Source organism: Phalacrocorax carbo, chromosome 3, assembly GCF_963921805.1.
Source record: "Phalacrocorax carbo chromosome 3, bPhaCar2.1, whole genome shotgun sequence".
Lineage (NCBI taxonomy): Eukaryota > Metazoa > Chordata > Aves > Suliformes > Phalacrocoracidae > Phalacrocorax > Phalacrocorax carbo.
The window spans coordinates 69,883,016-70,003,978 of NC_087515.1; the positions used below are offsets into that span (position 1 = coordinate 69,883,016).

Genomic DNA, 120,963 nt, shown 5'->3' on the forward strand with positions numbered 1-120,963 from the left:
TATATGCCATACCATAGGATTTTCTATCTGTACCACAGTCAAAATATTTTTTGGATAGCCTATCCTAAAAAGTGCTGATATTACTGTTGCCATTCACAAATATATTAGATCTTGATCTGTTGTTTTGCATCATTGAAAATGCACTTTCTTCGTCAACTGTTAGTGGCATACATTATACGAAACCTGTGCTCTTGTTTTTTGAAATGATTAATCTGCTTTTGAGGTTTGCTTCTACCCCTCTCCCTCGCACCTGTTCTGTTTTGCAAAGTACTTGGATCAGCAGAGACATGTTTCTGATGTGTACAGTTGATCCAGTTGCTGTGTGGCTACGGGAGCTCATACCTAAGGGTGCCTTGCTAACTATGTTACTCTAAAAAGAATTGTATCAGAATTTCCACAGGATAAGAGAGATTGAACCCTCAATATGATCAAAGTGAAAGCATGCAAATAAAGGTCAGAAAGAAAACAGAAGAATCAAAGAGCAGGGTGCAACGCGTGTAGTAAATGTTGTGGCTAGTTCTTTGCTTCTAATGGAAGATGTCTCTGGGCCGCCTACTTCATACTACCTGAAACTTCCAGTAATGTACTGTCTTTTTTCAATCAGCATCTTGGTATGTACACTTTTCCTGCTCTGTGAGCCCATAGTAGCAAGAGGTACTGAAAGGCTGATGTCAGTAGTGTCAGATTAACACCACTCCTTCCTCTTCCCACATGTGATGGTATGGTGGTTATTGAAGAATGCCTAAGTTTCAGTTGTTAATCCTTTCTGTGGCAGCAATCAGTTTTACCAGGAGGTGCGTGATGGTGCCCACCACATGAACATTATGGAACGCACAACATACTACTGTGTCTTCCACCCACCCTGGATTCCCAGCACGGCACAAGGGCACGCTCCATCACATGCTGCTGAAATGGGGAGATTCCTGGAAGATAAATGTCAACAAACCTTGTGCTTGAGTACAAGAGCCACGCTGTACCTCAACTCCACTGGGTGCGCCAGGCAGCATGACTAGAATACAAGCAACTTCAGTCCTCAGTACAGGATGTCTTCCACCACACTGTGATAAAAATACAGTCTTATGGTCTTTTCTGGAGAGGTGGATGGTTTTTACCACACTGTGACAAAGTTACAGTCTTATGCTCTTTTGCAGAGGGATGCCCTTCTCTAGGGACAGCCGAGGAACAAAGGAGAAGTAGAACCTGTCCTAGGATGGGGCATCTCCTTAATTTGGATCAGGCACATTTCGTGTAGTGTTAAATCCCTTACTACTTTTGAGGGAAAACAAAAATGGAAACAAAAAAAAAAGTGAGTGCAATATACCAATTAGTGTTTATACTTACAGTTTTCTGCTGATTTATGCCTTTTCTTCTAGTAACCACAGTCTACAATGTTTCTGTTTAAGAGTCCAGTCCGCAGTTTGATTCCTCCTAGTAGTACATGCTTGTGTGTGTATGGCCAAGTTCACTGAAAAGTGGCACTGTAGGGGAGACTCCATACATCTTCCACATTTAAATCATATTGTCTAATGTGTGAGCCCAAAATACACTGCTCTATTGCATGAGATAATGTTTCCCTTTACTATGGAGTAGATGTGATCCCAATATGAACTGGGGCGAAGAGAGCAGGCACTGCATAGATACACCTAAGGCATGTAATACAGGTAAGCAAGCTGTACTGGCTGATATTAATGGGTGAGCTAAAATCCCTTGTTACCCCAGTAAAGCCAGAGGTTCTTTAATATTCAGTCTTAGTGGATGCATAGACTTCTACTAACTTGCTAATGTGTCACAGGGATCTTAATGCTAAGGAGTCTGGTTTTGACTCCCCTTCCAGCTGGACGTATGCAACTGCCTGGGGCAGATGTGCTTGCATAGTCTTTTGCCGGTGCCCCTCAAATTTCCCTGAAGTAGTTTACTGCAGCTAGAAGAATTTCTGGCATCACCAAATCATATTCACAGTAGAAAAGGACTTCCACCGAAGAAAATTGCCCTCATACATGAACTCTGCAAACATGACACTGCCAGCTGGCATGGTGACACAGAAAATCATAGAGTTTTACTTCTGCATCACAAGATATCTGCAGCAGGTACCATATATGATGTAGAGCTGCTTAAGATATTGATGGAAGCGCACCAAAGACAGCTATATGTGTGTACATATGATCTGCTTGTTTCTTTGCAGAATTTTTCTAGTTTCCGCAAAGATACTCTGATTGCTTTGGGAGTTTGTGATTTTTTTTTCCAAATTCACCTGAAGGTAGTTGAGCTACCCAAGGCACCTCTGGTAAGAAGCTACACAGGGAGTTCTTCTGAAACCAAAATGTGTATTCAGAGAAGTAGCTGGCTACCAAAGGAGGTAAGATGTTCACAAGCTGGCTCATACACTGTCACATCTCCTCTGTGTGTGTGTGTGTCTGTGTATATATCTATATGACACATCTTAGGCACTTTTTCTCCAGGAAGTCTCACAGTATCCAGTGCAGCTGTTTCTGCTGTAGAGCACACTCCTCCCAAAGAATGGTACTGAAATGCTTTACATTAAAAACAGCATGTGACTTAATGGGATCCAGCAGTTTCTGAAAGCCCATTTTCATATAAGTAAATGCAACCAAATCTTTTAATGAAAAAAATGTGCTTACGCATGTCACCTTTTCCTTCCAAATATTGTAAGGCTACTTTACAGCCCTGATCCTGATTTCACCTATTGAAAGTGGAAATAGAGATAGGCAGAAAATTCCCTACCTTAGGCACTGCAGAATGACTGGTACTGGTCTCCCTGCACATGAGTATGAGACACTGACAGCTTGAGATTAAACAGTATTGTCCATACGGAGAAGCTGACCTTCCATTTCTCCTCACTGTAGTTTTACTCCTTCCTTCCCTCTCATTCCATCAGGAGGTGAAGATTCAACCACCCAAGGTGAAGAGAAATAGGCCTGGTAAAAATAGCTGCCTAGAAGCTTCTCTTCACTTTCCAGCTTCTCTTCTGCAGGCCTCCAGACTTGCAAAACACATGACGTTTCCACGGAGCAGCTCTGAGAAGCCAGAGAAAGCTGCCTTTTGTGGTCTTTCTGCAACAAGTACTTAAGCAGCCAGATCAGACTTGAATAGTTTTATGGGTGGTTTTTTGCTATTGTAGTGTGGAGAAAGCTTTCGCCTCTTCTGTGCAGGAGTCTGTCTCTGTCTCAACCACCTCTTGGATGGGTTTCGGCAATTTTAATTCATTCTACAGCAAAATTTCACAGCAGTTTGGACAGAAAGTGAAGAATTCCTCATTCTTTATTGGAAGTTAGCCAAAAGCTGAACTAGATGTACAAAGGGCCAAGAAGAATTTAAAACTGTTTAAAAATCTCCAGCCAAAGTGATCTGCAGTCAGCCCACCAAGGTTTTTAGAACTGAACTGTCTCTTTAAGCTTGGCTCAGGGAAATAAACCAACTTGTTTCTGTTGGAGTGAGGGGAAAGTGGATGATGAAAGTAATTTGCAACATTCAGAAATGAAGATAACAGCAGTCTGGTGACTTAAGTAGCGCTATGGTGCTTGTACAGCCTCCTGTGATTAGTTATGTGTTAGATATTCTGTTTTTCCTAGGACGCCATTCAGTGCCAGCCCATACATCTTTTGGTCTAGACTGCTGTGTTTCACAGGAGGTATACATTTAAATAGGTCTGGGAGAATCAGGCTGATGTAATGCTGGAGACACCATCTCTGTGATCTGCAACATTTGAGAAAATCAAAACTCACTAATTCAGAGTGCCTGCTTCCCTTTTATGTCTATACACACACACATATGTACACATCACACGTATATATACACTGATCAATTTTTTTACTGCTTCCTTCTTGGTTTTGCACTGTCAGTCCACTGTAGGGAAACAGCAACAGTGGGGCCTGTACACAGTTACAATCACTCTTAGCTAAACTGAAATAAACAATGGCATTACACTGGACTTGCGATCCCAACCAAAATCCAGGTGAAAGGAAACGTTGAGGCACTTTAGGATAGGGGGCGGACCCAAGTCATTTATCATTCATGTCAGCTAAAGCAATCCTAATACTTTCTCATGTGATTCTGTTCAAACTTCATAGGTTTGCAGCTGGGCTGCAGGGCTAGTTTGAGTACATTCATATTTTTCCTTACCTACATTTTCCTGTGATTTGGAGAAAGGCAGTCTGTAGAAAAAGGACTTTGAATAAGACTGAAGATTTCCCAAATTCAGGATGATTGGATTCAGTTCATTCACTTGGCACACAGGGGTTAAATGTAAACTGTGTCTGACCAGAATTTATTGAAATTTGGAGAGGAACTGAGTCTTCAAATTCAGGTCTTTGGTTAAGTCTAATTGCTGCTTGAACCTCCCTGAAATCCAAAATGAAATCTCAAATTAATCTGCCAGTCCTGGTACTTCCCACAGAGTGAATTTTGAATGCCTGCAGAGAGAAACTTCAAGTTTTACATGCATGTATAAGTATTAGCAACATGCAGAGAGTATCACGAATCTCAAAGCACTTCATGAAGCTCAAAATTTCCTGCCAATATTTTACACTGGTGATCTCCACTCCAGCCTGTAAGACCAACTGTGTAAAAGCCATGAACCTCGACACCCACAGGAGAAAGAACAACAACAAAACCACCAAAAAAACACCACAGAAAAAAGTCCAAGCTCCAGCCACACCTGAGACATCTCTACTAAAACAAGGAAGCAGATACCAGCTTTGACTTACACTGATGACTTATTGCCATAGATGGATGTGGAAATTAAGTGTCCTCTTGTACAGAGGATCATTAGAGGGACTTCTCTGTGTTCATAGCTGGACTCCCAGGTTTCTACTGACTTTCCTGACAGAGAAACAACTGGCAGAGCTGAACTGAAATCAGCTCGTGCAATGAGTGGATACTGATGTTATTAGTCATTGTTGTTCCAAAACTCCTTGCTGTTACTACTGACCAAGAAAGGCAGGAGGAAAGAAGGGTCTTCTTGCCACCCATAGCAAGTTTAGGGTTGCTGAAGGGTGAATCTTATAGCATTTCTTTTCCTAAACACAGTAAAAAACCCAGCAACCTCACTTCTACTCCTTCTGAAATGCTGTGTGTACACACCTAGTCACTCTCAACTAAAACTGTTTTTCATTACAGTGATATTACCCACTGTTGACTAATTGAGTATTACAGGAAAGGCCAGCTGCAGCAGGTCAGGAATAAGGAAATGCCATTCTTGAATTTCTTATTTCTTCGGCAGAGACACAGAAAATTTGGTTTTCATTACACACAGCTTTTAGCTTTCAGTTGAATAAAGAGGAGGGTATTTGTCCATCTCCATTATTTCAGACAGGTCTTGATCTGCAAAATTCTTGAATGCTATCACACAAGAAGAACTTCTGATCAGTAGACTTTATTTGGAGGTAGACTAAATGACTGTGACCCAGCTAAGTCATAAATTTGGGGGTTGGGAAAACGACTCTTCTCCCCACAGGCAGCTTACAATGTGAGAGCATGCTGGATATGAGATGTTAAATCTTAAAGCAGTGCACTGGTACATGTTTGTCTTCCAGCTGTGCATTTTGCATCCCAGTGGAGCAAACATTAACATTCCTATTTTTGAAGTGAAGGAAAATGAAGCAGAAGAAGTACAGGAAACTCTTGACTTTCTGGGGCCAAGTGGAAGGAAGGAAGTGAAGCAAAAGATCAGAGCAGAAATGGCAACAGCATTGTAACATGTGCCATGCTCTTTTTCATTGCCCTTTCAAGAGGGAAAGAGTGAAACCTCTACCACCTCTAACAAGCCAAATGCTCATACTGATGTCAGCTCACCTAATGCTGGGGAAGTGAAAACCTAGCTTTGCATTGAAGTGGGTGAGGGACTTGTATGATTCATTCTAGCAGCTCTTCCCAGGAAGCTGGATGCTTCCCGCGGAGGGAGGGGAGGCAACTGGTGAGAGAGGGCATCTGCTACTGAGCCAGCACCATTGTGCTTGCTGTGATGGCTCACTGCAGCCTAAGCAGGCTTCCCCTGCCCCGAACAGTGCTCCAGTCCGAAGATGTTACTGAGCCATTGACATGCCCTTGTTGTGGTACAGAAGACTGTCTGTCACCACTGCCCTAGCAGAGTTGGTCACATCTGGTAATGCATTAGCCTGGCCTGAGACAGTGCATAAGGTGTTCCTGTACACACGCTGCAATAGGTCTGGCAACATGTTGATTTGTTATAGCCAAAGGCAGAACAGACAAATGGGGGGGTAGAAATTCGTCCCTAGTGATCTGTACCAGGCTACTCAAGGGAAAGTGGAAGGTCTCTGGCTAGAGCGCTGAAAAGATGAGAAGGCAGACCTGTTCTCTGAGCTTTGTGTCCTGCTTCTCCATGCAGGACCTCAGACTCTTAGACCTCTCCCTCCCCTTCCCGCAGCATGAAATACCAATCTATTACATAGTTCAGAGCTATATTAATGCTAGAACTCATTGAAGACTGAGGAAGTACCATTTGTTCTGCTTCAACTCAGTTCACAGTGGGTAACTTACTGGTTGGGTACAGTCTTTAGCTACTTTCATAGATTATCAAGGAAAGACTTTTTTAGAGATTTGGTCACTCTCTCAAGTAATTTGATAGCTCTGTCAAGTTTATTCTAGCCAGCGAACTGTGTAGCAATTGGGTAAGTAAATCTATAAATCTGCATTCACAATCTTAAGAGTTTTTTGTCAATATGGATGTATGTTCTACAGAGGTTCATCCTCGACTGTACATTTCTGGTATAACGACTGCATGTTTACTATTAGTTTTCTGTTCTTTTTCATCTGTAGGGGCTTAATCCAAAGAACAGAAACAGCAGCAAGAAGGATCATGGAACTGGGACTTTGGAGATATGTGCTTGGGTTTTCTGATCTACCAGGACACGTGTTAGCTGATCTTGTTCAAACCACTGGGTGAGATTCTCAAATAGGGACCTAGTGCTTGCTTATTTCTACAGGAGTGACTGAGGCACTTGCATAGTTCTGCAGGCCTTGGCTTTCATTCCACTTGTGCAAAATAATGGTTATAATAATACTTTCTTTGGCTGACTGGTCTGTTTAGATTATGTAAGTCGCTCTGCAGACATAGCAGAGAGACAACAGGAACTCCCTTTCAGTGCAGAAGGAATAGTAACAATCCAAAATCCACTGAAATCATTAGAAGTCTTTTCTATCTTGAATCATGCCCTGTGTGTTTAAGATCAATTTTCAGCTAACAATCCCTAACATTGAATTTGTAAGAATACTAAGGAAAGGAGCCATGAAAGAAGGACCTGAACAGATGCAAAGAGAACTCTTTTCTTTGATTAACACATATCTCTCAATTACACTTCGGCAAAATTGGCCTAGTTAGTCCTAGTTCTGGGAACGTGTGGGTATCTCAAAGGCCACCTGACAGTCTTGCAGGCTGTCATCAAAAGAAATTCTTATTATCAAGCTAGTGGATAAAGTTATTAAAATATTGCTGAATTTACCATATAAGGAATATTGGATTCAAAACTAAACTGGTATGTGACTGTCAGTATGATTTAACAGATTCCATGCAGCAGGTTCCAACTCTGCAATACTTTTTTCTCCTGCCCCTGATTAAGGTCTTGGATCCATACAACTCTCACATTTAATTGCACTCTTCTCAGTTGAAACCACGTCTTTAAGCAAGTGCTGGGCAGCCACAGTTAGCACAATCAGATGTTCTAATGAAAGAAAAAAGTTGTAGGTATTGCCAGCAGAGCTCACACAAAGTACGCTGAAAAGGCAGGCAAGTTGACGGCTGGAAAAGTTTCTGTCTCTTCTCTTCTCTTTAATCACCCCTCCCCTCTCTTGCTGACATTTTCTAACTCGGTAGAAGCTGCCAAATTGCAGATGGTTGTGGGGCCTGCATGAATCAGAATAAAACAAGGAAGCTAGTATTTGTAGGAGAGATTGGAACAGCAACAAATAAGACTGACCTGATTACTCAAGCACGGTTGGACATAATGCCAAACGGCGTCTTCTGATATTTGCTGTGTGTTTTATATACCTGTATATACTGCAGAATGCAGTCACAAAGTGCTGCGGCCCCCCCTTTTCCCCTCTGCTGTGAATCTAGTAGCTTTTTGGTGCTCTGAACCTGCTGACTTCTGAATTTTGCTATACCAAATGCCTCAAACACAGTTTACAGGGGGCAGCAATACCGAATCAGATAATGTTTGCTCACATAGCTGTAAGTATAGATATTTTGTTAGCAAGATTTTTAATTGCTAGGCAACCAATATTCCATTTTGATGAAGACGTGATATTGCATGCTGGGACTTGTAGTTTCAGCACCGTATCAGCGTATGGAACTAAAGGATCAACACATTGCTGACAACAGTTGGTTCCTAGGTTCACTCTAAGGTCACTTTTGCTATCCTTTCTGTTGCTTTGTTATTGAAGGTCCATGCTGGAGAAGAAGTATGGATATAGGTTCAGTCACTGAAGCTTAAAGAACACAGGAAGAAAGGAATGCTGAGTCACAGGCAAGTGTCATCAAGCACTGCTGCTGCTCTCCTGACTCTCTGGCATTAGAATAACCTCCTCCAGGAGTAGGATGCTGCTGCAGTACAAGCCCAGCTAGACCTTGGCAGTGGTCAGCAGTATCGTGTATGTTGGGGGAAGGCGAGAAAAAAAAACAACCAAACAAACTACAAGAAAAGCCAGAAGTAGGAACGTGAGTTAATTTGTTCTGAGGATAATGTTTCTCCTCTTCTTGGTCACAGGAATATGCACCAGTGCACATTGATGGATTGGCCCTTTCAAATTTTTCGGATGGAGAGCAATGCCGTTGTTCCCACTTTGTAGCTGGAGAGCAGAGGCACGGAGAGACCCATGTTTTAAAGGCACTGAAGTGTGTAATTCCAGAGACTTCTCATGGAAGTCAGGTTTCCAAGCCAAGTTTCAGCATCTGGCCAGCATCAGGTCTTTCCTCCCTCCCTGGCCAAACTGAGATTACAGTGTAGAGAAGAAAATCGAACCCACACCTCTCACATCCACCATAATAGCTACATCCCCACCAACTAAGGATGGGATTTGGGTCCTGCTTACTGGTACTGTTATAATTCTGGAAACTGCTTTAAGCTGTAAGCATACATAACTTGCATTTCTGCCTTAAGAGCTGCCTGCTTTAATGGCAATGTAGGCTAGCTGTGCATATGGTGAAAATGTGCATTTTTTAACTTGCTTTTCTTTCATTGCTCTCACTGCTTTTATGAGCAAGAGAATGAATGCAGCTTCCTGATTCACTTTCTCTGTCTGGGTCATTTTATGTGCTTTTACTCTTGTTTCCTTTTATTCAAACTTTTTTATTCAGTCTAAGAAAATGGTCCAAAAATTTTCAAGCATCCTTTAAGGGGAATTTTGCTTTGCCTCTAGCTATGCTTTGGCATTGCCTCCAATATCACTCTGTCCTGTCAAAATAGGCAGGAGTAAACAATGTGTTTTGGATAAGAAACTCTCCCTGGATTATCAAATGACACAGCACATATTTCACACTGTTCTCCATTCCCTTCTTTTTGTATTCTGACAAACATCAGCTCTTTTCACCACTCTTGCAAATTGGGCAGAGGTTTTTTTGTGGTTCTCTATGCCAACACCATGTTAATTCCTAACATGGATTACAGATGCCCTAGGGCGCATCCACACAACGAGTGGAGCTGGGGCATGCACTGACCTGAAAGCTGCTAAGCCACCGAATATCACTTTGTGGTTGTCTGTGAGTCACTTCAACACAGCTTAGTCATGGAATTAGCACCTGGGTCCCAGCTAGTGAGCCCTGCAGGTTCACGTGGTGCCTCTGAAAGATGATTTTCAGGAAGCTCCAGATGTTCACTTGCAGGCAGTGAAATTACCGTGACTATTTGTTACTCATGTGGTTAGAAAACACAGATACAAAAGAATAACCCTTCCTTTTAGAAACTTGTCATTTTGTTTTGTATAGCAATGGGCAGCAAATGCTAATGAGAGACCAAAAACCATCACACAGACTAAATGACATATCTCTTTCTGCAGCCAAATTTAGCTTGCATTGAAGTCCATGGGAGTTTTGCCAATGACTAGTAGAAACACTGAAAGTTCCTCAGGGTCAGACAAACAGTAAAAATATATAGGGAAAAATATAACTGAAAGCTGCACTTGAAATATATATGTAAAAGTTAGTCCTGCTCCTAAGAAGTTCACTGGCTGGGCTTGCACAGCTGCCTAGGAGCAGCCCCCGGACTAACCATGGGGCTGAGTTCACCCTGCCAACACCATTTGCCAGTGGGAGCTCCTTGGGACATGGCTCCAGGAAGAGCCAGATGATGCTCCCCGATGTGAGCCCTGCACTACAGCAGCTTGCCTGGCACATGTCCCTGCTGTGCAAAGCATCCCATGGCCCCATTACCTCTGGCAGTGGTAGACCACAGGTAGACAGGAGTCGATCCTGGATCTTGCTTAGGAATAATCTCCTTGGCTCTTCCTAGAAGAGACACCTGACATGGCGCAAGTGATGGTGGAGAGGAGCCTAAGTTCAAGCCAAAAGCAGGGATGCAAGTTCAGCCTGCACAGGTACGAAGTAGGTTAGCCCCTGCTCTGAAACAAGCTGTTATGAAACTTTTGTGGTACAGTCTCATTAAAGTTGTCAGTTTTCTTGTTTGGTAAATATAACCCTCTCTCCCTTTAAAGAAGATGATCATTAAAGAATGGAAATGCAGTACACAGAACCCTGTTGCTTAGACCTTGACCCTATTTACTGCTTCTGATCCCTGGCCTCATTAAAGATGTGTTTAAGTGAATAATTTTGTTTCAGTAAGTGAACTGTTCTCTTAGATTACCAGAGAGTGTTTAGTGTTCTGCCAATATAGGGTTCAGAAAAAGATGCCTTTTAAAATAGGGTAGACAAAACAAAATAGGAGAGTAATAATACGCTCAATAATTGTTTAAAAACATCAGAATACTAAGATACATGCATTTTAATGTGAGAAACACAATTCTAGTTGAGTACTTTCTGGAGGCACCAGGGGAGATTTGGACTGCATGGTACTAAATACTGCATTTATCTTCTTCCACATGAACTCATAGGTTCACCAAATTCAAGAGATCAGCAATGACTCATTTCTGAATGATTAGGTCATAGCAGAGGTACTAATTATTGCCTGGTATTGAAGGTATCAGGTGTGACCACCTCCTAACAGTGTGTGTTTACATATTTACCCTGGTGATGCTATTTACACAGCTGTGGTCATTTTGTCTCTGTGGGCCTCAGTAGCGCCTCTGACACTGGGTAGCATTGCCAGCAATGGAGGAGGATGTCACCAAATGACGTGATAGTTTAGCACATCTGATGCTTATATGGCATGTTAGATCCCCCGAGCACTGGGCAAGCAGTGATTTGGTAACGTAAATTCACATTTCATGTCAGAATAACCATTGGACATGCCTAGTAAAATTGTAACTTGGTACCTGTGCTCGCTTTGGGGGGAAGCCTTTACAAAAGGGGGAAAAAAACAGCTTTTGGCAAAACCTACATCCCAGTAATGCACAGTTTCTCTGGAAATCAGGCTCCAGACATTAGCAGCTCCCCAGGACACAGTCACAGTCCATAACCTCAACAGTCAAGAGGTACTGACTAAGCCAGCCAACCTCATCTTTCTCCAAGGCAAAGCTATTTTGGGATCCAGCCTGCCAATAATGTATTAATGGATATTTTCAGGTCCTGGCTTCTGACGTCTGTAACTCACTGACAGCGGTGAGTTTTCTCTCACCAAAGGGTAACTGTGTCCAAGAGACAAATTAATCTGTTTGGTTTATCTCTGAGGCCTTATATTTTGGTCCTGACTACTACCTATTTCTCTTGCTGCCTCTCAGTATCTCTCTCTATGTTTCTCCCCTTGCCTGGCAGTTGAAAAAAAAAAGAAAGAAAGCACAAGCAGTCTCTTAAAATTTGCCACTTTAGGGAGACAAAAAAGGAACTTCATACTATTAGTTGCTGTAGACAATCTCCACGTAGATGTGAAGGCTCTCCTGGAACACCAAATGCATTCTGTCTTCCTGCTCTCCACCTCCCGACAAGTCATCCTCACTGGCTGTCAGAAAGCTTTAAATGCTCTGGAGAAACCAGGGGTGTAAATGCTGCTATGGAAAACAGATATATGAAATTATAATAATTACCATTGTACTTACCATATTGCAGTATATAATTGAAGGGGTTTTTTAAAAGCATTAGCCAAGCTTTTAAATCTGTTCGGAAAGAAAGATAAAACATGCAGTTTTCTCAGTGTTTCTCATCACTTCATTTCTGAAGAGGGAAAATGGCTGAAAGTTGGAACTAGGTGCTTGTCCCAGGTCCAGCTCTTACTGAGTGTTAGTACACAGTATTTGGATTTTATTTACTTGTGTTCTGAGTATTTGAAGTCTGCAGGTCAATCATGTTCTGTGAAGGTTTTCTGCGAGCTCCTATGGACATATGAGGTCTCTGCCAGGTGACTAAATTGTTGGTTAATTGCCATGTGCCACCTAAGACCTGGGTATCACTAGTAACCCTCTGTGTTATCAGCTGCTAGACTGCCATAGATACAAGGTAATGCAACATAGCTCAGACCGCTGTGAAAATAAAACATGGTACCCAAGGACTGCAGTCAGACCTAACAATCTAGGGATTAGGAAACTTGAGGGTTTTTTCCTCTCTCTGCCACTGTGCAATTTTGGGCAAATCACTGTGATCTGTCATCTTCTTCTCTTCCTTTTTAGTTTTCTTCTCTTTCTCTTTTACTCAGGTTAAAAGAACTTGAAGGATCATATGCACTTGGGATACCTAGCCTTCCCCATACAAAGAATTATGTTTGTTGGGGTCTGCATCCAGCTAGGATAGGAACCTTCCTTAGAGAGCGCTCTTGTGAAGACAGCCGTATATGTACGTAGTGCAGGTGCAGTAAGGGGATTACATATGAACTGCAGCAAGACCAGTGAATGGTACAGAGCCTGAGTGCAGAAAACAATAGCCATTAGTCTGAATCTGACTCCTAACTAAAATACTGCTGTGAGTCACAGTAGTTCTGCAATGTAAATACTTTTTTTCAGAGACAATAAAATATAATTGGAGTCAGCTTGTTGTTATTGATTAGAACATAATGCATTATAGAGCATCCTTTTCCATACACTCTATTTATAGTCTCTGCATCATGGAACAGTCGTTACAGCTTTTCCATCCCCACTGGACAATCGTGAACACAGCATTAAACACGCATTTCTGTTAGCACGCTAATTCAGGCCTGTCAAAAGTGACAGGAACTAAAGTCAGTCGGAGAATTTAGCGTTCAGCATTTCTGTAAGAATCTATGTAAGTAGAGTGAAATCCAGGGAAAAAGGGGTGTGATTTAGCAAGGGATGTTAGCTTTCTCTATATGGGGTGTGCTCCATGTTGAAGACATGGTATGTATGTTTACACTGCCAAAAACATTTACGGGGCAGATGGCACTACATGAGTCTTTTCTCCCTCCAAAAGTGGCTCCGTGCCCAGCTCTGCAGCTTTCACTCCACTCCTTCCATGAACCTGCAGTCCCAGGAGAGCCTTTCTTAAAGAGGCTTGCAGTGGAAAGCAAGGCTTGTGTTCTGCCAGACCCAATTACTTTAAACTGTGGTCAACTAAATAAAGTATGTATTAACAGGCACGTAAGCAGGAAAGTACCTTTAGGCTAATGCAGTGCAACTGGATGCACAACTAGAGAGAAACTAATGTGCTGACAAAATAAATACTCTTCTTACCACTTGCTTTGGATGCCATGGAGGGCTCAACTTTGAGACTGCTTTCTTCAGAGCTGTTGCTGCAGGGTGGTAATAGTGCAATGTCACACAAAGCCTCTGATACAGAGTCTGCTTTCCGCAGAGAACACAGAAAGTTGCCATCTCAAGGATGAGGTGTACATAGGCCAAGACTGGTGCTGTGACAGCATGGTGCGTTCCCAGGGGACATAGCAACTGTAATGCTCTTGAACAAGTCCATTTGGTCTAATGTTTGGAGTAACCTCACAGAGCCCCAAAGGTGAGGTCAGCAGATGCATACTACCATACAGAGCCCTCTTTTGTGATATGAAGCAGGCAGTTAGTAACCAGGCTCCCAGCTGAGCAAAGCACATGAGCACGTGGTTAACTGCTTGAACTTAAACATGTGCCCCACTAGTTCACTGAACCGGAGCCAAAGGATGGAAAAGGTGATAGCAAAGGGAACATTCAACTGAAAAAGAAGAAAAGCAACATGTTACTGGAAACGCTCGTGACAATTCTTTCAAGCTCCTGTACTCCAGCGTAGTCTTTATTTTGTCCCTGCTTGCACCCTAGCAGTTATGCGGAGCTAAGCTGGAGCGATTCACCCTGGAGAGGTCTCTGTTTCAGTGGAAATTTCCTTAGCAGTGTAATTTATTCTGATTGTTAGTAGTAATTGTGTACTTTTATGGCAAAGAAAGTGAGTAGTATTTAAAAGTGAGTAGCAAACAGCAGTGGAAGGAGACCTACAATAAACTGTTGTTTACTGCCATGAGCAAATACAGCTTGCTCCAGATTGTGCATCCTTCTGCTACAGCAGACCCCAGACCTCAGAGCACCACAGAGCAATGTGCACCTCCTATAAATAGTCACCAAGGGCTGTTTGAGAGTCTTCTGAAGGTACTAAATATCTTTGGAGGACTAGATCTTTCATTTGTCCTTCACGGTATGACACAACATGAAATTTTATTGCTATGATATATTAACTTGGATATTTTGGTCCTGGCTGTCATTTAGAGCAAAATAGGTGGTAAAAGCACCAGTCAAGTTGATACAGAATTTGTGTCTACTTCAAGGTCTTTCACACTTTCTGCATCATGTAAAATGTGCCAAAGGCAGCCACATTCCTCAGTGATGTGCTTGTCATGCTCTGAGTTCCCTGTGGCCTCAGTGACACCTGTGAGCAGGACCATGGAGCAGTGCTCCTGCCTCTTCCCTGCAGTAGCTTTCATCCCATGCCTTCAGTGACCATGATCAATCATAAGCTTCTAGCTGTTAAGGTGTCTCCAGGGTGAAAGCACAATATATATCCAGAGGAAAGGATGCATGTCATTCCCAATGCACAGGGAAAAGTGCAGGAGGGGGTACAGGAGTGGGTAACACCTGCTGGATCATCTCATGTCAGGTTCTTGGGAGTCCCAAGAGAACGTGTAGGTCCCACTAACTACATGCAGTCCATGAAGTTAGGACGAGCAGTCTGCAGACCCATGTGAAAGATTATCACCTGTTGCATCTGCAGGGAATGGTTTCATCCTAGCAGTGTCTTGTGGTTTGTGAAAAGGTAGGCACTATCCTTTGGTCCATGTGGTGTGAGACATGAGTTTGATCTTAAGCACTATATTGTGTCAAGAGTTGGCCTATAGCAGCATAAAAGTGTGCACACCCAGATTGCTGTACAGCAAGGGCAGGATCTGTACCAACAGACAAACTTTCAGAGGGACACTAGCCAAAGGACATACATCATCTCCAAGGGGTGACAAGAACTCATTGGTTTTTATGGGCCAGAGCTGGGTTGACTGCATGGCTGTTAACTCAGACAAGCCAAAGCTGTTAAACCTAGAATCTCCTGATGGCCCACTGCTTGACACAGAGGACATTGTCCAACAAGCGCTGAATTGTTCAGAAGCGGTCCTCATGAACCTCCTTGTAGTGCCTGAACTTGTGTGGAAAGGGCAAGTACATCCTTGGAAGACTTCTGTCCTGCTGCTGCTTCCCTGGCACCTGACAGACTGACAGGCATCAGAGCATGCAGCAGTTGAATGAAAGAGAAGGTCACCAGGAAAGGAAGCCAAAAGATCAGGAACTGTTCCAGACATGGCTGCTGATATATAAAATATAATCCAATTGGCATGCAAACCTTTGTAGCTGCCAAGCGTATTCCATGAAGAGTTCAGGGTGGTCTCCAGGGCTGGACCACTGAAAGGAAAAAATGCACTAATGGCAGCAAGAGAGGGAAGCCTTGCCAAGTCAGGACAAATATCACGTGTGTACCAGTTTCCATGCCTGTGAAGACAGCTCTGTTATGTCTATGAGAAAGGACCTACACATGGACATGGTCACGCATACATATGCACACGCTCAGCTTGAGCACACATGGCTCAAGATGGCTTGCACTAGCGTCGCCCTGTGATGCCATCGGCATCAGATGGTGCTGCTTACTCAGACTGCAGCGTGCACTGCTGCCAAAGGGGACTTTGCTCCCAGCTGCACATTCCCAGTGCTAATGCTTGTGCCCCCACCTGACAGGCAGGATCCGGGGAGAGGTCCAGCTGAAAGCCAACCCAAAGGAAAAATAAAGACTCACGTTCAGTCTGAGATGCTCGCTGACTCAGTCTGCCATGGGTCCCCACTTCTGCTGGTGACAGTGCAAGGGAGGCTTTGGACATGTGCAGCAGGGCCAGTCTTGTCCCTTTTGATGACAGTGTGAAATTAGATCTGTGTAATTGCACATGAAACCTCAGGCTGGTTCATGCAGGACAGACTTGGAGGAGCATTCAAGGGTTTGTTTCAAGGAGACTGTTTGTTTATCTGGACTGTCCTTTTAGACTAAAATAGAAATAAGCATTAACCATGAAGAATTTCAGCCCCCTAGGTACTTAGATTAGTTTAGGCCACTTGAGAGCCCAAGCTGCTGGCTGACCTGGCTTCTCTCCCTTTTTGCCTTCACCCGCCCCTTCCCAGCTGTGTCCTGCCCCCTCGCTGTAATGGCTCTGGGGTCTGTGGAACCCCCCGCTGAGCAGGTCGGCATGCTAAGTCCTCAGCACATTAACCCATCAGAAGAAAATTATTTCTTCCCTAGCAGGCCAGTGTACTGACATGCCTTTTGCACAGCCTCTGACAAGCACCAGAAAGGGGTGCAAACACAGGCGTAAGAGCAGCGATGGTGTCCGTGTGCAGCCTAGGCTCCCTCGCTGGGACAACAGCCTCAGAAGACAAGTCACCTTTTGGTCTGAAATAATGTATTTCCTGACCTGTTTTGTAAACAGCAAAAATAGTGAAAGGCAAGTTGAAGCCTAGCCTTTGATCTTACTAGTGCTTTGCAGTTAGTTTTGAGTGAAACAATCGCAATTTAAAAATGCAAAGGATTTGCTTTCTTGGCTTGCTTTCTCTTGGTGGCCAGCAGACAGGAGGTGTTGAAATAAAAGATGTCTTGTCCAGCTGGAGTAGTCAATTGATATTTGGGTTCATTTCTGTTGGGAGAATAATCAATTGCATGAATCGTGTCCTTCGGTGTGAATGTATTTAAGCTACAAAGCACGAAGACCTGAGCTCCGGAGCACAGTTGGAAGGAGTAGGAATTTCCCATGCCCAGCACCCCCTAACCTACCATACCAGCGAGTTCTGTGCCCATGAAGCCCAATTTGTGTTGCCTCCCAGGAAGACACATGATGCTTTCTCTTTGGTTTTTGCTGTCAACACGCATTTGTCTTTAGCTCATATGCTCCCCCCAGGCTTGTGACTTGGCAAACTTCAGCACCGCAACACGCTGCGCAGCCTTCACTGGTTGCTCCTCTTGTTTTCATGAGGTTTTGTTAATGGCAGCTGGTGGCTGCTCCCACTGAGTCAGGAGAAGTGCACACCACGTCTCTGGGTTGCACTCATGTCTCCCATGTAGTCTTGTTTTAGGACAGGGAAAACTGTCAGGACTTGTGCACTCTTGAAGACAGATCTTCAAAAGGGTGATTTCCTGATGTCTTTCTCTGCATAAGTACCCTGTGGTGGGAGGGGGAACAGCCCTGTACAGCCCTCTCTCCCTCTCATATATAAGGCAGCAATTCACTCCAATGCAACAAACCCATTCATGGTCTACATGAGGCTTAGTCCTGCAAGTATCTGTGTCTGCACTGGGCAACACTGAGGTTAGTACTGGTATTTGTATTTGTGCATTTTTTTTTCTGCTCTTCAGCTTTTATGTCCTGGTTCTCTCTTTTATTTGTTCATGCCCGGTCCACTAATTTTCTCTTTACACTACACTTTGTTTCTTTCCGTTATGTTTTTGTCATTTCCAGTTGCTCCTTTCCCTAATTCCACATGCAGCCCTGTATACCCCTCTCCCCATATACCCATTCATTTGATGCTGGCTTGACCCAGACTGGTCACCCAGTTTCTGGGAGCTGTTTTGAACTGCAGCAAAACACCCTGCACAGCCTTGAAATGTCAGTACATGCACAGACTTGAGACTGCCAGTAATGGGCATTCAGAAGCTGGAGAACTTCCCTGATCCTCAAACCAACTTTGAGCCAGTAGTTTTTGATATGAAATTACATAAAGAAATGAAATAATATTGGAAATTTAGAAGCATGTACACTTACTTTCATTTTTTCTGCTCTCTTCTAGAAAGACATAAGTCTATGAATTAATGATCAGTTCTGGCCCTGCAAAGACTGGGAATTAACATTATGGGGTGTGTGGGTGCATTACCTAGGAGAAGGACTCTGTGTGTGCACGTGTCTACACGTGACAGGTACGTGACAGTGTGGTTTCACCAAAGGTGGCAGATGCAAGCCTTCCACTGTAACAGAGCAGATTTTCCCTATAAGAAGTTCTTGAACATAAAAATCTCCTAAATACAGATATTTGCATTTTCAGGTTTTGCCAGTGTTCATGCTTCAAAAAAAAAAAAAGAATCTCTAAACCAAAAATACTGTTATAAAAAAAGCATTTTCATTTTCTGAGTGCTCCAGTGACTGCCCAGTGTCCCACTCTCCTGGATTAGCAAGCTTCACACCAATCTGCTAGACTATCTTTCTTGTACCAAAAGATGTGAGAATGAAGGTGGTGAGTGGCACTGGAAATAATACATACTAAGCCTGATCTGAATCCTTGTGTGTGAGAAGAATGAAAATACTTATCTGCCCTCAGTGTTCTGATAATTCATTAAATAGCATTTGTATTGCGCTCCAGAATTCTCTGGTGGGAGGCAGGACTCTGCAGCTACCCTTAGCATAGTAGCTAAGGTTTTAGCCATGCAAGCAGGACTGGTTTGGTGGCTGAATGCAACGCTGTACCCGCTGCCATCACACCAAAAACTCAAAAGTTCAAAGGTATTTTGTGGATCGTGTTACTTTGACCACTTCTCCCCATCTAATATTGAAATCTGATGTGTTTTTTGGAAGAGGCAGCTTCCCCTTATCCAGCAGGACTGTTTTCATTATAAACAAGCCTCTCACAGTAGGGCTGGAGACCGGGCTGCTTTGTGCCTATTGGCTCCGCCAGCAGTTCCCCAGGGTGGCATGGAGGTGGAAAGCAAGTGCCCATGCCTCCAGCCAGCAGTGCTTGCTCCGGCAGCATGGCAGCAGTCACCCAGAAAGCCATCCATAGCCCACGGCCCTGTGCAAATCCCATGCCACATTGGTGCCAGCCCCACTGGAGCAGAGGGGAGAGTGATAGAGCACTGCTGGATGGGGACCCCGGCTCTGGCAGCAACCAAAGGAGGCATGAGAGAGGGCCAGGGGTGGTGGATGGAGGCAATGGGGAGTGGGAGGGGGACCCCTGCAAGGAAAGCCCCTGGGAAGATAAATGGGGATAGAAAGGGATGCTGAAGGGAGGCTGAGCAGGGGTACTGGGTAAGGACAGGGGGCTATGAAGGGGAAAAGATGGTGACAGGGGAAATCATGGAAAGGAGGACAGAAGAGGGGAAATAAGGAGAGAGGATGATTTTAGAATCCCGGGATTGAAATCAGATGCTGGGAGATGGAGGGACTTTGGGAGCAGACCAGCATTGGGACAGCATGAGGACTGATGGGAAAGCCATGGGCAAAAAGAGAGATGGGGCAGAGAAAACATAATGGGGAGAAGGTGAAGGGACGCTGGATGTGGGGTAAGAAGAATCAGAGAAGAAAGAGGAAAGAAAACATTCAAAAGGTTAACATAATGGAGAGAAATAAAGAATGAAAGTGAAGAAAGGAAGTGCCCAGGACTTTTAGAAACTTCAGTCCATTCAGATTTGTTCCAGCCCAGTTTTTGGGGGTGACTCTTGGGATGGGCTCAGAAGCCTGTGTTAAACAAACTCTGCTTTTTGGAAATTCCTTTCCGATAGTAATGAAGCAGGATGCTTGAAAACTGGCATGTTTCCTATAACACAGAGGAGATGGAAGGAAAGAAAAATAATAGACTTGTCCATAAAGACAGTAATTACAACCACATGCTTTTATAGCAGAACTATTTTTAAAGGATCACTCTAGTATTTTTGTTTATTAACTGTCACTGGGGAGGAAAAGGACCATAGTATAGTAAGGAATTAACAAACCTGTGTTTGCAGCACTGCCTGCTGCTGGATGGACTAGTGCTTGGATGCTGTAGGATACATGCCTATGCCGTACAGCATGTGATAGCCGGTGGGGAGCCGAGGTGCAGTTTTCCCACTGGTTTTAGCCAGCCCAGTACTGCAGCACTGCTGGATGGGCTGCACTCCTGGAGCAGGAGACAGGGGGAGGAGGACACCCTCTCCTGGTGGGGGAGTGATGCCTTCCCCCTCTGCTGGGGGGACCCCCGATCCCTGCTGGACACCAGCTGGCTGGGAAAGGGCTGGTTTCCAGCCAGTTCTTGCTGACTTGGCTCCTTCTGCCTCAAAGGCTGAACAAAAGCAAGGGAATTCAACCCCAAAAGCAGCCAACTCTCTGCATCCTCCGGTACTGCCAAATCCTCAGAGCAGAGACTTTGCATGCAAGCAGTGCCATGAGAGCAAGGCTGAGACTGGAGGGCAGTCTTTCCATCAGATGCCTCGCTGACATGAGCTTCACGAGGTGCCCACCTGATAGGGTGATGTTGCTTTTAATCTTTAGTAGGCTCCTCAATGCCAACCATTTAAATTTCAGCTATTCAGTTCACAGCTTATCCTGTTCCTGGCATAGGGAAGGAAAGGCTGCACACAAAAAAGAGATGCCTGTGGACTTTTGGCTCATTTCTGCAGCCGCTGTCCCTGGAGGCTCTTGGCTGAAGCCCAGAGGGCAGAGGGCCGTCAGCAGGAGGACACAGCCACGCCAGGCCGTGCAGAGGTGGGTTTGTTAGCCAGGTGGGCTGCAGAAGCTCTGCCACTGGCACCAGCCAGTGCCACGTGTGCTCCCACCCCGTACCCTGCAACCTGTCCTCTCTGTACCCCACCCCATTATTGGGAGTATGTCTATCCTGATATGTGTACCATGGACAGACAGTGAGTATGGCTGACCACAGCATCGAAAAATCCTTCCCTGTCTGGTACAGCCGATGGTACGGAAAGCCACCCCTGCAGCTGCACCAGTGCCTTTCTCCTAGTGCCCATGGAGAGGCACACGCCTAACAAAAGCCACTGTGTTTTATCACCCAGAGCGGAGGCTGTTGATGAATGAGTTCAGCAGACAGCGCAGGCTGACACCCAACACTGGAGCTCTTCTAAGGGATTTCTCTGTGCTGAAGTGTGTCAAAAGCTTTAAAAAGTATTAACAAATATAGTGGTTAAGTATTCTCCTGCATTTTAAATATCTTGTTTACTGCATGTGTCATTAGGGAGCCACATTTTAATGTCATGTTCAAGGAGGTATTTATGTCACTGTGCACTGAGGGACCTGCTGTGCAGTAGCCCTGTAAACATACTAGAAGGGTGGTGAGAAGCCTGCCTGCGGTGCTGCATGGGGAGGCATTTGCCACTGGCAGAGACTCCATTAAAGACATCAGTAAAGCAAATTTCTGTAAAAATCAGATGTGCCTGAGCAGCAAGCTCTTTTGGAAATTGAACTAGAAGAAATGGCATTTGTTCCATGAGGATGTAATAAGAATCGCTTAATAACATAAAAGCAGAGCATGCTTTCGATGAACAAGAAAAAATAGTATGAATACCTGGCACTAAGGGTGAAAATTCTCAGCATATTTGACTCTTCAAAATCTGTGCTTACAGATGTGAAAACAGCTTTGTTTACTTCATAACCATCAAGATTATAATGTCTTAAAACAAGCCTCCTGAGATCTTCATCTGGTTTTATAGGTCTTTTCTTACTGATGTAAGTGTTCTCAGGAAATGGTCTGGGCTCTGGTATCTCATTACAAATAGAATTGTATTGACTGAAACAGACTGCAGAAAAACCTGCATATGAGCAGCCTGTTTCTTGCCATGGTCCATACCCTGATACAGCATTCATGTATACACTTGTTAGGGCCTTGTTTTTCAGAGATGTTGTCACATACGATTCTTCTCATGTCAGCAATATTTCTGTGTGCAGCAACCTTTGAAAAACTAAAAATCAGGTAAAATGTGGGTTTCTGTTTTGCTGGTTCCACTTCATTTCAAGAACACTGCATTGGTATGGTATGGATAACGTTAACCTGCTCCCTGCTTCTGTGCTCTGTGGTAACAAGTTGCTACTCATTACTATTATGATATTGTTTATTTTTAATAGGGTAGTGAATTGCCATGGAAACTGCCAGTCCATTTCTTTGCCTTCTGCACCCTGGCATTTCCAATTAGCTCAGAAACAGTCTGAACTAGCTGCCTCCCATAGCAGTATCTGTGGTGAACTGTGTGCATGGACTGATTCTTGAAGGAAAAGAAAGCTAAGGAAAGAGAAAAAAAAGGTCTCCATCTCCTCTGGGAAATGCCTGGTGCTCTTAAAACAAAGTAAGTTGGAAAGCAGTGGGCTAGCTTAGCTTCTCTTCAGCAAGGGCTGCCTGTGAGTTTACATGTTTGTGGCTTTGCCAGAGTGTGCCACAGAGCTGCCGTTGTCTATGCCTGTCGCCATATAAGGTGACCATAGACATTAGCTACACTTTCTGTGAACTTTTGCCTATTGGCTGATGCAGGACTACCTGCTAAGGCAGGAATTCCCAGGGAATTACGGCAATTTCTGCACATAAGCAAATGACGCTAAAACTATTAGCACATGGAGCAGCCTGGGAAACTCCCAGGTGCCCTGAGGTTAAAAAAAATTGTATTTGTATAATGCGAGGCCTGAAACAGAGGACAACTTCACTGGTCAGGCTAGTTTACTCCCAGGAAAAGGTATTTGATTTCTGTAATAGCTCACAAAATGATAGGAAATAGGGATGGAAGCAGCTTCAGGAAGAGTCTCAAATATCAAGGCAAGATCAGCCAGACTTGAACTGACTCAGAAAGCTCACTTCCCATGCCTTGCTCTCCCTGGTGTTGGGAGAGCTTTCTCCAAAGGCTAAACAGGACATCTGATGTTGCACTTAATTTAAAACCCTTCCTTCTTGTCTTACCTGCTATTGCCATGGAGAATTGGTTTTCCCTTTCTCCTCGCAGCATTTGCTTTCATATCCACGAGGTCTTTGCATCAAAGATCCTACTCCAGGGCAGTCCTGCCCAGGTTGGTTTGCCCTCTGCAGAAAACGGTTGCCAGGAGGGTCCCTGCTGTAGAAAACCCGAACATGGTCCTGCACAAGCTTTAGGCAAGATCTTTGCTCAGACTTGTTTACTGCATTTAAGCCAGCGGTGCTGTCAGAACACAAGCAGAGCCAGCAGGACAGAAATACAGTGTGCTCAGGACAGTGTGTGTGCAAGCACCCCCCCCACACACACACGCTGCAGTTCCTCTACCAAGGCAAACCACATTTTTGCTGACTTTTGTCTTCTTTACATAAAAATTGTAAAGCGACTTTCACAGGTCAGGGAAATGGGGAGACAGCACGTAGAACCAGGTAAAGTGGTGGCTTATCCACTCGGGTTATCATGAAATGGCGCCCTTCAGTATTTTCACTGTGATAAATGTATCAGGATATCTGAAACAGATGGGAATAACTTGAACTCTAGCTGAGTCCCAGCCAGACCAGCTTGCAACACACATATTATTTCCTATTGTCAAAATGTGATTGGATGCCTTATTTTATCTGTGGGAAAGGGCTGAGCGTGCATCCTGAATGCATTAATTTCACTTCTAACACAAACCTACAAAACTGCCCACAGAGCTAATCTATATGAAAATTGTTCTCTTGGTAACAACTTTTCCCCCTAAATTTTATCATTTTTTAATTCTAAAAATCCATCTTCACAATAAATCTGAGCTGTGTGGTTGTGTAATTTTGGCTTTCCTTTTAACTACAAATAGATTTTCAAAACTTAGAAAATGGCAGTGTGTATGAACCCTCCTTTTGCAGCCTTGGTTTAACAATACTGGTCCCAGAGTTATGCTGCTATCAGAGAAGACAAAATGCTTTTTATGCATGGGAATAATAGGCTTCCCAATGCCAGACTTTCCAAAGGGGCAACAGCAGGGACTTGAGAATTTGACCTTTCTTCAGACAGCCCTCCAGGTGGATGTAAGGTCCACACACGGTGGCACCGCAGCTTGGCGCAGCACCAGCAGCCCTGGGATGCCTGCCCAGCCAGCCCCACCACTCGGACAGTTACACACAGCCCAGCCACAAGCCTGGAGCGTAAGAGCAGCCCTTGCATGCATCCAGTGACCCGAGAGCTCACTAGCAAGCGCAGTGCCTGAGGGTGGGAAAAGCCTTTCATGCACGCACCCCCTCCACAAACCAGCACAGCGCTTGCTTTGACGAGTACCATCAGATTCAATGCACCGAATACTTTTTATTTCTTATTTGTAGAGGGATTGACTGCTAAATACAAGTTCAAATGTTACACCATCGGTTAAAACCTTTTCATCACCCTCTGCCCTGTGTTGCTTTTCCTCTCCCCCCGTTTTCATCCCTGCACCAGCAAAGCCAGGAAGGGATGTGGGCAAGTGCGCAGCTCACCAGTGGTGAGGGGCAAGGAGAGGAGCTGGAGGAGCTGGTGTGTTTACACATGTAAGGCTGCAGTTTGGTAATACAAGACCTTTAAGACCAGGAGAGTTAGGGTTCCTAGTACTGGATCAAAACCTCTCCAGCCCCCTGAAACCAATCTGACATCAATAAACTCTGTCAGCTCCCACCTGTACAAGGACCATTGGCAGGTTCAGCTTTTATCAGTTGGCTCTATATTGCTGTTTTAACTTCACACCACATCAGGTACTGCCTGCTCTCCTGCAGCTTGTGTAAAAGCTTCAGGCTGCCAGAAACCGCTGCTACAGGCTTGGGTTAATTTGGCAGGAATGTGATTGTTTGATCTCATTTGTCCTGTTAGGACAGGTAGTGCTCAGGTCTGGTACTAATTATCATGAAACCACAGCCTTGAGAGAAGGCACAGGCAGCAATTGGAGAGTAATAGAACAAGAAAATTAAAAGAGAATGAGGGATATTTTGATGAACCCTTCATCCAAAGCACTTCCTAGTCATCACTGACCTAAAAAGAGGCAGTGTGTGAGATGCGTAATCCCTCCTCCTCTCATTTTACAGGTGGGGATGTGTAAAAGACGGGCATATGTAGGTGGTGCATTTGTTCAGCATTTCACAGGAAACTTTGGCAAACCCCAGGCAGCTCTCTCAAGCCCTAACAGCAGACGGTCCCCTCTCTCCAGCCGGGAACTGAGGAGCTGTGGCGAGTGGTCTCCACTTCCTGCAGGAAGGCATCAGCCTTGCTGGGGTGGCCAGAGGGGTTACGGCTGAGGGTGAAGTGTTGGAGGAACCAGAGAATCAGTATTTCCCTCTCCCTCATTGAGCACAACTTCTGGCAAGCCTTCCCAGTGAGCTTTCAGTATCTGCTAGCAAAGACAAACTCTGTGTCAAAGTGAAAACAGCCTCACGGGTAAATGAGCAATGTATTTTTCAAGACATGATAACCTCATCCAAAATGTGGTCTGGCAGTGGGCTTTTGTCTTTCTTCACATGCTTCTGTTCCTGAGGACCTCCTATGGCAGAATCAGAAACAGCAGTGAAAACAAGCTCCTCAATCTCTGATTTAAGTACACCACAGTGTTCTCTTAAAGCACTTGGCCCCACAGTAACAGTAGGCTTAAGTGCACATGAAACTACTTTTCATTTTAATGCTCCTCTGTCTCAGCGCTTTCTGTCTGTTAGTTATCCCAGCACGGTGCAGGCCAAGGGGAAAAAAAACAGCTGAGTGCACCAATAAAATAAAAATAGAAATGGTAGCTACAGTGAGAGGGCCGAGGCCCTGCAACCACGCAGTCTGGCTCAGCGTTGCCCTCAGATCAGAAAACCAGGAGCGGGAGGGAGGGACTCACTCTTCCTATATGGCTTCACCCACATCCTGCTGGGGACAGATCTCATTTCTTTAACAACATGGATCTGGCTAAGGAGGACCCAGAACAGTAAATATTGATGTGGGCAGAGTTCATAAAGCCCTGCTCATTTTTGTTTTCCTGAAGTATTTTGTAGCAGCAATAGTAAGTGGGTCTCTTTTCTGGTTTAGATGCCTTCAGGGAAATGTAAGAGGTTTCTAGGTTTTTTTTAATTGGGTGAAGCCAAACACTGGAAGGTAGATTTAGTAGTCTGAAACCCAACATGCTTGAAACTATTCCAGAGTATTTCTGGGCTGGGATGTTCTTGGGAGAGCACCTCTGGATACCACAAAGTTCACGGCATTAATCTGGAATTTGCCTTTCCTCCTTTAATCTTGTTGGGGAGACTTTCACAGAATTGCATCATCAATTATGATAGAAGTAAAGCTGTTTCTTTCTGCTTCTTTTCTGTAACAGGCAGGACATTTAGACATTTGATTGCTGTTGATTTCCTTGGGAATTAGGCACCCAAGTATTTTTGGGATTTGAGCCAAACCTCTGTGAAGAGGTTTTGCACTTACAACATTTCTGGTCAATCTATCCACAGCTGAGTGCCATAATCTGTCTTGAATATTACTGTTCTCAGCCATGTGTCCCACATTCCTTTGCTGAGTTTGCAAGGACAATATCTACCCTCAGTGTTAGAGCTGTGATCTGTACAGCTTGGTAAGAAATGGTGCATGGGTAGAAGGGCCTTCCTCTGCTCCCATCCAGGCTGTGGGGCGGAGAGATGCTCCAGGTACTGGCAGCTCAGGGAGGATGAAATAGGGATATGTGGGGATATTCACCAGAGGATGAAATTTGCTCAGATGTAAGTTAGGCCAAACAGAAGGCTAAAAAACATAACCCCCAAAGCAAACAAAATGCAGCTGGGTGCAATTACTAGCGTGAGCTCTGTCCATTCTCTGGCCACTTCAGGTTCTTGCACTGCAAGTAGTCACTAATGGAGCTTCTCAGCAACTGAAAGAAAAAAAAGGCATTTTAGTGCTGCCTTTGGCTGGCTTTAAAGCATGTGCTCTTTTGCACTGTTTCTGCAGAGTGGATTTTGGAAGATGGTTCAGCTTTGACTGTGCGTTCTTTTAGAAGGGCTCTGCTGATCTTTCCTGAGGGCTAACAAGACAGAAGTGAGCTGCCTGCATCACCTCCCCCTCACTCCATGACAGCTCCATATAAATAATAATACTTACAACTGGCAGCTGACATTTACATTGTCTAAAGAAAATAACCTCAAAGGAGAGAGGCCCCCTGACATGTGAAGTTTGTAAAATGATAGTGAACTTGTGTGTTCTGCAAAGTAAAATATAAAAAGACATGGGACGTGGTGAAGGTGGAATAGCCTAAGTGAAGTTTGACAGTTTTACTATGTATCTGTGCTTCATCACAACCCAAATTGCTCCTTTCTGCCTTTAATGGCTAGATTAGTTTCCTCACTAGCATTTCTATTGTAGCCAGCAGCCAGGAAAACCAAGGCACCCAGAAGCAGGCTCTGAATTTGCTCTGTCTCCTGGCTGCTGGGTTTTACTGTCTGCCTCTGAAATCCAGCTTGAACTCTGTGCTTTCCCCTCTCATTCATTTCCCACCCTGCTAAAGTCTTTCAAATGTTGATGTCATACGCCGGGTACTCCAATCAAACCAGACCTCTCTAGCATTGCCAAATCTAAAGCAGTGCTAAGGCAATATTTGAAGACAGTAGCAGGTATCAGAGTACATGATGGCCTGGATTTCTAGATGATGCCAGCTGATGCACTTGCAATCATGTTGCCTACATGGGTAAAGACTGTGGTCTCCTTCTGTGCCTGGGATTCTCCTAGCACTTACATTTCAGCTTTCTTGGGGCCATCATCTCTGTGTGCCCCACTGAGAGACACGATCACCTGTCAGCGGCTGTCCTAGCCTTCTACAGAAATTGCTGCAAATAGGTATTGCCAAGTATTTATCACTTGCAACTGAGTATGGTCATTGGAGAAGAGCTCTCCCGAATGGCAGCGAGCTCCTGATTCCAACAGGCACAAGCATTTCTTGGTGCTCCTACTCTGCTGTGATTGGCATTATATATTGTGAAGATAAAAGTCACCAAGCCCCAACCACTCAATGTGCTCATAGTGCCTCGAGCAGTATGTTTTTACCCAGGGTTTATAGACTACTTCTAAAAGGTCTGTAAGAAGGAGCTAAGGAAGGCAAGCCTATTGTCACTAGGTTTAAAATCAGTGGCAGGCTAGATGTTTAAAAAAATAAAATAAGGGTCAGCAAGTCAAAAAAGGTTTCAACACACTGTCCTAGGAGGTATTACTTTGTGTCTGAAATATGCAAGTTAAAAATCAGTATCGAAGTCTAAGGTCTCTTGTCAGCCCTTAAATAGGTACAATAAAGGTTTCTATTCTTAAGGGTTACTGTTGCTATTGCAAGTCATGAAAGTAATAGCCATGAAGGACCCGGGCAGAAATTTTTAGTAACGTACTGAGGATGATACTATTTATAATCTATCTGCTCTGATTTTTATCTTTTGTCTTTCTCCACATGCCTCTGCTCCCTGACCATTATAAATGGGAAACCTGTTTAGATTCTACAAAACGTGTTGGGGATCTGCTTTTCACACGTAACTTTCTTTTATTGAATCAATATGTACGAATAAAGTCTGTAAGAAACAAATTCTTATAAAAAGTTGCGTGCAGCTTTCTGCCATGCAGCGGGCAGTCCCTTGGCCCACTCAGCCCACGCTGCCCCGCCAAGCCAATAAGGAAAAGTTACATATGCACAAACTACTTTACCAGCTAAACTCTTCAGTGGGTGAAATCAGGGTTGCCTTACACCAAACATTTTCCATAAACTATGTGTCTTGACACTGTCCACACATACCACACTGAATGTGGTATCAGGGTAGACGACCTGCAATTATTTGAGTTTTCGTTTGTGTTCTGTTTGAATGATTCCAGATTTGGGATTCTCTCAAGTATACTAAGATTTATCAGAAATAAAGACAGAAGGCCACTGATCTTTTTAGCTTATTTTTCCATGACTCCTGGATGAAAGCCATCAAAACTCAGCCTGTATTGCATATTCAGATTTTTTAAAATCTTATTTAAAACTTTTTAAGAAAAATGCATTATTTTGTGGAACATTTTGTGCATATGTTGATTGCAAAATTGTGCAGCCTTTTTTACAGAGAGATGATTGTAGTTTAAAAAAATGTCCTTTTCATCAGTTTAGGTAAATTGAATTCACTCATAGTAACATATTCCAAAGTAGGATCACTGAATCCAAATCCATGACATCAGAGAAATAGATTTGTGAACAAGTACTGCTTATGACTGCAGCTGGTGGCAAGGATTAGCTTTACAAGAAAGGTGCGGCCTGAGGAAACTGAGAAAAAAGAATGCTTCCATTTACCATGCAAATTAATGCAGTTAACTTACACTTACCATTTAATAGAGATAGTGCAGTAACTTAATTCAGCACTGTAGGTGAGACCATGTAATCCTTTGGTTGCGCCACCATTAGAGATGATAAAACCTGTGAAACATTACATTTTCATTAGTTATGAGCCTTGCGCTCCTGGGAAGCCACAGCTCCGACTTGCAGTTGGGGAAATTGAACAAATGCTGGATAGAAGGAAATTTCAGCAATATTTCAGGAATACTCCCACTTTCCCTAAGACATTATTCTGTTTTTACATTTCTTAAAAGAAGAGTGTGAAACCAAGATTTAACTGTAGCTTCCGTTGTCTCCTTTCCTGTCGACACAGTTACTTACTCAGTATGTGTGAATAATTGCTAGCAACCCGACTGCTCTGTGAAGTTGATCTTTATCTACCTGCAGTACAGGTGGGTTTCTTCCAGTGTGTTTATTTGCTAAATTCAACCATGTGCTGGCATCAGCAGAACTTGCGAACTGGACATGGAAGCCATTCCCCCCTGACACTGCTTCTTGCTGTGCTTGCTCTCAGGAGTGACATGATCGCTTCTGATGGCTGGCTGGCTGGCTCTGACTCCAGCTTAAAAATCCCACTAGAATTTTGATTTTTTTTTTTTTTTCTGGGAGAGACACTGGCAAAAACAGGGATGAGGAACTCCAGAAACTATGAAATCATTTCTTTTCCATGCAAACAGGCGGTATGTGGGACATTTTTCCAACAGTAAAGAGGGTTCTGTCAGATTTATTGCCTGGGTGCACTGCTTGCATTTAATTTTCCCTTCTCACCATCATGCAGGTTTACTGCCATATTCCTATGGAATAATCAGCAGAACTGGCAATCCGGATCCCTAATACGCCTTCTACCATTGAGGCAACTCCTCCTGTTCAAAGGGGACTTAAAGAATCTTTAACCCCTGCGCAGAGGCAACACTTAACCAGAAGACTTTCCTGAATGATAAAGAGGAAGTAGCTTGGGACAGGAAGATGGAGAAGTCAAAATCCCATATGATCCACCTGTTCTCGTTAGTGAGATACTTTCTTGGTTAGGTAAGTCAATGTTTTACTACACAGACACCCTAAAGGTACTCTGGTTTGTGCCAGAAGTGATTGGTTTGTGCCTGGATACTTCAGTGTGATGGATTGGTAATAGAAAGTGATCCTTGGCAAGCCAGGAGACAACATTCAAAATAGAGGCTGAACCTCTGTTCAGGAGAAGAGGCAAGACTTGTTCTGCTAATTGTAGAAATTAGGCTAAAATCCTCATTTGGCATGTTAATTTTTTTATTTTAAGGGCACATCAGGGAGCCTATCTACTAACCTGGAGAGCTGTGTCCCATCCAACTTGACTTTCCACAGTGAAACTGAGAGCAAATTCTGTTTTCTGGAACGCTCCTGCAAGAAGAAATATTTCTTCATTGAAAATGAACCTTCCAGGACCACAGGAATGGCTGGAGTTCATTGATTTTTAACTTATGACAAACACCCCTTGTTATATTTTGCAGTATGAACTCAGCTTTCGTTACTTTCTGAGGAAACATTATGTCTGCCTTCCTGATCAGGCTGCAACAGTTTATTAATTTCCCAGGAATGCTAATTCAGTGCCCCTCTCCCTTCTCTTCTTATAGTCAAGCCGCTCAGGCAAAAGTTTGGGAACATCCAAGACTATTTTAAAGCAATTAGCACTCCGTATTTCATTACAATGTCTCACTGAACTGGTTAGCTATCTAATAGCATCCAAATGATGACGTCATGCAAGCATGTCTTCATTACGTCAATCCATGAGCATAACAATGCTTGTAGGTGTATACATACATTTCTAGCAGTTACAGCTCATAGGTGTAAAGCTGATAGACTAATCTGAAACAGCAGGTTGCTTTGGCCTCTGCTTCTCTTCTGTAAAAACCCAGCACCACATCATCACACAGATGTGGTCTGGAGCGCAGTGTTAGCACAACATACAGGTCTGCTTGCTAAGCAAGTGCTACTGCCTTGAAACAAACATGAAAGGTGTGGATGGGATTTTAATTTTCCACCAAGGTGCTTAGATGCTGTTAGAGTGATAAGAAAAAACACTTTTCAAAAGGAGAATCATACCCAGTGCACCTACAGGCATTTTGTCTAGCCATGCTGTCACAGGGTGCCTCTGTCAACCTTATTGGGGCTGGTTCCTACAATGTATTTTTAAAAACAGGAGAAGTACTATCAGCTGTAGAGCTGGGCAATCTGTTAAGCTGAACCCTTATAAACTTTTGTTGAACAGATTAATGAAATCTTAAGCAAAAGCAGCTTACCTAAGAGCCAAACTGTGCCCACTTTGAAAGGGACTGATTTTGCATGGGCCAGACAAAGTTGGGTTTTTTTCACCAATATGATGCAAAACTTCAGTTTGCCCAGTCTGGGTACAAAACCGGAGTTGTCTGAAGAGTTTGACTGAGCTTTCCCTGGGTCTTAGAGATTTGTTTGACTTTATCCTTTCTCCTCTATCCCTCCCTGCCTCACCCAATAAAAGGCATGTAAAGCAATCTCAGTTTTAATTTGACTGAACAACTCAAATGTTTTAAAGGAATGCTACCCTGTAAATAATACAATTCTTCCCCCTTGTGGCATTCCTCACAAAAATCACAATTTGTGGTGTTTACTGTAAATATTTTGCAAATCCAACAGACATAAACCCTCGTGCTTCATTTGTAGCTAGAGGCAGGCGGCGGGATGAGGAGAACGGAGGTTTGAAGCAGCATTTGAAGATGACTTTTGTCACTTCTGATATGAGTTCAGGGTACAGCAGTGCCACACCTCAAGGTATGGCAGTGACATCGCTGCCCTGTGGTGCGTGGCCTGACAGGACAGGGTTGGGCTCTGTCAACAGGCTGTTCTGTTTTCAGGGGTCTCATGCTCTTCCAGTGACACCATGTAACTCCACACTGCCCCAGTGATCGCAGGAGTCAGTGGAGGTAGCATGTGTCCCTGCAGCGAAGAGGCACTCCTCAGCAGCGTCTGATTAACATTCTGTTCTTCTTTACCCTGAGCCCCTCCTGATGCTCTGGAGCTCACTGAGAACTTCTGGCATTTGACATGCTGTCAGTGCAATAAAGATACAATTCCTCATAGGAGATCACTTATTCCTCTGACTTGGAGCAGGAATGGCAGAGAACCCATTTTTCATGTGCCATTGCTGAGCACAGGACAAAGTTTCAGAGGAACTGCAAGTGAATTTCAGGATGTAACGCCTTCTCATTAATTTGATGAAGTTATCAAAATATAACTTAAGGGAGGATTTGCTTGCCACTGCTCTTCCCATAGTGACTTGGTGTAATAAATCTGTATAGCAAATAACTGTCCTTCACAGAATCACACACTCACAAAATCACAGAATGGTAGGGGTTGGAAGGGACCTCTGGAGATCATCTTGCCCAACCCCCCTGCTTGAGCAGGCACACCCAGAGCAGGGGGCACAGCAATGTGTCCAGGAGGGTTTTGAATGTGTCCAGGGAAGGAGACTCCACAGCCTCCCTGGGCAGCCTGTGCCACTGCTCTGGCACCCTCACAGGGAAGAAGTTTTTCCTCATATTGAGGTGGAACTTCCTGTGTTCCAGCTTGTGCCCATTGCCCCTTGTCCTGTCGTTGGGCACCACTGAAAACAGTGTTGCCCCATCCTCTTGACACCCACCCTTTAGATATTTATAAGTATTGATTAAATCCCCCCTCAGTCTTTTCTTGCCCAGGCTGAACAAAGCCAGGTCTCTCAGCCTTTCCTCATAAGGGAGATGCTCCAGTCCCCTGATCATCTGGGTAGCGCTCTGCTGGACTTGCTCAAGCACTTCCCTGTCCGTCTTAAACTTGGCGGCCCAGAACTGGACACAGTACTCCAGATGTGGCCTCACTAGGGCAGAGTAGAGGGGGGAGGATAACCTCTCTTGCCCTGCTGGCCTCACTCCTTTTAATGCAGCCCATAATACTGTTGGCCTTGGCCACAAGGGCACATTGCTGGCTCAGGGTCAGCTTGCTCTCCTCCAGCACTCCCAGGTCCTTCTCAACAGAGCTGCTTTCCAGTAGATCAGCCCCCAACATGTACCAGTGCACACATTTATCCTCATTATTTAATACCAGATCCCTGCATCAATATACACTTGAGCTTTTTTAAGTTCATGATGAAAAAGAAACCAGGCTTCACGGAGAGGAGAGGGAGCACATTTGGGTTGCAGAAATTCCTGTCTGAAGCTCTGGTTCTTACTTCAGCCGCAGCACATCTTCAAGCCCTGTGAGCAGCATTCAGGCTCTCTTGGCGACCTTCTTGCATCAGTGTGCAGCTCCCAGAGTAACTACCAGGGGTTACAAATGAGGGACAGCAGTAATTTAACAGCAGAAAAGCACTCCTCCCACTAAAGTCTTTACAACACCTTTAACTAAGGCAGAGCTATTCATTGAATAGCATCTGCACATTTAACTTCTTTCATTCTGTACTGTAGGCAAGGTAAGGGCACACACCTCCACTACAATTTTTCCTGCATGGAAAATCAGAGCCTAAGTCTGCTTTTGACATGAAAAATAAAGAACCATGTGCACTTGTCTGGTTGTTTCAACAGCCTGGCCCAGAGACTCCCTGTAATATCACTCTGCTGCACCAAACCAGCACTTTTATTTTTAATTCCGAGTCTTGAAATAGTAGCAACCTCCTATTTAATTTCCCTGGTAACTGTATGGAAGAGAATAGAGTACTCCCTGGCATAGATATACAGAGCAATAGCTGAAATTCATGATGAGCAATTTCAAAATATCATCAGTCTTTGCCACTGCAGGATATTTTTTCCTCAGTTCTCCCACAAAACCCTGCCCACAGTTAACTGTTTTTACACTCGCCCATTTGCTCCCACACAGGTTCCCAAATATTCAGTTGTAGCATTGGTCAGATCCATCAGTCTGCTGCAGCTGTTTTGTAGCACCACAGGTACGCAGTGGCCATAAACATGAAATGTGCTTTGTAGCTGCTGTGTGTTAGTGGAAGTCTCAGGTCATTAACCAAACACAGCTGTAGACACAGAGGGACTGGCTCCTGGTCCTAACGTGGCAGCTTGGAAAAACTCAGCTTAAAATGACAGACATAAGTGTTCTGCACAAAATGTTAGAAATTGGCTCTTTGGTCACCTCTGATCAAACCAATTAGGCACCATGAGGAGCTGGATCACTAAGAAAAAGGCCAAGGCTGGGCTGAGGCAGTTCAGTCTAGGGCGGTGGAACAAGCTGCTCAAACCATGGTCATTTTGCAAATCCCTAATAAAAGCCAACTTCAGCACGTTTATACAGCACCAGTTTCCCTGTGCTGTCGGTCAGATCCAGTCACCTTTTCTATACAGTGCCTTGGAAAAGCAGCTCATGGCCAGCAGGCAGCTGATTCCTTCCCACAACAGGACTGGGAAACAGTCTCCTGCAAGACAGCTGAAAACGCATTTCACAGAGCATGTGTTGGACTATATCACAGTGAGGTGGGCACATATCTACCTCTGTCTGATGAGTGTGTCTGGGCCATTTTATAATTACAGTGATGTAACTTCTGCTGCCTGCCTGTGGGGGCAGGAGTGGAGCCAAGCCAATTGAGGGGTATGATACCGGATTACCGGATTGCAGAGAAACAGCTGGCAGTTCCCCCTCTGGCTCCCACAGCTGTACACCAGCTTTGTAGGACAGTCACATTTTGTAGTTTGGGGCACCATTGGCTGCAGTTTAGGTTATATCATCATACATTCCCTGCCCTCAATGATATTTTTTAAATGCTTGTTTTTATCCCCAGGGAACATTTGGCCTTCTGTAACACAGTGTACTCAAGACAGCATTTTCGACTGGACACTGATTTATAAACTCTGAGGCAAGGACAGACTGGGAACCATCGAATCTGACTGCCTGAACAAAACAGAGCATTGCATTTCACCCATTTATTCCTACATTAAGCACAATTGTTTGGGAATTTGATTGAAAGACATTTGAGTCAAATGCACACCAAGAGCAAAACCCCCCACTAGTTCTCTTGGCATTTGTTCCCATGACTGATTCCCCACTCCATTCCTGTGCTTACAAAGTGGGTGTCTATTTTCTTACTTGAAAACATGAAAGCTTTCTCACCTGGCATTAACTGGTTCACATTGGTTCACATCAGGACTTTTTCTCTGCTGGCGTGAAGGTACCTCCTCCTGGTGTGGGCACCTGGTCAACAAAACTGAGCCAAGGCATATGTGATGCACATGCCTCAGCATGGCTCTTGTGAGCCTCCTCTGGTGCAGATGAGTGCTGCAGGTGTGGGCTGCCTGCCTCGCCTCCTCACCCTCACCTGTACCTGAGAGCCTGCCTCACTGTTAGTGTAATTACTCTGGCACCTCCACTGCAGAAAGTGTGTCCATCCCTCATAGCTAGGGGAAGATGTAAATGAGAAGCAGTAAATGAGGAGCTAAGGTGTTTTCCTACAGAGAAGCTGCAACTCCTGAAGTCTCCACTCTGAGGTAAGTCTCAGGTGCAAGGCTTCATTATTTCCTTTTGAAGTCAAGCCTGTCTTGTGAATACCAGGCCAAACTAAAATGCATATTGATTGCTGTATTGCCTTCCCTGGAGTTCTAGCATTAATATCATTAAAGCACTAGCTATGATGTCCTATGTTCCTCTGTCCTGCTGTAGACATCGGGTTTCTCATTTGTCTAACCCTACAGGGAAGCTGAATTAGTTTATTATTGTAGGAAAACTGTATTTCCATTTGGTTTTGTTAAGATATTGCTCAGTTACTACAGGAATGCAAATAACCACTATTACTGATTAACAACAATTGTAATTGTTTAAGCTGGAGGAAACGTTAGGACAACCAGCAGCTCCTTCATTATTTGTTTTAGAGCAAACCACTCCCAGTGGTTGCCCCAGACCCAAAGGTGGCAGCAGGACCATCAGAGCTTGCAGCCTCTGCCCTGGCCTCAGGATGCTACAGGCAGCTGTGCTGAAAGCTGTCCCCCAGTCTGCCTTGGGTGCAGCAATTCTTGCCAGGACTGGAAGGGGCAATTGCATCCCCGTGCTGGAGCAAATGTAAACTGAGTCTGAGACTGGGCTGCATGGTACATGTTGCTGTGAATCACATTCTTTCTATGACTTTCAAGTCCTTGGGACTAAATAGAACGCCTCATCACATTTTCCTCTAGAAACTCAGTGCAGCCCCTGAACCTGAGTCTGAAGGATGTGCTTGGACAACAATTCAGTGTCTACTTTCAGCATCCACCCTCAACTCAAAAGAGAGGTCTCAGACTAGGGCGGTCCTGCTGCTAAAACTATCATTCTTTTTTTTTATGCCGAGGCAAGGCTATGAAGAGTAGGTACCTCAAGATTATCAACATGCACCACTTTTTCGAAGAGCATGGTGAGATCAAACTGGACCAATATCATCTGTATACAAACACACACCTCTATCTATCTATCTATATCTATCTTTCTATCTATATCTGTCTATCTGTCTGTCTATCTACCTACCTAACCACCTAACTACCTATAACACAGATTGCTTCCTAGTTTCTTCTCCAGGTGGGTCACCATGAAGTGTTACATGCTAAAGAAATTCATCTTGCTTTTCTCACCCAAGCCTCAGGAAATGGATTATGACCTGTGTCATACAGCCATCGCAGACAGGATGACACCTGGGAGTTGATATACAACCCAGACAGTGTTTACCTATCAGCATAAGCCCTGCAGCTGCAAAGCTCAGAAAGCACAGCGACAGCAAGGGATCCTTCTGCTTTGTGTCAAAAGCGTTGACCTGCCAATACCATCTTTGCAAATAGATCTGATTGTCTCCTGTCTTGGTGATGCCAAGTAAGCTCTCTGTGTACAACACCTCTCTCACCTTCTTCCCCTCCTTCTCTTTTTGGTTACTTTCCTGACACTTCCCGTCTGTCTTCACTGTATAAACTTGCCATTGTTATTAATGCCTTGCTCCTTGTTCCTTCCTGCCTTGACTTTATAAGGCAAGAACAGAGGAGTAGCCCCCTTGGAAAGAATAAATATTATTACTGTGAGGGGATGAAAACTCCACTGCTCCCTGGCTTCAGGTTCCCACATTGCCATTGTGTTTCTGGGAGAGTCAGAAAAGGCAGATAAAGTCCTTAAGCTACCCATATCACGTGAGCTATAAAACCTGGGAAGGTGTGTCAGGGAGCCCTGAATATCTTGGGCAGATGACCACGTTACAACAATAAATTTCTTCTCTGAGCTCATTCTGCTTGCAGGTGACAGGTATGCGTGCAGTCCTATGATTTAGCACAGGCCTTATGTGTGGAAGTCTGGTGTCAAAGGAAAGCGATATTTACAAGAAACGGTGCTAGTATCTGGCATATCTGATCGTTTGTAGGAAAAAGCAGAGGTTTCCCTGATGTGAACTGCTGTTAGGTACACACAGCTCCACGTATCAGACTGACTGGATCCAGAAAGGGATGTCAGAGCACAGGGCAATGCGGATGAAATGTCAAACAGACACTAACATCCTGGGGAACAGAGAAAGCAGGAAATGTTACATTTATTCTGTTGAAAAAGCTGCTAGGATTGCTCAGATGTATGCCTCGGCTATGTTGTGTCATTGTAACAGACATATTATGTTATTGTTGAAACTTATTTTATTTTTTAAAAAGATACAAAAGCTGCCAAGAAGGGCTAGTGTCTCTATACCTTATTGAAGCAGAGGATAATATTTGGTGCAGGAAAGATCAGAAATACTGGTTTCTGCTAAAGCAGCCTGGGATAGGGCTCTGTGGATCTTTATTCTGCAGCAATGCTTGCTGAAGTGGCTCCTTCTTCCTCCTCACCTTGGCATCTTGTTCCTACACCGCACTTGTCTCCTTTGTTGTGCCTGGCACAACCGCTTGTATAGTCACACAATGAACTAGATCAGAGAACTTATCTGCCTGAAAGCCAACTTTCACTTCCTTGGCTGTGCTACTTTTCAGCAAAACCAAAACACCAATTTGGTTCATGATCTGGACACACAAACCCTTGTGCCAACACCATGGAGGAGGTATTGGTTTAGGAGTGAGCTCCTAGGGGAAGGTAGGTACTGTATAAACTGCTGTAGCACTGCTACCACATGTGGGAAAACTATTAATGCAATGTCTTTAGTCCCTACAGCCATGGTTAGTGGACTCTTTAGCCCAGCACATCATGAATACAAGTCTGTAGTCCAATCCAACGCACAGTGGGAGGTGGTAATGGGCCCCAGTCCTTGGCTTTGCTTCTCTTGCTGCATCATGATTAGCTCTGAAGTTATAAGGCTGTAAACGAGTAATGTATTCAAATGCATGTTGTATGTTCAGAGGGTGATGTAACCAGGTAATCTGACAATTTGTGTTCACTTGCTGAAGCACTAAGACTAGTAGCAGCCATCTGGCCAGGTGGGGTCTTACAAAACCATCTTTATGCTTCAAAATAGAAGCAAATATAGACAAACCAAATAAAACAAACAAACAAATAATAAATGAAGCCATAATTAAATCAGTTATCAAGAAGAGAAGGGGTAGAGGTGGGGCAAAAAGACATAAAGTAAATTTCTACTCCAGGTGACCTAGCTCACTCCAAGGCTTCCCCTTCTTTACGGGCTGCCAGGTCCATCCTTGCTGCCGATCCACTCTCACAGCACCAAACACAACAAGCAGGAACCCCTGGAAGCTGTGAGCATTCACCCCTCTACCAGACTGCAAGACAGCAGCCACAGGGGCTTCCAATGAGGATGTCAGCCCAAAAGAAACCTCTCCCAGTGAAAATCCTTACCTGTAAGATGGGAAAGAAAGTGCTTGGCCACCAGGATTTCCCTGAACCTACAGCATCTGTTAGAAGTAAGCAAACTCTAATGTGCACTTACCCTTACCTACTCAATGACTTTATTTCCAAAGAATTTTGCCAGTTTAAATTTCCAAACATAAGTAAAATAATTATTTTGAGACTGAGAGACCCAGGTTTGTTCAGCCTAGACAAGAGAAGACTCAGGGAGCATCTCATCAATACTTATAAATATCTAAAGGGTGGGTGTCAAGAGGATGGGGCCAGACTCTTTCCAGTGGTGCCCAACGACAGGACAAGGGGCAATGGGCACAAGCTGGAACACAGGAAGTTCCACCTCAATATGAGGAAAAACCTCTTTCCTGTGAGGGTGCCAGAGCAGTGGCACAGGCTGCCCAGGGAGAGTGTGGAGACATTCAAAACCGACCTGGACACGTTCCTGTGCCCCCTTCTCTGGGTGTGCCTGCTCAAGCAGGGGGGTTGGGCAAGATGATCTCCAGAGGTCCTTTCCAACCCCTACCATTCTATTATTCTGATTCTGTGATTATGTGATAATATCCATTTTTAATTTTTTTAAAGTTAATTTTTAGCCCTTCTTTAGCAGTCTCAAAAATGTCATCCAAATTATCACAACTCCAAAGAATCCAGATGAGAAACATGATGTATGTGTGAACATCACAATTATTTCCATGATTTTTAGCCCAAAAATTAGTTTTATGGAATTATGCTGTCTGCACATCAGTCACTCCCCTTACAGTTTTTGAATCTTTGTTTTATGTCAGCTAAGTCTGACAGAGGTCTCCAGGTCTCAGAGGTATTCAGCTTCCTGAAAAGTTCCATGTAAATCACCTTAGTGGACTCAAATGAATTCCCCTTCAAGAAAAAGTTAAGGGAAACAATCATCACTCCCTTGTTCTGGCAGTGGTTACCCACGGCACTGGCAGCCACTCAGCACACATGCTGGGGTGTGCTGCCTCTGCCTTGGGTGCCCTGTGAGGAACATTGGGTTGTTGCAAAGGAGCTAGATGAACCACCAGGCAGGCACAAATCTGTAGGAAAACACACCGCTCTGTTTTTCTCTCTCACAGAAAAAACTGTCCGGTCAGTCCCAATACTGAGTCTCCTAGGCTTGGAGGCAGTGGGTAATGAATGCTGATCTTGCTGTGGTCTGTTGTCTTCTCTCACCTTACAGCCTTAAATATACATTATGATTCCGTAAATTAAGACAGAATTTCAGTGCTGTTTGAAAGCGTATTGATTCCACTTCAAAAGTAATGTGGCAGAGTAGAGGCACAGTAGTATACAAGTGTCCTGTGAAGTCCCAGGTTGTTATGTGGTAGCAGGGCATGGTAGGAAAAGGAATGAGCTCACATGGCAGCTAATGCAGAGAAAACTTCGGAGAATCACTTCTAGTGTTTTCTCCTTGTTATTTGTGGTGACTGACAAAAAGAATCCTGAAAAAAAAAGTCTCTTAAAATAAATGGTGGCTTCTGTTCCTAGGCCAATAAACCCACCTTCCACTTTCTAGCATGGAAGAGCTCATACACATTAATAATTTGTATTGACAAAGGCTTTACAAGTCATAATAGGACAGAATTTTAATAATAGCATGGAAAAAGTTGTCACCTCTTCTGAGAAACCTTTGTGAGAAGCAATGGCTCAGCTCCTGGCTCTGAATGAGTCTGGGCCGCAGCAGGATCCAGGTTCTGCTGTCGCTGAGGTCACTGGGAGTCAGCTGCACTGGAGCCCACAGGGAGATGGGATCTGCCAGCTACCACTGCACCTGGGTAGAACACTTTTTCCACCTCCCTCTCAAAGACTTGTATCATGCGCATTTAGAGTAGCAGTTTGGCCTCTCTTCTACTTTGTAAGGATGTGTTGTTGTAGAAGTTTGACAAATGGCTGTGGTGTACCACAGAGCAACAGAAGAGACCGCTGTGGGAGCGGCATAAATACATGTGAGTGCTCATGCTACATACAGGGGTCTCTGCTCTGGCTGTGTGACCCTGCATGTGACAGACAGAGCCCATCTCATGTACTGGATCCTGACAAATTTCCTGGTTCACTTTCTACCTGGGTGTCCCATCCTCCCTCAAGGGAATTCAGAGCACAGCAGCTGCTCTGAGGTTCCCAAACTTGCAGGCAGTTTGGGTGGCAGGTCCCAGGCAGGCTTTTGACCACCTAGGTCTTGAGATGAGGCTAATTCCCCACACAGCATCTTTGTGGTCAGTCAGTATAAAGATTAATTTCTCTTATTTTGCTTTTCAGGTTTTTTTTGAAGATGTGATTATGCTCCCTACCCATCTCTTCCTGCTTGGAGGAGGAAACAGCAGACAGTACACTGCCCAGCATGCCAGATTAGAAGCTCTTAAAATACATATGGCCATAGATGTCTGATCACATTTGAGAATAATACCAGTGCCTGGTGTTACAAAACACTCTATAAAGGATTTCTGTCTAGCCATCCATCTATCATTCTGCAGAAGGGAAGGGGAGGTAAATGGGAAGGCAGGAGGCTCCCCTTGTCAATGCTTGTCTTCACTGACGGGGAATGTTTGCTCGCTCTCAGCAGAGATGTTAGCTCAGCCCCATGGGCAAAGCATCCCCCGCTGCCAGCTCACTAGCTCCTCTGCCTCCCTGCAAAACTGCACAGAGGTCTGTGCTCAGCACTGCGCTGGCGCGCGCGCACACATTAACTGGGTACCCCCCGAGCTGAGCGACCCAGCCTCCCAGTAACGCCTGGCTAACAAGTATGGAGAGAACAACAACACAAATCCTAAACACCTTTGGAAATGATGACATGATACCTCATTGTCAGCTTTATAGGAAGAGAAAAATTAATGTCTGCATTAAAGAAATTTTAATTGTGATTTATTCACTTGATTCAGCAGTTAAAAGCTTGTAAGATTTGTTTTCTTGGTATATTATTGGGAAATACATGTTGTTTAAGCACCAGAAAGACAGAAAGGCATTCTGTGAAGATTCAGGCTTTTCATTAATATTTTAAATCCTATTTTATTCACATGTATCTAAAAGGCAATAAAGAGAGATAATAAAACCGATGAAGTGATCTTTCCATTTCTTTATGCCGTTTTTTGTCAGGGTAGGCTGGTCATATTTTCAGACACACTCCTCAGCAGCATCCTGAAATAAAGCTTCCTGAATGTACAACCAGATTATGCACAACCAACGCAAGCAGGAGCAGCCCTGCCTCAGGGACACAAAAGATATAAGTTTACACTCAGGCTGACTCCAGCCTGCCGTCCCCTGGTTACCTTCGATAGTTCAGGGATTTTGCATCCCTGTTACTTTAGGCCAGCTGGCAACACACACCTATCTAGATCAACTTACGTAAAATAAGGTTTGACCGCACTGCTAATGAAAACGTAGCAAGAATGATAAGCTAACTCATAGATATTCATATTCCAGTGTTACTCCTGTTGGGTGTTATTTTAGGGTGAAATTACTTATTTAAAAAAAAAAAACCCTCAAAGAGTTAATTGAGATTTTGTATGTTGTTTGTCCAGTTGTCATCTGCTGACAGGGGTAAATGGGTCACCACAGGAAGCACTAGTGTCACAACAGGAATATCAAGAGGTTTATTTTACTTCCAAATCCCTCTGCATTTGGTTCTGGCTTCAAGTTAAACCACAAAATCAGTAAATTTTGACACGGTAAAAAGAGTGATGGGTTAGAACATTAGACCTGTACAGGATTATACTTTCAATAGAGGAAAAGTGCAGGGCCTGGTTAATTTTTAAAGACTTTAAGAACAGCAGATATTAAAGATTTTTCTCTGTGAAAAACAAAATAATATATACAAACTCAGCATTTTACAATATTAAAAAAATACTAACATGTAGGTATAAACTTATTCCTAAGTTAACTACTTCAGAGACATGATCACAGCCATTAACAGTTCTTTAATACTATTAAAATATCTAGATTTAATACCATGAAATCTCTGGTGATAGTCAGAAGTTTCTTTTTATTAATTACCTCCTTTACCATTGTAGTATTTTTGCATGCTTTGCGTTTCTACTTAATGCAGTCTATTATAAGATAAGCTCTAAGCTGGTCAGCTTTTCTGTGAAATTGGGGTCATAGGATTCACCAGGCTGCTCTGCCTCGTCCCAGCTGAGAAGCTCATTATCCATCTTTTGAAATAATATAGCCATGGAAGTGATACACTTACATAACGCATACTTCAGAAAAATAAAACCATCTCTGCTTTTAAAGGGAAATGCTCTGCAGCTCCTGCCGCCACTCAGTTCTCACAATTTCCTCTTTTTCTGTAAAGTGTGAACTAGAAAAATATCATGAGCAAAAAATAGCGATGACCAGAAAAGAAGGAAGTGAAGCGATGAAAAGGCAGATGAAAGCAGGGAATAAGGCTACCTTAAAAAAATCTACCTAAAAATATTCCTGTTCTTCTCATTTAGCAACAATCCTCATATCATACCACAGCATCTTCCATTTCACCTGGAACCACTTACTGTCTCTTCACATGAAAAGGGCAACTAGAACCATATACTAAACAAAAGCAATGTTGATTTAGTGTTTCTGCAACCAGCGTCCATAGGAGCTGGAGTGGGGGAGCTGACAGGCAGCCTGTCATCATCCCCCCGGTCCCTGCCCTTGCCGCAGGACTCGCTCCCCCGGCCTCCGTGGAACTGCATGCACCCACGTACGATGGATGGATCCCTCTCTGGCACAGCAGATACAGGGGGTTCTCCTCAATGGCTGGATTTCAAGAGATTAGTCCCAAATCGAGGGCTTGTCTCTGCTTTAGCTGCGTCGATTTGGCTGCTCCACAGAAATGCTGCAACAGTGAAAGACTGAAATCCTCAGCCAGATCTCTGCATAGGTTCTTGTAGATGGACCTCCTGCATAGGTATCTAGGCATAAAAGTGCCAACATGTACCACGATTTCATGCTGCAGCTACTGATAACAGCGGGAACTGCTCTTCCAAAATCTTTAATACACTGTGAGGCAGGAAGGAATGTGGTTTGGCAGGCAGAGTGGACCTGATTCAGCAAAGTTCTTATGTGTCACTGAAATCAATGAGACTATTTAGGGGCTTAATTGCTTTGCTGAATCCAGGCCAAAGAGACAAAAAGCATGACAGTTAAGCTGCAAGGCTCGGACGTATATATCTTCAGTCTGGAACACTTAGATCCTTTATCAATATCATGATTCTCCCTCCTAATTCACAGTGGTTTAGAAAAGTTTTAAAGGAAGCATATGCCTTACTTTCTGGCTCTGATTTCACAAACATTTTGGTGTCTGTGTCACATTATTCATGCAGATAGTGCCATTTTCTTAAGGACAGAAAGAGATGAGTGAAATGCCACAACAGGCTGTCTTCACAGGTCAGAGCTGTATTTTAATATCTATAGCATTTAAGCATTCCTAGCAAGGTTATACAACTGCTAGAGACATCTGGACCTAATACTGAAATGTTCCCTATTGCAATCTGTGTGCATGTGAATATTCTTGTGCCAGAATATTTATTTTAAACTCTCTTTAAAAGAAAGAACAGTAAGTTCAGGGAGTTATAATTTTTTTCAGTTGTTTTTCTTTAAATAATAAACACATCTCAGACAAATAAAAATGAAAAATTCCAATACCAATGTTGAAATAATGCTTTTACTAACTGGTTAGTCAGAACCCATACAGAATGGCTGTATTTGCCCTAATTAATGGCCCATTTTAAGGAGAGGCTTTAATTAACAGCTGACATTTAAGCAGCACCACAATGTGCTCTGCAAGTATCACCTGGCCTACTTCTGTGTGATTCAAATGCTCTTGGAGAAAAAGGCAGGATGCCTTTTTTTCCAGAAAGTTTTACAGAACAGAGTGGTGATAGCGAACTGAGGAAGAGGGAAGAAAGAGACCCAGATCTTCACAGGGATTTAGGGTGGAGTTTTCCAGTGCAATTAGCCTGACGCAGTGACTTGCTGCCCCCTTGAAAGAGGGGCACCTGCTCATGCATCTCTCTGCTTTGCCCTGGGTTACATATTTCTAACCTGCTCCCTCCCCTCAAACTGGCAATGCCCCAAGTGTCACATCACAGGGAGAGGCAGGAACAATAATACAACCAAGCCCATTTGGCAGCTCAATGCTGCTAACACAGCACAGCCTTCCTCCTACAGTTTCTTCCATCTTCTTTCCCCCGTTCTGTGTCCCTGAGGCCCACCTAGCAGCAAGCCAGGCCAGTTCAGTTCCTTAGGCCTGGAATCAAAACAGAGCCTAGTTGTTGTGCTAAAGCAGTCTTCTGCTAGTTCCGTGAGCTCAACTGGCTCATTATGCAGTTGCCCTCGGTCCTCACTCCCAGTGAGGAAGAGGAAGAAATGTGGGACCACCACCCCACAGCGGAGATGATGCTATTTTAAGCTGTACTGTAAATTGAGCAGTCTTGTGAAATCAAACCAAATCTTGTGTAAGAAGGTAAACTACACACAAGCATATTTTTGTACTGTATATATTTCCTGCCAGAAAATTAATGCTTAATCAAATGACAGTGCCAGTGAAGTGAAAGGTGGGACCATGTGGCAGGGGCCTGATGGCCCTTTTGGCTGAACTGAACCCACTCTTCCAGTGGTGAGCCATAACCAAACAGAGGACTCTGCAGAGCAAGAACTTGCTTTCCCCTGCCTGTTCAAACTGTTCTATATTGAACGCAATAACTTAAGTAGCTATTAATGTTTAAATACATCAGTATTTGCTGGGTCACTGAGACAGTGAGCAAACACCAAGCTGTGGCCATGCCGAACCACTCTCCTGCTCTCTGGCTTGACGAATATTTCATTATGCTACACCAAGTGAAACAGCTTTTGGCATGGAGGCCTGGGTGCCTTTCCCTCAGCTTCCCCACAACACACACCAGCCTGCTGATCAGAGCACCCTCCCCAGAGAAATGAGCTGGTTTGCTTGGGCAGGAGAGGGCATTCAGCCCGACTAGGGGGCACTTCCCATGCCGTGCTACAAGAGGCAGGTGTTTCTTTGCCTCTTCTTCCAGCCACATCTTGGTGGAGCCTGGGGTCAGCTCTGCTGGTTCTCACAGGGCCCACAGGAGGAGGCCCTTAAACAACATGGGCAGAGAACATAAAATCAACACATTGTGGCAGGGCGGCTATGGAGCTACCTGGGAGAGCTGAGCCCTTTGCAGACACGTCCAGTGACTGACTCTGGTGTAGGAAATAACCCCAGCCTTGTGTGCTGGCAGCTTTGATTCACGAGATGGATGGGCTGATACATGAATGCCCGATAAGGCTGCAGACCTGAAGTATGTAGGGTGACTGCCCTGTCCCCAGCCAGCCCCTGCCTAATGAAATCAAACCGAATTTAACTTGTCATGTGGGGCTGCGTTTAGAAAGCTGCTGCAGCCCAGGGGTATTCTAGATATCTGCAGTAGGGACAGCGGAGACAGCTGGAGTTGTAGTCCTGTTAGCTAGCCTGATATAAATGGTCTCTTCCCATGAAACACAGCTGCCAGACACCAACGGGATTTGGGAGTCTCCAGGGTTTGGCAATGAGGAGAAACTGAATATCAGCATTTTGGATCCAGAAATCTAAATTTCAGAAATTTAGAAATAGGATACATGTATCTATGTCATTTTTGTGGATCTAGTCTTTGGAGTATGTGTTAGGCCATCCTTTAGACTGTTATACTTCAGCACAGAGTTGATTATATTTGCCTCCTAAAAATTACAGCCAAGGCACCCTTTATGAAGTGACTGTGGGGTTGTGTGTCGATTAGTATCCAATAACTCCTGAGATCTAAGCCTGGATCTATCATCGGTTTGTTCCATGGCTCTGAAAGGAATTTGTAAAAATAGCACCAGGGAGCTCTGTATCTATTGGAATTCAATATTTCAGTCTGGCAGCCTTGGATCTGAGAGTGAGGAGTTGCTCTTTTAGCCAGTACACTACCGCCAGCTTCTGGGTCAGTGATGGAGAATGGGAACATACTAAATAACTCAGGTGGTGACCTGACTCTCCTGGGGAAGTACTGCTTTAGCAATGCAAGAAGAAAATGTTACTTAAATCAGTGGGATTATTTGCATGAATAAGAATGAGAAACTTTGCAGGATGGTGCATTTTTTTCTTTCTTTTTTTTTCCTTCTTTTTTTTTTCCTTCTTATTGTACAGTCAGACATGCAGGGATTAGTGTCACCATCCTGCTGGAAGTTACAACCCATAAGTGGTCTTTAGCATCTGTCTTCAAAGAGGATCCCATTGGTCTGTTCGTACTCCTACAGCCGTCATTCTGCACTGTTAGTATATGCTATTCTAATCATCACATTGTATGATACAATGCAATAAAAACAAAAGTGAGGCAAACTGTTTTTCATGGAACTGGAGGTCAGGTTTGTGCTACTTTCGCTAAGTGCTGCTAGGTGGCAATATGTTACCTAGAAAACCACGAGCTTCCAGCCACCATCACTCACCTCTGCTTCAGCTGTAGCTGGGACGTGTCTGGGCATTGATCCACTCCGAAGGGGACAAGGCCTTGGAGCAGGATCTGGTGAGAGCTGCTTCACTCACAGAGATTTCTAACTTGGTACTGAGGTTTTCCAGAAAAAAATGCAGGACTGAATCCTAGTGGAAAAACCTCTCCTTTGTGAACCCTCTTGGGAAAAATAAGAGGCAAGTCCGCCTGTTGCAATATATCTGTTTATACTGGGACTGTTGTAATGAGGGAATGAATCCTTCTGTTGTATGAAGATATTGCCACCTGCGTCTAGAATATTTCATATTCTCACAGGATTCTTTTAACAATACAAATTAAACACAAAATTAAAAATATCTGTTCAGAGTGCAAAGATTTTGTTTTTTCAAATGTATGATTAATTGAAATCCTCTACATGTTCAATCATAATATTTAATCAACTAGACCAACTTTAGGACATTTGTATTGACAGTTGGGTTGAAAAACAGCTTTAATAAAAGTGGAGAAGTTGTATTTCCAGATACATCTTTCAGCCACGCTACAAATACTTAAACCTGACTCATCTTATGTACGTGTAATAACAAGGGCATAGTAATAAAGACTGGCTCATATTTCCATATTGCTTTGAACACACAAAGTGATCTGCACTGAAACAAGCATTTATTTCCCTCGATCTGGCTCCTGGCATGACAGCACACGTTCTTCCAAGGGGACAAAACAACAGCCAGGGGAAGGGCAGAGCTGTGTGTGACAACCCCATTTTAAGTATACATAAAATTACAGTTTAAGGATTACTCCTTTTTGATGCAGGGACAGTTTGCAGCTGGCTTGGCACTTCAGCCCAGCTGCCAGAGCATGGGTGCAGGTGAGTGGCACCTGAAGCTGGGGAGGCAGTGGCTAGCAGCACACCTGCTGGAAAGGGCTCACACTGGTGCTGACGGATAAGACAGAGGGATATGAAGGTGTAGACCCCGAGCCACTCCTTGTGGTGTCCTGGAGAAGGTGGTCGTGCCTCTCCTCCCAATGGATGGTGCAACGCCGGGGCCTGCGAGCGGCTGCTGCACTCACTCCAGGCCAAATCCTTGTGGCAGAGGAGCACATCCGAACTTGGGTGACCCGAGGCGACAGAAGACGTTGTTCTGGGATGGCGGAGAAATTAGCATCTTTAATTACAGTGGCTTGGATAGAAACACGGGGCTTGCCTTTTAGTGACGCAGGAAACAAAAATAATAGTGACCTGCTTATGTGGTATTTAGCAACCTTGGAGCTAACGAGCGTTTTCTGCGGCAAAACTGCTTAAATTCAGACTGCGTTGTCGCTGGTGCAAGGGGTCACCTGTAAGCAGACGTGGCATGGAGCAAAACCCGCCGTGTCCCTGCGGCGGCTCGGGCCGCCCGGCCGCCGGCCCCAAGCCCGCCTGGAGCTCGCAGGGGCTCCACAGGCGCTTTGGTCCCCTTCGCTTCGCGCCGGGGCCTACCCCGCCACCCGGCACGGCACGGCGGCCGCAGGGAGGCCTCGGCCCCGCCACCGCCACCCCGGCCCAGCGCGGCGCGGCGGCGGTTCCCGGCGGGGCCGGTTTCCCCGCAGCACCGCCCTCCCGCCGCTGCCCGACTGGCGACGGGGCCAGGTCAGTGCCCGGCCGCCGGCCTCCGCTCCCCGGCCCCGGGCGGCCTGCGGCGCGGGGGGTGCGGGGGCTCCGGGGGCTCGCGGTGGTGGAGGGTCGGGCCGGGCTGGGGCTCCGGGCCGAGGAGCGGGGGCGGGCGGCAGGCGCGGCCTGGCCCGTCCCGCTCCACGCGGGGTCCCGGGGCGAGGCGACCCCGCTGGTGTCGGAGCAGCCAGCCGGTGGCGTTCCTGCCTGAAATGCTTTGCCCTTGCTTGGCTTCGGCCCAGAGACCGCGGGTCTTATTTTGGGAACAGCCGGTTACTGCCTCCTTCGGCACGGACCCTCCTTCGGCTGTTGGTTTAAAACACACAAGTGAATAAAAAAACAGGCCCTGCCAGGAGTGCTTGGCTAGGTCAGACCAGGTGCTACAGCATGCTTGTTGGGGTTTTGGCACAGCACAAGGTGAGCAGCAAGAAACTTATGCTGGGGAAGGGTTTCCCCCCCCACCCCTTTCAAGTCTTCACTCTCTTCCCAGGGTAGTGCTATGCAGGATTCCTTTGCTTCATGAAATTTAGCATGTAGAGCCAAGGAGCCACACGCCATGCTGGTGTGGTTCTGCCCATTCCCAGGGCCATAACGGGAGCAGGAGATACGCCCTTGAGAATCCTGCTGCGTGGCTGGTTCTGGCATCAGGATGCAGTTTTGCTATTGCAGTCAGCAAGAGCATTTACTGGTGGTGGTGGTAAGGAGAGTGACAGTAATGAACAGCGGACTAAGTGGAGCACTGCTCAACTACATAATTCTTTACAGTTTTCAAGGCAAATTAATCCTTGGTACAGCATCAGTATTTGTGGTTGCAGCTAGAATGAATTAATCCTTATGCTTTTTATGGTTTAGTATTTGGTGACTAAAAAGCGAATGGTGAGTTGGTTGCAGTCGTTTCCATTCCTGTGAAGTAGCGCATCTGTTAGTTTTAAAGGTGTCTAAAATACACCTAGCGGGTAGTGAGCTTTATATGAACTTAAAAGCGTTTTCTGTCACTGTTACAGAGGGTCCTTTGCTGACAGAGGCAAAGAGAACCCCTTTAGATCAAAGCCTTAAAAAATAAAGGGCATGGATGCCTTCTGGAGGAGGTAGCAGATTCTTGCTCTCATCCTCTGCTGTGAAACTCAAGATCTTGTATTCACCACGTGTCCAAAACCTAATGTTTTTAGGTAGTGTCATGTGTGTTTATGGAAGGACTTCTGTCAGCTGTTTTGCGTCTTTGAATGCCATTATTTTTCACTGGACTGGAGTATGTTTCTGTGTGATTAGTTTACTAGGTCTTAAAAATAATTAAAATGTGATTAGAAGAGAATATAATTGGTTAGGAATGGAGAGACAAATCAGGTGTAAACCTTAGCCTGCAGGGACCATTAAAAATACAAAACTAAATTAAGAACAAATAATTTGGAAAACACATAGCTTGCTATTCCCAAAATCAAGCTGCTCAGAAACAATGAAAAAACAAGGGGAAAAAAAGCAACATAGAAGAAGAAAAAAGAGGTAAGCCAACTTAAAACTGAAACGACAAACAGGATGTTTTTGTACTTAAAATGTTGAAAAGGTGGGGTTTTTTCCACAATTTGTTTAACGTGCGGGATTTGAAGCTGTTTCAGTTAGTTAATTTGGACATCTTCTCACTACTTGTCCTCTCAGTTTCTGGACAGGTAAACATTGTTTCTAATGCTGACATCTGGAAACTAGGAGGCCCCAACTTTTTGTTCTCTTCTCACAGTAATACAGAGGCCAAAAAACTTGTCCTTTGTAATACCTGCTACTTCTATAGCATGTTTTCAGAGGAGTCACAAAGCTCTTTAAGTATCTTCACACTGAACTAGAGGGACTATTGATCCCACCTAATTTGTCTGTAACGTGGGTACCAGAAACAATGTACTGAAAATTTGAACAGGGTTCAGCAAGTCAGAGAGCCATGGCATCTTGAGGCAACTCCTGTTGAACTTGGTAGGAGTTCTTACTTTGTGTAGAAATGTCATAGAGGAAGCTCATTTTCCTTCTTGGGGAGGCAGAATTTCCCAAGCTTGGTTTAGTTTCTTTATTTGTAAGTTACGTTTTGTCAGTAGGTTTTTTTGCTGCCAATCCCTTAGCATGCTTGAGATCTGCTTGCTGCTTTCTTCCAGCTGAAGGAAAGCCAGCTGAAGAGGTGACTGCCCTCAGCTTGCCTCAACTGGTAATTATTAGAGTGGGAAGAACCTGTCAGGTAAGGTGTTTAAGTTAACCTAACCCACGCATCACTGAAGGAAAGAACAGAGATGCGTAAGAGGATGAGGTAGATGGAGGGCTCTGTAACCTTCAGGTGAGGGGTGGTGACAAGCAGCTGGCAACAGTGGCCTATTGAGCCGGTGCCAGGGAGGAACGCTGCAGGTGAGACCTCCCTCCTACACCTTTCTTGTGTCTGAAGGCAGGGTCCAGTGACTCCTCTCCACTATGACACCCATGCTCTTGTCTTGATTTGCATCCAGGCTGCCCCCCCTTTGATCACGTGGTTTCTGAATTCCTTCTCTCTGTCCAGCACTGGAATTTATTTTCTTTTTTTTCCCCCACAGTCACCCACTAGCCCACTGTCCAAGGTTCCTGTCAGTTGGTGTTAATGATTTTCACTCATTTTCAACCTACTTTTTTTTTTTTTTACAGATGGACTATTTTCATGCTTTGGTTTTATTTCTCCTTCACACTCTGCTCTTTCACCTGCTTTCATGTTCCAGGGTCAGTTGTGCCAGTCCTCCGCACTGGGCCACCACTTGCTTTGCATTCCAGAGTCAGTCACTGCAGAAACCCAGTGAAGCAGTCGACAATCAACGCACACTGCACTCTAGTGCAGAGGAATGCCTTTGACAGTGACTGGTAAGGCACACGCACAGAGGGTTAAACTGTGAATCATCTCATCATCATCTTCAGTTCACATCTTCTATTCCTTTCTCTATGCCCTGTCTTGATGATTCTGTGCTCATCACTGAAATTGCAGCTCCTGGAGGTCTTCATCAAGTTAAGTTCTCCTGTGCTTCTTGACCTGTTCTTCTGCTTCTTGATGCCTTGGCAGTGTCTTCTAATTTTTAATATTTTTTTTATGTCTTTTGAATACTTTCTTCTCCTTGAGATTTCTTTTGTGGATTTTGTATGTTGGTTCCCTTTATTTCTGTTACACTTTATCTCAGGATACTTTCATTCAAAACCAGAAATTCAGCTGATGTTTGTTTGCAGGTGACTTGCAAGCCTCTTTCTGCACATCACACCTGTCACTTCCTGCCCCACATGAAAGGGCATGCTTATTTCCCTGATGTATTGAAAACACATCCCTGAATCTTTTCTCCTCGTTTTCTTTCTTGCTGACTTGCGACTATAATTCACGTGCTGTCTTTGAGTTGGAATTTTCCCTGCTCATGCATTTTAACTTGCTGGTTATTTCTGTGTAGCTGGTGTATAGTGCAGCGTTTCTTCTCTGTGCATGCAGCTCAGATGTTCATTTGGGCTCCCAACGTCCAGTTCTCTGGTTTGCCTTAGTTCTACCCATCCAGAAAGTTACTGCCTACATCCCTTTCCCAGTGCTCGCTCTGTCTGTCTTTATGTTCGCTGGCAGTTGCAACTGGCAATGTTGATGGAGGTTGCTGTTTGATACAGCTCGTTTTAAGAGAAAAACTGGGGTTGCAACAGAGTAGTGGTGAACGGCAAGGGCAAATGTGCTTGTTCAAGAGTTGAGGTTTAGTTTCCCAGAGAACCTGCTCAGTTAGGGAATATTGGTGCTTGTGTTATCCCTATTTATTTTTTTTTTCTAATATTGTGAGAGCTGAATTTTAACTAAGCGGTTACCAGAGGCTTTCAGAAGGCCTCTGATACATATGCATGCACAAAACCACATATATTTTGTGTGTCTGTGTGTAGACACATATATTGCTCTTGCATCATTCCTTTGATACTGAAGTGTTGACATGCGATACGTGTTCATATTAACCCTCAGTCTGCTAGCCCACAGGCAAGGGTGTTATAAAATCACTGAGTGCCAAATGGGATTTAAACTGTTAGTTTATGTAAGAGGTGTGGTAACTGTGGGATATCCATACTATTGGCTTATCTCTTCGTTGTCACCAGTGATATGTAAAGCTGTAACACTTGTTAAAACATTTGAAGGATGCTAATTGCCTACAGTGTTCGTTATTCATGTACTGTCAGAATTTTTTCGCTATAAAAACTGTGCATGAACTGTGCTTGCTGCAGATGTTAATGGCGATAGCATGTCTGACTTTTTTTAAGTAGACTAAGACTTCATTTCTGTAAGTGTATCTAAATGGACGTAATTATATTAACCTGCAAATCTGAAAATTTCAGTGAAATAAATATCTCTTGGTTTGTCCTACAATGCTGAGCGGGTTACTGCAACATCTCTCTTGCAGTGCTTTTATTTACAGTACAGAAAATCAATCTCAGTCATGCCGTGGATTGTGAGTGCTCCATACTGATTAAAATTTTGGATGTTGTTTGTCAGAGATCAGCAGAAATCCCGTTAGTTTGAGAGAGCTGTAGCTTAAATACCATGCTTTTCCTGAGTGGTTAGCTTTCTGAGACTGAGCTGTTCAAATAATCGTGTTTTTATTAAAAAAAAGTACTGACCACTATGGTAAGAGATGGTTTTAAAGAAAATAATTCAGTGATAATACCTTGCATGAGTCATTAATCGTGAGTCATGATCAGCAGGCAGTGATGTCCAATTTGTTTTCTAATCCAGCACTTGCTGATGCTCTTTATTACCATAGTGATAATATTAAAGAGCTGTTAATGCATATAACCACGCAGCTGAAAATGACAGACTTTTTTTTTTTGGTGGAATAAAATTTCCATATCTTAAGTGTGTTTTGCGCTGTACATTTTTTGACATGAGGAATCTAGGTAGTATAAAAGTGATCAGACAAGTATTATCTGGCAGGGAGTTAGGTTACCAAAACAGATGACTTTTTTTTTTTTTTCCCCACCTTTGCTTTAAAGCCTATCATTGTGGCTTCCTAGAGAATTAAATCTAGTCTGTCTTCTTACAAGGATTGGGGAGGCATTGTATCTATTAAAAATTGGGAGCTAATTGTTCAAGTTATACCTTGCAATGAGAGCCTGTGCTATCCATGTCTTTAATGTTCATTCTCTCCTGGGCAAAAACTAGCAGCCGGATGGAAAGTTTTATTGCATTAATTTATATTGGGGAACAAGTACTGAGGTTTTAGAGAAAATGGAAGGCCGTTTCGCTTCTGAGAGCCTGAATATAAAGAGTCATTTAGCTGAGAAATGAGCTTTGGAAACCTATTTTTACTCTTAAATAAAATTTTACCAAGAGAAGCCATTTTAAAAGCTCTGAAAGGAGATGGCTGAAATGTTGCAGACAGTATCAGAATGTGCATAGATGAAGAGTGTTGGGGTACAGCAGCAGTTGGGTGATATTATTTATGAAGTAATGAATCTTGTATTCAATCAGGTTCTTGATTAAATTTTAATGAGTTTTATTAGTTTGCACTTGAGTGTAGAAAAGTTGATCATGACAGATTAAACCCTTGCATTTAGTAAGGAACTGAGAAGACCCTTCAGAGTGTCTCACCAGATGTTAAAAAATTATCCCTTTACCTATTCCAGTGTATATGACTTTATAATGCATAGATTCATATAGGTCTTAGTAGTTTCTTTGTGTTGAACTTGTGAGATAGTGCTGTATTGGTGGATGCAATGTGGCAGGACAGGTATGAACCTACTGGCATAGGCAGCTCTCTGAAATTGCCTGGTACGATGCATACTCATCCACGTCCCGTAACGTGGTTGCAGTGCCTCCATTTGTCCTCTGTTTCAATGAGGCTTATGCCTGTCCCAACAGAAGCAGTGTGGGATGGTGCAGCCAGAAGCAAGTGTACACCTGACAGGGCTGTTCGCATCTTTCGTTATAAGCTAATTGTGTATGCTTTTATAATGTGTGTTTGCTTGTTCATGTGTATGTAATAAATGTGTTTAAAATTTCTGTCAGTAAACTGTAAAATGCGCTGAACACAGCATTAAATATAGCTGTCACCAAATTCTGTCTCAGTGTATATGTTTGTGTTCAGGGGCCACCTTAGAAAAACTTTCCAGGAGCTTCCTGTGAGTTTTGGAAGACTCTTGTTTCTGCCAAATATGATTAAGAAACAAAAGACAGTCGTGTTTTGGTTTTTTTTTTTTTTTTTGAGAACTGGAAATCTACCATGTCTTCTGAACAGCTGTATCCATTAAAAAGGGGGTTGGGACAAAGTTAGGACTAGTCTAGCAAATTGCAAGATTTAAATTTAGCAAACCTTTTCCTGTGTCCTGTGGCAGTTCTTTTACTTCCCACTCTGCATGGCTTCTAAGATGACTTCTTACTCACTTACTCACATCAGCAGTCTCCAGTTCAGGCTTTACCGTGTTTCTTTCGAATCACTTGTCAGCCGCTTTCTCCAGGAGACCCTTTTCCAAAGTAAATAAAATAAAGCAGAGCTGCCACTCAAGAATAATATTTGATAATGACTTCCTTGTTATCTCCTAGTATACATGCATACTTTGCAGAGTGGAAGTAGCAGAGGAATAAGCCGTGGGTGTACTGGTCCATAGAAATAGCCTAACAATATTAAGTAGCTGTATAAAAGGCAAGTGCAATGCTCTATATATAATACTGCTGTACGCTTTTCCTCCTTTGGGGTATTGCATAGGTTCTGGTGCACTGTGTCCAAGTGAGTTCAGTTCAAAGTGGAACTGGAATGACTGGGAATAGCATATAACTACCAGAGGCCAGGAGGTCTAACTAGTGCTAAGATGGGGTGTGATAAATGTGTTAATGGAATTAGGTGACAGGGAATCGACCTCAATATAGGAATGGCCTTCAGTTCTTAATTTTTGTGTTCCTCAAGTATTTCTCTCTGAAAGGTCTTGCAGTGTAATAGTCATTTACAGAAAAACAGAAGATCCTGAAACGTAGGGGTTTGGTAGGATTTCTCCTCCCACACAGGTGTGGGCTTTTCTTGGTGGGTTTTTTCTGGTGGAGGGGGTAGAGTTTAGAAAATTAGTACAGAATAGGTTGGTCTGATGGAATATGAAGTGTCTTACTACAATTCTTGAGCATCTTTGATATTCTGCACCCAAATACTGTTGGGTAAGTTTTAGAAGGAAATATTTTAAAAGACACTAATTTCTGGCTTAATCACTTCAAAAAGCTCCTTCTGTTAACTTTGTGGGATTAGATTCAAATGAAGAATTTTGCAAATACTGCCTGCAGGGATTTCTGTAGACTTCTGTGATTGCATCACCCTAATATTAGTATCTGCTGTCCTGCTTCTCTCTGTCAGAGGACTGAGGTGGATCTCAAAGGAAATCTACTGATTTTTTTTCTTTTTCTTCCTCTGTTTGTTTCCAGAAATGGCAGCTTCTCTGGGGAAGAACTTACTTCAGACTGCAAAGAAAAGGATCCTACAACAGAGAAGGGCATCACTGTATACTGGTGCTCAAGGTTATCACGAAGAGTTGATAAAGAAGAAACTTCAGCAGTTTGCTGGTGGATCTATCAACCTCTCCAAAGAAGACAGTGGTATTGGAATACTTTCTTTGAACAACCTGAAGCTAATGAATGCCTTTACAGGTATTAATTAGTTGACAGGGTTGCTGGTTTTGGTTTTTTCTTTCAGTTATTACCACTTTTAGCATTTTGCCTGAACAAAATGAATGAAAACCTGAATGTCTTACCATTCCTTAAAAGAAAGTTAAAGAAGTTAAAAATCTTTGAGCTTTATTCAGATGGACATCAAATGCCCACTGTTCTGCATAGTAGCTTTGCCATAAATGTCATGAGAATATAAGAAGTTCTCAACGACACAAGGACTGTCTTGCAGAACATGCCTCTCCCACCACTGCCTTTTTTTTTTTTCAGCACAGTTCTGCTACTGTGCTCTTTTATTTTGTCTCTACTGCTCTGGAAATGTATAGGGTATTTTTATGGGGGTGGGAAGATGACATCTTGGTTTTGTAGGTAGTGTAGAAAAGGTGAGTTTACTTCTTTGTTCTTTCCCTAAAGCCTTCCCTGTAACTTAAGATTCTGTAATTTGGTCTTTTCATCGCCTGAACTGGCTTCCATTTCTTCATTTGCCTTATATCTTAAATACCAGTGACTGGTTAATGAATAATCAAATGAACTGTGTATTCTCAGCTGTTGCAGATCAGCAACCTTCTTAATATGCTTTTACACTGGACAATACTTAGCTAACAAAACCAAGTGCCCTGTTTGATGAATCTTGTACTATGAGAAGCTTTTGATCTCCAAGATAAGTGTATTTTCTTCCTCTCCCTAACTGTCTAGAACACTCCAATTTATGCCATTCTCTTCAGACATAAGTGGCACAGGTTCAGGGTCTGCATCTGCCTGAGCTTGAGCTTACTGTATGAATTCTTTTATTTCTTTTATCTCTTAATATTTTGAAATGGATACATTTATGTCATCATGTTAATTTATTTTTGCTCTTCTGTTTTCCTGCCTGGTTCACCCTGTTCCTTTGCTGTCAGCAAATTTGTTTGCAGCCCACTAGCAAAGTGTAGAGATGTTTACATGGAGAATGTCAGTCTACTCCTTCCACTAATAATTGTTAGCTGAAAGGAAGAGAACCTAACAGAACAGAATTAGTGGTAATGCACCTAGATGTGTCTGCGGTTTTTCTTTTGTTTCCATTTAAAAGCTCATGTACAAAATCATTACCTAACTTGAGGAGTTGTAGCTAAAAGATGTTAGCGTGGAAACTGTCCCTCTGAATGCCTCCCTGTCAGCCTACATGTTATTATACAATCATAATTACATTGTTGTTTCCTGGTTTTCTACAGATAGTTGTTTGGTTTTTTTACTCCAAGTAGAGCTGTGCAATGTACCACTTGTAGACTGTCTGCTCTTAGCTTAGTTCTTGTGGAAGTTGAAAGGGGAATGAGAAATGAGATGTAATAGCAAAAGGAGAAAGGACAGATAGAGCCTAGTCTGCTGTGGAGATCAGATGTAATGCAAGTCAAATTGCTTAAACTAAACTTTCATAGAAACTTACAACTATGTTCTCTGTTTTCTAGGTGCTTGACAGAAGGGGCTCAGAACTGATATGTTGAAGTGCTGAGCAGTTGCAGCTGCTATTAGTCCACTGGTAGCTGTGCTGTGACTATATGTAGTGCTATATAAAGTTAATGTACTGAAATCATACCACATATCTCAAGTTCAGCTCCCAAAATTAGCAGATATTTTCTCTCTGGCTCAGTTAGTGGTCTGTAAAATCATCTCTTCTCTCCTTATAGGACTGCTGTGAAAATAAATTATTAGTGTATGTGAATTAGATGCTCTCATAGCAAAGAGGAGCTACAAAAACCCATGAGGAAATTAATAGTTCTGTCTTTGTTGCAGACCCTGATTCGCATATAGCAAATGAGCCATGGGATCAGGCAGTTCTGTTTTACGGTAGTGTGTAGAGCCCTGTAGAGAGCAGTACTCCATTTTGTTTGGTAATAGCCACAGAAATTTGCTCTGGAAAAATCTTATTATGGCAGTTCAAGAGATTACTGCTTCTTTCTACTGTGTACCTCTGCCAGAGACTTTTGTTGTTAAGGAGGGAGAGAAGTAGCAAAACCATGCTGGCCCCATTGGCCGCTGCGGTGGATGGTATGGCATATTAATTCATACTGCTCTTCATTTTATTTTAACATTACTGTCTGTAAACTGCAGTTGCTGAGGAACTAGCAAGCACTCGATCCTTTTCCTTGTGTATCAAGCAATACCCTTCAGAAGTATGAAAAAGGATGGGATGCGCAACCCCTGAATTGCCCCAGCAGGTCCTGGTTGACCTCACCAGCCAGAGCCTGTAGATACCCCTTAAAAATATTCTGTTGATTCTGTGCCTCAGAGCTTCTGGATAGCAGCAGATGTGAATTTCTATATACATGTACGCTTCCTTTAGAAAGCTGCAAAACATCATTAAACTGTTGAGAGAAATCCTATTTGCCAAGCATTTACTTTACACAGCAGCTTTTTATCTCAGAGGAATTATGTTTATTCGAAGCTTGAGCAACTCATGAAACCAAAAGCAGAACAAAATTGTTGGCAAATTGCTAATGGGCAATGTGGAGTTTGTTACGCCTTTTTTCTCTTCTTAATTGGAATCTGATAGCCACCTGTTTGAAATGGTTTCTTTGGAAACAAATGCTAATAATGTCAGTTTAAGCCTGGTGGAACCAATTTCAGCAGCCTGACCTCTTGCTGAACTAAAGTTGAACTTAATTTAAAAGAGAAGGGAGCCAGCCTGAAGGAATTAGATAATAATGGTGATAATTTTATTTTCTAGAATTGACTTTAAAGCATTTATTCTCAGATTATAATTAGGAGGCAAACAAATTATTATTCCGAGTAGATTTAGCTCTGTGAAGAGCATGAGCTTACTGATATCAAATACTGAAGGACCAAGACTGGCAGAAAGAGGATTTACTTTAGTGTTGTGTTCTCATTGGTGTATCAAATGTCATGGACTATATCTGTTGGTAAAGTAATCGTTCAGTGTTGTCAGTAATGGAAGGGATCCTCTCCCAGGATGATGGGACAGGCTCTGGCCAGTGTCTTTTGTCCCCTGCTGTTACAAGTAATTGGCTCATATGGTTCCTTTTTGTAAACTCCATTTTTCAGTTAACTAGAATTTTGGCTTGTAATACTCTGTGGGAAGACTTTTCAGCACCTCACTGCTTTGACTATTAAAAGCACCATAGACAGTGGTTGTGCTGTATCTTGGCTCTGGCAAAACTTGGATGTGAGACGAAATACCTTTCTTGTAAGAAAAATACGCAAAAAATGAAATCCACGGGTTCGATGCACACCTATTTCAACAGCAGCATTTGCAGAAAAGTCGTTGTTGAGTGTACTGTCAAGCTGGAAAGCATTTCGAGTGAAGACCCACAAAAATTTAGGCCTAGTTCTGTGCAGTATTTTCATTCATGGCTGGGATGAAGGAGTAGAAGGTGAACTGCTGAAATTGTCAGATGACCCCAAACTGAGAGAGCTTGCAAGAAGATTATTATTTGGAGCAGAGGAGTGAAATTCAAAGTGGTCTTGATTAACTGCTACAATTGCTCAAGATCAACAAGGTGAAATTCAGTGGAAGGAAATGTAATGAGAAGCACACAAAAAGCATGGCCAAATTATGAATACAGAAGGGAAAGGAATGTTAGAAATGCTGGGATTTGTTAGAGGATGATAGTCTGGACCTGACAGTGGAAAAAAGCAACCCAGGGTCATTCTGGTATATAATATGTAATGTCCACTTAATTATTGCCCTCCTCAGGAACATTGTCAAAATGTGCTATTTCAGTGGCTGAGACCAAGCCTAAGGTGGAAGTGCTTGACTGAGAATTCACTCCTTACCTGGTGCTGGGAAGCTTACTTCTTAAGGAACTGGAACTAAAACAAGCAGGAAGGAAAAAAAAAAATCTCCTGTGTGAGGATGGCTGCTAACAGACAATTTCAGAACAGGATGAGTTCTGTGCATGCAGGCATAGGGTCAAAAATCCAACACTCTCAGCAGAAAAGGAAAGAGTCTTTGAGGGTATTAATCTGAAGCACATTGCTATCTGAAAAAGGTAGGCTGGTCCATCTAAATTCTTGTCAAAGGAAGCTAAAGCTGAGAGTATCGTCAGCCTGTATGTAGGCTGCCTTCTGAAATTAGTTTCTGTAAATGTTTTCTCTTAAGAATATAACTAAACGAGTCATAGGCATTCAGAGAGGAAGAGCTTTAAGTTAATGCTGGGTAAGCAAAATTTGTGTGGAAGATGCTCAGTCTAGGATGAGCTCTAGAAACAGGAGTTTGTAGAGTTCCACATCAGGAAGGGTACTTATGTGTACATATGAGAATACTATGTTTAAGCTAGAAGTAGAAAGTTGCTACTGTACAATACATACATTTGGAGCCTAGGATATACTTAGTAAAAAGAGCTTTTCTAGAAGGCTTCCAGGGAGGGAATCAAAGATGTTTTAGAACAATCTTTTTTTTTTTTTTTTTTCTTGCCCTTTTAAATGGTAAGAGGCACTTCGTTCCTATTTTCAAATATATCTTTATTTCCTTTTGGATGAACACTTCCAAATGTCTTTGGCCTCCAGTATAGTTTGCTCTTCAGCCTTTTTTTAGGTTTCTTTATTAACAATGACTGGTTGTACCTTTAACTCAGCTTGTACATGATTCTTTTCTATATATTCTGAGCTCTTTGGGCACAGTGAAATGACAGTAACATCAAAATTACTAGATGGACAGATCTGGATCGATACATGTGTAAGTCCATGTGTTCTGAATGTATGCAAACAAGAATAAATCAAGAGTTTATGCTTGCCTCCTTTTTTTTTTTTGTGAGTGTAACACAAATTGCAGAAGATGCTTCAGAATATCAGGAAGTGCATCTTTGAGGGAAAAAAACCTCATGTCAGTGCTTGTATTTAAGGTCATCTTTCCCTTGTGTTTTTAAGCCCATCACTTATTAATGATAACTTGGGTTTGGTGGTGAAAAATGTAATGTAAAATGTAGTGGTGATAATAAATTCCTGTTAAAAATTTTGCTTCTCCCCTCTTGTGACAGGCACTATGATGCTAGAACTCCAGGAGAGGGTAACCGAACTGGAAAACTGGAAGGATGGCAAAGGCCTTATCATCTATGGTGCAGGAAACACCTTTTGCTCAGGTTCTGATTTGAATGCTGTCAAAGCAATATCCAACTCCCAGGCAAGTAGTGGTACAAGTTAAGTTTTTGAAGAAAAATAAGCTTTTTGATATTCTGAGATCCCTTTCAGACAGAGGTGTTGCACTATACCTGTGCTGCAATTTTACATGCAACGCATGGAATAGAGCTTTTAATGGTTCAAAAAATGCTGGCAGACCCTTTAAGCTGTGTCTTAAGTGTCACTGTAATTCTTTCATAAAACTGAATTCCTACATGACATATTCTTTTTAGCCTTTTCTTTTAAAAATGTCATTCCAGTTTTTCAGAACAGTATATGGTGAATTTACACATCAAGTAACCTGTACTTCAGTAGTTCAACCTTTAAATGCGAATATAAATAATCATTTCTCATAAAGTCAAAACTAAATTTAAGCAGCATGGCTGCTGTTACAGAAAGGTTTCAATTTTGTCAAAACTGTGCTTGGATCTGTATAAAATGGAAGGACGGATGCAATTCTTGCGCTGTAAAGCTTTGGTGTTGATCTTGTAGTCCAGTCAGGTGAGTTGTGTGTAACTATGGGGCTGAGGAGATCAAGGTTTGATGGCAGTTTTTCACTCATGCCAGCCTGTCTTGACAACTTTAACTTGTGCTGTGCTGCTCTTTTTTTTTCCATGGGTTAATATGTGGTTCTTGGCAATGTGTGAAATAGGACTTTGTCAGCTGCAGGGGAAGCCAGCCTTCCTGTGCTGCTTTTACATCCTGGTTAGCAGTTGTGGTAACTGGCATTCTGGTGCTTTTTTGTGTTCATTTCAAGTTTCAGGATTTCCCCATGCAAATGAATTTTAATGGAACATTCCAGTAAGGACACCAACTCAAAAACCAGATTAATCTGGTATTTGTCTTTAGTGATGATTTGTTTCTGTTGATGAAACTAAGTATCATAAAAACCACAATGTCTTAAATATTTCTGGCCTATAAAATAAATAGGATAGTCTGGTTTTCAAAAGGTACAGGAGGCTTTGTTTCCTTTGTGGAATACTCTGAGAGGTATGCGTTTCTTAATACGGAGACACCACACTTTATAGATGTAAAAGTTCTTTGGGGAGTTTTCATTTGGATGCTTTATAAGCACTGGTCATTTTAAAAAAAATATAGATATATCTGTGATATTTTTTGGGGGGGGGAGGTGTTAAATTGTTTTTTCTTTATCTGAAACTTTCAGCTTATTTTAGCACTACAGCAACAGAAAAGGAGCTGAAACTAAGCACAGGCCAGTTTTCTTATCTGCAGTCCAGGCGTTCCTTCAGAGTTCTGCATTCAGTGATTCTAAGCAATTCTGCTTCCATACTTTCTTGGACATTTAGTATTCTGTCTATATGTTTATACAAATTACTTGGAGCCATTGCAGTGGCAGAGAGGGCTCTTGTAAGGACTAGGGTCCTTAATAGATATACTGGGCAGACTGAAATGTACAGGTATTAATTGTAACTTTGAAAAATCTCTGTAAAGAATCTAGGTCTCATGCTAATGCTAAAAAATAAGCCTTAAGAGTCACCAAAAGTGATCCAAGAATAGTTAAACGTCGTTGCTTTCTATTTCCTTGGGAGAGTTCAAACTGTTTATCCAGAACTGAGAGTTTCTTTAGAATAACCAACTCCTAAACCATCTCTTTGGGATTTAATAGTCTTTGTTAAATAAAATGTTAATAGAATAGGGAATAGCATTTGCTGTTCTCTAGTCTTGCAGAACTCTGCTCTCTAACTCATTGCAGATGAGAGAGTTTTGTCTGGTTTCAGGTTAAAAGAGCGATAGCATACGTTTTTCTGTCCATAGGCATCCCTAAGGCAAAAAAAAACCCAACCCAAAAGGGAATAGCTTCATGCCTGAACTGGTATGCTTTTCCTTTAATTTTTTGCAAGGCTGCTTTAGCCCATAGCATTTAGTAATTAAAGAAAACACTTCTATTTTATTCAACCTGTTGGCTGAGAGAAGATTGTATTTTTCTTAATCTATGATATAATTTGCCTTTCCCTGGGGTACAGGAAAGGCAGAATAATGGCCAAAAATGTGCAGGATTTTCGTGCCCCCTAGTGGCTCCTCCTCCTCTCCTTCCTCCTCCTCTCCTTCCTCCTCCTCTCCTTCCTCCTCCTCTCCTTCCTCCTCCTCTCCTTCCTCCTCCTCTCCTTCCTCCTCCTCTCCTTCCTCCTCCTCTCCTTCCTCCTCCTCTCCTTCCTCCTCCTCTCCTTCCTCCTCCTCTCCTTCCTCCTCCTCTCCTTCCTCCTCCTCTCCTTCCTCCTCCTCTCCTTCCTCCTCCTCTCCTTCCTCCTCCTCTCCTTCCTCCTCCTCTCCTTCCTCCTCCTCTCCTTCCTCCTCCTCTCCTTCCTCCTCCTCTCCTTCCTCCTCCTCTCCTTCCTCCTCCTCTCCTTCCTCCTCCTCTCCTTCCTCCTCCTCTCCTTCCTCCTCCTCTCCTTCCTCCTCCTCTCCTTCCTCCTCCTCTCCTTCCTCCTCCTCCCATGTTCAGTTGTTCCTAACCCTGAAACAAACCCAGGACCCCTGCCTGTTCTTCTTTGGTGAGTGCTAACATTACATGACCAAATCACAGGAGGCAAATTAATAGTGGAATTAAAAAAAAAAAACCAAACTTTTTTTTTATCTGCCCTTGTAAGCCTGGTTTCCAAGAGCAATAACCTCATTCTGGAGGGAGACTTAAAAAGCTGGCTAGCTGAAAAGCAGGAGCTCTTGAAAGGACAGCTGAGAGGAAAGAGGCATGACAGAGGATTTAACTTTCCTTGGTCCCTGTCTAGAAGCCCTAGGACAGACGTTCCCAAGCAGAAAGCCATGGAGGGAGGACTTCTGAGCAGTTAGGGATGGTGGTCTGTGGTGAAAGCAGACTCTAAGCTCTTGCAGCAAAAAGAGCCAGGGGTAGAGTTTTCTGCTTTACAAAGGTGACTTTCTTCTTCCCTGCCTCCCCTAGCCCCACCACAAACTATTAATCCTTTTCTTTTGTATGTAGTGCATACTGTATTTTACCTCACTTTCTGCTTGTTACTTTTCTTTCTACTCCAAGGACAGTATTAGAGCTGAAAATGTGATTATTCCACTAGACTGCATTGAACACCTCTCTTATTCAGATAAAATACTCTGACTAGTAGCCTTATTTTTCTTATCAGGAAGGTTTGAAGGGTATGTTGGCCACGACTCAAGTAACTGTGATATTTTTTCAAGGTGTTTTCTGTGCAGGCATTTCTTCCATGTGATACCTAGTAATCTCTCTACCACCTGAGAATATGAATACCTTTCATTTTGTCTGCTCAGTCATAACTGCGTTTATCAAGCTCATCTCTTCTGGCATTAATCTTTAATTACCATTTTGCTATGCATTCAGATGGGCAGTTTGAATGCAAGGACTCTCCTGTGATGAAGAGAAAAATTACTTTCTCTGAAGAGCTTTTTTGCAGTTTCATTGTGATGGTTGTAGTATCAGGACTGTGCAAGTCCATGTCCAAGAACTGGTACCATGTATGTGGGTTTTGAACTTTTCTTACCGATTAGGAGTGCTAAGTCAGCTATCATGGAGGATTTGATTGTTCTTTAATTTGCAATGGAAATGTTGCTGCTGGTTTTAATGGATGTAGGAGGCTGCTACAGCGATAAATCAAAGCCTCTTTGTAAATCAACGGGTGCTGAAATTTTCAAGCAGGCCTTTAATGTAATGAAACCAAATTCACTGGTTCCTGTGTAGCGATTGTCATGACAGCTTATATCTGCCAGGGATCTGTCTCTAAATACCCTAATGCAGGTTGGCGTTGGGGAGAGTAGGTCTTGGGAATGCATGAAGAAAATGGACAATAAATCAACTGAGGTTGACCTACTGTTATTTCAAGGTCCTATTCCAAGATGTACTGAAGACTTACTACATATCTCTTCTTTCCCTGAGGTATGAGTCAGAAGCTTTTAATTAAGCCAGATTCTTGAACTTGCCAACCCCTGTAAAACTGTGTTTTAGAAATTAGTTAATGCCAGTAATGAGATGTTTGTTTGTTCTTTTTCTTCCTGTCATTTGTGGTTTTTTGTTGTTTTTGTTTGGTTCCTTTTTTTGAAAGGCACAATGAAATTGTTACCTACTGGTTTTTTACTTCTACAGTGTCCAAACTTTTTTTTTTATCTGGATTAAATGGCACATGTGTAGTTTGGCGTATGCAGTTCAGTATGTATATGAACATGGCCATACTGGGTCATCTAGCCCAGTCATTTTTTCAAGTTCCTGGTCCATACTGGATGCCTAAGAAAGTCTATAAGGACAGGGAAGGCAGGTAGGTAATGATTTTGCTTCAAAACATTTTCTTAATCCCCAGCAATTTGTGACTAAGACTTCTAGAGCTTGAGGTGTTACCTTGTATTTAATAACCTTTTGTTGATTTTTTTTCTGTCATGAGTTTATCTAGTTGTTCTTGAATTCATGTAGTCTTTTAGAGGTTGCAGTTCCCTGCTGCAAAGTGTTCTACAGTTTAACTACATGTTGTAGGAAGAAATATTTGTTTTGAACCTAGAAGCAACTGATTTTATTTGGAGCCCCTTAGTTCTTGTACTGGAAGAGAAGGGAACAATTGTTCCCTATTCATTATTGTTTGCAAGCTGATGTAAAACGTAAAGGAGGAGAGCAATAAGAAGAATCTTCTTTCTGTTGTTTTTCGGGTTTGGGAGTTCTTTGGGGGCTGAAATGCTTTTGGCCCCAAAAATAAAAAAAAAAAGTGAATTGTATCTTGTCTAAAACTATGGATTTGGAACAGTAAAAAGTATGCAGTGCTCTATGGTCCTATACAGATTTTTTAAAACTCAGTTTTATGGGTGTTTAACTGGGAGCAAGAAGAAGAAATTAAGAGGAAAGGATGTAAAATTTCACATCACAGAAACTCAGTATTGCAATTACTTTAACAGTGGCTTTATTATAACTGAAATTCATATAAATTGATTTGAGTTCTGATTTTTTTGGGGGGGGGTTGACCTGATTTATACTAGGTTTTGTATTTGTGCATTGTGGAGTTGGGCTGGAATTTGGTTAATCTTGCCCAAAGAGAAAAACCCCAGCTAGAGTAAATATAATGAATATTCCTGTCTCCTCCATCTGTGTGTTTAATTGCTTCACATTAGGATCAGTTAACATTTTTTAATTTCCTATTCTTTGTAGGATGGGATGAATATGTGCATGTTTATGCAAAACACCTTAACCAGACTTATGAGGTAATATAATTTATTTACCCTCCTTTATGAAGTAATTATAAGGATTGGAATATGTTTTGGCTAACTCTTTAACAGATGTTTAAAGTTAAATACTTGGATTCAAAATTACATACTTAAAACTCAGACCTTGTATTCACATATGTTAATCAGGTAGGTATTTATGGATTTAAATTAGGCCTTGACATTTTGCAACTATTAGACCTTCCAGAGACTGGAACAGAAAAAAACCCTGTAGGCTTATATGTGGAAGGCCAGGAGATACCTAGAGTTAAAGAAATCTCGATCTTCAAAGTTTTTGAAGCTGACTTCTGTAACTCCGTAAAAATTGCTAGCTGTTAAAAAAACAAGCAAGGCCAGCTTATGCAGCCTACGCAGGTAACATTTACTTAATATATTTATTTAATCTTCCCACTTCATAAGAGGAATGTATTCAGTTCTACCATCTGGTACTTCTGAAAAACATTTTTCCTTTCCTTTAGATTTAGCTTCTCTTAAGAAATAACATTTCTATCAAATGCATGTGTGGTAGAGTCTGTATTTTTTCTTCTCAGAGCTCTTTGAAGATAAATATCCATTGTTTTCAAATAATCTATATGAGAAAGTGTTATGAGCTAACATTATTCTGTAAAACTGTCCAGGAGACTGGAGATTTAGTAGTAGTAGTGTAAGGAATCCTCAGATCAGAGTATAAGTTCATCTCTGTATGATCAAAATTGGTGGACAAAGCAAAGAGGAGGAAGGTGTATGAAGATTAAGCCCTCACCTCAGGTGTCTTGTCTTAGAGTACGTTGAAGCTATAGTTTGGGGGGAGCGCTGAACTGCTCTCTGGGGACACCTATTGTAGATGGGATAAACCTCCCTCAGAGGGAACCTGGGCTAACTGTAATCCTGAAGGAGGTTCCCAAATGGATCAGAGTGTGGATGTAGGGGACTTGGACCCATATCTTCTGGTTCCCCGTAGACCACAGGAAGAATGAGGTTACCGTCTTCCAGTGGGTTCACTGTGCCATGTATTGTATGAAGCGTGCTGCAGATGCTAAGTGAACTTGGGCCATAAGAAATTGTCAGTGTTTCTGTTAAAGTAGAAGTAAAACCAAACATGGTCATGATTGGGAAGCTGACTTCTGAATGTGGTTTCAAAACTGCTCAGTGAGTTAAATGGTCACTTAATTGGAAAAGGCGGAACAGCTGTATCAGCGTGCAAAGTCTGGGACTAACCAGTTGTCTTCATTTCTTAGGGAACCTGGCTCATCCTAAGTCAGTCACTGTTCATTAGTATTCATTTCACAGTGGCAGTGGGGAAAGAGGTTCTCCCTACATATTCTTCCTTCCCTCTGTCCTTTGAATTACCTTGAACATGATTAAATACCTGGAGCATGATTAAACACAACACCATCAAAGGTAACAGATTGTTGATATCCTCAAAGGATGGTTTTGTCCTCCAAAAAAAAAAAAGTTTGGTTGGTGACTGAGGTTGTAGCACTCTGAAGAAGCTTCTGAATCTCATTATTTTTAGATAACCTAGCCATGCAGTTCTTCATGTCCCTTTCTTCTGCTGTCTGCAGTGTACTGGCTTAGGGTAGGGTCTGATGTCGCTGTCCTGTCACTCCTTCTTGCGGACAGTCTTTTTAGGTATAATATGTAGTATGTATTTTTCATAAAATAGCACATGATCTTCTTCAATTTGATAGATCTCTCTTGCTGTTTCATTTTGGGATCCTATATTAATTATGGAATAATAATTTTAGCATAAGTGGAATTGATATTGTGCTACTTACCCACAAAGATGTAGTTATTTTAATGAGTTGGAACAGTGTATTTTTCCTATATTTTACTATAGAGATGGTTTGCTTAAATTCTTTTGTAATTTCTAGAACACTAAAAGCATGAATTTTTGGTTACAAAACTCTCTTTTGTAGATTGCCTCTGATCAGTGTTGCACTAGTCCAAGGAAAAGCTGTTGGAGGAGGAGCAGAACTTACCACGGCATGTGATTTCAGGTAAGATCAACAATTTGAGTAGCTGTCATATTGGGTCAGTGATTTAATGACTGCACCTGTGAAATGTGGGGAGTTTGAGGTACCATGTCTACCAGGAGCCAGGTCCCTGAATCCTAAGGCATTAGGAACTGGGCTTTGTCAGAAGACTTCACAGGAAAAAAAAGTTTGGGTTTCCTGATAGTACAGAGGAATGGTTATTTACTGTCAGGTTATTGAGTTTGAATCGCTGTGTAAAACAAGAGCAGTGAGGAGCTTTAGCAACTGACTGTGTCGTAGGCCAAGTGGGCCCAGCTTCTCACCCGAGTGAGAGGTAGGACTGCAAAATTGTGTATCCCCTTACGTCTCTTTATGTGGCTGTCATAAGTCAAAATAAATAAATAAAACTCTCCATTAGTCTGGTATTTTGTGTTCTAGGTTTATTATTTGTAACAAAACTTTGCACTGTACAGTTTTTGAAACAAGTTTGAGATGCAAACAAATGAGGTTCTGTCCCTGTGTTTTTTTTCCGTGCAGGGATTTGCTAGCACGAAACAACTAGCGAAAAACAGAGTGCTTTAATTAAGGAGGCTGAATGCAGAACAGGAACAGGAAGAAACTAAAATAATAAAATGTCACTTTATTTGAACAGTTGCTAATGTGCAAACAGCCTACAGATGTAGCAGGATAAGCACTGTGTGTAGCCTCTCTGAAAATGAGGAGCTTGTAGTGAAGTTTTTATCTAAGAGAAGGAAATGCGCCCTTTATGAGGGCCTTAGTGCCTGAAGTGGGAACGGAATTGTCCAGAACCAACTGAAAGTACTTATATTCAAAAGTAATACTAAGCAAAATAAACCAGAGTATTACAGTGCTGTTCCAAGTATCAGGAACAGGCTTTGGATAGACGAGGTGGTATCCACATTGTCTGAGCTATTGGGAAGCAATCTTCCTTTGCTTTGAAACTAGATGTGGCTGGAACTGTTTTCATACCTACACAGCACCTGGTGAACTGGAACCCCTGCTCTGACTGTGGCCTCTGAGTACAGGCTGTATTATAAATGCCTTGTAAACATGCAGAGAGGTACCATGTTTAACAGCTGCAGCGTTGACAAGAGAATGCAACTGGGAGGCTTAGTAGACCTTTCTGTATCTGTGAGTCCATTGACAGAAAGTGAATCCTGTTATACCTAAAGAGGAGTTTAGGGAATATGAATGTAATGAAATTGAAATCTTTTGGCTTTCTGAAATATGTAGTCTCTACTTTTACTCCAGCTATGTTGTTTGACATACTGTGTAATTATAGTTATTGTCAAGTAGCTCTTATTTGCATGAATTGAGCAGCTGCAATTCCTCTAATGGGCTGCCGTAATTTTCATAATAACTACAGCTGTTGATCCATCTTCCATTCCTTTCTCACACACCCATCCAGTACAACTAAATAATAGCAATTCAGGAGCAGCAAAGGGTACTTAATTAATAACAACAACAAGATAAAGAAACATACTCTGTGCTGTTATTGCCCCCAAATTTGAGAACTTTAATCTTGGGGTTTTTTGAGGGCCATGGGTAGATATTAGTGGAACAGGTGTCCTGTCCTGAGTCACTAGATGCCAAAAGAGGAACTTGAGAACGGAAATCAGAGAGGTTGGTTCTCTTCCTTGAATAAACTGGACTTTTTTTTTTTTTAAGAACAGAGTGAGTGAGTTGTAGCTGCTTTTAATTCTGAATTTTCAAATCCACTTCTGTTTTCACAGTTACCATGTAAGCTATGAATGTGCTTGGTATTGGCCTGAAATATTTTCTAGTTTTTATCTCTGCCGGTTTGTACTACATTAACTATACTGATATTGTTGAAGTGATTCACTTGCACAAAAACAGCTTATGTACCTTCTCTGAAATGCGCTCTGGCAGCATGATGCACACCTCTCTGGAAGGTGGACAAATCAAGTTTTAAAATAGCTGCATTAGTTTGATATTACTGATGCATTCTTCCAGTTCTTATATGTATTCTTAGCAGTTCTTTTGGCTAATTGTCTCTTACTCTGTTTTAAGTCAGCTCATTTAAAATTGGATTAGGGAGGGCTTGCATGAACTCTGGCACATTTATTGCTGGCATAAGGGCAGTGATGAAAAGTGAAAGCATCTTGAGTCACTCTACCTTTGATCTGGAGGAAGAGGTCTTCTCAAAACATCTTCAATCTTAGCTGCATTATGGACTGTTGCAGCATGGCTCTCCATAAGAAGCAACATCCTTATAAAGATCATAAACATGTCATTGGGGGGGGAATAATTGTCCAGACAAGTGCAAGGTAATTAAAATCCTGTCAGATTTTTCTGATAGGAAAATTGAGATGATAAGGTGTCTAAGACTAATTATTTATCTCAATTATTTCTGTAAAACTGAGTAATGTAAACCCATGCAGGTATGAAACTTCTTTGGACAGCTGAGCTTTTTAGTACAGTTTCAGGAAACCTAGCCTTCTTTCGGTGTGCCACAGTCGAGTATTTTCTCTGAGCCTGTGAAGAGATGGCTCGTGTCAGCGTACGTTGCAGTTCTGCATGACACTGCAGCCATTTCAGTGAAGTGCACAAATGACTGTGATGTTGGATTCAGTGATGCAATTTTACAAATAATTGAAATGAAGTAGCTGTTCCAAGTTCCCTGTATGCAGAAACCTGAAGCGTGTCTTGTACTTGCACAATGCACGAACTTAAGAAAAACCGATTTGGCAGGGTTGGTTAAGGAATTTGGATAAGAATTGTAGTGGATTGTTGGGCAGTCAGCTCGCAGATATGGGGCAGAGACAGTTTGGTAATGAATTTATTTGTGCAATTATCATCAACACAGTAATCTCTGAGCACAGTAGCTGCGCTACCAGCCAATACCCAGAATAACTAACTCTGAATACTGAGCTGTCATCTTCTGTTTCACATTGGTGCCTTTGAGAAATCTCGCTGGGGTGGTGTCTGTGTACATCTTTTAGATATGTCTTCAACTTTGAAAATTTGGTCCATCACTTGGCAAATGGACTTCCATTGTACCTGAGTGCTTCTGAGAAATATAGTCTCTTCCCCCCTCCGCTCCCTTTTTCCTCTCCAGTGCTACTGCAGTCAAAATACAGGTGTGCCAGTGCCATGTAAATCCCATTTAAAAGGTGATGTCTCCAGGCAGAGAATGGGAGTGCAAGGATGGAAAGCTACCCACTTCTCTTACCATTGACCTCAGGATAGGCTCATGGGTAAAGACAGCAGTATTCTCTTCTTCTTTATTAGAAAATGAATTAATCAACTCTCATTTCTTTACCTGTAGTTGATGTTGCACAGTTAAATCGCAAAGGGCCAGTTTCACTACTCTTGTCAGTGCTAAGCAGTATCCTACTTTGTAAAAAGCACCACAAATGTAAAGAGGTATTTGCTTTTTGAGCAGACTTCTGCTCTGTATCTGTAGAAGTGGCAGAATCAAGCTTTTAACAAGGAGAGAAGCTTTTGCCAATAATACTGCATTGATATCAGATTGGCCTTGCTGCATTTTAATTGGATGTTTTCTATGTTTTTTTAAAATATGTAGGCATGCTTAGTATGATGTTTTAAGGTATTAGGCATGTTCCATAAAGTGCCTATAAGAGATATAGAGAAATGCACTGTTATTGAATAGCTTTTGGTGTGTGTGTTCTTGTGATGACTTGTGTTCATTTACTTTTACAAGCATGTGTTTAGTGCAGTAAATGTAATTTATATGAAATGAAAGGAGCAGAAGATAATATAACCACTCTGTAGATGTAGGCCCACCATGGCTGACTTTTGAGTTGTTGCTCCTTTAAAAAAGAGGGGGGGGAGGGGAAGCTGTAAAGACATTAGTATTCTACAGCAGGCTTTTCCAAGAATAGTTTCAGAATGTCAGAGCACAAAACACTAGCTTCTTTGGAAATATTTCACTGTATGCAAGGATTTTGGCTTTTCTATTTATCAGGAGGAGCTTTTAGGTACATAAGATGCTGCCCTTTGAAATAAGGGCGCCTCAGTACATAGTAGCTCTTTTCACTGGGCAAAGCATGACATGAATGCAACAGGATGGGGCTCACATATTCATGAGTTCTTGCAAAGTCCAGGCTGACAAAGCACTTTTCATTAGATGTGACTCCATAATGTTGCTGCACATTATCAGGAGAAGAATCAGTAGCCAAATTTGATAGTGGGTTCTCACAGCTTCAGGTGCTCCCTATATGCCATAGATCACTTTTTTTAAACTATATAAAATTTTCCTCTCCAATATATATATGTGTGTGTATATATATATATATATACACACACACATAAAACCTCCTTCAAATCAGTTGGCAATTTTAGAATTCTGTTGCAGTCATGCATCACTTCTCAGTTTTAGAGCCCTGGGAGGTTTGTTAGTACAATTTTCTGACAAATTTTCAGAGAGATGGATTATGGTTTTAACAGTATCAGATTGCCTGCCTTTAAGAAGGCAGTTCTTATTTTTGACCTGGCACACTGGACATCTGGTTTAGTAATCTAGCACTGCTAGAAATGGGCTTGAGAGCTTGTGTTTTGGGGCTTGTATTTATGGACTCATTTTTTTTATTTATTTTATTACCAGTTTTCATTTGGGTTTCAGTTTTATGTGTTTACAGTCTTCCAGGCAGGGTTTTTCATGTAGTCTACAGTTCAAATTTACCACTGTTGGATTTTACTGGAAATGTAAATAACAGCATCAAAGCATGAATTTGAGTTGAAGTTTTCTTTCTGAGGTTGTCTTTTTGTAGGAATTTACTTCATCCCAAGTTTTTTTTTTTCTTTGGGAGGCCAAAGCATCTTATCTTGGGTGAATAAGGTTTTTGGTATCAGCACATGTCTACATTTTAGAGCACTTCTGCCATGCAATCTTATGTCCTTTCTGTTGAACGATCCTGTATGCAGCTGATTTGCTGTTGCACTGTAATAATAAACAGAGGTAGCGCAGATAATGGAAAACTTAGATAAAACAGGTGTTAGGGAATGAAGAGCTGGACCCATGCTGCTTGTTGCTGGGACAGTGGGCTATCAGTACAGTGTGGGGAAGCATTCGAGACTCAAGGAGAATTAGTTTAGGAAGAGCACAAATGCACTGAAATTGTCCATGATGCTTGCATCTGCAAAGTGACTAATGCCCAGTTTAGATAAACTGCCTGCAGGTATTTGAGTTTGACACTCCATTGCTGATCGTCACTACCAAAATATTCTTTTTTATATATATGTATATATTTAAATATAAAATATGTATATATTTATATATATATATAAAAAATCAGATAGCTCTGCAAGTTGGTTCATATGAAGTCTGAGAAGTACTTATGTATTCCAGTCTGCTGATTCTGAGGTGGGATTACGTTGAGCTGAGATTTCATGAGGGGGACAGGCTGCCTGAACAGCTCACCTGGATGTGGGAGAAGGATGTCCCTGCTGCCCATTCCCAGCTCACTGCTTACCTCTGGTTTGCCAAGCTCCAGTGAAGATGCCTCTATGAGTCAATTATCTCACGAAAAAGCAACAGAAGGGCTAGATATTTCCTGTTCTTACAGTGAGTTAAAGTGGTTTGTAAAAGGATATAGTAATGACTAAAGCCAATGTGGAGGAGGCCTCTAGGGGGGAATGACAAAAGAACAGGAGGGGGGTGGGAATACAGTCATCTCCTTTTGGCTCTAGGGAGCTGCTAGCCTCAGTTTCCCCTGAAGTCACAGCTTTAAACTGCCTAACTGCATTGGATCGGCTTCCAGAGAATGTTTTCCAAAGTCTGTGTTACTTATCTCATTTTTCAGTCCTGTCCTGTGCTATTGAAGGACTATGAAAAGTTTAACTCTTCCTCTCTCTATCGCTCTGGGTAGCAATATAGTTGACATTGTAGATATCTGAAGGGTAATCATCCTCATCTGAGTTACTATTCATTGAAATGTCGAAATGTTCCCCAAATGACTCAATCTCCCTGGGTTTTTGCAATTGTAAGCAGGTGTTGCTGTGTGGTTCTCAACCTGCTTTCATTGTAAACATTACCTTCACAATTGCAACTTCTAGTCTTCCCCTTCACCCCATTTATCTTCTCCCCTCTAATCCAAAGCAACGCAATACCTTAGTGAAGATTTAGAGCCCTGTGGCTGGAACTCTGTGTTCCTGTTCCTTCCAGACTTACGCAAAATTGTGTGAAACAAGACTGCAGACGGTTTGAACCTGTAAACCTTGGTGGCTTCAGCTTCCTACTTCTTCCTAGATTCTGTAGTCAGTGAGAAATTAATTGCTACTGCTGTAAGTCATCAGTCACAGTAAGAATAAATGAAATTATAAATTCTTATATTAAATAAATTCTGTTGTGCTTGAACTGTTGAATGTTTAAGAGCTTCTACTGTACCCATGGTGTGTTACTAGGTGTTATCCTCCAGTTCTGTTTTGTGTGCTGATGCATTCATAAACAAAAATTGAATATGTAGGCTGAGGAAAAAACTGTTTCAGAGAGTGTGGATTTGTGTGTGTGAAAGAGAGAAAGATTGTAAATAAAAAGGTACCAGGGGAAATTATACTTTTGGTGATAATTGGTCACACTTTTAGGTATATTTGTGGAGGATTTGTCACAGTTTGCTGAAAATGTGCCTGTTTCTTGTCCAGCTAGTCTGAACATACCATCAGTTAGTGTTACGAAGCTGGCTTTAGTTCCCTGTCAATACAGCTAATGTGCTATATTAAAAAGAAAAGAGGTGAAGAATTTAAGTTACTGTTTGTAATGTAGAATTTTAATCTTAAATTTTCCCTCCCATTTAAGCCTTTTTTGAGATATGTCATTGTGGCCCCCCCTCCAAAAAAAAAAGAAAAAGATATGATCTCTGAAATCATATTTCATATCTGGAAAACTTAAAACTTAGGTCACAGCCACTGTGATGATTTTAAAAAACCCTCACAAGCCTCAGCATTTTTTATTTGAGATTATTAACCCGGTATTCTGAAAAAATGACAACATTTTGTTATATTCATCACCAGTGGTTTCAAATGAGTGTATGACCTCTTTTTGCTTTAGTCAGAAATTGTTGCGTAGCATGTGTGAATGCAGCATCAGTAGCACTGCACGCAGACAGAGTTGAATTTCGAAATGTGTCTTGTTACCCTAGGTCTTGTGAAGGGTTGTTAGGTAGTGTGATGTTACGACATATTTTAAATCCTTTAACGCTGTGGGTTGCAGAAATGTGATATATCAAATCCATCATAAAGTATTAGAGCAACTCTGCATCTCTTAGGGCTGGTGTCAAGAAATGCTGTTCCTTTCCAGTTGGCTGAGTTTAGGTGATCTTTGCTTTCCTGACATGTTAGATGCCAAGCTCTGAGCCAGAGTGTTGGGAAGGTCCCCCTCCCCTTTATGTATCAGCAGCAGAGATGAGCAAAGAATATGGCTGAAATGTTCCTCCTTTAAGGCGCTCTTGAGTTTGGTCCAGGAGAATTTTGTTCTGTTTTCTTTGGTCTGAATAAACATACGTGGTGGAAATAAAGTTTTGGGAAACTGAGGTTATAAACATGGGTGTATATGCTGCACAGAAGTGTGCACATAATTTAAAAAATACAATATTTTCAATTTGAAAACAAGCTCCAGTGTACTTTTTTGATAGCTAGATGAATACTGGCATTTAGATTTGACTAAAAATTTCAGTTACCAAACACCTTTACCTCCAAGTGGTCTTTTCTTCATCGAAGAATCTGGTAAAATATCACTTGATCTTTTCTAATGGAAATTTTTGCTTTAGTCTAAAAGGCATATCTGTTGTTGAAAATGTTTGCTTGAACAGAATCCAAATAGCTGTAGTTTCTTTTTTGGAAGGAAAGACTCATGTAACATTTTAGACTTCCAGCATGAGTAATTTTTATGCGAGCATTATTTTGGCCTTCACTCACTTGTGTATTGAGGCTTTGGCAGCCTGCGAGGAATAGCTAAAACCTGCCTCATGGGTAGGACCTGAGTGCTATGTCAAGATGAGAACTACTCTGGAAATAATTGGATGGTAATGGAGGTTGCAGTGTGCCTGTGACTGGGACCCCCTGACACCGGGGTAATGTAAGTAAAGTCATAGCTGGGAGTTGGAAGAGGAGAGTGTTAGTAAGACATCTGTCATTTGCAGGGGAGGAGAGATGGGGTGGTACGCTGTGGATTGCTGTCATACAACTGCTGGGAGAAAGGAGGATCCAGGCACTACGTTTTGAATGATGGGGCTTCAGTCCCGCTTTATGGCTCTGGTGATTCGTGGCGTTTTCAGAGTTTATACTGCACCCTTCGGGGGAATTACAGCTCCCCGGTGTAACTATCCGTTTTGCTCACTTGATTCTGTGCGCTCTTAAGCTGTGGTATGAGCCTTGTGTGTATTCGTAAGTGTCTGTAAAGCCATGCTGCTCCTTCCCCGTGTGCGCACGGGGGGTGTTGTCAAACAGATCCGAGGCAGCACCCGTGGACTGGGGACTTTTTATTGCGAGCTGTATAAATGTAAAAAGTCTGTGTCTCTCCCACTTGGGAAAGGCTTTTTAATTTACTTTTTCTGCATTTTACTGGGTCTTCTTGCCTCACTTGAATGCTGAGACACAAGAGTGGGGACAAGGGAATGGTGTGTGGCGCACACAGCTTTTATGTTACGTAGCGGCTTGCAAAGGGGCCGCACGATGCGCGTGTGCAGCATGGAACACCTTGTGTGACCACGGTGGGGGGGCTTCACGAGCCCCCTGGCCAGCCCTCTCTGTGGCTCCCCTGCGCGGTGCTGCCTGTGGCCCGGCACCTGCAGCCTGCTGTGGGGGGATAGTACCCTGGGCTGCGGGAAACCCCTGTGAGCACCCCACGTGGACCTCAAGAAGTATCATCTTACTTCCTTTAATACTGCTTGTGGAGTTTTAATCAGTCATGCTGTTTTGGGCCACTATTTCTTGCCCTGTTATCTGTCATCTAATTCAACTTTTCATTTCTGCTACAGAAAAAGTCTTTTTGTAACTTCCAGTATTCAGCTTCATTTATCCCTTGTAGAAAAAAAGTAGCTTTTTATAGCATACTTTTCTCTCTCCAGCTTCTGTGAAGCCATGGGCAAGAAAGTGTCAATCCTGAGGTAAAAAATTAGATTTAAAACCCCTAATCCAGGTCTGCTGGGTGAGCCTTCATCCGTAGCTGACTTCTGGGGGTTTCTGGTCCAGCAAGAGACTGGAAGAGCTTTCTGTGTGGATGGCAGCCAGTATGACGGTGAGCATCACCTGCAGGAGACTTTCGGAGGGTCCAACCTGCCTTGTCTTGTTTGAGGCTGCCCTGCTTCCCTTGCAGGGTATTAGCAACAGCTTCTTTCCCTGTGTTTCTTTCCTCCCATAATCCCTCTCCTAACAATCTGTGTTGGCCTTCTTTTAACCACTCTCCTTTGATCAGGGAAGTGCTTAAGAAACAAATCTTTTTTCCCTTCTCTGGTTGTTCTTACACAATTGTGTCTGAACCAGTTTTAGGCTGGGTCTTACTGGATCACAGAGTGCTCTGCTGCTTTAGCATACTCCGTTTTGCTGCTGATGGGCCTTTTCTTCATTTTTCTCAGTGCGGGCTTTGCTATTGATGAGATGCTGGGTTTTGGGGCGTGCAGATTTCTGTATCTGCTTATTATCATTTAACTCCTGCTGTGCACAGGATCTTTTTCTAGTAACAGTATTGTTTTTGTGCTTCTTCCTTTGAAATTGGTAATCTCGCAGCCTCTTTGAGATGACTGTTCCTTTTGGAGGCTCATCTTCTATTGAATGTCTGAATGTTTGGGCAATAAATAGTTGAGTTAACCACGCCTTAAGCTGTTTATTCTTAGAGACCATATTCCTCCTAAAACAGCTCATGTCTACTTAGCAGTTTCTGCTCTGAAGTCCCTGTGTTCCATCTCTGCCTCCAACTCTTCTTTTGTTACTCCATCTTCCCTTTTTTTGATCTAGGACTCCACTTTTCAGAATTTTAGCATCAACCAAATGTTTTGTGTCTTCAGATGAAAATACAACTTCGTTGTTCGTTCTTCTGCATTCGTTTGACTCTGAGTGATGTGAAAAAGCATGATAAAGTCACATTATAAATAGTTATTTTAAGGTTTCCTTGAAGAGTGCATCTCTCATTGTTCAGGTGCGTCTGCTCACTGCTGGAAAGTGGCCTGGGGTTTCCCAGCCAACCCAGAAGAACATTAACTCTTGCTCAAGAAAATACATCTGTAATTAGGGCCTATTTTCAGATCAGATTTTGACTGTGATTCTTAGGGCTCCATAAAATTCATTGGGAAACCTGACTGTAGGGCAAAAAGGTGGTGAAGGCAACGTGCTAAGGAGATTTGAGATATTTTCTCCTAGGCTACTTCATGTAAACCTTGATTCTTAGCTTTTGTTGTGAGTGGGGGAAATATGGATGCACTAAGAGTGTTACAAAATAATTCAGTAACTATAAATAAAATCCTATATAATCTGTAAGGCACTTTGAAAAGAGCTGTGAGGAAAGAGAGCTCTTGTGTTGGTGAGATTTTTTAGGCTGGCATCAAGCCTACTCCTTTGACACCGAGTTTTACAGTGTGCCTAGAACACTCTGTACTTGGGAGGCTCAGTAGGATTTTTTTATTTTGGTTCTTGGGTATCATTTTAATTTATTTAAACCTCAAGAAGGTGTATGGTTTTGTTTTAATCACTGAAAGGATTTGAGAAGACTGACTTTCTGATGGGTTTATTAAAATAGCAGCTGGACCTGCTTCTTTCCATTGCACTCCTGTAGTAAAAGTTACAAATTAAAGCTCATAAATAGAAGAGATCATTAATGTGCACAATATTCCCTTACCCTACTGAAATTTGGGATTGCAAAGCCGCTTTGTGCAATTTTATCTAAGATATGCACAAGGGACATAGTTTCTCCAAACTCTTCTTAAACCATCTTGTCTTCATTTTTGTATTCTTTAGTGATTACCATTTAGGCATCTGTCAAGTGAATATTTGTGACTAAAGGATTTTCAGAAAGAGCAAAGACATAGGGGGCTATTTTTATTATGCCAGCCTGCACGGACTATCACCAAAAATATGCAGGAGAAATCCTTAGTTTTATCAGTTTTACAGTATTTTCACTTAGGAAGCCTCACTTCGTGTTGTCAGAGCTCTGAAGCAGCAATTGCTCTAATGTCTAATGGGCTTATTCTTTCTCTGTATAGGGCGAAATACGAGAAGCTCTCCATGAGAGAGGAGATATGGGAGAGGAGCAAGGGGAATTAGTATTAGCAAGCTGTGCTGGGAAAGCCCAGAGCAGTCAGGCTGGCCAATACTCACTGCATTGTTATAGTTTGAGAATCTGCTAAATATCATTAGCAAGGAATTATTTACTAAATGTATAATCAAGGCTTTTTGATCCTTTAAAGCCTATCCAATTAATCAAGTGAGATTGAAAGATAAGTGAAATTGTGACTAACTCTTCTCAGGATGAATCCACTTGTTAATACTTTCAGAGAAGTAGGGGGTTTCTTTGGTGATAGAGGGTGTAGTGAGATAGCTGGATTTCAAAAAATCTTTAGCTGTTTTGTCTAGATAATCCCTTTACAGAGTACCTAGGTAATTATTTGATGGTGTAGTGATAGACTGACGAGGCACTGCACTGGATAGGCAGAGACAGATTAATTAGTCCCAACTTGATTTTTGAAGGAGACTTTCTTATTCTTGAGGGTCTAATTCTAACAGCATCTGTCACGAAAATTGAAGTAGGGACTGGAGACTGCTCATCAGCAGCATTGCTGACTAGCTAAATTATTTTAGTATAGCACTGCATATTTCTTCTGCAGAATATTCTTCCCACAGTACTTTGCTGCTTCAAAATTCATTTTTATGATTGCAAAAATGACTAGTTAATGCAGTTGGTTTTTTTTAAGGTCATTTTCTGTAATAACCATGGAAGGCTTGTTGGAATATTGAGCAAGGCTAGAACTAGGGCTTTTTAATTAAAAATAAACCCCTGTACACTCTGCAATTAAATACCGATGAAAGTATTCATAGCCTTTTTAGTAAGGTTTATGGCCCTAAGAATATTTTGAGAGACTAAATACTTATACAAGACAAGTTGTCACTATTAGAACACAATGTTGTAATGTAATTATCAGTATTTAGGTTTCCAGGTTAGGTCTCCACAGACACAGAATGCAGCCTTAACTTTAGTCAGTACTCTCAATTTCAGGCTTTCTGTGGCTTTGTGAAGATGTCAATGCAGTGGTTCATATTCAGGCCTTGTTTTCAAGGCTATACTCAGAAATTACTTTTGCTGTTAAAAGATTCTGGAGGAGGTAGGGATGAGTTCTGCAGCAAATTGCCAAGGAGTATTCGTATATGAGGCCTCAAGAATTTGTATTGTAATGCTAAAGAAGTTCTGTATTGTCTTACACGTGCATTAACGTCTGTCCATGCGTGGTGGGGAGGATAGGTTTTAGATGTATTAAATGGGAATGTACATTGTCTCTGGTGTATCTTTTTGACTCTTAAGATTTGGAATGCAGATATCAGAGGTGGATTGAGCACCAGGTACGTGTTAAAACTTGCAGGGCCACCTGCCATGCTAAAGCAAATGGGCAGAAGGCAGCTAGTCTGGAGGTTTCCAAACCGCAGTATGTGCTACATGAACTGTTCAAGACAGTGTGCGGTTGTAGCAGTGCTTGACTACTTGTGCAATGGTCCTTGTGCAAGCTTCAGGCTAACAGCACCTGGAGTTCCAACTGAGCTCCTTACAGTCCAGCTTGCAGGGCTGCTACTTGCCGGGGCAAGATCCCTTGGTGCCCCTGCCTGAGCCAAGGAACTGAAGCTCCAGAATTGGCTGGCTGGATTTGCAGCGAAGGGGCTGGAGTCATCAGAGGAGACCACCAGGACTTGGGTATTTGGGCAGGGCAGGTGCTCCCAGCATGTGCTGCAGCCACTGATCATACATTTGCTCAACCCGTTTGTGGCTGTAGGAAGGGCTTTATCTGCTGTTGGCTGAAGACCCTTTCACACGCTTGCATCTCCTCAGGCACAGATGGACCTTGATTTTCATATGCCATGATGGACAGTACAGGAGATACCAGCTATTAGATCCTGTCGTTGTACTGAACTCTAGATGCCTATGGCAATGCTTTTGCCTCCAATGAAAGATTCAAGGTGACTTCTCTCTTTTATGGAAATGCTTTTGCATCCAGCTACCCACTTCTACCTCATCTGAACAGTTACTGTGTTTCAGCTGCTCACTTTAAAGCCTTTTTCCTTTTTCCCCTGCAAAGCCAGAGATGTAGTATGCTGCCTAGAAGATTATTACTTGATTTATGTGGTGCACTGGACCAATGTGAAATAAAGGACTCCTGTTTAATCACAAATCAGGGCTTTTGTTGTACAGATAAAGGAAGAGGTAGTTAAGTTCTTACTCTGATGCTATAAATTCAACAATCACAACTCTCCCTTGTTTTGTTTTAGCTTACTGTAACACCCTAGTTGACTAAAAACATCCCAGCTGCTGCATGTGTTCAGCGGTGCTTTGTGTTTAAGAGCAGCACTTTTCTTTGTGGTGGGTTTTGCATGCATCAGCAAGAGGAGAAGGGAGATCAGATTACAGATATTACCTGTGTAACTCTGTACCTGCTGCCTGAGTCACAGTCACTTGCTGCAAGAGCTCACCACCAATACTGGGATCTCCTGTGCCCCTTGGGATGCCAAAGTGGTGTAAAGAAGATGGAGTGAGACTATGAGGTGCAACGTGCAGGTGAACTGATGGGGTAGGGGGCTGTGTTTTGAGTGTTAGGAAGGTGCAGTAGGAGAACAGGGAAGAAGTGGACAACGGACTCCGGTTTTCTTGCCCACTTAAGGTCCAGCATGCATCTGAGAGCTGCTGCTGCGGTGGATGGTCCTGGAAGCACTTGCCAAGCAAAGTTACAAAATCCTAAACTAGTTATGCCTGAGCTTTTGTCACTTGCGAGCAAGGTCATCAAATTTTCATGCCCACCTGGCAAAACAAGTTCCATTTGCATGAACACCATCCACAGATAATGTCATGCCTGACCTCTAACAAATTCTTGAACTTGTTCTCCTCGGTAGTGTGTATCTTAAAAAGCTGTTTTGGCCACACGTCAGCATAGCATGGCTGTTACTTAATTTAACAAGAGCTAATTAAGCTGATATAATTTTGATGAGTGTATTAGAAAAGCATACATGTTGGGGAAAGTGTATGACTTTGTTCTTTTGTTGTTTGCTGGTTAAAACAAATGTTTGGTCCATAATAGCCTTCTCTGTGTTACCATTTTCCTGGTGGTTTTCTTTTTTTTTTTCTCTAATGCCTCTCTCTTCCTGTGATTAAGAGTGTTGCGTGTGTGGTTTGGATGATTGGTTGAAAGCCTTTGATATCAATACTGTATTCTTTCTGTCTTCGCTGAGTAATGACAGTCAGCCAAAAGGCATGTGTGGCTGACCATGACCATTGCCTTTCATGTGTCTAGATGTCTTGTATCTATGTTTTGCAAAAATGTCTGGTTGTATTTGAAATTTTCTTATTTCCATTTCAATAACTTTTGCTCTACAGCACGTTAAAATTATGGATGTCTTTTAACTGTATCCCAAGGCCTTTGACTCTGTTTTTTGGAGAATTTTCCACATTGCGTTGGTTTAGTCACCTTGTAGATAGTGGTACCAAAATTTATAGAAGTTAGTAGATTTGGAAGTTCTTCCTGTGACCCAAGGCATAAGCTTTGCTTGTTATTTATGTTGACTGGTGGTTTGAGAGCAGGAGGCCAAAGTATTTGTAGGGGAGATAAAAGTAATCTCCTGCAGTATCAGCTTCCCTCTCTCAGTATAACCATAGCTGAGAACCAGGTGCTGCAGCACTGCATGGTGCCAGCTGCCTCCCTCCATGGTGTGCCAGTCTCACGCCAGCTAAAATGAGAAGATTGGAAGTCAGGAGCTGTGTCCTTATGTGACACTGGGAGTCAGACAAGGATGAGAACAAAATCCAGGTTGCTGACAACATGTTTAACTTTTTAGACATCCCTTTTTTTTCATCATGGGTTTCAGAAGCATAGTGGTAGGAGCTTTTAAAATGCATAAACCAGAGGATGGTATTTGTCCATCCCTAGTAAATTTCATTAGTGCCTTTGCCTTGTCAGAATGCTGAATATAATTCAAACCCCAAAGAAATGGTGAGGTAAAGGCCGGCACAAACCTTAATATAATCTTAATTCTGTCCAAGGAACTGATTATACAGTTCAGTAACAGGAGTACTATAAAAAGCAGGTATGAAAAACTGAGAAAATACATTTTTGTTTGCGTTTTCAGATTTTGTTGTATATGCTCCAGCTTCAAGTATCTGGGAAATACTTAGCAAAGGAAACCATAGCTGTTAGCTCACAGCAAGTGCCGCCTTTGAGGAAGCAAGTGGTCCTGTTTAGGGGTGTGATTTGTTAGGTAGCATTGTTAATGGTGAACAAGGTTTTCTTCTCACATGCATTGCCGGTGATGTGATGTGATGTGACAGTTGGTAGTTTGTGGGTGCAATGAGATGTCACAGAGTGAAGGAATCCTTCGATCAAACGTGGAGGGTTTGTAACGTTTAGCACATCTGAGAACATTTTAAATTGTACAGCAGGAACATTTGCTGTAGCTCTTGTTTGCTTTAGATGACTAACCCAAAATTGGATGTGGCCCATGGTGGCTGTGCTTTCTTCCTAGGGGTGTTGTAGTGCTTGTAACATGGAAATAAAATGTTCTTATAGGAGGTTTGAGCTGCACTTTGGCGTTTATATTACTTTAATCTCTTATTTCAAATTTAAGTTCTGAGGATTTTCCTACCCTTCACATTTCTGAAGGATGTATCTCTGCTTGTAAGGTCTTCAGTTACTTTGTTACATTAATTACATTTAATAAATATTTTTTTCAGTATTGTAATGCAACAGATTTTCTTCTTTTTTTTTCAGACAGGGAAGGCATGTGCCCAGGACCCTAGTGGTATGACCTTCCCCTGGGATACAGGGGACCCAGATTTTAATTCTCTTTACCTGGAAGACAAGAACAGGCGTACTGAGTCAAATCAGCGTTCACTTCGGATTCATCTACTATTCTGTCTAAGGCAGGGCTAGGACTAGGTGAATAAGGTGTAAACAGCTCAGGAATAAGATGGTACTTCTGTCTTTTCAGCTTTTTGATGTCTGCCTCTGTGTTTAGTAATGCTTGGTGTACTTCCCTTACATAAATTAATCTAATGGGAAATCAGATCTGCCATGTTTCAGAGGGTAGACTCAATGCCTTTCCTAAATAAAAAGGGAAGTATTTATGCAAGGCTGCAGCTGGTGATGGTCAGAGGCTGATCCCAGGCTAGCCTGGCAGTGGCATACACCTCTTCAGACCTGAGCTCAGGTTTCCATTGCTTCCTTGAGCATGGGGACTCCAAGTGAGTGGTATACCTAACAGAAAGTGGGATGGGTCATTTCTCTAAGAAAGGGTGTGACTTCAGGAGAGGATTCACATTTGAAAAGGCTGAAAAACCATAGATACCTTTCTTAAGCCTGAAGGCAGTCCAAGACTGCCTTTACACCTTCTACTGACCACCACTTAGCTCGATATTCTATGTGGAGCTTGTTCAAAGGAGCATTGTAGGGAGAGGTGAATCACAGTGAGATCCTGGAAGTTCCAGCCTCACAATCTCTCTGTGGATTTAGTTGTCAATTGTTCATTTTCCTTCTATCATGTCTGGTTCCATTTTCTCAAAGGGAGGTGAAGACTGTGCCGGGTAACAGAGCCTTTCCCACATACTGAATGTTTTCAGCTTTCTTCTTGTTGGTGCTGAAGGATCAGCTGTGCTTCTAGTGTAAAATCTGACTTCCCATGCAGGCTTCAGAGTGCATTGACCCAGCTTCCAAGATGAGTCCATACGCTGCCCACAGGACGTTCACAGAAATGCCTGTCCTTAAGGCCTGAAGCCAGGTGCCTGGGACAGTCTCAGATTCAACAAACACATTGTCTTACTGACCTGCAGTGGCTGTCTTATGAGACTGCCTACAGATCGTCTAGCATCAGATGCCTAGCTGCGTGTGACCGCTTCTTTTTTTAATGCTTCACATCGCTCAGCACAGCTAGAATTAAACCCTTAATAATGTTTTCATTATTGCTCTCCCAGTGGGACACTGGGTGTCAGCAAATTGCAAAATTAGCCGAGCCAGTGAAGGAGTGTTGGCATACTTGCAGAATCTTCCTTGTGGAGAGGAGAGACCTGAGCTCCCTGGGATTTGCTGGGTTTGGGAAGCACTTGATAATGTTAGCTAAAAGCCTTTCCTCCCCTGCAATACTCGGCACTCTTCCTTTTGTCACACAACCTTCTTCCACTATCTCTACAAAAAGCCTTTCATGCAATCTGGCATGTCAGCTGTTGCCTTTGTGCATTGTGTTGGGTCTGGGATAAAGCGTAAGCTCTTCAGCCCTGGTGCTTTATAGTATGGCATGAATGCTGATGGTGCTCTGGTTAAGAAAAAAGCAACTAAGCAAAATTACAATTAACAATAACTAAGAAGATTTGGGAACTAGGAGTTCCTAGAAGTAGTTGCATTTTTAAAGGTTTTCTTTTTCTTTCCCCTCTTAAAGCTGTTCACCTTGATACTTTCATTATGGAAAACTGCATTGTTAGGAAACAGACTTGTGTGTAGATCTCAGTATTACATGATTTATCTTCAGAAAGCCCATTAGTGGTTGAAGTAGAAGCTAATTACTTCACAAGTATAATTTACATCCCTTGCCTCACAAGCAGCAGCAAACTACCACACTGCAGAGCATCATCTTAAGGAGCAAGTACTGGTTTCCTTCTATACGTCTTTTTCTATACATTTCTATTTCTAGAGGCTTTTCCATTAACCTAATGTGTGTCAGTGTGAACAATCCACGGAGACAGTACAATCCGCTGCAGCAGGGCTCCTCCAGGGAGATAGCTTAATCAGCCCTAGGGTGAGTTTTTAAATAGGGGAGGTGACAGACTGTAGAAAAGAAGAAAAGGTGTGAAATCTTTGAAAAGAGGAATGTGACTCTACCTTCTGGAGGGGAGCAACTCTATTACACACTATAAGGCATAAATAGAAAGCAATTCTATTATACATTGCGAGCCATAAGTAGAGCGTCCATCCTGACTTCCCTTGCTGTAGTGAGCAGTTAGAAATCAAAGTCACATGGACACTCTAAAGTACAGAACAAAGACGACCTCAACTACACTATAATGAAGCACTGGGGTGCTGACAGAACTGCCCCAGCACAGATCTGTACTAAGACCACAATCCATCCTCTTGAGAAATAAGTTTTCTGCACAAGTTTGCTTGGGTTTTATCCCAAACCCTGTTGTTTCAGGCATGAACTAGTGAGGCAACGTTGGCCCTGTAAGTGTAATATGCCCTCTGTCTCTGCAATTCTGTTTTCAAACACTTTTTCGAACTGACTACAGGTATCAGTGTGGGTGCTAAGCATCTTTACTTGTGGCAGCCTACATATCTCATTTTGAGAAGGGCCAAAAGCTGCAGTTCAGGCACCGGGTGATGTGAAAATTAAGGTAACTCCCGCTCCGCCTGTAATCGGCATGCTGTCCAGTTGTAGCAGCCTTTGGAAGCAGAGGGGAGGAGAAAGTAGAAAATTGAGTGTGGGTGAGCTGAACATGGAAGTCAATGCATGGATTGACCTCTGTGTGTTTGTTCTTGGTTGACAGGTTGATGACGCCTGGAAGTGAAATTCGATTTGTCCATAAGCACATGGGTCTGGTGCCGGGCTGGGGAGGAGCTGCCCGCCTGGTGCGGCTCGTTGGCAGCAGGGCTGCCCTCCGGCTGCTGAGCGGGGCTATGGGAGTGGACCCCGAGAGGGCTTTGCGCCTTGGCCTTTCAGAGGAGACCCTGTCATCTTCAGATGAAACCAGAGCGTTAGAAGAAGCCCGAGCCTGGCTGAGTCAGTACACAGAGGGTCCGGCCAGCGTGATTCGGGCTGTGAAAATGGTGGTGACAGCGGGAAGAGAGCTACCAGTGGAAGATGCCCTAAGGACAGAGAAGGACATTTTTGGAACTGTATGGGGTGGGCCTGCCAATTTGCAGGCATTGGTTAGAAGACCAAAACATAAATGACAGCGAATGCATAAGAAATGTTCTTGACTTTTTTGCAAACAAAGCTTTCAGTAAAGCAGGCATTAAACTGAATTATTTAAGGACTTGCTTATTTAAACTGGCATTAACATTCCTGTCATTCACGTCAGGCAGACATATTTGGTGTGCAACCACAGAGAAATCCCCAGCAGATTCTTTACTGTCCTAATCACCCACCAAATGGAGATTAGTGAAATTAGTATGTAAAGGTAAATACTGTGCTGAGAATAGAACTATAATTCTTTTGGAATGAGGCTGAAGATTACTTTCCTTGGAGTTAATTTTGCTTTTCTAACTGTAATGGAAATGAATTGCTTGGAAGATAGGAGGTTGGTTTGTTTGCAGAACAGGTACATCTAAAGCTGCAAAATACAAGTTCCCCAACATAAGACCTGTGTCTTTAAGCAGCTTTGAAAGGATGATAGGTTGTTTTTTTTTTTCAGCTTCAGCCAGTTCCTTGTATAATTGCTGAGAAAAGTATCCAAGGATAATTCTGTTTTAATGGTGATTTTTACAGGAGCAACTCTTAACTCATTGAGGAGCTTATTGCCCTCATTCACTGACACTGATTCAGGTCTTTAAATGCATTTAGGTGTCTTCTCACTGCTTGAGGAATCAACTACCTACATACACATCTGCACATTCCCATAGCCTGGGTCTGTGCTGCTGAGCACATGCAAAGCTGCTGACCTGATTCTTTATACAGAATCTAGTTGAAATCTTGGAAGGCCATGATGTATCACACCTCCAAAATGGGATGTCCTTGACTGACTGGGTTGTTAAAGTACTTCAGCATTCTGGGAAGACTTGTGTATAGATCCATCTATGCCTTACTTCAGTTGTTTTAGGGGTAGGGCATATTTGGGCTGACCAGAACTCGGTCTCCACTTCATGCTGGTGCCTGTGCAAGTCATTAGATAACTCAGTGGGGAGGGTTTTCCCTTTAGAAATTAGAAGCTGACAGTCCCTCCATTGGCAGATGATTCTTAAAATGAAACATCTGTAAAAGCAAAAGCACACAGACATATTCATGACTGAGAGTTTTCTGTACTGTTGGTTAGGGTGCACTTGTCTCTAAATCCAGTAGGGGCTGAGATCTGAGCCCAGGACCCAGGTACACCAGGGGAGCATGTTAAGGAGGAAACTTTGAGCTACATGCCACTGACGTGCATTCTCACTCCGACCAGGCATAACTAACTCTACATAGGAACAACCTCCCTTTGGAAAGGGAGGCAATTCCTTGGATGGAAATATGTTACAATTTCTGCAGCATGGCAGGGTTCCTGAGGTTTAGACAGCAAGGTAATTGTACATACGTTTGAGGATCTTGGGACAGATCAATGATGGGAATTAGGCCTGGATTGCTTGTTAAGGTTCTGCAGCTTTCACGCAGGTGCTGTGCTCTGCTGGGCATGTTTTACTTTATGGCTTTCACAGCAGGGAGTGTGTATAGCCTGAAGCAACCAAAAGAAGGGGATGTGTTTTGAGCTGGCACCTCAGGGAGGATAAGGAACTTGCTCTGCCCTGTTACTACCTGGTTGCTTTCACACCTGAAGCTGCTGCTGAACAAAGATTTCAAATCTCTCTTCCCCAAAAATAAAGTTCAATTTCTACTTCCAGGTCAGAGAAGAGACAAGAACGGAAACAAGGGGAGAGATCTGGTTTGTCCTTCTTTCACCCCACCCTGCCTTTTTATCCAACAGCTTGGTTATTAGGCCCTGCTGCAGCTGGATTCTCTCCTATGCTCTAAAGGACTTCAAACCCATGACTTCTGAAGTGCAGATGTTTTAATATAGTCAGGCAGTACTTGACTGTTTAGAATGAGACTGTTCTGCTTTTCGTGAAGTTCCTCAAGACTTGTGAGGGATTCCAGACTGCCAACATCACTGAGCTTTCAGAGCATGCTCCAGTCCATACTCATCCAACTTTTTGAAGCAATAGCACATCACATTGTCATGAGTCAAAAAAAAATTGTGCTTTAAAGGGCAACTGGTTATTTCTTTGCGAGTAACAAAAATAAAGTTGCCATTGCTAATACTGCGATTATGTTTTTTAAATGGGTGTGAAAATTCCTTAGAACCCGAGCAAGATCCTTGAATAGCTATTTTTTTTCTCTATTTTTCAGGTGCCAGGCTGTAGGGCTCATTAGTGCACATGGTGATATAAATCTGAAAGGGAGGAGATTGTAGCAGAAAAGCAGAATCTGTTTTACTCACATGTTTTGAACTAGACCTGTGCTGCCAGTAAGTGAAATTCAGTGTGTACGCCTGTTGGGGACCTCTTTCCATTTTGATTTGTAGACAATGAGCTTACTTCTCATTTCAGCGAACACATTTCCCCAGCCATCCTCTCCAATTTGTATCAAAGGCAAACGTTGGCTTTCAAGAACAGGACAAATAATTAACTAGTACCGAGTAAGACATTTTCAGAAAAGGTTACAGAAACTCATTTTGTCCTCTGGTCTGTTGGAATCACAAATATACCAAACATAGCTACAGGAGATTCTGAAGATAATGACAAGTGTTTGTTTTGATCAAGGATTTTGTGAACAGGCTACTAGCATATTCTCTGGTTTCTTTTCTGTTTTAAAAGCAGGTACAGCCCTTTGTATGCAAACCAGCCTAACTAAATTACCATGAGCGCCTGCACGAGATGAAATGGAATCCCATTTTAGCAATTTCAAATCTAAATGCCTTATTTCATAGAATACTAGCTTATCATCTTAAAGTGAAATACTTGTTACCAGCAGCTGATAAGCATTTGTATTTTCTTTACAATTACTGAAGACTACAAGATTCATTGTTTTTGTTCCCCTTCAGAAATGGCCTAAAAACAAACAAGCACTAAATGCACAAAATAAATTAGAAACCTCAGAATTGATACTCCCAGACTCCTAATTAAATGACATGCTAGCTTTATTTCCTAGGGTCTAGTTTGCCATCTCCCTCCTCAGCAAACTAGGTTTCCTATTACATTGTGAAATGCCTGTCTTCTTCCCTTGCGTCTGTGTAATGCAAGAGCCTGAGTGCTTAATAGGGGTGTGGATTCCGCACCAAGCGTTTAAGGTTGGATACTGGAGATCACTTTTAGCAGTACAGATACTTTATCATATTTGCTGCTGACAGAAATATAATTACCAAATGGGCACTGTAGGTAAGCCAGGTGTTCTTGCTGAATGCCTGGTTCGCTATGTGATTTTTTTTAACCATGACATAGGATTCCTGTGTCTGTGGTTACCTGTTCTCCTGGAACTGAAGAAATGCGGTAGATTTTACAGTATTTTAATTTCCTTTTTTACTTTCCATTCTGCTCCACTGTGCATTTCTTTAGCTATGCTGTACAAGTTGAAAATCACTTAATGTATGGAGTTACAGAAAAACATATAATGCAGCGTGGCAGTGGCTTAGCTAAAAGTGACAGAAAACACATTGCCTACTGAAGGTAATGGTTTAAATATAAGACAGGAGTTATGCTTACTGCTTTTTCCTAGCTTGATCTGGGGAGTGCATTTGCCACTTTGATGATTAGCTATTAAGCTCTCACCAGCCTTACTTTAACTAATTTTAGTACTTCACAGCTGCTGTCAGCCAGCAGGAGCCAAAAGCAGCATCATGGGTGTTTGGCTGAACAGGGGTCTGCCTCTCTACTTTGGTCAAGAACCCCTGAGGATAATCACTGATGAAATTATTGGTAGGCTGGGCTGAAAATCGTGAAACTAAGTATGTAGCAAGTCACATTCTTCTATCTTGTTTCTTGCTTTCTCCAACAGTACGTACCCTCATATGAAATAAAATGTGCGTACATTGCAGAAGCGTTCTTACTGAAGGTTTTTGCAGCACAAAGGCAGACTTTGATTACAGCCACTGTGTGCTAACTCGAAACAGTGAAATAAGACAGCTAGCAACTAACCAAGAAGAAAAGAACAGTTCGTTCTCTTTCCTTCTGAAGTCCATGTTACTGGCTTATTTCCCTGCAGAACTGGAAGACAATTGTAAAAATCTGCGATCAAGAGCATCTGTTCCTAGCTGAGAAAGGAGAAATTCCATCGTAGTCTCTTCTGCACTGTCCCTTGTTCACTGACCCACTGATCTCATCTGTGGGCAGAGGAAATAAACTGGAGGGCTGGCACAGCTTTGCCAAAGGTTAGACACATCAGCCATCATTACAGTAACAACACTTTAGAGGTTCAAATCTACCATTTTTTAAATCACCCTTTCAAACGGTTGGTTGTCTACAGCAATTTTTATCTGAAGATGTGTCTCAGCTACTGTTCCTTCTATTCAGTGACATGTACCAAGAATCAGAGCTTAATATGCTTTGTTTTAAAGATTGAGTCCAGAATCAACTAAAGCTGTTTCTCAATTTGAAAAAATGTAAAACAACCATCACAGACAAGACAAGCCGTGCTTTTCAAGATCTGACTTCTAACCCTCTCTAATACACAGAATTCAGTTTGTGGAAATGCATTTCCTAGATAGCTAATACAAGCACCAAAGTACCTTTTCTGCCACTAGCTTTGCTACAAAGGACAGATAAACAGCAACATAGTCCTTAACATCTGTGTTCTTTGTTACAGGCTCGAGTTTGCTCTTTTATTTCTGCTGTTAAAATATGGCTGTATGTGGCACTTAAGTCTGCCATAACGGTGAAGCAAGTTGATCAGCTCTTCAGAAGAGAAGAGACTGTTAAGCCTGTGTGAGCATTAAGCCTGCAACTCGCAATTTTTCAGTAACGCATACTCCTACAGTGTTGCGTTGGAGAGAGAGTCGGTCAGGGGTGCAAGAACTTCAAGATACCACTCAGTGCCAGTCCTCCCTTTTGGCAAACACAGGAAACTGGTTTATGATAGTTTTCTTCAAAGTTCCTCCAGTGAAGTTCAATTAACCTGGAGACCATATCTAAGATTGTTACTGATAAAATGTAGTTTTATTAAATTATAAATTCCGTAACAAAAACGAGACAGATCAAAAAGACCTCAAAAACAAAACTACAAGGACTAGATGGCAAAGCCAGTGAAAATGCCATGAAGAGTGTATAGGTATGAATTTGCAACAAAAATTAACAGCATTTTTACATTTCCACTGAAGGAAGGTAAATGATTGCTCGCCTAGTAAAAACACATTTTAACTCCAAACTCACATCTATTTTCTCACATTAAATTAAGCATCCTGCTCACACCCAACATCTTGCCTGCTCCCACATTGCTTTAGTGTTCTTTTCATACATCAATCCATGCAGAAAGTAGTAAGACACTTAATGCAACAGTCAGATAATGAAGACAATTCAAGTTGTACAATAAGATATATATTGGCCAAAAAGGGACTGAGTATCTCCAAGGGGAAAATGCTACAAAATAAACACAAGACATTTTCAAGAAAACTGGGTATTGCTAAGCAGCTTTCAAACCATTAACAGGACAACCCAGTTCCCTACAGTTAAGAGTCTTCCAGCCGAGACATGTTAAGAGACTTAAGTTAAACACGCCAAATCTGTTTCTCCCCTTCACCCCACCCTCCCACCAAACACACTGCTAGGTTTGAGTGCAATGCCAATGTGGACAGAAAATTTACAGATACAGGACTGAGTTTTTAATCGCATGGCTCTAGATTTAAACTTCAGTGATGGTGCACTGTCCATCTGGCCTTCTAGATCTTACACTTGTGTTTACCACCCCGCCCCCTGCCACTGGTCTATCTGTTCCTGACTGGCTTGCATTTGCACTCAAGTGTCTCTGCTGGACAGAGGACGGGCGTTGCTGAAGGTGGGCAGACACATCCTCACTGTCGCTGCTAGCATCCGATTCGGTCTCCTCAACAGAGGTGTCAGGGGCTGGCACCCGACCAGAAGATGATGACTCATGGTCTTCTTCTCCCTCTCCCCTATGACTCCTTTCAGCCATACTGTCTCCGTTTATTTGCAAGTGGGCAAAAGAGTTCTCTAGAGAATTGCTTGCATCAGGTGATGGCGTTGAAGGACTCATCAGCTGACCATCTAGTGATGGCAGGGCCCTAGCAGAAATGGATGCTAGAGGCTGGACAGCTGCAGCCCCTGGAGTCGGTGTGCTGTCTGCACCATCAGCGGAGCTCTCTCTTGCTAGGTTGACAGTGTTAGCATCACAGTCCAACCTCAGCCCAGCCACTCCCTTCTTTGGTATATCTATTATGTCCCGTTTTATTTTTCTGCGGCGTCCATGCTCATTTCTCCTATACTGAACCATATTTTCAAGATCTGCTACGTATAAAAACCCAGCAATTAGCATTTCAGTGCTCTTTTTACCCTTGGAAAAGGCATCTTCCAGCTCCCTGCTGGTACGTTCATCATACTGCCACCAACCATTTCTACCTTCATAGTACCAAGCATATTCTCCATTGCCTCTGCTTGCCGCTTTGAGTTCTTCTGGTGACAGTAAGGTTGGCTTGTCGAGAAAATCCTCTGGAATCTCCTGCCGGCAGAGTGCACATCGTTTCCCAAGCCAAGAAGCTCCCTTCACACACAGATAGCAGAAAACGTGTTTACAAGGCAGACTTACAGGATGGACACATGTTTGCAGACAGATAGCACATTCGGGGACTGTCAGAGAAGGTGCTGCGTTAGCACACGACTCATTTGTCTTCCTGTTTGTGGGAAGCATGTTGATCGAATGATCTATTTCTCCACAGCCAGCCATCCTGCAGAAGATCAAAGACAGATTTTAAGCAGTTTATTGTGTCAACCTAAACTGGCACCTTAGATCACCTCTGACCTCAACATCCACAGAATGAGATGCTTACCTTAAAATAAGGTAAGTTAGTTATGAAGCTCAACTCAAAGAAACTGATAGGTTAATATTCTGTTTGTTTCCTGAGCTGACAGAATAAACCGAGTACTGAAAGACCTTTTGCTAATCACCAATCTTTATCTGTTTAATTTTCAGCACGTTACATGCCAAGTTAGAAAACACAGTTTGGAATTTCCTCTGTTCTTCCTCTGAAATAGTGTTGATTAATGAACCTCCAATCAGCCAGTTACTTTGGAGCCTCCTCAGGAAATTTAAAGAAGCTATGATTCTTTCCTCAGGAGGTGATCTAGCTGCGAACATTGAACTTAAAACAATCTCTCTTCACAGTACAGGTTATCATCCATTTGATTAAGGGATTGCCTGAACAGTACCTCAGACCAGGTTTCCACAGTAGAAAACATGCCTGGCAGAGCACCCGGCTGACGTATTCCCCCCCTCAGTTGCTTAGCCCCCATGCACCACGGTACACCATCCCTCAGCCGGGCTCAGAACAACCACAGGGCTGCAGAAAGAACCAGATTTGAAAACTGAGGTGGCTTGTTCGAAGGATGCCCTGGATTCCTTCTTCCTTAACATCAAGTGAACTCCCTGATATAGATAAGTGCTTATCAAAAGATAACGTTGCAGCCCAGCGGAAGCAGCAGTATATCACAGAAGACACACAGTCATGATTTGATTGGCTTGTGAAGTCATTGCCTCCACCTCCTCTGGCCATATCTTAATTCTGCCATTAAAGATGATTTTGTAGGCAACTGTAAGAGAGCAGGGAGTGCAAAACTGGCACTTTTGCATTGTGTAGGATTTCAGTAGTTGAAAAATTCTAGCCTAAATATGCAAATGCCTTCTCAACTACATTTTTGCCACAGCAATCTTTCACAGTCTGTTTCATGGTAATTTTCCTTTTACGTTCTTATTTATTAGCAATCAAAACCAAACACCAGAGATCAAATGAGGGAAAAGAATGGGCTTTGGGGGATGGGGCCTAAAAAAGTGCATTTTTTCATTTAAATCCCCAAGGAACTTTGAGGTTGATATTCAGCAAAACAGCCTTTTAGTGAAACTAGTCTTTGTTGTACAAGCAGCTAGGAATAGTTCACGCAAAACTATCATAGGCACGTGGGTCAAAAGGGACCTTTAGAGGTCACACAGTCCAGCCTCCTGTTCCATGTGGCACTACCATCAATGCTAGATCAGATAGGCTGTTGCTTTTTGTAGCCGAGTTTTTTTTGAAACCTGCAAGGTTTTGAAACCTACCACAGCCTGCTGGGACGACCTTTCCTAGTGTTATACACACTTCTAGCAGAATGTGTTACCTCAAGAGAAAATGCCTAGTATTACTGTAAAAGCCTCCATTGCTTTAAACATCTTATGAATACAGGCTGGGATTAAAAAAAATTTTTTTTTCAGTATCTGTATTTATCTTTACAATACTGTATTAAGTGCTCTTTACTTAAAAATGTATTTCTGTATGCTGTCTATTCCCTTCTATCACTGTAATTTCCTCTTGAAAGACCAATGCCTTTTTAATCCATTTTTCATCAAATCACTCTTTTAAAAGCTCTACAGCTCAAATATTTTTTCCTGAAGTAGCACATAATTGTATCCACCTATGTTTCAGTTTCATATCTGAATTTCTTCCTCTGAGATTAAGGACAAATCTGCATACTAGTTCTTAAATCAGCATGCCAGACACAAACACAGCATTACCTACCACCTGGTAACTGTCTTTTTACTGCACAGTATACATCTATCTGCAAGATCCATCCTAACAATGTTGTGAAGAAGTTCCTTTCTGGGAACCTCACACTTTTGTCATTTTATTTTTCAGCAGAATTTTACACCAAAACTAGGATTTTATTACAAGAAACTTATTAGAAGGGGTGGGGCGGAAGAAAAGCTATTGAAATATCAGAATACCCACGAATACAACCCAACCAGTATCTCACAACAGAAACGCTGGAAGAGAAATCCATGTATTGATTAATTTGTGCTAACCATGGCTGAGGTAAAGGATCTGAATTCTCAAGTACTCCCATAATGAGATATTACTGTGCCAAACGGCACAGCAACAGAGATTTTTACTTCCATGCTACAGTTTTACAAAAGGCTGCTTCTCCCTGAATATACTTTATATGGTTATCCTTTTCAGACTCAAAGAAAAGATTAAATCAACCTGCAGATACAGGTTGCCTATCATAATTAAGATTTTGGAAGGGAGTAGAATGCAATGCTGTGATTAAAAATGCAATGCATTTTGACAAATCAAATTCTGATACCATGAGCTAACCTATTAGTAAACTAAAAGCAGTTATTAGTAAACTAAAAGAAATTCTCACCTGTTCACTGAAAGCACAAAGATGCTAACATTTGAACTGTGCTCAACAGGTCGCACGTCAATTTGAGGGTTCTTTGATTCTTTTTTAGCTCAAGACAATAATGCAGGATATGAAAAGAAACGAGTAAATGCCTTATCTTGAACTTCCTATGTGATTTTTAATGACTCAGAGGAAAATGTTATGTGTAAAATGAATACAGCTGGAGGAGTAAACCCTTATCTCTAAGGAAGTGCTACCCAGCAACATAAAACTCCTAAAAGAGAAGCACAACTGCAGTCGCATGTGCTTAGAATGCAGGACAATTATGCACTTGAAGATTCATATCAACTGAACTGATGCTGTCTCACTTTTTGTTTTTAAAGGAAGATCCTAATTAATCCTTTTTTGTTTACCTTTTTAAGTATCAAATCCAGGTCACAGAGTTTGTTTATAAGCTGGTATGAGGATGTACATGTAGTTTTTTATTGAAGAGGTAATCCTTCAGAAAGGAGGAAACCCATCTAGGACTGCTATTCTGCTACATTATGGCTGTGGAAGCACTTTCATTGCAACTTCATGGTATTAGGAACTAAACAAAACTGACCATAGAATATTTTTCCTGAAAATAAGAATATTATTTTATAACAAGGTTTAATCAAAACAGGCTTCATATTAGAACTGTTATCAAACTGTAAAGCTCTCTTTTTTGGAGGGTTGGGTTCCCTTAAGTCACTTCTGGCAACAGGGGAAGTTACATTATTGAATAGTGAGGCTAAAAATCAAACTCAAGGACAAATTCTAAAAATAATTTTATGCAAAGTATTTAGATCCTCAATTCAGGTATAAATAAGGGAACAATAAGCATCTGAACACTGCATTTTAACACAAATACAGCCTAAAGCCAGCTGAGAAGGAGCTAGTCCACAATCTTGCCAGATCCCACCTCTCTACTATCCTTTTGTGTTTTTTTTTAACACTAAAACTTATATTTAATTTGTAAGTTTAGGGTGCACAGCCTAGAGTACCTTCATCAACGAACGAAGTATGGAAGAGGTGACGTATAAAACCCTATATGAAAAGACCCCAGGCCTTTACGACTCTAATGGAAGAAAAAGTAAATTCCCACAAAACCACCTCAAAACTGAGTAATTTTTCAAACTCCAGGTCAAATTCTAACTGTGACTAAGCAGGCTGTCAAGAAGCCGACGCACACAAGTCCATTAACGAAACAACAGCTTACTTTTTCTGAATAATTTCTACTGAAGCATGCCACAAGACTAAAATGTCCTCTCTTCAGATGTCTCCTGCTAGGATGGCAGGTCCTCTTTCCCAAGGCTGGCTCATTCCTTACTTGTCCTGCCCAACGGTACACTACAGGGTTTCAGCCTCTCTGCAAACTAAATGAAAAGCAAATAATATCACCATTACAATGTTAAGCAAAGCAAGCAAACATACAATGCCATGGTCCTGTTACAAAAAAGAAATTACTATGCTTTCATTCACCCAATGCAGGCTCTTTGCAATAAAAATTTCATCAGGCGTCTGTTTTATTTTTTGCAATAATCAATTCTGGCCCACAGTTTTGATGTAAATTACTTTGATGTCTGACTTAAGCAAATTATATTTTTCTGAAGTATTATAAAAGGCAATTATCTTTAACTATAATAAGTTAATGGCTCATTTCCATAAAGTGGCCACGTACACAAAAGGAGAAAGGAGACCAAAGTTAGGAACATGTTATGTTTATGCGAATTTAATCTCTAATAAATTACTCCTTACATTCAGAGAGTTTAAAAAATCACAATGCCTGCCTAAACCTGTTTATAAAACTATCCATATCATGGCGTTCCAAAAGACTACCTAGGCTTATATCTTGTCTCTTAACAGGGGCTAGTATCAGATGCTTGAGGAGAAAACAGCGCGTGCAAACAGCTGATTTCCCCTAGGTCCTCTCCATACTCCAAGCGATCTGTAGCTCAGAGCCTTGCATCTTCTTTATTCAGAGATCACATGCATTCATTTCATGAACGACCCTCAGAACCATTCAGCACTTTTTTCTTTATAAATCTATATATCTATGTCCTCATACTAGTTTTAAACAAACTCTATGACCTTTTGATACTTAACAAGGTAAACAAAAAAAAAGGATTAATTAGGATCCTCCTTTATTTCTTTATGAAGTGCTGAAGGGCTCCAAGTTTCATTCCTGGAATGAACACACGTAGTCTCTGAAAAACAGGACAAGGATGTAACGCAGTCTCCACACCTCTGAGGTTATATACCCTCTCCAGGCTAGCAGGTAAGTCAGTCACAATACACTTTGCGGGTGTCACCGACCCGAATCTGAGCTAAGTCATTTCACAAATGCATAATAATCACTGGAAACCATCAAGCGTCTAATACTTAACAACTCTGGAGTAGGGAAGTAGGAATCTGCAAACTCAGAGAAGGCAGGAGGACCCTCAAGATTTCACTGTCGTATTCTCACACCCTAAACAGGAAGATCTTAACCTGAAAGAGTTACAGTATTTGGGAATCCTCTGTAAAAAGACTGATGAACCTCAGAGTTATATCTTCCTTCTGGGCTGTAGCTTTCAAGATGATTCTTAAGTATTTTAAACTACAATTTCCAGTTGCTGCAAAACATTACACATAGAAATGATATGAAACAGACCCGGGAACATCACATCTTGTATTTCAATACAGTGTGGTCCTTCATCAAATGATCGAACATTTATCATTAATAGCAGAGTGAAACATTCAGATTACTTCAGTATAAGACACATTACTCAACTATGTTATTTTCTTTATAGCTGAGCTCCATGTAACATTCCGTGCAGCTATTTTTAGAAAGAGCTCCTGAGCAAAAATTAACAAGCTGATCCACGCCTTTGTTTTCCCCCCCTTATCATTCTAGCAGCTTCCCCTTTCTTCACACATCAATCTGAAACCAAGACCTGCAATCGCATTAAAATTTTGGCTCTGCTAATCCACTCAGACAAGATACGATGTTTGCTATGATCAAAGAGACAGTTGCAACAAGCATGATGCTGTGGGTGTGGTGTTCAGTCCTTCATCTTAGGAGCTGGCTTTCTATTACTTCTGTAGGTATCACTTCAAGCCTTTTACCTACTACCTCTTACAATCCACTGTTAGAGGCAGCACATCATAAAACCAAATGTTATGTGGAGACGGGAGAAAAAGGTTGGGTCAGTTCTGGCAGATTTCTTAGGAAATAAAAATGCATGTACATATTGAAGGTATGTAATTATACCTAGAAGAATCCACTTAAGGCATAATTATAGGATTATGGTAAGGCAACTTTCTAATTGCTGCATAGCTCTTAAAAAGAACGAGCTCACCAACTGACTTCAGGTAACCTCTACATTTCACGGCATCGTTATTTATTTAATAAGCCGGTCTTGAAAATTTTACTGAACGGGACAAAAGATACTTGTGGTTACACACACACACCCTTTCCTGGACGATGACTCCTCCTTCAAAGTCAAGTGGGTAAGAGCTGTGTTCTATACTTAGCAATTAATTTTATATACTAGAAGAGCATGTAGTATGAGGAGTTACGCTATCTGCGGCAACTTGCAAGCATCCCTTCTGCACACTCACTAAATCCATCCATCCTATCACGCCCGGATTTTGAAACTTTCATTCAAGATGCAACAGATGAAGGACAATCCCACTGATCAGGAGCAGGAATTTAAATTGGGCAACATCCCCTCCCAAACTGAGGCTCAGCCAGCATTTAACTGTGCTCTCTGTCCCTTTGACAGTCTCTCCGGATGCTTACTGGGAGAAGTCACGTCTACTTCTTCCACACAACTTTAAGTTGTTGAAGTGGTGGACTTCTTACCAGACCAATTTCCCAAAAATTATTTCTGGTTTTCCAGAAGAAAGATTTCAAGCTTTTACTAGACCAAGATGAAATGAATTCATTTCTTGTTAGTTCAGTCAACTGTGCCCATTGGATTCCCAGTAAACTATCAGACCAAACACATTGTGTGTCCCCCCGTGTGTGTCCCACTTTTCTACTTCTCTGGAAGAAACAGCATCAATAAAAAACATCTGAGAAACTTACTTATTGAAGAAGCCAACTCCTAAATGTCAATGAAGTGTTACTTATAATCTTAAGTAGTCTTTTCTGTAAGTAAAAGCTTAGCTTTTTAAAAACAAGCAAGCATAAACCATTGGTAAAATTGTACTAACACCAGCTTCTAACCAAACCAGCCAGAGACTATTATTTGAGCCCTACTTCAAACGACGGATGATCTTAAAAATTCTGCAACTCTGTACAGATTACTCTGAAGTAGCTGTCTCAAATCCATCATTTCCCACCACCAACACCAACACCTGATTGAAAACTCAACAGCTACAGCATTACTTCAAAGGAGTAAACGCTTGTCTGTAATTAAGTACTTGGTTTTTTCCATCAAGCTCCCTAACTTGTAATTCAATTATCGGGGGGGGGGGGGGGGGGGGGAGAAGAACCCCAGATTTCTACCCTTCCCTACAAGTCACCACAAGCCAAACACTGTGGGAAGAAAGGAGAGTGATTTTTTCCTGTTTAAAAAACAGCCACCTTCCACCTATCTGAATGTCTGCTACCGTCAATATAGTATCAGCTCAAGGTACTGAGCTTATCGGGTATTTTTTTTAAACTGTCCCTGGGTACTAGATAGCAGAACAGATAAATAACCTCACTGTTTCCTGTTCTTACCTACTTTTCTGTGTCTGTTTCTTAAACTTAGAATATCTTCAGGAACCACTGATTGTGATGAGACTTCAAGTTGCCTGTCATTCCTTATCCTTCGCTATTACACGTTAATAAAAACAAAAAACCACAACCCTTATATGTACATCTGGAGCTGAATCAAAGAAGAATAGTAGAGTGCAGAACAGTCACCCATTTCAGTATTGAACGGCTACTTATTCAAAAGGAGGTGGTTCAATGCTGCAATTGGAGTATTGCATTTGAATTTTGAGCATATATCCCATTTCCATTTATTTAGCAGAGCAAAACGTTAGTTTCTCACTCAAATAAAACGATACGGTGTGGAAACAAAGCAGAAACAGGTTCATCTGATGTAATCAATGCTCCAGAAACAGGAAGTAAGTACAGGAACATCTCTTCATATACACAGACTTGATTAACATGCACAGAAGGGGGGGGGGGGAATCAATTTCAACAAAAAGAATTTCCCCCCTCCAATTCCAGGAGTCCACGTTCAATAGCCCTTAAAAAGACTGCAATTCCAGCTCCCTAAATAAATAACAATTCAATTACATCTAAATTGAAGCGGTGTATTTTGAAGGAAACAAGAACAGAACTCTTTCTGTCGCTCAGTACAAATTCTGCATTACAGCAATTCAAACAATTGGTACTTTGATTCACTTGGAAAGAAACCACAGTATTAACCACACAGGACTATAAAGCAAGTTCTCACAAACACGCAATAGTTAAGATTTACTCAAAGTGCCCAGATCAATATTCAGATTTCACTGTGTCGTCAATACTAGTACAAACTGTAATTTTTAGCAGCACATTTTTAGAGACACTTCAAGGGCTATTTTTAAGTAGCCCACTGTCGGCAGGCAGCAGCTCACGAAGAAGCGGGACTGTATTTGTCGCATCACAAATCTGACAAAAGCAAAGCGTTTTAAAGCTCCGCTCCCTGCTCCTCCTCGTAATCATTCACTGGGCACTCGCACACTACACCACCCGTAACAAAACCCACGGTACTTCTAGTGCCTATCGCAGAAAAGTTACACCGAGATTTAAAAACCCCACGCTTTTGTTTGGTTCCGACTTCTTCACCGCGCTGGTCACCTTGTTTGCATGACAAAATCGTACTAACTAAATATTTTGTAACAATTTTTCAGCGGTGGCGACACGTACTGCACCAACAGCCGGACCTATTTTCACGACCCACTTTAGCGTTCCGAAGGGACGCAACCCGCGCCGCGGGCCGAGACCGTCACGCACAAAGACACAAAAGCGCGTCCATTAAACCCACCGGTTACTTCTTTTTACGTGCTTCGCGCCGTGCTCCCCCGCGGCGGCTTGGCCGGCGGCCGTTCCCGGCTCGCGCAGCTCGTCACGGCCACCAACGCCAGCGACGGCCACGACACGCCGAGAGGCGGGTGACAAGAGGCAGCACGGAGTTGCTCCCGCCGCCGCCGCCGCCGCGCACCGGCCTGGTGCGGGGGTTCCGCCACGCGTGACGCCGCCGCAGCCGACGCTCCTGACCTATTTTGCAACCCAACGAAACGAACCCGGGAGCCGGGCGGGCGGCGGCGGGACGCCGCCTCCCCCCGAGCCAAAGCCCGGCCCCGAAGCGCCAGCGGGTGAACGGCCCCGGCCCGGCGGGGGCCCTGCAGGACGGACCGGCCGCCACCGACGCCTCCCAGGGCCTTCCCGGCGGGGCGGCAGGAACGGCCGCCAGCGCCCGGCGCCGCCGCGGCCCCGGCACGTGACGCGGCGGGGCGGGGCGGGTGATCCCCCCCACCCACCCCCGGCCAAAACAATAACGGGCACGGCTCCCCGCCGGGGTGGCCGCCCCTCAGCGCGGCCGGGGCACGGCGGCAGGCCCGCACCGCACAGCGCCGAGCTGTCCCGCACCGCCCGCCGGCCTTTTGTTCAGGGCCTCGGCGCCCGCCCGCTCCCCGCCGCGGGCAGCAGCGCCGCCGCCGGCCCCGGGACAGGGGGCGCTGCTGGACCCGCCGTTGGCGGCCGCCCCCTCCCCTCCCGCCCCGCCCGGTCAGGCACTCACCCGCCGGGCTGGCCGGCTCGCGCCGCTCAGCCCGCCGCCGCCGTCACCTGCCGCTTCCTCCGGCCCCGCCGCCGGGACAGCGGGACGCGCCGACGTCACGCGCGGGACGGGGAGGGGGGGAGGGGGCCGAACGCGCCACCGTGACGCCGCGGAGGGGGAGGGGCAGCGGGAGGGGGTGGGTGAGTTTACCCAGCGGGGTGACGCCACTGCGTGACGCCGCCTCGCCCCGCCCCGCCCCACCCCCGCGGCGGCGCCATGGCGGCGGGGCCTGCGCCGGCCGCCTGCTCCCGGCCCCGCGGCGAGGGGGCGGCGCCCCGCGGGCCGCGGCCCCTTCGGGCGCCCCGCGGCGAGGCCAAGGGGAGCGTGGGAGCGCCGGGAGGGCCCTGCCATGCGGCTGAGGCCGCCGGTAGGCCCGGCCCGGCCTGCCCTACCCGAGTAGAAGCCCGCTCCGTGGCAGGGCGAGGGTCTGGTAGTGGTGGCAGCCTCCGTGTGTTTATTTCCGTCAGCTTCACCCCAAAAGCGGGCAGGCGTCCTCCTTTGGCTTTCGTCATTAAGTGTCGCGGCACGGGTGACCCAGGCTGGTGACAGCACAGGGGAAGAACAAACCAGCGCAGCTCATGCTCGACTCACCCGAAGGCGGGTGGCGGTCGCGCCCGTCCCCGGGGATGAGGCCGGGGAGCAGGTGCTGCGGGGCGCGGGGGGCCGCTGGCCCTGCCAGGGGCTCTGCCCTGCAGCCGGTTTGCTGGGAAGCGTCGGCCGCTTGGCGGTCTGGCAAGGCCGCAGCCTGAGTCGCTGCACGCTCTCCAGCCGTGCTGGGGCTGCTGCAGGAGACCCTTCGGCTGCGCCAAAGCTTGAGCTACTCCTTTTGAGACGGGGTGCAGGTGTTGTCTGCTGTTGTCAGAAACAATTGAAAGGTCTGCCATATTCTTGATTAAACCTGGGTGTGGAACAATAATCCATGCATCTTTTAAGCCAGAATGATACTCATTTAGACGGGGGATGTGGGCTGTGTGTCCAGGTACTCATCGCACACAAGTGGAAAACTGTCAACGTGACTAAAGGTGCAAACTGTCTAGCCAAGGTCTTGATAGACCTAGAGGTACTGTTGGCTGCACTTTTTGGTGTTTTAACACCCAGAAATCACAAGCATCAGGGAACAGAAAAGATCAAAAATCTAAGAATACTAAATTCTAAATATAGTTAGGAATAATAAAACAAATGCGTTTGGTTAAACCGTGGAGTTTTTCTAAAGGCTAGAAGAGCCTACCCATAATTAGCACTGGTTTTAACAAATTTGACATGATTGCGTCCAAGGACAAACATCTACATGGCAACTGTACTGCTGTTTAAAGAGGTCTGTGTGAGGCAGAGTCAAAGAACAGAGTGGAGAAAAGGAAGGGTCCCGTACCCACAGTGTGTGTTCAGCAACAATAGGCTTAATCTACTGAATCAGACCTTGATCCTGTGGAAGTTATTGAGGCCAAATGCCTGTTGGTTTCGGTTAGGATCTGACCTAAAAAAGGAGAGAGCAGGCCTGGGCTCTTAAGGGATCTAAAGAGTTCAAGCAAAGCTACTCAAAATGCATGCAGCTTTGTGAGAGCAGCAGCACCTTGGTGAAAAAGAGGTCTGTGGCTCTGTTGTGATAGGTTTGTGACTATTCGCTGCAGCTGCAGGTCAACTGAGGAAATGCACTAGTGAATGCAAGTTTTTATTTTACGCTCCATGAGTTACAGAGCAAGCATGGCAGTTAAAGGGAATGTCAGATACCGCCAAAGCTAGCAACCAAAGAATTAGACGCAATGCATCTTACTGGACTAAAGAAATAAGGTATCTAGCTGAATAGATTGGAATAAGGGGATCAGAAATGATCTGCTTAAGTTCTTGTAAGATTATACCTCCTAAAATGTTACCTACACTAATATCAGTCCTTATTACCAGCTCTTATTTCAGTCAGAATGGGTATTATTTACGTATCTCTTTTTCATTTTGGCATGAACACATCCTCTCTCTTCCAGTGATGTCTTCCTTTATGTGTATTAGTGTATACCTGTCTCCTATAATTGAAAACACTTAATTTATATCTTTTCTACCTCTGGTTGCTTCACAGTTCTCTCCTATGTTTCTCCTTGTTTGTTTTTACTGTTGTCTACAATGTCATCAATGTGGAATTTATGTCTGATGCTTGCCACTAAATTATTAATGAATACAGTGGATTGAAAAGTACACCAGACTAATCTTTAAAAGACACCACTTCCCCTGTTAAGTGTCTGCAGTCCCGCCATTAATATTTTGCTGATGCTTTGACACTGGAGAACTATTAATCCATATTTCCATGTTTCTATTTATAAAGCATTTTTTTCTGCTTCTTCAAATGTGTGTGATGCTATATAAACCTTTGCAGATATGCCAGTGTCTTATATCCACCAAGAGCTCAATCCTTGCTGCACTTGGCACAGTTCAGGAGAGAGTTTCCTTCTGCTGTGGTTCTGAGTCAGTTTATATCAAAGCAGTTTGGGGAGTTAGTGTGGAGACTCTCAGAATTGCTGCAAGTTCCACTAGCAGTAAAGGAGTGGATGACATGTGGTATCATGCCGTTTCCACACTCCTGCACCTTTAGCAAACCCTCTGTACCGAACAGAGAAGGTGTGAAGTCAGCAACGTGCTGCTCAAGTGGAAGCGTACCCTTGGCTCTTCTGTGCCAACAGCCGGAGGAGGGGCTGAGGGTGGAGTTCCAAAGTGTAGATATATTAAACACCAATCCTGATTTTGTTTCAGTGACACATTTGTTCCATAAGCAGCCCTGTTGCTTATCACTCTGCATTCCCTTCCTCTAAGCTGTTGTAGAACACCCTGTCTTACTACCATTTTCATTACAGTGATAAATTTTTTACTATCATTGAAGAGACTAAGGCACACTAATGTTTCAGAACTATTTCTTTTCTAAAATGACCTATATAGTTTTTACAGTCTGTGACACAAGCTTGTCCCTTGTGCTGCAGGCGTTTTAAGTGTGCTAACGGTGCAGAGCGGCCCGGCAGCCCCTTGGGCTAGCCAGGGACTCCTCTGGCAGGCTGCAGCCAACATCATGCCACCTCCCTCATTCTCTGGCCCTGGGAGCTGGCAGTCCTGGCTCTCTACAGCCAGGGAATTAGTGTAAGAGCAGCGCCCAAAATGATGTCAGTGAGACAAATGATGTTCGCTTTGACTCCTTTGAAAGGCAGTTGCAGTTGTTCCAGTGATGCACAAGGGGTAAATTGATCAAGGGGAGTCCAAAGCCTAGTCTTGGGTTTGCAAGTGGGTTTTCATTTTGACTAGCTGGAAACTGTTGAGGTTCATGTCTGTCTCAGCAATCTACACGTACAGTCTTGCTGTGCTGTAGCTAAACTGATTTCTAGTCACTCAAATAGTGTAAATAGTCATTGCAAATAGATGCAGAACAAAGTGTTAAGGCCTGAATTGGCGTCTGAAAATCCAACTACTATACCTCGTACAATTTTGCTTACATAGCCTGAATATGTAGCAACCTCTGCCAAATAAACTGTTACTGAACAGTTTTGGAAGGATCGTGTTGGTTAGGTGTAAGAACAATCCCATTTTGCTTTAAAAACAGAAAGTTGAACCATGCTGAGGAGGAAAAGTGGGAGAAGAGGAGCTGAGGGCAAGTTATCTTTCTCAGTTCTCTCAATCTGTGCATTTCATTGGATCTGTACCCATTCTGTCTGTGAACTCCCAGAGAGAGATCCTGATTGTTTTGCTTTCATTTAGTGGCAGTAAAAAATTCCACGCAGCATACAAAACAAATTTATTTTATTGCCCCAGTTGGCAGGCAAGGTAAAATTTTCTTCCGCCAATAAGTAAACATTGACTTTTTCCATTATCCCAGCTGTCAGAATCATATCACAGTGTATGTTGCTGTTGAATTGAAGTCATCCATATGGTGATGCAGGCAAGCAGAAAAAAAAACACCACAAAACAGTTACTGGCTTACAATAAAGTGTGTTTAAGTCTTTTAGGTTTCCAGGCGGAGAGTCTCCAGGATTAAAGCCGCCTTTTCTCAATAGCAAATCTTGTGCCTTAGTCTCAAGACCACAAGGATCTCGTTCTCTTTGACATCCTCCCCATCAACAGCAAATATTAACCTTGTATTTAAAATAAAAATTATTTTGTATCTTCAAAATAATGACATCTACAAAAATTACAGGGTTAGATTTGGGTTTCTTTTAAATTTGGTCCCCTAGTTTTACATCTGTAGGACTTAGAATAGCATGTAGCTACATATAAAATGCAGTTCTGTAGCTATCGGGCAGACTTTGTTTTAACTTTATTGAAGCTGAGATTCTCGTATAATCGTACATCTTCAGAAATTATATCTTCTTGAAAACTAGCCGAAGTCACAAGTTTCTCGATAGATGGAAAAACTTAAGCGCAGAGAGGAGATGGCACACTCAGAACTACTTTTTCTTTTTGCGGAAGGAAAGCAAAATATAAAAAAATATGTTGTTGCCATCTTCGTTTTTCATTTAAAGAATAACGAATTAGAAATTGCAGTTTCCTTTTGTATCACTAGATGGTATATGGTAACTGTAGGGAAGCTGAGCTCTTCGAAAAAAAATTTGATAGAGGGTAGGTGCTGCTGTCTCTTCTGATCTAGCTATTGCACTGACCATACTCCTGGCTGAGAGAGGAGACGCATGCAAAGCTATTCCCGACAACTAAAACTGCTTCTTGTACCAAAACCTGGGTCCTTTTGCAGGCAGTAGCAAAGCTTGCTGCGCAGTTCTATGCACATGTTTTCTCTGAAACTGCACACTAGGTCGGCCTTTAACTTGGAGTTATATTTAAAAGAGGAGCTCCGTATTGAAATGCTTGAAAACACCCACACTTTCCAGTAAAGTTAGCAAAGTCTTCAAATGGTGTATATCAGACCCTCACCTGCTGGTGAGCTCTCGATAGGCATTAAAGTCCTTACCAAGACGGAACAAATGGAAATTTAGGCTATGAACTATCACACAGTTGCCATGCAAACAGCTACTTTTACGCACATTATTATTTTTGCAGGTAATATTTTTGAATTCTACAATAGCACAGTCAAAACAGCATCTCCTATAGCAAATAGAAAACAAAACAAAAGGAATGAAATTAGGTAGAATAGGAAAATAAATTAAGTAAGAAAATAATAGGACAAATGAGAAAAGGACAGCCAAAATGAACTCCATTAAAGTTTTTTTTCCCCCAAATTATTAGAAGATCAATGTGAACTTCAGCATCTGAGAAAAATTGTCCTGCTGAATCCATTAAAAGGCTGACATGATTCAAGAAAGCTTCCTTGCCTGTGCTGTTGTTAATATCTGGGAACACTGCAACCTTTGGACATAAAAGTCTTCTGACAGGTAAGATACTGGCTAAAAAGCACTCCAGTATTTTGATTAACAAGTGAGATGGTTTCGTTACTATTTTATAAAAGAACCAAGAGCATTTTATGCTGTTCCATTTGGGTGAGCAGTTCAACAACTTAAATGGAGCTATTTCCACTTCCCAGTTATGATAATGACATTTTAGTTTGGAAGTTTTCAATTAAAAATTAGTGTCTCATGATGACTCTGTCCTCTAGGTTTTACTAAAAAAATAAAAAAAGAAAGCACCCAGTTTTCAGAGGCTGCTCTGCTGTTTGGTGGTTTGTGCTTTTTGCATTCCCTTGGTCTCTGCTATGCTGAGACTCTGTGGCTTTCTGGGTGAGAGACCCTTTCATTATGGTGGGCATTATCATCTGAAGCTTTCATAACAGTTTCTCAGTGTCACCAGTTTCCACAGTAGCATGAAACGTTGTGGAGAAGGACTCAGTGTGCAGGGCTCTGTCCTGCCCAGCCTAACCCTGCTGTGCCTTTGCTCCCCCCACCCTCTTCTCCCCAGAGTTTTGCAGGGTAGTGCTCTCGGACGGTGTGTCCTTTCTACCCCAGTAGTGGAGAGGAAGAGTGAGACAAAATGGATCTCAGGAGGGAAGGGAGTGAGGAATGGGGCCATCCTGTGTGGCATGTAGTCCCCCAGCATTGCACCAAGGCGGCGAGCGAGGAGAAGAGTCTCAGACGTGCAGCACCATCCTCCATTACAATCTACCTGGCAGGAGTCCCCCCAAAAGGACGTTTCAGTTCCTGGACACAGGGAACAGATCAATTTTTGTAGTACTTAAGTCCAGCAAGAGGTGTATAGAGCTATGGTACAGAAAAGTGAGAGTAAGTAGCTATACCAGCCAAAAGAAGCATTCATCTTGGCTATAACAGGTAGCCGTGTGGTGTGACAGCATCTCTTTGTTTCTTAAGTAAGGAATAAAAACACGGTGTTAAGAAAATAACTGGGGTAAATGTTCCTGTTTGAAGTCTAGTCTCTCTTTCTTTGTACATTCGCATCTCCCAGTGAGATGCCTATGATGGCTGATACTACAAAGAATGCAGGATTAGTTCAGGCTTGTAATGCACTTTTCAGCTTTGCAATTGAAGCAGTACTGCTGTGTAGCAACACTTCTTAATGTTATCTGAATCTTTAAATGCCAATAATATAGACTAAATAAAGGTCTGTGAGAAGGAGTTTCATTCTATGGCTTCAACAGCCTTTTCTCCATAGAGAAGGAAAGGAAGATGGAGTTGTTATGACAAAATCTTACAGGGAAATTTATATCAATTAATGCTTCAAATAATCGCACCACCTTCAATATTATACCTGCAATGTTAATGACTATCACTTCTAAGAGCCACACAGGGTGGGACAGTTAACGCAAAGGTGATGTTGCAGATGGAAATAATGCAAGATCCGTTGCTTTTGCATCTATTTTATAAAGTGTCCTCGGACACTTTATGAGTATGACATCACAGCACAGGAAAGTGCATTTCTTTGTGGCATGAACTATGAGCTGACAGGAGTTCATTGAGGATTTGAGGCATGCATTAATCAGTAATGCTGTACTGCCTGTTATATCTTAGAGTTTAATTAACAAATTCAGTGACGGGAAATAGCATCCATAAGCAGTGATAAAGGGATGTTCAGCATAGCTTGCAAAAGAACTACTTGAATGTTAAAAAGAATAAAGTCAAAAGTTAATTCTGATTATCTACACAGCTCCCAAGCAAGTACTTACTCACACACGACCTTACATTTATGCTTGCAAGCAGTTTCATTAGATCCAGCAGGACAGACTGCCCAAGTGAATATCTGTGTGTGTTTAACTGCCTGCTGCCTTCCAATCCGCTTGGATTGGCCCAGGGCACACATGAAGGGGTTTGTGCCTTCTACAGAAGGGAACAAGAAAGGGTTTGAAAACATAAAAGTACAATTAAACCCTGTGTAGATCTTCTCCAAGGAGAAGAGAGGGATAAATCTGCATCCTGGTTGAGTTCTCTGACAAACTAGTTTAAAAATGGCAAGAGCAGGCTGCCCGGCTAGCACCATTTATCAGGAAGAGGTACTCCAGCAGAAGATAAATGACTTGTAATCTTGAGCAAAGGGATGCATTTTCTGCAGCCTAGAGTGCAATACCCTTTCATTCTGCACGCTTAATGCCTTAACTTTGGCCGTTTCCTGCTCATCGTGTTTGCTCCAGTCATCCTAATTGTTCTGACTGAGCACGTATCAGCTCTGTGGATTTCACTGAATGACAAAAATAAGCTGCAGCAGTACTATATTCCCTCTCTGGACCCAGAGGAAGAGGGCAGGCAAAAGAAAGCAGAAGGCAGGGAAGGAAGTTTCACAGAAGGATTACAGTACCTTTGGGATCCCGGATTCAGGAAGTGCAGCCTTCTCATCTTTGCTCTGGCATAAGCTTTACCAAATCACTAGTCAACTATCTAGCTGCGGGATGGGTTATAAACTTACCTGTCTCACAGGGTCCTTGTAACGATTCATTAGTTACAAGCCTCTGAAGATGGAGAGTGCTGGCACCATAATCCTCTCCAGGTTCCTAAGTGTCATTGGGGACCCTCTGAGGAAAGCAGTTGTTTCTGGACTGCGGTTACCTACCATTTATTGTCTATTATGTATGCTTGAGTTTGTATCTCAAGTTTATTTTCTTTACTGCATTTATCTTCTCTTTAGTTGGGTTGATAGGATATCAAGATGAAATTCATTTGTTCAGTTTCTGATGATGCTACCCTGGAAATTGCTACACCTGAGCCTTAGCCTTTGTATGCATTAGTTCATAATTACTGGTATTGCTGGAATTTAAGTGAGGAAGAGAGTGCTATTCCAGGGCTTCTGGTTGTGTGAATTAGGTCTCTCGGTGCATCTGTAATGTTAGCTTGGAGTTTTTTGTGGGTTTAGGTCCATTTTAATAATCCTGAAAAGCTTCTGATGTATTAATGCGTCATTAATGTGCAAGAATGTGTATTCTTCTGAAGGGCTAAGGTAAATAGATTAGGCATTTTTAAAAATTTTATTCTAAGTTCTTACATAAGCTGCATTTTTAGAAGTGTTCGAATTACATGGAGCATTGAAAGCTGAGGGAAAGAGCAATGCAATAAGGTGTTCTTGCTTCTCAACTTCCAGCAATGCTGATAAAAGCCATGAGGCGTTTACATTAGAAATGGAGGAGTCTCAGTTCACCACCCTTCCTAGTTTTGAATAGGATGTTACTTTGGCTCAGCTCTGGCCCTTGTTCTTGCTGGATAGTACTTTGCTGTAGAATTAGTTTCACCAATTTCAGTTAATTCATTCAAATGTACTATGATAATTTCTTCCACTGCTGTTGTCCTCTCTCCAAGGGAGCTGTGATAGGCTTCTTTAAATTCAGGTAAAGGAAACGGATACACAATTTCCATTAACTTTGAAATGAGCTGTGAAAAAAATCTCATTTTGCATGTTTTGTGTCACCATTCAGCACTGCTGACTTTAGCTGTGTATTGGATCACGCCAGGGACACACTGACAGCTAGCGTAGCTCAGTGCAATTCCATGGAGTTCAGCAGGCTTTCAGCTACTCACATCAGCAGTGAAGAATGTGTAGCCTTTAAACTACAGAGCATGTCAATGGTGAGATGACTAGGTTGCATCCATCTCCGGTGTAAATTCCTGGATTTATATGAGGGCTGAATTTATGACATCTATTTACCTGGGGGCTCAAAGCTGCCCCCATTATTCATTTTGAGCAGTATGCTGCAACTATGTTGTTCCACTGAGCACGGATTAAATTGCTGTTGTAAGAACATACAACTCCTTGAGTTCCAATGAAGTGACACTGGGTTACACCTGCTGCAGATTAATTCCTATGATTTCATCCAAGAATCCAACAAAATTGGATAGTGAAACAAAGGTGAATCAGACTGTAGTGTCTTAAGAGTGAGCAGTAGGACTAGAAGAAGTGATTAGATAGGGATGAATGAGTTCACTTACTTGTGGTTCATATTACAGACTCCGCAAGGCTATAGATTCCAAAGATTAACCAGTAGGAGACATAGTGCGGTGGTTTGAGAGAAGATGTTGAATGGACTGGCACTTCCATTTGCGTTTCTACAGCATGGAAGGTATCCGTGCATTTTTAAGTAATGTGTGCAGTTGTATACATCCTCACATTTGCAGTTATGGATGTTTCATGCTTTGCGTTCTGTGGCAAAGTTTCTGTGATGCTCAGGCCCAGCAAAATAGACATTCTGTGTAGGTTCAGGTAAATTAGCATTAGTGGTTTCCATTCAGCTTGATGTGATGTCAACTAATTGTATTGATGGAGCAATTCTTTGCATTATCTAGCGTATTATACCTCATCACTCCCACTTCAGTTTCTAGTTTGCTGTAAAATGACATCAGGAGGGATAAATTGAGAACCCTGCAGGAGAGGCAGAAAGCTTTGCCAGCTCTGCAGAGGAGTACGGGGGACTCAGGGTATCTAGACAGATATGGTGGACAGTTTGGAATTGCTGGATAAGTGCAGAGAATGGATATTTCTGCTGGAAAGTTTGGCAGCATTATAATTACTCATTCTGTAGTTTTACCTGGTATCATCAGGCTTCATTCTTCAGTGAGGTTCATGGTGTCTGTCATCATTCCTCTTCAATTAGTTGAAGAGCTGCTGAATCTTCTTCAGGAGCCCAAATTCTGTGGTAGTTTTTTTATCATCTCCAGCAATGGAATAGAAAGCTCTTATAGCTAAAATAAGGGTGTGAGAGAGCCAGCTTTACATAGAGCAAGAATTTATAAAGGAACATTCTTTACCTGGTCACCCAGGTAATAGTCAAGATCTCTCTGGAAAATATGAAAGCTCATATTGGAGAGGTGCCTGGGATGAGAAGGGTAGAGAAGGGTAGAGAAGGGAAGACTCATATTTTAAACTCATTTAAAATTGTTAACTTGGTTTAGACTAGTTAGACTCACAATCCAGTTACGAGAGCTTAAAAGCTGATCCTCTCAGTTGAGTGCCCAAGACTGTCTTTATATTATCTTTTAAACCAGAAGGAAGTAGGTCAAAGCTAAGTCACACTGGATGAGATTCAATATGAGTCTTAAACACACTTCAGCCTTTATGCATAGGTGTCTATAGATACACCACGTGTCTATAGATACGCCATGTCTAGCCACCCATTTAAGTCTGTGGAGGTGTAGGTAGGATACAGGTGCCTATGCACAGGTATCTTGTGCCTTTTGAGATGCTGTAGGGTTTCTGAGACACCCACTTGGGGCTGGCAGATATGGCACAGGGCCTTTGGGCCTATGTCCCTCTGCAGTGGTAGCTGGACTCCAGGCAGGCTGTCCCAGGGCATCTCAGATGGCACTCCATGTGGTGTTAAGGGAGCTGCACTGAGCTCCTGGGCAGTACAGTCGGAAGAGCCTCTGAATCAATTCAGGCAACCCTAAAGTAGTGGAAAACTGTTGCTGTGACATCTAATGCCATGACAGAGGGTATGTGAGAACCATGCATTGCTGCAGATATGACGCAGGCCTTATAGGAGACCTGTGCCCTTTCTGGAGTGCTGTCTGGAATCAGATGGGATATGATAGGGAATATAAAATGGCCCTGGGCACCTGCCTTTGGACAACTGAGTCACCTTTCAGGCTCCACTGGCTGCATTTGTCAATGCTCCCTCGGCAGCAACAGGGCTTTAGGTGCTTAACCTGTGCAGATGCTTCCATGGAGACAGTGAAAATTAGGCATGTTCATCTCAGAGTGAACCTCATCCTTCCCCTCGGCGCTGAAACAGACAGGTCATGCACAGAAGCGACTCGGCCAGTGGGTTGTGCCCTGGTAAGTCACCAACTCCTGCTGTCCTGCTCCTGGGACTGTACTTTCTTGCTGGCAGTTACGCTTGCCCATACGCGAGGACTTGCACGCCTGGTAGAAGCCAAAGGTCTTCAGGGCAGCTGTGAGCAAAAGAGGCTGTTGCTAACAGGGCTGATAGCTGCTGTACTGATCAGGGCTGCCAAGGCTTTTTTTTGCCATGACAGCAGATGCTGAAGAATTGCATCACATGTGCTTACACTTGTGGTCTTTCTTCATATATAACGAGCTATACATTAAAATTTCTGCTGTATGATGGCAGTGAGGGGACTGTACAATCAATTCCAGGGACATCAAAGTTTTCATCTTTCCACTGTCCATCTGTGGGTAGTAAGGTGGAATAACACCATAATAGAATAATTACCATTATATTCTTTAACAACAGAAGTCTTGCTGATAGTTGAGCATATTTAAATTAGGAGATGCCATTTCTCATGCTGCAGTGAAAGACAGTATTGTTAACTGCCAGTACCCATAACTTTACAGGTAATTGCAGCTATGTATGAGCCATGCTCTTGTTTGATTAAATTGGTTTACCCAATAATTGAAGGCTTATTGTAATATAATTGTAATTGTAATATACTGTGTTATTTCTGAACAATAGAGAAGTAAAGGCAAAGGGTATCCAGTGGAACAAACTACCTCCTGCATGCAAATAAATTATCCAGTTGCTGTTATAAGCAAGAAGCATTGTGTTCTGCCAGACTTGCAACAAAGAAATCATTATCTGTCTGGCCTGTGCATTGAAGAACAATAACCAGTATTTCCAAAATTAAAACCATAATTAAGCTATTATTATGAGTCCACACACACAAGAATGAAGCAAATGATAGTGTTAGGCCCCTCTGAGTCTCAGATCCCCAATTAGCAACCCCTGAATCAGTGGTTCAGTTTTTTCCCACATAAGGGTTGCTTTGCCTGGCTCTCTGTTGGTTATGGAGGCAGCACCCCATGGGCCAGCTGAGTCACTGTAACACTTCTCTCATTACCCACCTGCCAAGCAGAACCTTGCCAGGAAACACAAAGTCTCATTGGGATGTCCTTCAAATACCCTGAGAGGTGGCTTAGGCTCTGGAAAACCAGAAAACTATACAGGAGCCCTCAGACTGCTAAACAGTTGTCACAGATTTATTTTGAGCTAATAAAATCACTGAATCACTTCTTCAGGGTTCTATTTCCCTTTCTTTTGGGTGCAGCTGGGAGTCTTGGTCTTGGTCATTGTGTCTAAATAGAATCGTGGAAAACAGAGTCAAAAAAGACGAAGGTGATCTTTCAAGGTTTCTACCACAAAGCAGGCCCTCTAAATTACAATTGAGAATATAGAGGTGTGTGTGTATGTATGTATTTGTCCACATCCTTATTATTGTCAGATGTTAAGGCCAAGTTCTTCGTAAACCTTATGTTTCATGTGTGTTATTAATGCATCATTGAATTTAAAAATCTGGACACAGTGACAGACAGTAAAAGTTAGAAGTCCCTTGGTAGGTCTTCAGTGTTGCCTAAGCTTCTATAGAAAATAAATGTAGCTGAGGAATTTACTACATTATCTAAAATGGCTGATGGTGCAACAACAATTTCAAATTTTGAAATACAAAACTGCAGTGGTTCAGAAAATATAAAGAACAATATTAACAGGACTCATTCACATCCTACCTCTATGTTTAAGGCTGAAACTGAATGATCAAAGAGTCTGGAATACCCTGTGTGGGTAGGATCAAAACAAAAGCAAGATGACTAGGGTTTTTTTGTTTCTGTAATAGTAACTTCGAGGGAAAAACATGATCCAGAGCAAGTAGTAAAAAAGTTCCAGATAAAGTATGTTTTACTGGCATATTATCATCACCAAATTTTCTATCCCATCTGTTATTCATGTAGCTTCATTCTTTCTTGTTACTTCCTCCAGCCAAAGAGCTGATAAGTATTGATCTGGGACATTGGTTCTCTCCTGTGATTCATATCCTTCAGTTATGATGTAAGGAAATGTCTTTTGGCAGAGGGTGTATTACCGGGAAGTTTGTTGTGCTGGAGAAGTTGTAATCTTTTTAAGAGTGCTGTGAAAAGTCAGTGATTGCTCAAGCGCATAAACACATCCATCCCTCAGCTCCACTGCCTCAGATTAACACTGTACATTGCCAACATCTATAAGCCTTCGCAGCGAATTATGAACAACACAGCCTTGAAAACAGTAACTAGCCTCTTTTTTGCCTCATGTGGTGCCTTTGAAGTGGCTCCTTTAACCACTGCGTTCCTCAAAACTGCTCCTTCCTTGTGCCCAGATGAGTTCTCAGCCGCACCACCTTCTGCCCTGCACACCCATGTTTTACTGGTGAGCATATGTAACGCTGCTGAGGCCACCCACGTGTCCAGGAGATCTTGAAACGGTGTTTTTTAAGTACATGTTCCTTTTCTTCCTGGCCATGTGATCCTAATTGCTTTAGCATGCGTGGCCTAAACCGGGACAGTTGCACAGTAGGAATGCTGCTCTGCTCCCATCTCTGCGCCAAACTGGGATGCTCAACTGTGAACCCAGCTGTCTACTAGTCCAGAGAAATGTCACTGTCCTGGATCTTGGTAGAGGTCTGTCCTTGTGCATGTGTGGCACAAGGTATGTAAAGTTCAGCTGCTTTGACCATTAACGGGGTCCTGCAGAGATTGCTTTCCTGTTGCTGAATGTGGGGGTAGGCTCTTGGGTAATGTTAGAGGGGGCTCTGTTCTTCCAAGCATTGTCCTTCAGGTGCAATGTAAAGCTGCAATCCTGGCTGCTAACAGGTACCACTGATCTGGTGGCCCATCTTCTGTATGGAAATAGTACTGTCCTACTGAGGATTTAAGAAATCATAAGTTGTTTGTCTAGGCCCTTCCTCCCCCCAAAATCATAAAGATGAATTAAAAATTTTAAGTTTAGAAAGTAGAACAAGTCACTCAATGGGCAGCAAAAATAAAGAAGCTGGCATTTCCTTTGGATTTCTGTCTTCTAGCCCCAGCCCTTCCCTTTTAACCCCAGTGGCCCTGCCTCTGCTGCATGGTCCCCACAGCACCCTCAAAAACAGGTCTAGAAGTCTGTACCTGTTGACTGGCAGCCCAGGATCTGTCTGTCAAATGCCTAACTTGAATTTCATTTTCTTGGATTTTTTTTTCCCAGTCAGGGTGAGACTGGCCAGCAAGCTGAAAAGTTGCTGGGACAGCTAGCTGCCACGTAGCTAGCATGACAGCACAAGTTTTTTTCCTCTAAGAAAGGAGATTGTGAAGTTTATGTTTTGTATTTGTCTTCTGAATTTGGAGGCTTCAGTGTTCACTTGAGTCACTGGGAAACAAGGAGGGTAAATTTTGTTTGGAAAAGAATAGGTAAGGTGTTATTCTTGCCTAAATGTATGAATATGGGAGCTAGGAATGCAAGCATGGCATATCCTGAGAAAGGGTAAAATTATGAACAGGCTACAGATGGGATGGAAGTGATATTTTAGTTTTACCTACCTAGATTTCTCAGTGTGTTTGCCATGTGCGGATTTTTTTTTTCTTCTACCTGCCCTCAGTGATTGTTATTGTTTATTATATCCAGAAAGGGAGAAATTTATACATATAAAGAATTCCTAAGTTCTGTTTCCTTCAGCTGATTCCCCTTTGTGGCCATATCCCTCTCATCCTTGGCAGTGTTGCTGTCTGTCTATTATCTGCTTCATAGATACAGTTATGTGTGGGAACGTTTTCCTGGAGCTCATTTTTCTGGAGCTTTGACCACTCTCCGTGCTTTTGCCTGAACTATTTCTAGTTAGGCCACCTCTTTCTTGAACTGTGGTACCTTAAGGGGAGATTGTACTTCGGCTGAGACTTCTAGCAGTACTGAGCAGAACAGAAGAATTGCTGGCTGTGTTCCTGTGTGTGTGTCCCAGTGTGCTGTTTGCTTTCTTTGTGATATCACGACACTGCTTGCATTCAGCTGTGAATTACCACTGCTGCCTAAAGGGCCTTTTCTTATTACTCTGTGAATTTGTATATTCCTGCCTTCGTGCAGTGCTCTGCATTCTCCCCTTTGAATTTCATCTTGCTGCTTCACAGAAGCCCAAGGGAACCTTCTCAGCCTTTGGCTGCAGCCTGCTGAGAGACTCATTCTTGTGATTAGCTGAGCAAAAAGACTGTGTGAGATTCAGACCAGCTTCAGCAGAGCTCATGCAATGTGTTTGTGCTGACAGCTTTATACCGAATTATAAGTTACTGGTTTTGCTTACACAAAAAATTATATGCAAAGAAACCTGGACTAAAGATCTGTGTCACTGTATTAAAAAATCAAATTAAAAGCTGTTTAAGAAAATATGCAGTGGTGTCAATGCATCCTCTAAATAAGCCACTTTATCTAGATGCTTTGCATTGCCTGTTGCCTTATAGCAAGCCAAGAATGTCCACTTTTCAAATTAACATTGAAATTCCTCATGATACTGTCAACTATTTTTCAAAACATGGCAGTTATTGCTCTCCCCCAGGGGGAGATAGCTGAAGGATGATGAGGATGCTTCTGCAGCTCCCACTCGTAGTAATAAATAATACAATGCATGGTGCTGCTAGTGTGATTTTTTATGAAGTAACATTTCAGTAAAGGCTGGTTACAAAACACATTAAGTATGATTTATAGGCTTGAAATTATGACTGTCCAGCATTCCTGAGCGATGACTTATTTATTCTTGTAGACAGAAGACAAAGCTTTCTATATTGAAAAATAGTTGATACCTCTTTAATTACAGCTTGGGTACAATGTGGACATTGTGCTTTTTAACCACCCACTGACAGTCACTAAAGTGCAGTGGACCTGCATTTCCTAATGTATGAAATTGCTCCTAGGATCCTGCAGGACCCATGAGAAAATTGCAAAGAATTTTCACTTATCCCTGAGCAAGTGTTTCTTGGCTGAATAAAACTTCTAAGTCCTTCTGAAAGCTTCACTCTTAAGACCTTATACTGAGATGGCCCCCTAATGGTGTACCAGAACCTCAGCTTAAGGTGCCCAGCTGACTTTCAAATACTTGCTTCTAATTATCATTCTTTTCTTTCCCCAGGGATTAATTTTGAAGAGGTAAGTCTCAGGGTGCATGTGCTTAAGAAATTGTCTTATGTTGACATTTCTCCCTTGTATAAAAAAGCAAAACATACCAAACATGAAATTGATTTCTCAAGCAAGATTTCCAGTACCATGAGAATCCGTGTCTCTCTTTTCTCCTTCCCTCTATGTAGCAAGCACAGTATGTCTAGACTTCGGTAATGCATTAGACACATTTAAGGTCATAGGAAAGAGGATGTGAAAAGAAACCACAGATGAGAGATGCTAATTCCATCATTTGA

The 120,963-nt window shown here is 42.7% G+C and overlaps 2 protein-coding genes across 13 annotated transcripts; one reads left to right on the top strand and one right to left on the bottom strand.

Annotated features, from left to right (window-relative positions):
* The first annotated feature begins 49,294 nt into the window (after positions 1-49,294).
* Positions 49,295-91,392, top strand: ECHDC1 (ethylmalonyl-CoA decarboxylase 1). Of its 7 annotated transcripts, XM_064447333.1 has the most exons (8): positions 49,295-49,430; positions 51,587-51,636; positions 52,172-52,310; positions 56,857-57,078; positions 62,070-62,212; positions 67,340-67,392; positions 69,312-69,392; positions 88,081-91,392. In XM_064447333.1, exons 3-8 carry the CDS (start codon positions 52,292-52,294, stop codon positions 88,484-88,486), a joined length of 924 nt encoding a protein of 307 aa, XP_064303403.1. In that variant the 5' UTR covers positions 49,295-49,430; positions 51,587-51,636; positions 52,172-52,291; the 3' UTR covers positions 88,487-91,392. The 7 variants fall into 7 exon arrangements, with proteins under 7 accessions (XP_064303403.1, XP_064303405.1, XP_064303407.1 ...); XM_064447335.1 differs by lacking the exon at positions 51,587-51,636; XM_064447332.1 differs by lacking the exon at positions 49,295-49,430 and having other exon boundaries at positions 49,927-51,666.
* A 2,011-nt stretch (positions 91,393-93,403) lies between these two features.
* Positions 93,404-104,553, bottom strand: RNF146 (ring finger protein 146). Of its 6 annotated transcripts, XM_064447340.1 has the most exons (5): positions 103,627-104,285; positions 98,838-98,994; positions 98,011-98,216; positions 95,654-95,784; positions 93,404-95,172 (listed from the first exon to the last, which is right to left on the bottom strand). In XM_064447340.1, the coding sequence occupies exon 5, from the start codon at positions 95,169-95,171 to the stop codon at positions 94,113-94,115; it is 1,059 nt and encodes a 352-aa protein (XP_064303410.1). In that variant the 5' UTR covers position 95,172; positions 95,654-95,784; positions 98,011-98,216; positions 98,838-98,994; positions 103,627-104,285; the 3' UTR covers positions 93,404-94,112. The 6 variants fall into 6 exon arrangements, with proteins under 6 accessions (XP_064303410.1, XP_064303411.1, XP_064303409.1 ...); XM_064447341.1 differs by lacking the exon at positions 98,011-98,216; XM_064447339.1 differs by lacking the exons at positions 95,654-95,784; positions 98,011-98,216; positions 103,627-104,285 and adding an exon at positions 104,383-104,552.
* Positions 104,554-120,963: the final 16,410 nt, after the last annotated feature.

What these genes read in the sequence shown, in the direction of transcription:
- ECHDC1 (XM_064447333.1), top strand. An exon ending in ACCTTAACCAGACTTATGAG is followed by an intron (nt 67,393 to 69,311) that starts GTAATATAATTT and finishes TCTCTTTTGTAG; the next exon opens with ATTGCCTCTGATCAGTGTTG. An exon ending in ACCACGGCATGTGATTTCAG is followed by an intron (nt 69,393 to 88,080) that starts GTAAGATCAACA and finishes CTTGGTTGACAG; the next exon opens with GTTGATGACGCCTGGAAGTG.
- RNF146 (XM_064447342.1), bottom strand. Translation starts at nt 95,171, where the DNA reads ATGGCTGGCTGTGGAGAAATAGATCATTCGATCAACATGCTTCCCACA.